The sequence below is a fragment of the Sander lucioperca genome, chromosome 2 (genome assembly GCF_008315115.2).
Source record: "Sander lucioperca isolate FBNREF2018 chromosome 2, SLUC_FBN_1.2, whole genome shotgun sequence".
NCBI classification, from domain to species: Eukaryota; Metazoa; Chordata; class Actinopteri; order Perciformes; family Percidae; genus Sander; species Sander lucioperca.
The window spans coordinates 5,559,847-5,703,626 of record NC_050174.1 but is presented as its reverse complement, the minus strand read 5'-3'; the positions used below and the strand labels follow the sequence as shown (position 1 = coordinate 5,703,626).

General features: G+C 40.0%; 9 protein-coding genes across 25 annotated transcripts in view; 5 read left to right on the top strand and 4 right to left on the bottom strand.

Moving 5' to 3' along the window:
- Positions 1-2,127, bottom strand: part of lipg (lipase, endothelial) — a 6,293-nt gene extending 4,166 nt beyond the window's left edge. The window contains exons 1-2 of the mRNA XM_031305725.2: positions 1,830-2,127; positions 124-311 (exon numbers count right to left, since the gene is read on the bottom strand). Coding sequence (XP_031161585.1) covers positions 124-311; positions 1,830-1,920 — 279 coding nt within the window. The 5' untranslated portion in view covers positions 1,921-2,127. The remainder of the gene's footprint in view (positions 1-123; positions 312-1,829) is intronic.
- Positions 2,128-5,527: 3,400 nt separating this feature from the next.
- Positions 5,528-19,830, top strand: LOC116054261 (E3 ubiquitin-protein ligase KCMF1-like). 2 transcript variants are annotated; one of them, XM_035998939.1, is made up of 7 exons: positions 5,528-5,733; positions 7,869-8,036; positions 9,563-9,702; positions 14,037-14,138; positions 16,400-16,580; positions 17,743-18,055; positions 18,250-19,830. In XM_035998939.1, exons 1-7 carry the CDS (start codon positions 5,718-5,720, stop codon positions 18,575-18,577), a joined length of 1,248 nt encoding a protein of 415 aa, XP_035854832.1. In that variant the 5' UTR covers positions 5,528-5,717; the 3' UTR covers positions 18,578-19,830. The 2 variants fall into 2 exon arrangements, with proteins under 2 accessions (XP_035854832.1, XP_035854833.1); XM_035998940.1 differs by lacking the exon at positions 5,528-5,733 and adding an exon at positions 6,450-6,469.
- A 4,035-nt stretch (positions 19,831-23,865) lies between these two features.
- slc20a2 (solute carrier family 20 member 2) lies at positions 23,866-89,107 on the bottom strand. Of its 11 annotated transcripts, none has more exons than XM_031305707.2 (12): positions 88,892-89,107; positions 80,970-81,232; positions 47,284-47,866; positions 43,763-43,903; positions 41,751-41,836; positions 39,989-40,085; positions 39,640-39,759; positions 37,266-37,499; positions 36,002-36,638; positions 35,556-35,741; positions 32,369-32,453; positions 28,837-29,001 (listed from the first exon to the last, which is right to left on the bottom strand). In XM_031305707.2, exons 3-12 carry the CDS (start codon positions 47,570-47,572, stop codon positions 28,837-28,839), a joined length of 2,040 nt encoding a protein of 679 aa, XP_031161567.1. In that variant the 5' UTR covers positions 47,573-47,866; positions 80,970-81,232; positions 88,892-89,107. The 11 variants fall into 11 exon arrangements, with proteins under 11 accessions (XP_035854825.1, XP_035854827.1, XP_031161567.1 ...); XM_031305708.2 differs by lacking the exon at positions 88,892-89,107 and adding an exon at positions 81,663-81,836; XM_031305713.2 differs by lacking the exon at positions 88,892-89,107 and having other exon boundaries at positions 80,822-80,983.
- mthfd2l (methylenetetrahydrofolate dehydrogenase (NADP+ dependent) 2 like) lies at positions 80,170-105,735 on the top strand. 5 transcript variants are annotated; one of them, XM_035998943.1, is made up of 8 exons: positions 80,170-80,277; positions 93,138-93,322; positions 93,509-93,631; positions 93,960-94,112; positions 95,744-95,851; positions 100,575-100,667; positions 103,992-104,117; positions 105,261-105,735. In XM_035998943.1, exons 2-8 carry the CDS (start codon positions 93,232-93,234, stop codon positions 105,374-105,376), a joined length of 810 nt encoding a protein of 269 aa, XP_035854836.1. In that variant the 5' UTR covers positions 80,170-80,277; positions 93,138-93,231; the 3' UTR covers positions 105,377-105,735. The 5 variants fall into 5 exon arrangements, with proteins under 5 accessions (XP_035854836.1, XP_035854837.1, XP_031161604.1 ...); XM_035998944.1 differs by lacking the exon at positions 80,170-80,277 and adding an exon at positions 82,945-82,963; XM_031305744.2 differs by lacking the exon at positions 80,170-80,277 and adding an exon at positions 88,424-88,618.
- A 1,418-nt stretch (positions 105,736-107,153) lies between these two features.
- On the top strand, positions 107,154-109,635 carry LOC116054288 (epigen). Its single transcript, XM_031305771.2, has 5 exons — positions 107,154-107,424; positions 107,612-107,743; positions 108,242-108,362; positions 108,504-108,656; positions 109,126-109,635. Exons 1-5 carry the CDS (start codon positions 107,391-107,393, stop codon positions 109,178-109,180), a joined length of 495 nt encoding a protein of 164 aa, XP_031161631.1. The 5' UTR covers positions 107,154-107,390; the 3' UTR covers positions 109,181-109,635.
- A 1,506-nt stretch (positions 109,636-111,141) lies between these two features.
- On the top strand, positions 111,142-118,046 carry LOC116054289 (proepiregulin). 2 transcript variants are annotated; one of them, XM_031305772.2, is made up of 5 exons: positions 111,142-111,406; positions 114,708-114,794; positions 115,580-115,706; positions 115,824-115,970; positions 116,757-118,046. In XM_031305772.2, the coding sequence occupies exons 1-5, from the start codon at positions 111,367-111,369 to the stop codon at positions 116,821-116,823; spliced, it is 468 nt and encodes a 155-aa protein (XP_031161632.1). In that variant the 5' UTR covers positions 111,142-111,366; the 3' UTR covers positions 116,824-118,046. The 2 variants fall into 2 exon arrangements, with proteins under 2 accessions (XP_031161632.1, XP_031161633.1); XM_031305773.2 differs by having other exon boundaries at positions 111,145-111,406; positions 114,711-114,794.
- Positions 118,047-120,987: 2,941 nt separating this feature from the next.
- areg (amphiregulin) lies at positions 120,988-128,352 on the top strand. Its single transcript, XM_031305760.2, has 6 exons — positions 120,988-121,163; positions 121,928-122,095; positions 122,739-122,967; positions 123,535-123,705; positions 125,428-125,538; positions 128,011-128,352. The coding sequence occupies exons 1-5, from the start codon at positions 121,127-121,129 to the stop codon at positions 125,519-125,521; spliced, it is 699 nt and encodes a 232-aa protein (XP_031161620.1). The 5' UTR covers positions 120,988-121,126; the 3' UTR covers positions 125,522-125,538; positions 128,011-128,352.
- A 4,635-nt stretch (positions 128,353-132,987) lies between these two features.
- LOC116054275 (granzyme A-like) lies at positions 132,988-136,299 on the bottom strand. Its single transcript, XM_031305754.2, has 5 exons — positions 136,136-136,299; positions 135,799-135,934; positions 135,007-135,142; positions 133,799-134,074; positions 132,988-133,686 (listed from the first exon to the last, which is right to left on the bottom strand). Exons 1-5 carry the CDS (start codon positions 136,197-136,199, stop codon positions 133,528-133,530), a joined length of 771 nt encoding a protein of 256 aa, XP_031161614.1. The 5' UTR covers positions 136,200-136,299; the 3' UTR covers positions 132,988-133,527.
- Positions 136,300-137,893: 1,594 nt separating this feature from the next.
- LOC116054277 (granzyme A-like) lies at positions 137,894-142,007 on the bottom strand. The gene is made up of 5 exons (XM_031305755.2): positions 141,769-142,007; positions 141,433-141,568; positions 140,643-140,778; positions 138,726-139,001; positions 137,894-138,612 (listed from the first exon to the last, which is right to left on the bottom strand). Exons 1-5 carry the CDS (start codon positions 141,830-141,832, stop codon positions 138,454-138,456), a joined length of 771 nt encoding a protein of 256 aa, XP_031161615.1. The 5' UTR covers positions 141,833-142,007; the 3' UTR covers positions 137,894-138,453.
- Between the last annotated feature and the right edge of the window lie 1,773 nt (positions 142,008-143,780).

The window sequence follows — 143,780 nt, the reverse complement described above, 5'->3', positions numbered from 1 at the left end:
GACACTTCCACTCATGAAACACACAAGTAGAGGTGAGGTTTGTCAAGAGTGAACCAGATGAAGAAAGAGAGGGACTGTAACTAGATAGCGAAGATCCAAAATAATTGTTTAACTCATATGTACCGTCCAGCCGTGAATGATGAAGATGGTCTTGGCTGTAGCGTTGAAGCCACACTCCTCTAGACACTCCTTCTTGCCAGTCTGCAGGTAGCAGCCCTCCTGGTCCAGATCTAAACTCTTCCTCATGTTGTACTTGACGCCATTTAAAGCGTTGCTGTCTGTTGACAGTTCATCCAATCCACTGTCTTCACCTGAGGGAAAAATTACATAGGATGTCAAGGTTAAATTGAGAAAATGCTCAGATTACCTTTATTTATCTTCTGCATTTCTGATGCCTTAATCCAGGGGTCTTCAACATTTTTTTAAATCAAGGACCCCTTAACTGAAAAAGAGAGGGATCAGGGACCCCCCTACTAAATATATTTTATAAAATAAAGTTGCATATTAAACTGGGCCTACAATAACTTGTAGGGTCACCTAAAGCCCTTATACATTTTTTGCATAGAATACTAAGCTATTAAAATAGCCTAATAATTGTTGGCATGATTTTATAATCATGTTTTAATGTTAAACACACTTAGGATGAACCGTATGGGCCAGTAAGCCTATCACCAGTGGGGATTTAGATTTGCTTATAATATGTTGGATTCATGTTAAGACTTTAAAATTGGAGAAAAAAAAATTCAAAAATTTAGTACAATTTGGAGACCCCCTGCATTGACTCTGAGGACCCCATAGGGGTCCCGGACCCCCTGTTGAAGATCCCTGTCTTAATCTATTGGGGGGGAAAAACGCACACTAAAATAAAGATGCACTCTGCCAACCATGCCTCACACGTGCAGGAAGCGACTGAGACAGACAAATCAACTTGCTTTTGTAGCCAACATCTGTTAGATTAGGCCTAATGCAGGTTGGGTGCAAATTGAACCGCAGAGCCAAAATCTCACCGCCACCCTTCCTCTTGCTTCATTTCATGCTATTTTTCACACAGCTGCAGCCAGAGCTCGTGTAATTATATCTGACTTTAACACGTGCTGTTTGGCTAAAACGTTGCAATTATGCCTAAAGCATTCAGAAGATGCTAACAGATTTTAAGAAGTCATAATTAGCCTATGGAAATGTTGGTAATAAGAGTTATTTTAAAAACTGCAGAGCCCATTTGGTCCATTTGTGTTAGATTCTTGATTATGGGGTACATTAATTTAAACCAGTCTGTATTAATCCCGCCTCGCAGAGCAGAAACGTCAGATCTGAATTTGAATGAACTCGACACCCTTTGGTAATGGGCCACACAGACTAAAAAGACTTCAGCTGGGTAGTAAAAACGGTGGTGAGAGGTCCGTGGTAAAACGCGGATTCAGCGGAACATCTTTCCAAATAGTTCACTCAGACGTGGCGTACTGGCGTTGTGTGTCCTCCACTTGGAGCTTTTGCGTCAAGACTCCTGCTGCTCCCAAAAAGGACACGTCGCAGTCCTTTAAATCCATTCCCGTTTTTCTGTTTAACTCTGCCCCCCCCCCACACACACACACACACACATGTTCGCTTTCGTAATTTCACCCAATAACCTAAAAATGTGGATGGATAAATCGGGGATGTGTAGGGAATGTGAGGTTTGGGCTACTTCTTTCCATTCATTGAGCGCATATATTCCCTACACGTTATATTAGATTTTGACACTTCCCTTTGAGGCTGGGAAAGAAATAAATGATAGAAATGAATGTAATAGACAAAGACTACAATAGACAATAGACAAAGCCATTTCTTACCTTTAAGAACAGCTTTTTCCCCAACAGCGAGTGAAAGGAGCGCAGCAGCACACTGTAGGAAAATCCACAGTAAACGGGCTTTATGATTCATTTCTCAGTCCCCGGCGAAGAGTGGAGGAAAAGGAAGCTCCTTGGAATATAAAATGTCTTTTGTATTGCCGGCGGTAGCACGGTAAGTTGGTGAGTGAGTTTAGAGCCAGTGGTGACAAAGAGCAACAGAGCCGGTGGTGCGTTTTGGTGCGCGCCTGTTAAAGCACCGCTCAAGAAATGTATAAACTTGCATCAAGTGTCTCATTAGAGTTTTAAATAGTTTCCCCCTTTCAGTCATCTGATCATCGGCTGATCTATCGTGAATCTTATTGGTCAAGCCCCCATTTGTTTACGTTAAAGGCGTGGCAAAGCTGAATGAAGTCGTAGTAGGCTTCTCACGTTGCGCGTGCTTTAACCCGCGTGGGGTGTGTACAACTGACGCAGAAGCTGCTATAAAACGTATCGAGTAGCTCAGTATTGGTTGAAGGTCGAGTAGCTCGCACCTTTGTTGCCTAGCCGGATTTAAACAGACTGTGTAAAAATAATCAACAAAAAGTCATTGAGCCAATGATATTCTAGAAAATCAGACCCGGTGTTCACGCTATGACTTTTCTTTTTTTTTTTAATCTTACGATATAGCCCTAGCCTATATTACACAATAACAATATTTTTGCAAAGTATCATATATGGGAAACCCTCCTCTACAGTGATGGAATTATTTAAAAGGCTCCGACCGGTGTGTGGGGGGATGCCGAGGCTCCCTCCCCCCTGAAAGCATCGTCCCCTCTGCCTGGCGCGTTGCCAAACCATCAGCCGACCAGTTTCAATTGATGAGGGGAAGAATGGGCGCACTCACGCAAGGGTCTCTGCTACAATAACACCACTGTTTTGTGTACATACATCTGCGCCTATATCCAGTAGGAAGTGTCATCTGCCACCCCAGCAGCCCCTGGCTGGCGCAGTCTATGGGCTGGGATATAAACAGCTTTTACGCCTCCCTGAAAACTAAGTGCTGCTGGTTACATTGTGCAGTAGGGTGATTGTAGCCTATGTCTCATCATGCTCCTTATCATGGTCTCAAGAAGAAGTTATTCAGTAGGTCTATTTATTAGAGTTAAATATTGTGGTCCTGTTATTAGCATATATATTATCATCTTTGATCTTATTTTTCATTTTATTATTTTATATGATTTGTCTTTTTATTGTATTTAGTTATTTTCCTTTCTCTTGGTTTTTGCATCTATCACCGTAAAAGCATTCTCCAGATTGCTGTTGATTAAATGTGCCATAATATATTTTTAAATATTTTCTGTTGTTTGGTATAAATAAATCACCTAAATGCTGCTAAAAAATTATCTGGACAGCAATATCAACACGATAATGTCATACTACTTGCGAAAGGTGTCATATTGTGTATACACAGGGTGCAGATGATGATACATGTAGTATGATACTTTATGGCCATACTAATAATGTGAAAATAATGCCCTTGATAGATAGATAGATAGATAGATAGATAGATAGATAGATAGATAGATAGATAGCACTTTATTGTCCGTAGACACAGAAATTTGTGTATTGAAGTGTGTTTTGTACACACACACACAATGCAAATGATGTAAAATGCAAATGAATCCAATCTCTTCCATATCACCAGCTTTACCGTGAATTGGACTGACTTGACTAGAAATTATGCATTTTTTAATTAAAGAATTTCAAAACTGGCATTAATATTAAAATGTACAGTATTTTTCAAAGGGGGAGAGTGAGACAGTGGCGTGATACGGGAGCGTCCAAAATAACTTGTCCCATTTTTACCTGTGTATTTATAGTCGTACTGTATGTTTGTGAGAGCAGAGCAGAAGGTGCATCTCCAGAGGGCACTGGAGTTCAAATAATGACATGATGCAATGCAGCATAAAATCCATCCTGCTCTATTATAGTGATCTCTGGAGGACGGTAGTCATTGCTGCATCGCAGGATGTGGTTTGTTTTTTAGAATTTTTAAATACTGAAAGATCATTGAGGATATGATAATAATGCACTCCTCCAGCACATATGGGACTTATATCCATAAACATATCATTTTAAATAACATTAAATCCTGCCTATGACTGATATTTAATCAGTCATAGCTAAGAACATTTTATGTTTTAGAAAGATCCAATCTGGTTTGTGACAAAACTATTTAATACAGCTTGAATTTACGTCACACCCTTCTTTTATTTCTGTTCTTTATCTGAACAACAGAGTGACAAAAAGTCTGTAGGTCTTCAAAAAATAAAAGAGCAGAACTCAATGACGTTCCAGAATTAGTGTCTTGGGCTGATGAAAGACAATGGCAGTTATATTTACTTCAAAGTTAATGTTGCTTCTCATGCAGGGGTATTGCTATTCTTTCCATCCACACACCTCAGCCAGCTGCCCAGTATGAGTGCCAGTTTGATTCTGCACTATGCTGACCTGTTCTGACTTTGCCCTACAAGGTCTGCCTGGCAAACCCAACAATGAGGCACTGTGAAATACTAAAACAATCAAGTGCGTAGACCGACGCAGGCTCCTCTGTGGGGAGAGCAAAAAGAGCGTAATTCAAACATCTTCATCTAGTGTAAGTTATTGTCAAAAAACCACTGAGTTGTGTTAGCGGAAACTGTTTCTCAAAAGGACTCACACAAAGCTTTTGGATGCCGTGTAATTCTTGGTTTGTGCCTTTTGCTAAATCTTCTCCAATCGAAAAACTTTTGAAATATTTAATTTTTTAAAGCTGCATATGTGTATACCTTTTATCATGTCTCTCCCTTCTCCCTGAGGCTCCATTCCAATTATCTTGTTTGCAGGATATGTAAAGATAACCATATGTTGTGTTTACTTTAAAGAGTAGCTTTCGAGGTCCAAAACTTGGGAAACTGATGTTTTCTTCTTCCAAATGCTACTTTCCTTCAGGTATACTTTAGTCTTGTGAGAGGTCTACAACTAGCCAGAAGGGCCCATCAATATCTCATAAGGAAGCTTCCTGCATGTATGCGGCTGGGCATTTGATAAGTAGTGTTTATAGAAGATTTTAAGGTTTGCACAATTAAACATTTCTGTCATTTTCTTATGTGTTTGGACTAATTTTGATAAATTCACTGTAAATTAAAGCTATCAGAGATCTGTTATAATTATTTGTTAAATGTTATTTTTAATGTCAGTATAACAATCAAGGAGTTTTGCTTAAGGTATTTTTTCTTATGTAGGTCTAACTATTATATATGTAACCTACTCTCAGAGTAGGCTATGACATGGCATTCAAACCTATATAAGCTATGTTTTCTAAAGCATGTCCAAATTAAATAAAATAATTTTTATTTCAATCACTACTGCTTTTTAGTCAGTCCTGTTAAAGTCCCTATTAAACCAATTAAAAGGCCTATTTTAGAGTTTGCCTAACGGTTCTCAATACATCTACAGTAGTGAAGCCCCTTCAGGTGACAGGGAAACACATCTAAGTGTCTTTTCAGAAAGACAGACAAGGAACGTTACATTTATAGCATTAAGCTAACGATTTTTTTAAAAGCTTTGTTTTTCAGGGGCCCTTTTAAAGTCCCTGGAGAGTCAATGATGTCAAAATGTCTCAGCCACCCACCAGCCAAGGCAACTCAGCAACTGAGACAACACTGCCACCGTGTGGACGGAGCAGCAGTGCACCGGACAGTGACACAGCAGGAGGCGGAGGGGTGGCAGTGAGCCAGACCGGATCCTTCATGAGGGAAGAGGCCAGGGACAGCCAACCAACCCCGGCTTCTCTTCTCTTCACTCATATTATTCTGTATTGCAAGCCAGGGAGCCCAAGCAGGGGGCTGCGCTAGTATTCGTAGGATGTCCCGTCATGAAGGTAAAAATACACTTCAACACAGAGATGTGAGCAAATCGGGAGTATTGATAAAAACCTTGACAGAGCACTGAGCTAACGTTAGCTAGCCGAGAATGTCTTGTTTTGCAGCCCATTCTAGCTAACGTTGGCTAGTGTTAGCAGCGAGGGTGCAGTGTAATTTCGTGGGGACGCATTATGGCGGCCACTAAATGTGTGTCTAACCCAACGGACCTTGCAGTTGACGTTTATGTTTCAGAAAATGTACAGCAGTCAGCGTCAGTTGACCAAAACAACGCTGACATATAAGCGGAAGAAGCTAGTTAATGTTAGCTAACTGTGCTAACGTTAGCTAGCCTGGAACCTATCTGGTAATGGGTTATGTAGGTTAACGTTAACGAGCTGGGGAGCAAGGGGGAGTGCCGAGAATAGGAAACATAGGAGAACAGCGAATCCCAGATGACGTTGCGGGGTCGAGGGCTTCTCTTCTCGTTAACGTTAGCTTGTTTTAGCCTCCTTCCTGGTAAAAGTTGGCCTTTAGATTCCAGTTTCGCAAACCAACATTCACCTCGTCCTTGTGGCCAACCTTGTTGGGCTTGAAGTTCGTTGTTGGTGTCGAGTAGACGTTAGCTAACGTTGTCAATCAGATGCTTGAGTTCACCAGCCGGCAAAAAGTTGAGTTAGGTGAAGTCTACCACAGCTGTCTTGCTTGTCAGCTAACAGTCTGGTTTATTCGTTAAATGGTGAGCCAGCAGCGAAGGTTAGTCAGGCCAAAGCGGCATTTAGTTTCCATGTCTGTTGTTGTTGTTGTTGTTGTTGTTGTTGTTGTAGTCAACTTTTCTGTCAGTTGTCATCGTATATTTCTGAGATGTAAGTGGTTATCGTTGTTACTGTCATTAACGTTTCCGCAGCCGCTGCACAGCGGGATCAGGGTGGCACTGAGCTTTAACACCTTGCTAGCAATGAATGGAGATATGAGGGAGTTTAGACAGCCTGGTGTCATACAATACACCGACACAGCAGCACGACTGTCCTAGTCAATCAAGAATTGCCTGGTCTTGAACACAGAAGGCCCCCTTTACCCTATGTGAACACAAGGTTAAAAGCCTTTTATATAGTGTTGGAATGAATATAGTGATGAGGACGGCTTTATGAATGAGATGGGTGTAGTGAGTATAGTTTTATTAAAAGGGGAATGGGACAGACACTAGTCAGTCTTTGTCACTCCTGAGTAAGAGGATTGCTACAGGGGGTTGACACAGTAACATGTAACATATGATGCAGTGCAAGATCCCTGCAATAAATAGCCTACACACTGTGCATCACTTTAAATGTTGAATTTTGGCTGGACTGTGTCAAAGAAGTGTTGATTCTACTCCATGGTTATTTATTAGGTTGCTTTGAATGCAGTTTTTGAGCATATCCTTCTTAATGTGTTACAATCAAACAGCACATACATACATCCAATCCACCTCACCCATGTTCCTTCACTGCCATGACAAAAGAAAATACAACCAAACAAGCAAAATACAAAAAGTACAGAGAAGTCCAACAAAACAGTCATACTTAGAATATAATGCAACCCAGTACACTACCACAGCACGTTAATGTCAGTTCAACTTCTGTTACAGTCTCAATTACAATGTAACATTACCGTATACAGATCTAGGCTAATGTTTTTTTGCAGGACTTTATGATTGTATTGCATTTTGCAGGTGTTCATGTTCTGTCCACCACATGCATAATACCCTTTTTGCAAACATGTAGTTACCATTCGGTTAAAATTATACTGTATAATTCTAATAGATATGTTCTGAAGTGAACTTTTTTTGTATCAAGTAAAAATATGAAGCTTATTTATTGTAATTAATTTATTGATTATAAGAATACACTCTCAGTTAATTTTGATCTAAATTGGTTGAGAAAATCCCAGTTGAAACATGTAATGCTTAATGAGAACAGAAAATACATGATTTGTTTATAGGATCTACATGTGTTAAAATTATCCTTAAAATTATGAAACATTGTATTTTATAAACGACCCATACATAACCTGTTACATATGCTGTGTTCATTGAGCCAAATTAAGTCGAGTTAGTTATAAATATATACAACATTTAGCCTCTCCTCTTGTTTGTGTCTTATCTTTCTTCCCTTAGGCGTGAGCTGCGATGCATGTTTAAAAGGCAACTTCAGAGGTCGACGATACAAATGTTTAATCTGCTACGACTACGATCTGTGTGCTTCGTGCTATGAGGGCGGTGCAACCACAACCAGACACACCACAGAGCATCCCATGCAGTGTATATTAACCCGAGTTGACTTTGGTAAGTAGAATTGATATTCACATCAGACTATTTATGAGCAGTGTGTCTATCCAGGTTGTGAAAATATGGAAAGTGTGAATTTGAGCAACATGAGCTCTCTGTCATTCAACATTATTGTGTGTGTGTGTGTGTGTGTGTGTGTGTGTGTGTGTGTGTGTGTGCACGCGCGCGCACGTGCTCTGGAATTTTTATACTAGGGTTTTTCGAAGTTTGTACAGTGATTCACAAATAATCAAGAACTGACATAAGTATATATGGTATCATCTCAAACGTAGTGCCTTATGGTTTTGATTGATTGGACCATTTCTCTTTCCGTTGGACGATCACTTCTACTAGTATTTTATACCTTGGCGCTGTAAAACATGTTGATATTCAGAATTTGACATGTTGCAAATTCTGTTTTACAATCTGTTGGAAAAAAAAATACAAACTGTTGCTGAAAACACAGCAGAAGGTGCAAGCTCATAAAGACTGTGTGTTTTTGTGTGTATTTTCAGTGTGCCTTTTGGTCCCCTGTCACTGAACCAACTGTTTCATAGTGGATCTCAGTATTTACACAAACAGTTTAATGGTAGAATTGATTTTTTTTGTTAATCTTGTTTTGAGGGAAAGAAATCAAGAAAAGCAGCCATGTGAGCCATATGTTAGACTCTTTGTATATGGACGGTTGTATAATTTGCTACTAATAAGCTCTTGCTGTCTTCTCATAGGTAATTTTATATGCAGCTGACAAGGAAAGGTGTATTACAGACTGCTTTCTTTGAAGCTGCACTAATCAAAGGTTTTCATATTGACTATGTGTAGTGTGAGGCTCACTCAAATTGATGAAACCACAGAGAATTATTACCACACTAGATAACCCCTCAGTACCTAACCTGCCCAACACCAAATGGCACCTAGAGACAGAACGACTAGCTGGTAAACACAATGGAGCATTTACCAACTTAATAACCAGATATTTCCCTTAGAAGTTTGTGGAGATCAAAACAGAGCTAGCAGGAGAGTGACAATTGGACTTACATTCATCAAGTGGACACAAACACTATTTCAAATGAATGCTAATAGTGCTCTGTGTCTGCTGGATGTGTAAATAGGCAACTGTTTGCTAACACGTTCATTATAACCACTTTATAAGGTGAAAATATGTAAGTGTTGTGGTAACAGTTTGTTTAAACTGCCCCCAGGTGGATTTATGTGAATGGGCTAGGGAATGTTTATAATGAACAGTTTCCTGTAATGGGGCAAGGCTAAAAAAAAAAAATGCTGTAGTTAACTACAAGGTGTCTCTCATCCTCTGAATTAAACCTGTTTATTTGTACGCCTTCTGAGGCTTTAACTTTCTGTTATCTGACTCTTGACTTTGATATTTTATACAGGACCTTTTATCATGTATGACTCTGTGGCAACTGTGATTAAAATGTTGATCCCGTGTAGAAGAAACTCTGCAATTCCAGCAGCTGAAACTGACGTTTAGCTAAAACATGCGAAAACATTGACACTAAATGTCCATCTTGATTCCCCTCCAGACCTGTACTACGGTGGAGAAGCTTTCTCAGTGGAGCAGCCCCAGGCCTTCACATGTCCCTACTGTGGCAGAATGGGCTACACAGAGATCTCCCTTCAGGAGCACGTGGCTGCAGAGCACACAGAGACCTCCACAGAAGTGGTAAGTTGGTGCTGAAGCTTCACACACAGCCACCTATGAAACCTTGACTAGATGTTTGCACAGATCTTAAGACCTGGAAACATTCACGTTTGTGTTGATTTTCCTCACATACCTCAGAATGTTTCTCAATCGAGTAAATTGAATCAGTGTCTGAATGTCCCTGACATCAGAGAACCCTGTAGGTTTTTAAAGTATGCTATGTTTACATCTTGGGGGTGGCAGTAGGTCAGTCCGTAGAGACTTGGTTTGGGAAAACCAGGGTCGCTGGTTCAAGTCCCGGTATGGACCAAGTGCGATGTGTGGACTGGTAGCTGGAGAGGTGCCAGTTCACCGAACCCCCAACTGCTCGCTTCTTTTAATGGGCAGCTCCCTTAAGGATGGGTAATTTGAGTCCGACTGCTGGCAGTGCCCGCCCCGCCCATTATACATGTCAAATCGGCCAAAATGAAGGATGGCGGTCCCTCGGACGGACGACGGCACGGAACATACCGAACAGACTCGAGTCACTGACCTCGCCAGACTGTCCAACGGCCGATTATCGGGTCTGTGTGTCCGGGCCTTTACTCTGACATCTCTCCAATTAGTGCATGTATATGGTCCTGTTTGTACATGTGTGTGTGTATTTTGGGCCTGTGTGTAATATGTAACAACAGAGTGTAAAACGTAATTTCCCCTTTGGGGATTAATAAAAAGTATCTCTTATCGATCTTATCTTAATCGTCGACTTGCTTAACAATGTCACAGTTGAAGCCTAGTTCTGATGTCAGCTTCCGATGCTGCAGGAATAACTGAACTGCAAGTGATGTCAGGTAAACTGTGCAGCTCTATTTATAGATGCATACTGTTCTTCAAGAAAGAAGACACGAAAACACTGGCTTTAAAGGCTGAGAAATAATTAAAAGAACCTTCGCCCATGTTCTGTACATTTACATTACTGCTGATGTTTTTCCAATGCATGAACATGAATTGTTTTTGGTGTGAGTCTTCTTCCTTCTTTGTTCTGATTTTTCATTTTAGAATTATACGTAAATCAACCTGCAGATTCTACGAACTTGCTTGAGAGGGGTCCAAACCATTATAATTGAGTGTGTTGGAGTGGCACATACAAATGCTGTACAGTTTTGAGATATAATGTTCCTACTCTGAAATTAGAGTTAATTTTGAAATAGTTTTTGTTTAGTCAAGGCGTATTAACTTACCACAGTGTGAATGTATATTAAATAGTTATACGAAAACTTCAGTTATTTAGTTTGTTAATTTACTTTGAATATCAAGACCTTGTAGCAGGTACTCCTCCAGACGTCCCTCATTTTCGGCCGGATGTCCCTCACATTCCGCTTTCTTTGTGTTGGCATTCTAAACTCTGCTCGATTTATGAGGACTATAGTTAAGTATAATTTTTTTTCTTCTAACATCTAACACCCGTATTGAGCGAGAATGCAGTGACGAGCTGGCGCGAACCGAGCTGCAATGAAATCTAATGGGGCAATTGTGCACCTTCGATTCCATTAAAAGTAATTGTTTTTGCCACTGACGGGCTCAGATTGTATTTAAAATTGTGTGACAACATTATCGATCTCAGGAGGTGACTTCCTGTCCGAAGACAGCGGTGTGGAGTGTGGAACGTGAGTAGGGAAAAGGCCGTTCCGGCAGTCTGTTGTTTTGGAGTAGGCTACATAAATTAGGCTATAGGTTTGTGTTATCTAAAAGATTTTCAGTGCCACGGCTCAATATTTAAATTCTCTGCCGTGGGGACACAGCATTGTATCTGAGGCATATCACTGGACACATCAAGACCACAGATATCTGGCACCAACAGGTCCCACTCTATACATTGCATTGCATTGTATTGTATAGTATACAACATATTATTTGGGTATATAGGGGCACAGCACCCACAGGAGCACCACCAATATCCCAAGCATCGCCGCCCTTCACCTCTCTCTCTCTCTCTCTCTCTCTCTCTCTCTCTCTCTCTCTCTCTCTCTCTCTCTCTCTCTGTCTCTGTCTCTGTCTCTCTCTCTCTCTCTCTCTGTCTCTCTTCATCCGTAGAACTTACTCTGGCTCAAATGAATACAGGCAGTCATCAAACTATAACGACCTCATCCACATTTTTTAAATCATTTAAATATTGAGCCACGGCACTGAAAATCTTTTAGATAACACAAACCTAGAATTTCTGTATCCTACTCCGAAACAACAGACTCCCGGAACGCCTTTTTCCCCAGACTCGCGTTCCACACTCCACACCGCTGTTTTCGGACAAGAAGTCACCTCGTGAGATTGATAATGTTGTCAGACACTTTTAATAACAATCTGAGTCTGTCAGTAGCAAAAAAAGTCGAAAAAGTGGACAAAAATCGAGGGTGCACATTTGCCACATTAGGTTACATTGCAGCTCGGTTCGCGCCAGCTCGTCACTGCGATCTCGCTCAATACTGGAACAATTTCAAAGATTTTTGGTCACATTAGTCTATTATACACAAATGCAAGGGGGAAATGGGGTCCAGGTTGAAAAAAAACCCAGAAATTACCCTTTAACGACTCCTCAGATCTTTGCAGGGTAAATTGAGACCGCTAGCTAGACTATCTGTCCAATCTGAGTTTTCTGTTGCCTGATTAAAACAACTTGAACGAGCAAGTTATACCAAAACAAGTAACTTCCAGATAAGGCCTGGATACCCGACCCGAGCTCGACGGGTCCCGACGGTACCCGACGGGTCGGGCCGGGTTCGGACAGATACTTAGAAATGATGGTCGGGTTCGGGCCGGGCCGGGCTCGGTCACATCAGCGCGATAAGGCATTTGTTGTAAAATGGTGCTGCGGCTCCTTTAAGAGAGCTCAGTGTGTGTGTAAAGTGGGCAGAAGAGAGATAGAGAAAGAGGAAGCAGACGTGTAGATGCGACCGGAGCAGAGTTGGTGGAATAAATTTAAGTTTTGTACACAGTGTGTGCGGTGTCCGAGATAAACTCCAGACTGAAAACCAAGTTCATTCATCTGCTCACCAGAAACGGGATTTTAACCCCAACGTTATATAACGTTGGCCCTGGAGGTAACGAGTCTCCCCTGGTTTTCTGATCACGGTCGGAATCGAAGCAAGCAGGAAAGGTTAACACATTGAACATTTTAAATTAAACAGCTGATTAACGTGAGCTTGTTCCCCAGTGTGCGCTGATGCGCTCATCTGTTGACATTTCCGAATGCCTTCCAGTTGCTTAATAAAAGCGGACTTTCCACACAAACAAACGTACATGTGTCATTAGTATGAGAAAAAAAAACAACGATATTTTAACTGTGTCGGGCTCGGGCCGGGCTCGGACATAAATATCATAATGCCTGACGGGCTCGGGCCGGGTTCGGTCACGGCTCTGTCGGGCTCGGGCCGGGTTCGGACGGAAAAATTCGGCCCGATCCAGGCTCTACTTCCCGAGGCTATTTTGCAGAGGCAACGCTATTGCATCTGGCGTTTAGCGCCGCCCAAGACAATTGTGATTGGTTTAAAGAAATGCCAATAAACCAGAGCACATTTTCTCCTATACCGGAATGCTGTGTGGACTAGCCAGACCCTCCTTTGCAGCGCTGTGGAGGAAGGTCTAGCAATGCAAGACTATTGTGCACTCAAATAACCAAATTGGCCTATCAGTGAAATGTGGCATTCTCTATGGCATTTTCATGTTCAGTCATAACTCAGATTAGCTGACCTAAAGGTGTGTGAGTATTCGTGAGTAAATGACTGTCAGAATAGCCAATTAATGTCTAAGACTGAATAACTTACTTGGCGACTTGTCTCCCACTGCAGCAGACAGGCAGCAAGCGTGAATATTATAATGTAGTTCGTAACCTCAAATATTCTTTTTATTTTGTCACGTCATGAGAGCCTTTGAGTATGACAGTGAATCATTGTTCTTTTGGATTAAATAAGTGATGTTTGGCAAATACTTTACCAACCTGTTTTGAGTCGATAATGGTAGTTAGCTTGACAAATTTATATACAAGAACCAAACAAAATCACATGGTGCTTTTCCCATTGTCCATGGTACAACAGTGCCACTTATGTCTTTCTATTTGACAGCGTCCACCAGAAAATTATACAACCAAATTCAAAGTCAAAAATGTAAAATCAATCCATGCCCTCAACATCACTTCATATCTGTTGGAGTTTTGACACACTCAACACAGAGCATCTCTGCATGTTATAATTTGTCATTTGTACAGTTGAGATTTGCAGATCTCGGGGTTTGTTCCAGAGCACCCATCACCAACTGGTGAATGTTGAATGTGCAGTGAAGTGTGCTAATATTAACATGTAACACTCTCTCTTCCTGTCCTCTAGATCTGCCCCATATGTGCAGCGCTACCAGGTGGCGACCCGAATCATGTGACAGATGACTTTGCTGCTCATCTCACACTTGAACACAGAGCACCCAGAGACTTAATATCCTTTTCAGATAGTAGTGCCTCCTCCACCACATACCATAATTTGGCAGCTGTATTGACTGAAACACAAATTCAACTTTATTTTCTTATTTTTTTTTTACAGTTGTGTGAAGAGAAGCCTGTATTTCAGGGTTTCTGTGTAGAAGTTATTCAGATATTTATGTGAATGCGTTCTGTTGCATCCAGATTGCTAATTTATTCGAACCCAAAGCGAACGACAGCAGGGCAAGAGTCAGGAAATATCGCAAGGTGTGAGCTGCAAGGTCTGTAGTAAATGGAAGATGCAAGCTTCCTATTTACATTCATTTTATACATGCGTTCTAATGGCACTGTAGGAGCCATACGGGTTGTTTTCCTCCAAGCCACAGGGGGCATGAGATTGCCTTGTGTTGTCAAGGCCGTGGCTGGCCTTGGGTAATTTAAGTTCCTGTATTGATGCAAACAGGTGTTGTTATTTGAAGAAGAGGAGCAAACGGATTATGCTCGGATTATGTTGTTTTTTGGGACTTTATATGACTTATTATTTATTGTAAGTGAACGCTGTAAGGACGCAGAAAATAAACGACTCAAAATGCAAACTATTGGAAAGGACTGGATATTGTTTTGTCTGAGTACACGTTAGAAACAATAATCGAAATTAGCAACCAGTAGTGGCTAAGTATAGGACATATTCACTACAGGCACCAATGTATTTTTTTGGGTGTAATAGGCCACGGCCACTATGACCAATCAGTACACCATTGTAGGCGTGGCCCTAGATGGTACCCTCCATGTTCCGTACAAATCGGATGAGCTCTTAATGAGATGTAAACTTTTGGCTGATCTAAGCCAAATTTGGTCCAGAGCCTTATAGTGATGCTAACGCGGTGTAGCTTTGATAGCCTTTACTTTGGACAAGGTATGCTAAAGTCGGTGTTGGTCGCTAGCTACAAAATGTGTTTGTTCGTCATTTGCCCATTTTTTAAAGCTGTAGTGTGCAATAAGTGTGTATGATATAAGGTTTTTTTTTGGGGGGGGGGCTTTTCCCTTTAAGTGGACAGACCGGAAAGGGGGAGAGAGATGGGGGGTGACACGCAGCAAAGGGCAGCAGGTTGGATTCGAAGTAAATGTGAGATGTTCGAGTCACGCACACGTCTCGTCTTCATATCACAAACAAGGAAATGATCAACCCGTTCTCACTCCCGCTTGGCTTCACTCAGATTAACCAGTTGGTTGCACGCTTTGTCATTGGTTCGATGCATGGAGGATGAAAGGCAGAGTGGAGGCCAAGTGTGCTCATCTTCAGGTTTTCCTTCAAACTTGCTAGTGTGGCCTTGTCTTTACGCTCGTCCTTTTCAGAGCGGCTCTCCAGAAAAGAAAGCCATGACGACAGGTAGTGTGAAGTTAAGAAATGTGTTGAGTGCTAAAGATCAGATCAAAAGCAGTTCAATGTTGCTTTCATGTTTGTTTTTGTTTTTTTTTCCAAAGGTACCAAGTGGAAGATTGTAGTTTTGATGGTTTGTAGGGCTGTACAATTTCAAACTGGATTGATATTGATGGTGATACTGGCCTGATTAAGCAGATCAGGTATCAGCTGGGATGTGACCAATCCACATTACAAACTTCATGAAGTTTCTTTGTCATTATAAAATTAATTGTTTCCTCTATTAGTTGGCAGAAAAAGTAGTAATGTGGTCTTGACTGGAAAGGGGGGGGGAGGGGAGACTGAGAAGTTGTTGATGTTCATATTCTTTGGCTAAGTCCTGGATTATAATAATATATTAAATGCGAACAGTTCATATTTAGAATTAGCCTACATGTGTGAGTACAAGTTGTTCAGGAGAGCCACAGAAAGGAGCACTTTTCAGGGATGTGTTATTTGTCAAATTGCGTGAAGGGTTGAAATGGCAGCATCTGCGTTTGCCTGTTAGGAACCAGCTGTAACACTCCATGTCTGGGAAGACTCAGAGTACTGCTGATGCAGTCTATTTATAGAGTACTTTGAATAAGTGCTGTTGAGAAAACAAAAGATGCAAAAATGTAGAAATACAGACAGAACAAGTGCATCCTAAGCTTCACAAAATGGGGCCATGGCTTTTGTTTGCTGCCATACCCAGTGTGGCACCATGCAAATATTTGATCAGACTGCAGCTGGATCAGAAGGCCTGAGTGTAGTGAGCATTTAGAGGAGTGACAGTTTCTGTGCTGCAACTTCAAGTGTATTAATACATTTGTCAATCAGAGTATGTACTTGATGTGTTCCTTAACGGCAAGCTCCACGATGAGTCCAGTGGGGTGCGGCATGTGAGGAGGATGTTTCACCCTGGTCGTGGGCTGGGGGGTCCGAGAGCCCGCAGGTCTAACATGCACTTCACCAGCAGCACCACAGGGGGGCTCTCCACCAGCCAGAGCTCCTCACAGAGTTCCAACTACAGCAGAGAGGCCATGGACCCTATAGCAGGTCAGTCACACAACACACACACACACACACACACGGAGGCGTCATGGCGACATGGTAAACCCATGCTGACATGGTATGATACAGGCTCCCTCTGAGGCACACAGCTGCAGAGAAGAAAGTGTGAAACCTGTTGTGGGTCAGGCAATAATGATGGAAAGTAGCCTGCACAGTTCCAAATCTTAGACAGTGTATTGGGTGCACAGCATCAACATAGGATCAAAGAAAACGTACAAAGATCAGATAAGTAATCTTGTTTAATGTGGGAAAAACAAAACATTTTTTGTTTTTTTAAATTTGACATTAAATAAGAAGATTCCTTATCTGTGAGTGTTTGTTTTCTTAGGTCAGGCAATGAAAGCTGTATTTTTGTTATCAGTACAGTCAGGCAGAAGTTCAGTATCACACAGCTACATCTGCAGGAGGTCTGGGACAAAACACTGGTGCTTAGTACTAAATCAGGCATCTGGCAATAAGAGACACATTTATTAATTGTCTCACTATAAATTGTTTCTCACACATACAGAAAAATGACCTGCAGTAGCAGAGATATAATACAGGCCTAGTCTGAACGGTAGTCTGGATAATACTGTAATGTGGGGGCAGAGTTGTTGCTGTGGCAACTCCTTGTTTATCCTGTTCCCAATTTTAATCTGGTTCAGCGCTTGGCATTCGCCATGTCAGCTCCAGCTGTGCCATAATGAGGGTCCCTGTTCAGTCTGCCTCACAAACAGCCTCCTCGCTAATGACCTACTATACCTGCTGGGCCGTTGACCCGACTGGTCGAATTTTAGCCTAAAAACCTCACTGCTGAGGGTCTTATCCTGTGTCCTGTGAATGATAGTGCTCTACTTTTGTGGATCAGAGGCTGCATAGCGGTCCTACTAGATTGTTGTTCTGTGACAGTATAGCTCATAAATGCTATTTTTTAGGGATGAACAATGTGACCAATTTGAAATATGTACTTCTTACGTAAATTCACAAAACAAATTCTTAAAAAAAGTTGAATTATTTTGAATGAGGAGTTTTCATGGTCTGCTTAAATATCATGTTTTCATGAGAGCCTACTGTCTGGTAGACTGATTGACTGAATTGACCAAGTCTTTGTTCCTTGTTGGAATCATCATTTCTGATGTTGAGCCCTTTTCCATCTTGTTCCTCCCAGAGCTTCTTTCCCAGTTGTCAGGGGTGCGGCGTTCGGCGGGCGGACAGCTCAACTCGGGCCCCTCGGCCTCCCAGCTCCAACAGCTTCAGATGCAACTCCAGCTGGAGCGCCAACAAGCCCAGGCGGCGCGTCAGCAGTTGGAGACGGCCCGAAACGCCACCCGGGGCGGCGGCCGAGCCAATGCAATCCTCAATACCAATTCAGCTGCCGCAAACCCCAACGCCAACCACAATACCAACTCCAGTCCAAACCCGGGTCCGCCGGAGTCCAACACACAGCATACTGCACATAGCTCCCAGTTTCTACTCAGCAGGTGGGTCTGTTGCTCTTATTTTCTGCGTCTACCTGAAACGTCTTTAAAGTCCTTTGGATGTTCACTGTGCAGAGTGTTTTTATGTCTTAAAGGGGATCTTTAAGCAGCTGTTTTTTAATTCTCTACTGTCACCTGATTTGTCATCCATCTGTCGTCCTCTTTTTTTTACCAACTGCTGAGTTTCTCTTGTGCAGGCTGAGCGAACCGCGGCTGTCTGAGGCAGAGCGGCAGGCATGCGAGGCCCAGTGGGCCGACCGGAGCTTGTTTGTGACGGAGCTGCTGCTGTCAACGCTGCTGCCTGACTCGGACGCCTCGGCCTCCTCCTCCGAAGACGAGGACGACTGTCACGGCTCATTGCGGAATTTCGCTGACTTCGAGGCCATGGGCTGTGTTGAGGTCATGACCTTAGACGTGGCACTGGAGAACCTCAACCTCAAGGAGATGACCCCGGCCACCAAGACGCCGAAAACCACGACTAAAACAGCACCAACGAAGAAAGAGCCTCCTGCGCCGCCCCTTTGATGACATGGCCACTCCCTCCCCTCAAACCACCATTGTACTTGGCTGGCTGCTGAGTCAGTCCGACTGCCAATGGATGACAAAAAAGACTGCAGTTCTTTTTGGCTTTGTTTTATTATTATTTTTTTCTCAGTGATTGTCATTTCAGCTCTGTCGCTCCACACTCAACCCCATGTTTATTACGTTGTGTACATTGAATAAAAGTAGTGAGACGAGAGAATGTGAAAGCGAGCAAGCGTGGTGGGTGCGTGAGAGAAAGAAAAATAACTATATAAATATATTCTAGAAAAATTTATATGAAAGTTGATAATCAATTCCACATAACCCGTGTTTCCTCTAGCAGATGAGCAAAGTGTAGTTAGCCGTTTTTAAAGAGACAAACGTGTCACACACTCACCCAGGGAGAGGAGGCAGACCGGAACCTCTCCGGTAAAAACGCTGCTGTGTATTTATAGTTATTGATTAAAGAACTGCTTGGAATGGTTTACCACAACTTAAGCATGAGCTTAAATCACCATGTGCCCATTTCTAACTGCACACTGTCACTAAACGGGGAGGTCTTTATCTTTTGCTCAGACACCAGAGTAACTGTAAATTAACGGTGCTGAGTGCCACACCACTGGCATTTCTGCACACACACACACACACACACACACACACACACAGACACAGACTGATGGCCATGTTTGGTTACATTCATGTCCAGTCTTGACCCCCCTCCCCTTTGTGTGACATCACCTGTTTTGGGTCTAAAGACCTTGCTTTATATCAACTGTGGGCACTTTGGTTTTGAATTGCATATCCAGTGTCCATTTGTGTACACTACAGATGTTCTACATAAAGGTGTAATGCAACTCGGAGGCAAACAGATGAAACTCTCCTCAGTGTGACCATTTTCAGGCCTTTTCTAACATGGAAGAAACACAACCTGGTCTTCACAGTTCACACCCCCCCCCCTCCCCCCCTCTCTTTTAGGGAAGACCAGACACTATTTCCTCAAGCTTCCCATGATCTGAAATTAATTTTCTCTCCATTACTCATGAATGCAAAAATTACTCATCATGTGACTTGAAGGAGAGCATATTGTATTGCTCTTTCCATTAATGTCTCTCAGTCAAAAAGATCTTTGTATGCCTCCACTGCTACCTGAAGAAATGCAATGTATGTTTTTGGCTCAGCGAAAGCCAAATCACAGGGTAAACCTTTCAGTTTGGAGGACAATAAAAAATGTTTTGGATGGAAATGAACTAACCCAATCCTGCTCTCTCGTTTGTGTTTTTACTTTCATTTTTTTCTCTCTCAGTTGCTAACTTCTTGGTGAGCATGTACAGCATATGGTAAAAATAAACACCTATCTTACAGGTCAGGTTCAATCTCAATTAGTCTCGTCATCTCCTGATGCATTTCTTCATTCACAGCAGCAGTGCAACACACTTTCTATATATTTGTTAGTTTGTTGGGACCTAATGGAGACTGGAGACCTGCAGACACTCGGGCCTGAAAAAGTACTTCACTACTTTTGCATGTTTTCCGGGTGTAAAAAAAAATGTAATCTGTATTTTTTTATGTTCTCCTAAACACATGCAAGAAATGAACATCAGTTGAATAAGATAAGGCAGGAGTAAAGATGCAGCAGAGGTTTACATTGCTTTTTTTTTAGTTTTTTAAGTTTAATTTTCTGATTTCTTTATGATCATTTTGGAGGATGTATTTTATGGCGCTGTTGGAACTGTATTGCATTATATCGAGGGGTGTTTGCTAATAAGTCTACCATCCTTGATATAAATGGGGTGGACAAAATAATAGAAACACCGGTCAGTAAAAAGCAATACAATAAACCAGCACCATAACTGCAGCTTACATAATGACCACAGAGTTGAATCAACAGCTCTATAAAACAGTTCAAACAAAAGATCTAACCTTCATGAAGGTAGAATTTATTACAGGACTAATGTGTTAAATGTAGGCTAGCTGCATACACTGTCAACTGAGCATAGGTAGTATATGTATATACAAACGTGTTTGGGTTTTGACCAAATCTATGCCCTTGTCAAAATTGATGCAGCAGAACCGAAGTTGTCTTTTTTTTTTTTTTTTTCCAACACATTCTTCTTCTTTGTCAAAACATGGCGCCTACATTACCATCCATCCATCCATCTTCGTCCGCTTATCCAGGGTTGGGTCGCGGGGGCAGCAGCTCCAGCAGGGGACCCCAAACTTCCCTTTCCCGAGCCACATTAACCAGCTCCGACTGGGGGATCCCGAGGCGTTCCCAGGCCAGGTTGGAGATATAATCTCTCCACCTAGTCCTGGGTCTTCCCCGAGGCCTCCTCCCAGCTGGACGTGCCTGGAACACCTCCCTAGGGAGGTGCTAAGGGGGCATCCTTATCAGATGCCCAGCGCCTACATTACCCACAATGCAACTCGGCCGCCAACGGTTCGCTCCAGAGATTCTGGATTCTGTGGTTAAATGCTAGTGGCTAATGTAGCCTACTGTAGACTGACATAGTTCTGATAAACTCACTTCCCAGTCTTTTTCATCCATTTTTCACATTTGTAGTCTTAAGCGCCAACCGACGCTGCCTCAAGTAACGTCACTTGAGGCAACGTTAAACACTACAGGCATAAGCAAAGATCCTCTATACTAACTAACCCGTCTCTGGAATAAGCTGTCCACATCTGGGGACCAAAGGTAAGGGATATTTGCTTGGAGAAATAGCAATATGAAAACACAATTTTGAGTCTATTAAATCTACTGCTAGCAGTATTAGCATTGTAGCTCCGTTGGCGCCGTTTAGTTCCGTTACAGCGCCACCTGGAGTTCCGGAGGCGGTAAATACTGCGCCAACCAACGGACATCCATGCGCTGAATGCGCACCTCAAGACGCTAGTTTTCCGCTGTAACGTGAAGACGCCTTTTTAGACATGAACCCAGCTGTGATTTCCTTACAAGATGGGCATGCTGACTATTGCAAAAACAAAATCAAAAGAGCTATATTTGGTCTATCTCCCTGGGAACATTTAGTCATTTATGCAAATGAGATCACATGCAATAGAAGAAAAATAGCCATATCTTTACCGTGCAAACAGAGTTCAGGCAGCCATCATTTGCAAGTTAGAAACAGAAAATAATCCATATTATAATTATTATTATTATTTTACCTTTGGGAGCAGCACATATGTGTAACAACTAATCAAAGTTTCACGTTTTGGAGCTTAAAACCTCACAGTCGTCTTGTTTTGATGGTGGTGTTTTCTCCCAATATCGCACACACTGGCATAGGTGACCCTGCAAGGCTGAGGAAGTAAATTGTTTTTAAAATATGCATGTAGTCCACTTTAAACAACATTCAGCCCAGATTTGCACAACACCCAGCTACTCCTTTGTAGTATGCCAAGATAATAGTGACATACATTATTTATACATCAGGAAAAAAGTATTTAAAAATATGTAGGCATATATAATAACGAGTAGCCTACATGGACTTAAAGGAGAGGCCACAGTAAGTTTAAAATGAAACAATGTGATTGGCTGTGTGAGAACAACCTCTACACCCATCGACCTGTGTGGATGGAAAGTATTCTGATGAATTAATTCAAACAAAAAACCTACATTTGTGATTTACAATATGTATACTGTAGCAGAAGTCAAACATGCTATTTAATTTCTGCTAGACTTAATAGCTGGAATCTCAGGGGTTCTGATAGATAGATAGATAGATAGATAGATAGATAGATAGATAGATAGATCTAACAGGTTAGATATGCAGTCTTAACAGAGTATGCCAAAAAGGCATCTGACATGTGGATGGATAGATTTTAACTGCTTAAGAATGTTTTCAGCCACATGCAGATTCTCCCTGCATGAGAAAAGTCTGTCTTAAGTGGCTGTGAATGTCACTCAAAAATAAATGGTTGATAGAATTACATTTTCTACATACCACAAATTACACTGAATGCTTCAAGTTAAAAAGTCACTATAAACCTCAAGCTGGGTTTAAGTGGACTTCCAGCCTGATCCTAAATGAGTGTGCAGGAGCCACAGTTCCTCACAACTGACGGGCTTTCTGTTGTCAATTAAGTTGAACACAAGAACCACAAATAAAGAAATCAAGTTGAACAATGTCTCTGCTTCTGAAACACTGGAAACCCTGCAGGGAGGTTACGGTTGATCCATTTCATGTTGGTTATTGATTTAACCAACATGAAATGGAAACCATTATCCCGTTTGGACGTAAATGGTGTCACTTGCTGTGTGCCAGCATCAAACCAGCATTTTTCAGCGTTACTGTAGAGACTTCTTAGACAGCCACAGTGCTGGGAACTTAAAAGTGCAATCTGTGCCAAGTTACTGAATTATTATCTGTGCTCTAAAACCCCTAAATAAGAGCACATTCATTCAGTCTTTAAGGAGGTTGGTTGCTGTAGGAAACCAAATGCATGCAAAGTGGGGGAAAAAGAGCAAAGACTCAACACAACCACAACACTGAATATTTTAGGGCACAAACATATATTGCAGTTATATAGTTACAAATCCAAAAATAAAGTTAATATAAGATGTTTACAGGTTATAAGGAGAGTAGGAGTAAATATTTCAATAAGACTGCCTCACTATTGTAAAAACATACATATACTGTATATATTTATACAAAACAGCTAGTGTTATCATCATGATTTCAAGTTCTTGTTAAAGTAAGCCATTTAGTTCCACGAGAAAGTATTATGAAGAAAAGGATAGGGAATAAATGTATAGCCATTGAATATGGTCAAAAGAAAGTGGAAACTGATTTTACACATCAGTCAATAAGATCAGTTGTTGAATCATAAGTCAATAATAGAAAGAAAAAAAAACCAATACTAATAGTTCCACGAAAATAGTACTGCATACACAAATCATTGAACGCTCTCATTGCTTTGTCATCCCATCTATCTAATAATGACAATGAGGACATACAATATATATGTTAAAAAGCTAAATTATATAATCTTGTTGCACGTACAGTGTGTATGTTTAAAGGATGTAATAAAGCAATAAAGGCAATGTGAAAAAACGGTTTCCAGCTTGCAGTAAGCATCATGTCTTCACCTCGTACACATCTTTCCAAAAATAAGACACACAACTCAGTGGAATTTCGTTATTCTTTGTAATTTTAATTCCCATAATTTAGTTTAAATGCAGACAGTTCTTCACTAAAATCTTAAATAAAACATTACAGTACAATATATGCAAATCAGAAGAGCTTTAAGATTTTTGTAGAAGCAGGCTACAATTTCTATAGATTTTTTTTTTTTTTATTCATTCATTTTTTAACTTTTGAAGGACTGGACAGTTAAATAGCAGTAAACAGTAAAAAGACAACACAGAGCTGTAAAGCCTGCAGGCCAGCCAAGGAGCACATTCTATTAAAAAACAGACCAGAAAACTAGAGACAGCACGTGAAGGTCTGAACTGATGCCCCTCCACCTCTGTGAGGTGGTGCTAGTTCCAAACAGGAGGGGGCGCTATTACACCAGGCAGGTGGAGCTACATGACCACAGAGTGACAGCAATGTAGTTGCACCTTCACAAACAGCTTGTTTTGCACATTCAGGGAGAGAGAAATGGCACCTTCTGTTTCTCTACAAAGAGGTCACAAAACAGTTATAATGCAATAGAAGAACAGTAACTCCCTCAATGGCAATTCCACCACTCATTGATTGATACTGATCAGCTGGAACAGACTGGTCTAAAATGCTGTTCCTCTCTACAGGGAGGGGAAGTGTCAGGCTACGCCATCTAGTGGCTGCGTTCATACCAAACCAATTTTTGAAAAAAAGTTTATCATGAATTTTACCCGCACAATCTTTGGACTTACTGGCTAAAGATTCAGTGTTATCTATAATTCATACGATAATTAATCTCAATAAGGTCTGACTCATTTAAAAAAGGCCCTGGAAACTTATTTTCTCAATCGGCAAGTTAGAACACGTATTTTTTGTGCTTTGAAGTGGGCGGGGCTCTTTAGGAAACAAGGTGATGTCATATATTTTCATGCACCAATTGAATCAAAGACGTGACGATAGTCGACTGGTTGTTTGCTAATGTCCGATCAAGCCAGATTAGCTGAGTTTCCAGTGTTAAACCCATTGTTTTATATCTATGGTTAAACCTTTGATAAATAACACCTACAGAGGTTTTTTTTTTTTTTAAACTTTATCATTATTTAATGTTATAAAGAAATACGTAATATTTAAAAAAACAAACAAAAAAACCCCAAGTTTTCAGGGGCTTTAATATATTAATAGTAATGCTACTTTGATATTTGCCATGTAGTATAGTTGCTTTAATGAAATTATCAGATATGTTTAACGCAGTCACAAGAAGACAATTTTACTTCCACACCCCCCCCTCCCCCCCCCTAATCTTGAGCAGTGCATCTCTTTTGGCCTATCAGGGCTGAGAATGGCATGGAAAAACAAAAGAAAATTGACAGTGTGAGTTACAGAAAAGGGGCCCACAGAGCACGGTGGTGATGCAGAACAAACCAGATGTCTGAAGCATGCTGGCTGACCTCAGTCCAGTAAACCTCATAATCCACCATGAGGAAAAGTGGATTCAGTCTCATTTCATTGTTTACTTAACTAAACACAAGAGCAACAAACATCCACCAGCTGCAGCCAGACAATAGAACTCGCCATAGAGTGACTTTCATCAGCGAAAATAGTCACGTTAAATGGGGTTCTCCTACTATTCTAGACTAGCATATTATTTCAAACATGAATAAATAAATATTATTTTGTTAGCATTCAACAAAGGTTTTAAGTCTGCACTTGGTAGCTCATGTCGTTGTTACATGCTAACAAAACAATCATTGTTTTATCCCATCTATAAATGACAAGGTGCTCAAATGTTACCAAGTATAATGTGTAACATGTCTTTTAAATATGAACAAAATAAGTAGCTTTTCTGCAGACAGATGAAAAAGACTATGGCAAAATACACTGAGGATTAAAAGCTAGTGGAAGCTGGAAGTTCAGTTAACCTGTTGCTCTCTATAAAACGATAAATGTTTTTATTCTATACAGAAGTTAGCAGTTACATTGGCTCGTTTTAAAGACTATAGGGAAAAATCTGATCTTCTAGGCCGGACCCATTTTCTCCAAATGGACTTCCTCCTCTAGCTCTGTGCAGCCCCTTGTGTAACACACACGTCGTGGAAGAGTGAAAGGGTATGAGCTTCAAGAGTGGTTACCTGCCAAAACAAGGAAACAAATGTCCTCATAGTCCAGTTATCAGTTACCAAGTTTAAGCTTTAAATTAGTTCTAGAGATTTTGGCTTCTAGATTTCACCTTCAGTGAGCAGTTGTCCAGGTTTTAGCAAGATGCTGTCCTGCTCTCACAGCTCATGATCAAAAGCAGTAGGGAAACAAAATTACAAAGTGTTTTCATCTAAAATTCAAAAAATAAAAATGGAAATTTAAAAATCTGATCTATTGGCAACCGACACGTCATTCTACTAGAAGAACACACGGGGCTTAGAGGAAGTGTGGCACATGGCACCAGCGAGGCGAGACACTTGTAATAAGACCATTTCTCAGTATCACAGAGATCTTATAACAACTAGTCCCTGTTTTCCAGTTTCCCATCAAGCCCACAGTGTGTCCTCCAAAGTGTCTGGAAGCTCACCCAGGTTAAAACTCAGATATGGTAGAAAAATATATAGTCTTGATGAAATTTCTCTATTCATTCTCTTCATTACTGAATTGCACACATACATGTAGTGTCAACTCATTGTAATAGCAGTGTAAAGTGACGGGACTCATGATTAGCACTATTACTACTACAACAACAAAAAAAAAAAAAGAGTCATCGCGCGCACACACACACGCTTTCGCTTTCTTTCTCTCTCTAGACACTTCAGGTTATTTTATTTTTTTTTACTTGCACTTAAAAAAAATCATGGTTAATAGTTTGTCTTTCATTGGCATCATTAGGCAACAGTATTTTTTTTTCAGATACTCTACAATATGGTTACGATGTAAACACCACATTACTTATTATTTAACTGTATCTGCACAAAATAAAACACAATGTTACAAGGCAAGTGGCTAGTTAAGCATAGATTTGTTCATGAGAAAAAAATTATTTTTTTTAGGAAACACACAAGAACAAAAAAGAACTTGCAACACCTGGCATCGAGTTTGTTCAAATAAAAAAAAAAAATAAAAAAAAATAGCTTTAGACTTTGTTCGTCTACAGGTCTGGTGACCCTGTTAAAAAGCTGGTGATGATCAGTACTATCCCCCCAGATACCATCTCACATAATGATCCTAGGATAAAAGTCTTGTGATATTTTTGTGACATGAGCGGCCTCAAGACCACCACTGGGCTTCGAAACTTGACCCTATGTTATCTACCTACCCTTTAGCACTTTGATTGAAACGCAGGTGATCAATAGACTAAACGCTTCAACGCTACACTTTAAAAAAAACCAACAGCCCATTTTGAGGAGCTACATGTGTGGCTGGGGTTGAATCCCCTTTCTTTCCTCCTCTGCATAACTGGCTGAGTTATAATACGGGTTTGATATGACGCATAATCGCCATCTGACATGACAAGGCTGACCAGGGGTATGAGACCGAGGTTCAGGGCTACAGAAACAGATAAAACCCTGGACTAAGACATGGAATCTGACCAGCAAAACAGGGCGGGAGGTCTGAAATGACCCAGACATGGACAGTGTAGAGGTCCATCATTGGCAGGGAGCCTTTAATATGAGGAAATGACTCCAGTAGCTGAGCTTTATATATGAAAACAAAGGCATACGGATGAAGATATGTGAACATTTTATGGGATTTTAGTGTTTCGGTTTCTGTTCAGTTTTAGTGTTTTTGGCTTCTACGGCACCTAAACCTCATTCTACTTTAAGTCTATCGAATATCCCCATCTGAAACCCATCTAAACATTTTCTTAAGAAGGAAACCTTTTAACTAAAGATTTGTTTGCCAATGCGGTTGATTTTACTGATACGATTAAATCAGAAGGAAAGAAATATCTCCAGCTTTCTGTTGAGTACAGGTTCATAACTTTACATTTAAATACTGTTTTCCAATCAATATACTTCTGCATGCCTCTGGAGAAGACAGCAGCCTGTCAAGTGTGTGTGTTAATTTAGGGTGTGTGTTTTCTGGGATGAAACACACTGTAATTACTTAATGTAACTATGACATCATGGAGATCCTCCCTCCCCACTACATTAAAAACAAACCACGATCCAACACCCCCCCCCCAAACTCTTTAAGGACAGTATTTACAGTACAAATTACAGTATATTACATCATTAAAAAATATGTGATCCATCTCTAAAAACATACAGAAGCTCTTGACAAAAATCAACTCTTTAGCAAATCAGGTTTCTGTGGCATCATGAGGGGGAAAAAAAAAAAAAGTAGAGCGACAGTCCCACCCCTCCCCCCCCCCTTCTGAGGCGTCCTTTCCATTTGGCCCTAGTTGTACCTGGCTAGCATGTTAAAAGTGAGATGATGGATGGGTTGGTTTACCGCACGCACATCTTTTCTTCTTTCTTTTTTTTTTAACTTTAAAGCAAGCCCGCAAAACAACAAATCACACTCAATCCAATACAACAATATGTACAGGTTGTTTTTTTTTTCCTGGCATTTTGGAACAATAATAATGAGCACTTGACAAACTATGCTACCTGGGATTACAGGCAGAACGATCTAGTTTTACTGTAGTTTAGGTGTGCAGAATTAACTGATTATTATCAGTCGTGTGCTTCCTTTTTTTGAAACTCATGATAAAAATTAAAAAAAAAAAAGGGAGACAGAAAATGACCGCCACTGTTTCTCAAACCATACTTCTTGTTAAGAGGTACTGGAAATCTCCCTATTATTGTCATATGTACAGCAGATTGAATGGTATGGTGAACAAGTTGGTTACACGCTTTCTTATGCACCCAAAAGAAGAGAATAAATAAAATCCGATCAGAAACTCAAATGAGACAAAAAGATTCTGGACTACGGCGCCAGGCAGCATATGAACCAACCCTCCTCACACATCCAGAGTACAACCAAGTCCACCTGTTAACCTCTGCAGCTTCCTCTCTTCTCCTTCTCTTCCCCGTCACCCTTGCTCTCTCATCATTTCCTTCTCCTTTATCTGTACCCCTGACACTCAAGCTATGATTTCTACCCGAGTTTCCCTCTCTCTCTCTTTCACTGACTCTCTCTTCCTCCTCTCTTCTCCCTCCCAGCCGTGCATCCTCAGACGTAGGGCAGGATGCCGTAGACGAACAGGGCCATGACGGCAGCGCTGAACAGGCCGGCCACGGGCACCGTGACGAACCACGCCAGGAAGATGTTCCTGAAGAGGTGCCAGTCCACTGCTTTCTGGGAGCGGATCCAACCCACGGCCACAACTGAGCCCACCTAGAGCAGCCGGGGAGGGGGGGGGGGGAGAGAAAAAAAAATCAGCAGCAGCACAGAACAACATGTTTAAAGTAGGCAAAGTTACTGACACTGAAGACACTGAAGAGCTGCAGGTTGTTCAGGCTTTTCCTTTATGCGGATAATTTCAGATCATGTCAGCTTGCTTTTACAGGCCTACTTCTTATACACACTGTATGTTTAGCCAAGTTTTGTCCATCAAGTTCTAATGGACTTGACAGCTGATGAGTGAATTTGCCATTATGTTTGTGGCCATTGAGTTATCAGCAAATTAACTTAGAATAACAAGTTAAAGTACTCATCATACTCTTTTTCAGTGACATTTTATATTATTATATATAACAAGTACTTATCTTTTTTGGTACTCTGATCAACAGTAGGTAGAATATTTTATAAGATGATCATGAAGTGTGTGTAAAATCTTCATTTGCAAAGAAACTATTAACTACAGCTGTCAGATAAATGTATTAAATGAAGTATAAAGAAGCAGACAATGGAAATATTCAACTAAAGTTCAAGTACCTCAAAATTGTACTCAAGTTAAGTACTTGATTACATGTATTTAGTTGCATTCCATCACTGATAATAGTTGAGCAGACCAAAAAGATCCACAGGTAAGTAAACAAAAAGGTGATAACACAACATTAGTATCCGGACAGAAAAGCCTGCAATCAGCCTTCAACTCTTTAAGACCAGATCGGTCCAAAATGTCTGTGTTAGTCAAAGCAAGCCGATTGTAAAAGTTACTACTACCTAATCCTTCAAATTCAATATTTGGGTGTGGACGTCTGCAATCAGCAATTCTGCTGTATCAAAAATCCTCTTTATTGAGCTTTAAATAATGAAACAATGTAAGAGTTTTATCAGCTAATTTATTTATTGTTTAGTGTTTTTAATGTCAGACGTCCATGAACTCTTCTCATACTTATTCGAGTAATCAAATCAGAATATTACTGAGAAGGAATTACTTTTGGAGAAAACACAAACACATTTCAGACCCCTCAGTGTGTTGGAGTGGCATGTGCAGTGACTGCGTTCTGCTCCGTTTGTGACGCTGCAGGTACACAGCCAGAGAAACATGAGACACCTGTCACACTCACGACCAAATGTGGAAGGCCAACCAGTGGTGTTTGTAGTCAATCTTACTCAAAGTTACACTAGTGACACTAGACTACCCACAAATATATGCTGGGAAGGAAATGTTTTAGGCCAATTTTCAACTTCTCAGAAAGTTATTTTACTTTTTCTTCATTTGGATAATTAGCATCATTCTAAAAGCATTGTTTCAAAAGCCTGTGTGGAACAATATCTGAACTTTGGGGTCAAGATTTTTGTTTACAGCCAACTGCAGTATTTCAGGCATGCATCAGCAAAGCCTGAACTCAGTGTGACCTCAGTGTTTGTGCTGCTGACTGCCTGTAGAGCTTTTCAAACACTGAGTCACTGCACATACATCTCTCCAGGGCTGGGCATCAATTCATTTTCATCTGCACACAAGTAAACTAAAACCACTAAACCAAATGGATGCCCATTACCACTCATTTACACTCACATTCTCTCTGGGAGATGTTTACAGATATTGTTGGCTACTTTCTGAAAACGTCAGTGACACTTTTAACAGAAACTGTATTATAGGTTTACAAATAACTTTAAAATACAGATTTCATCCAACAGTGTCTGTGCATCCCCCCCGACACAATTACTCAATTTAAATCCCCAACAGACTAATATACAGCACCTCTAATCATCAGTAGATTTAGCATTATGGCATAGCAGTTGATTATCTGAGGTTTTAGGGAAGAGACAAGGGTAAGTGGAGGTGAGAAGTGAAAATAAGGTATGGATGATGTTGATGTTTAGACAAATTGATCATCAGTAATTAAATACCAGTTTTGAGTCTTGTGCAGTTTCCCTTCAGCAGACTGTTGCCATTTTTTGAAGAATGTATCTAAATTATAAACACGACTGTTTTTAAAGTTTGTGTTTTCACAAATTCAGCTATAATGTGCTTAAAATGGTGTCCCTTATTAAAAAAAAAAAAAAAAAAAAAAAAACTTGTGTCAATGACATGATTTAACAATAAGATTCATGTGTTACACTTAACGTTATTCCCAAATACAGGCTACCATTTGAAGATAATACACTTTTTGAGGCTACAGGCAGCAGCCAGATAGCTTAGCTTAGCATAAAGGCTGTTAACAAGAGGAAACAGCTAGCCTGGCTCAGTCCAACTTAATATAGCACCCGGTAAAACAGCAAAGATGTTTTAGAAATCACTTTTTGTACGGATTAAACTATAGAAAAATGTGATTCTTGTAATCTTAATAATTAAAGAATGTTAATAAGTGAATTAAAATCTTGCTACAAAAAAACGGGAAAGAAATAGATGAGACACATTCTCATGAATCTGTTTTCAAAAAGTACAGTTCAATAGCTATACACTTGGGATATTCTGCTAATTCTGCTAATCTAATAAGCTTGCATCAAATATCATCATATTTTAGTACAAAGGTCCTCTTAAAAGAAAAACCTGTGAGGGTTTGCTACCAAAGGAAAACTGCAGAAGTCAAAACTGCAACTTTGGGAGTTGTGATTGGCTTTGGTAATTGAGAGCTACAGATAAAGCGATGAAGTGGCTTCACTACCAATTACACCAATACCTTGCAGTGGGTGGAGCTTATTGGAATGCCCACATTTGATGCAACAAGCACTGTTAGCGCACTCATTACTTCAATGCAAAATCCGCTGTAAAGACAGATAAGTGCAGAGACAGAGAAAGATGGAGGGAAAGGTAAATAAGTGGAAAACAAGTGTGGCAGGTGGGATCGGGGAAGTAGGAGGAGCCACACACCAAACCATGCCAGTATTGAGAGGGCAAAATGGAAGAGTGTTGGTGGAAATGAAACAGAGGATGAGACACCATGTTGATGGGGAGGGGGCAGGAGAGGTTGGGACTGGAGGGGTCGCCATGTCTTCCAGCCTGGATCCAATGCTCCTGAAAAGAAACAGGGGAGAGGGGCTGCACACTGCTGCCTGGGGTGGTCGGATTTGAATCGAATTGTTTGATTGTCTTTTAATGCAGTGAAAAGGATCTGAACTTAACTGAAATGCATTTTATCATTTTATCAACAACCAGGAAAAAGAGATGAACAAAGATTGCCTGGCATAAATATAGCCATAAAAATGTGTAAAATCTACAGAAATGATTTGAATGCGAGGGTTGTTGATTTGGACTAAAGTAATGTGTGTATTTCCAACCCGGTGCCCTCGGAGGCAGTGTGAGCTTCCTGTCCCCTGGAAATGCCTGGAGGGGAGTTGAGAGGCCAGCTGGAGGGCCACTCAGTCATACCTTGCAGTGCGTGGTACTGACAGGGATTCCGATATTGGAAGCTAACACGACTGTGAGTGCAGAAGCCAGTTCAATAGTGAATCCACTGCGGAGAAGGGAGGGGAGAGGAGGGGGAAACAAAGAGACATCCTTCATTTTAATGTCTGGAATGTGCTGCTGATGGCAAGGTCCACATTAATAGTAATACCATAATAGAATTGCTCTTTAAACTATGCTCAACACACACACAAAGGAAACAAAATACACAGTAATCAAACTCTTATTTCTCTCTGAAACACACATACACACACAAAATAAAGAAAGCATTTCTATCAGGTCCTAAATGTTGGTAGGCAACTCATAAAGAGTGATACATGTGATCCACAGAGCATCATGGAGTGTGTTTGTGCCTCGCGCTGACTAGGAGACACTTTGTCTTAAGCCATGTCCCGTTTCCAAACACTATTCACACTTTGACACCAGACCAGTAGGCGCACTGGAAAAGAAAACCTTTTTTTTTTTTCTTCTTCTTCTTCTTAATCTACCCCCTCCCCACCATCCCAACACACAAACAAACATTTGGACATTAGCTTGGGATGGAAAACTACAGATTTTTATAATAGCAAGAGAGAGAAAAATGATTGAGAAAGCAATTTGAAACTGAATAATTAGCTGGCGCTTCTTTCATTGAAGTTAAGACGCTGATCAGGCGTTTGCAACTACTCGGTTCAATTCTGGTCAGCGACCTTTGTTGCATGTCATACCCATCTCTCGAATCATTTCCTGTCAGCCCTTCACTCAATGCTAGCAAAGGCAAAAAAGCCCCAAAAAAGTATGTCATCAAGTAAGTAATCCCTCATGTCTAATTTGTGTGTGTCTGTGTGCAACTGTGATCAGCAACTGAGCTCTTAATGTTCCCCAGTTTTTTTTTGACAAGACAAAATGTCTTCTGTGAAAAAGGCCAATTCATCAGGAATGGCAGAGGAGAAAGTCTTTCTGAAGACAGGTCATATTCTGGCCACTGCAGACACTGCTTACTCCACCTCTAATGGCAACTACAAACATTTGTGTAGCAAGCCAAATATACAAGTGTGCCACACAGGATGAGCTCATCACAAAAGAGACTCGGTGAGGCCAGTTAGAACTGCAGCAGTCCGACCCTGTGGTGGTTCAACAGGAGAGCTGTCCAGAATGATGAAAATATATATTTCAACTTTAAAAACTGTTTTGATGGCTGTGATACACTGCACTGTTCAAGTCCACTGTGCCTACTAAATTATATGCTCAGCCACAGACTATAGTTACACAAACTACACCCACACAGACACACTTTCCTGTCCTTACCCCAAACAACCTTCTGTCAGATTGATGCATGGAAACAGACATTGGCGGAAAGAGACCTTCTAGAACTGTGAACCAGAGCAAATTTGTCTTTTCAGTCCTGGAAAAAAAGACTAAGCTGGTGATGGAAAGAGGGCGATTAAGAAAGAAAGAAAGGAGGCACACAGCAAGAGAGAGGGGCCAAGGAGAAGGAGAAATGAAGAGGAAGAAATAATGAGAGTGAGAACAATTGCGGGACTTTGGGGAGAAGAGAGAAAGATTTAGAGGTGAGGCGCCGATAAAAAACAAGACGAAGCTGCAGCGAGGAGACGAAAACGGGAAGGAATGGAAGAAACAGAATTAGTGAGGGCAAGGGGAAGAATAAGAGGGTAAACTGCAAAAATAGAGATTTACAGGAGAGAGTAGGAAGGAAAGGAATGGAAAAAAAGAAGGAGGACAGAGGGGAAAAAGAAAAAGGAAAAAAGAGAAGGAGTCAGGCTGGCGTCGCTCCCTGCGGTTGGAGAAGAGAGTCCAGGATCCCACTGTGGCTCTGCCCCTCCCTCACCCTTCCTGCTCTACTTCTCTTCATCCAGAATGCCAAACAACTTCCTGTTACCCTGTGTGATGTTTCTGCCAGGCAACGGAGTACACACACACAAAAAACTTGCACGAACAATTAGACCTTAATATGCGTGCATGCATGCGTGCACACATACAGTAATTTCACCACACAATGTCCTGCAGGCATAGAGCCTAGCTATCTTCAGCAGACACTATACACACAAACATTCTTGAGGTATGCACGCACACAGGCACACACACACACACACACACACGCTCTCTTCAGCTTATGCGTGGGAAGACGAGGGGACAACAGAAAGAGAGAGAGAGATCGATCTCAAGGACAGAGGAGCAGCAGTAGTTATGGATGCGTGAAGTCCGCTGCTGAGGTTGTTGCACAAAGTTTGCTCTAGGGCTGTGTTGTGGTCCCAAAGACTACTTATTTATTCAGAATTATTATGTAATAGGTCAAAGGGCTGAAGAAAAATAGAGTGTATTATTCCTACTTCATTCGCTATGCAAAGGGCTACTACCGAGAAAATGATTACAGCAGATGTCTACATAACAGTAAATAATTAGTTCTAGCAAAGTTACAGTTTGAGTAGGATGACTGTGTGATTATTGTTAAAAATTGTAATTGAAAAGTTGTTCAGAGATCATGAAATATGTATCATCAATATTTTTTTCATAAATCTCTGGGATAACAAATGATCGATGATGAAAAAACATATCCTTTCACTTTTGTATTGTACAGATGCAACAGACGGAAAATTCAAGTACAAGATTGTACTTGCAGGTTGCCTGTGTAGTTAAAATTCCTTTTGCCTGCAGCGGCAGCTCTGTATGGGAAGTAGAGAGTGGTTAATCAGTGCACGCACGAAGCAAAAGTCCTTGATTAGTCAGACAAGTTTACTGTACCTGTAAACAGGGAGCACTCAAGGCAACAGAGCAGCCGCTCTAAACGTGATTGCGCTGCCTTAGGTCCACGCATTACACTGCCAGCATAGTGTGGGGTTTATGAATGTCAGTTGAATTGCAATTACTCGTTCAATAAAATTTAACAGCCGTATTAAAGACATTGTTTTTTGCATTCTGATACATCTGTGTGCACATAAACACTAACAAATACTTACCAAGGATGCTGTTGCACCGGATGGACTTGTGTGTCAGCATATTGAGGCTTTTTGAAACAAGTAGGAAAGTTCACCCCTGCCACAGTCTTCCTCCCTCTTATCCAATTCTTTCTTTCTCACCCATTTCCATAAATACAGACACAGGCACAGACACACACTCCTCCACCCACTCTCCCATGCGGTGGCTTTCTCACCTTGAGGGGGTGATGGGAGTCAGGTCTTTCCCCATGGTCTGAATGACGCGGCGGCCCCACACCCACAGGCCAGCGCAGATGCCTACACCACCGTATAACAGCAGCCAGATGGGAGTGGCAGCATCCTGCATCACACCGCCCTGTTCATAGATCATCCACAGCGCCACCAGGGGCCCAATGGCATTACTGCGAAGGTGAGAAAATAGATTACAAACTCAGGCAGCTCTTCTAGTATTTATGACTGACTGAACATCACAAGGACAAAAAGATCTAGCAGAGTAAAGCAGATATATCTATTTTTAGTTACAGAAACATTACTTGTATGTAACCTAATAGGGCAAAAAACTTCAGAAATAACAAAATATATGATTGGGTGCTAGGGTAATTGACAATAATTTGACAACTGCATTGTCTATATGGAATGTTGTATGTCCTGTGGGCAGCACCTGACATCGTTGCCTCCATGGGCGAAGGAGCCAAAGCAGGCGGTGAGGATCTGCAGGAAGTGGAAAAGTAGGAACACCTCAGGCTTATCCTTCTCCTCGTGCTCCTCCTCGGCCAAGTCGTCCAGAGGCACTGGAGCAGGAGCCCCTTCTTCGTCCACCCCCTCCAGCTCTGTGGCCAGCTTCATCTCCACCCCACCCTCCTCTGCCTCAATCTCAGCCTCCGCCACGGCGTTACAGTACGATGAGTAGCTATCGTAGCGTACCCTCTTCTTGGAGTAGGACACGCTGTTGCTCCTGCCGCCTCCCTCTCCTACCAGCTTTTCACTGTCATCGCGTGACTCTGTGCGAATGAGCGGCTGGACGGGCATGCCACATATAGCTGCTGTGTAGCAGGTGTAGCTGTTGTTGCGCCGCAGCAGGCGGTAGTTGTTGTCTGCCGGGCCGGCGTTGGAGCCGGAGCGATCGGTGTCATCCATGCGGCCCAGGTGGATTTTGTGAAGCAGGTCTTTATACAGACCTGAGTCCTTGTGCACTGTGTGGTACACCTGGCCATCGCTGCGCATGTGGCCATCGAAGCTGAAGCTGCCATTAGAGATGGGTGACTTCAGGCAGCCGTTGGTCATCGAGTGGGTCCGGCCTGAAGCACAATGTTTAGGAGTTAAGTAGTATTCAATAGCAGCACATTTCTTAAGAGTTTCTTACCCAAAATATACAGAAACTGAAAAGGTATTTTAAGAGAGGAGACTATAGAGAAGCCGTTTTATTTCTTTTTAAATTGGGCACTTTAAGCCCAAGAGGGATCAATGAGGAACTAGACTTGAAGCCATTTCTGTAGAGTTCAGTTAATTCCATTTTTTTATTTAAAAAAAATTGTTTTTAGGCTGAAAAGATATGGAATATATTTGTTTGTACTGATAAATATAGGCTCTCTTTTATTTACACATTGATGGATGAAAAATTATTGGATTTTGTGTGAAAATTTGTATTTTATTGTTATGTTGTTGTGTATGTTTTATATTCATTGTACAAAGTCATGTTCATGCAAAGCATTTCAATCACCATTAATGTTATAGCTTCACTAAGACTTAGTTTTTGTTTCTTCCTAATATCCTGACCTCTCAAAATCACAATAATGTAGCAACAGAACAACTGTTACCCTCCCCGTCCACACAGATTACACAATGAACAGTTTCCATTCATTCTTTTTGTTCTTCCTGAACAGATATAGTAATCTACTGGCACAAAAATAATCTTCTAGTTTTACCGTACGCCCTGCCATTTGGCAGGACATTGCCTCCATTAGCCACGTTGGTGAGCTCTCCACTGGAGTCGCGGGTACTCCGTTCACTGTTGCCCCCGGTGAGCGGCAACACAGCCTCATCTGTGCCCTTAGCTCCTGGTAGCTCCTTAAAGACGGGGCTCTCCTCCTCCTCTTCAGGTATCTTGTCCAGACTCTCATCAGAGATCCTAGATAGCGCCTGCTCCTTCTTTAGACGACCTGGAGGAAATCAAGTGATGGAGGGTTTAGTTAAGAGAGCATCCTAGAAAGACAGAATATCACAATACAAAGAGTTTACACGGCCTTGTATAGTAATTACAACTGTATTTACACACCAGGCCTACATTCTAATATGTCTGAGTGATCATTTACAGTACGATAGTGAAACATAAAAAAATTAGGGCTGTCAAAATAACGCGTTAATTTCGATGAATTAATCTGAGAAAAAATAACGCGTTAAAAAAATATAACGCAGATTAATCCATTTCATATTGACGTTTGACCCGGAGCCGTTCTAGCCACCATTGGACTGTAAAATGAAGGAGGAAGACGAGAATGTGCTGCCTGGATCATTGATTGGAACATTTACTTGTAAAAATCTTCTTCCTGCCATCCCTGGCTACCGAAATCTGGTGCCACTGATATGTCTGCGCTTCTCTCGGATGCTCTGAAATAGACGATACACAAACACTGCTGCACGTGACGCTAGTTAACACTATACTCAACAGCAGCTAACGTTAGCCTACCGCTAGCTAGCTAGTTAACACTATACTCAACAGCAGCTAACGTTAGCCTACCGCTAGCTAGCTAGTTAACACTATACTCAACAGCAGCTAACGTTAGCCTACCGCTAGCTAGCTAGTTAACACTATACTCAACAGCAGCTAACGTTAGCCTACCGCTAGCTAGTAGCTGGATTAAAAATGGTTAAAATGCTGACAGCTAACGCTAAACGGTGTAAAGTTTGACTGTGTTTTACTGTAGAGGATTCAACACCGGCATGTAACAATCTGCAGCTACCGTCGGAAAAACAACACAGACGGTTCAATGAAACTGGTAAACTATAGCGTCGTGGTGCATTTGAAGTTATTGTAAATGTCCTTTTCCCATCTGGCAAGCATCAACGAGCTGATAAAATCAGTTCAAGAGTTTTACAAGTGAATCAATAATTTGGCACACAGATTACATCTTTTCAAGATCATTTTTCTATGCATGTTTTTTGTTGATACTGCATTGTTACTCAGCTCTAATATCAATAATAATCAATTTTAAAAAAAGCCTGGTTCCAGGACATAAAGTGTGTAAAAAGTGAAAGACTGTGTAGCAACATTCCACAAACAAGTATAGCCATCAGCTAATCCAAACTAATCCCAGGGCTGACAAACCTGATGCCCCCCCCAACTCCTCAAAACACCCCTCAGTACAAACCCATAAACTCAGCCGCCGCCTGATTCACTTTGACGGATGCAGCAATATCCAGATTAGGACGGATAATACCTATAATCCTCACAGGCATTTAGAGGCGATGACACGTTGAGCAACAGATCAAGTCGGCGGCACTCGTGTGCAGGGTCAAAGAAAGTTCAAGAAAACAATCAATCATTCTATTTTAAGCCTCAATGTGGACGTTACCGCTTCAATAACAGCACTTTCTTTTGTTTAAGTTCTATAAATCTAGTAAAGTTTCTGTTTTATATTATCCTTAATTTTTATTTTAACATCAGCATCTATCATGTCTATCAATATGGAAATATTACTGGCATCTCAGACTTGGAAGTGTTTATATCTTAGTCTGGATTGTGGCAATAAACAGAAGTTCTTATTTATCCTGCATGATATTAAGTTAAATTTAACAGATACTGCTATGTTTATGTAAACCATTCTCTCAGATATTCCACCTACTGCTCTTTCCACTGTTTTATTCAATATGTCATGTGTTTTAAAGAGTTGTCTGCTTTGCTGCAGGCTGATTTTCCCATTAGGGAAACAATTTCTGAACTTCATCTGAAAGCTTTCTACACTGCAGGCTATGATCTTAACCCCTTGCATCTGGCCAAGTAGCTATATGCCTAAAAAAAAAATAAAAAAAATGAAAAGCTAAGTGTCTAAGGAGAGCAACTAGAGCACTACACAGAGTTCACAGGGTTTCTTTGGTAGCTCTGGCAGAGGCCAATGAGAAAACACATCCGCTGGCATCCCTTGTTCTGGTGTCAGAGCACAGTGTCCAAGCGGAGGCTAAGGCTCTGTTTTTAGGCCCAGGTCATAGTGCTGGGCTTTCAGATGGCGTGAGAAAGACTCAAAACACACACACACACACACACACACACACACACACACACACACACACACAGATACCTACTTGCTATTTTCCTCCTCATCCAGGGACATACAATAAACCAGACCAGGGCTGCACAGATCAGCGACTCAGCTAAAGTGATGAGAAAGATGGCCCACACTGGTAGCATCTCTAACCCAAGCACTGCAATCAATGAACACACACAGGATTCAGAAAATAACATCTTGCAAGTAGTTTCAAAGTATAATAATGTTTTACTCTTGTCACACCTTCAAAAGGAATTTTGAGCAAGCAAACGACATTGGCACCATCACCCGTTAAGGCTGAGATGATAATTTGATCGTACATCGGTGTCAGACTAAATAAACAGAGATAGTTTCTCTATTAGGAAGAATAGCCGTTTAGCACTTACATGGGGCTCCAGTGTACAAGATTGAGAATGTGTTGATCCCAATAGTGGTGGCATAGAAGAGGGGCAGCGCTCGCAGGCCGTTGGGGACAGAGTCATCCTATGTAGCAAACACACAAATAGATTTTTAGTAAAGCCCAACCGATATATCGGCGGGCCGATATTATCGGCCGATATTAGGCATTTTCCAAACTATCGGTATCGGCATTTATAATGGCCGATAAATGGATATTTAAAAAATAAAATCAAAACGGACGGAACCCCCTTCAACCATGTTCTGAGTGTTGGCGTTGCATAGTTTGTCCACCAGATGGCGCTCTACAACGTCCCTGTTGGCAACACTCGTGTTTAACCCTTTAAGTTTCATATCTTAAGTTTGTATTTTTATACATTTTATTTATCAGAACTTTAATATATTTTGATGTTCTGTTGTGACAATAAAACAAAAGTTTATTTTTACACTGCATTATCATATTATTTTAGTGAGGACTCATAAATAACTACAAATAACTAATGTTAGGGAAATCTGTTTATGTTTTGTTATGCGTTTCTGGATTTCTTTTTTTTTTTTTTTTTAAATATATATCGGCCGATATATCTGAATACCGGCTTTTTAAATCCCCAAATATTTGTATCGATATCGGCCTTAAAAATCCTTTATCGGTCGGGCTCAAATTTTTAGTGGAGTTTCTGATATTATGATGGAGCTTAAACATATGCATAAGTGATAAGTCATTGTTCTTGTTCATGTAGTTTCATTTCAAGGTGATATGATGGGATCATCACTGTTTTACATACTGAATGATTCCAAGCAAATTAGTAATTAAAAACCAAAATAATGAGTTAATGTTTTGGTTTAAGATGTATAAAGAGTTTTGTGTAATGCTGATGTAATGCAGAGGACCAACAATGTCATTATTTTACATGTGATTTTTTTTTTTTTGATTTAGTGTTCCTGAGGAGGAAAATGAACATTTCTTCTCACTAACTATACATCACTCTGGGCAAGGAAAGCGACTGGTTTAAAATATAAAAATGCACAAGTCGAAATGTAAGTTAATCTGTCATTACAGTCACTTTTGTGTCAGAGCTAAATTATGTGTGAGTGTAAGTGTAAACAGGGCCGTTCATTAACCAGTTCAGGTGAAAGCAGGTGGTGAGGTAAAACAGTTCACTCTTGCACAATGTGGTTTACTATTATGAGGAGCCTGACGTCCAATAAGACCGATCTACAGAGGTTTTAAAGTCTCACATCTACATACTAAACCATTGTCTTGAAAATTATCAAATCTTAACACAGTATGAATATAATAAAACGATTAAATATTCCTGATGCAAATAGCCTGCAGAGACAGAGATTATTTTGACCCAGCTATACAGTAACAAATCGTCTTATGACTCATTCATACATAATCCTGCAGTTGTGACCTCAGGATGATCTACACCACGTTTTTCTTCCTGGTCTGCCAGAGATTGTCTGTTGCAAAATAGCAGATCTGCAGGTGTTGCCAAATCAAATGGATTTTTATCTGTGCTGAAAATCTTTGGAAAGGGTTGTGTGTACACGTGTATGTCTAAATTCTAGTATTGAAACTCGTGGATCAACGACTCACTCTATTCCACCACTTCATGGACAGTCATACAACATTATTTGTCATGGTAAGTATTCTAGTGCCCTGATGTAAAGGCTTATTGATTATAAATTCAATGAGGAGGGATTTGTGCTTATGTGTGTGTTAGTGTCAGTATAATAATGTGAGCCCACCTTTCTGAGGATGAAGTGTCTGATGAGCAGGAAGAGAAATCCAGACATGAGCCCAGAGAGCAATGGGGAGATGAACCACGATGACACTGGAGAGGGAGGAGAAAACGTCATCAGAAAAAAACAGCAGACTACAATCACTCATTGAAACAGTATCGTCGGGCAGCAATGATCAAGTGTTACAACTGTCTTTTTGTTCCCATTTTATTTCCCCAACATGGCTCATTTCTGTTCATTTACCTCAGTAATTTCCTACATTTCCCAGAATGACTTTCAACTCTAAAGGAACATGTATGGCCTTTTTAAATTAAGCTGTGGTTTATGCATGCAGGTGAAGAAAGCCAGATTTCTTCCTCTAGCTGAGGCTCAAGGGTGAAGAAAATGCTAACTCTGCCTCTTCTAATAAAGACTACTCGCTGTGTAAAATGGTCAAAGGAGTAATCCTTGCTGAAAACAAACTGATGATTACTGTTAAGGTGCTGACACACTAGGCAGACAGCAAAGAACTAGTGGCAAAGAAGTTCAACTGTGGCCTCGCCTCATGTCACCTGTGTCTTGGCCAAAAAGTGGCACTTGAACACATCGCAAAGACTACAGTCGACGGGCAAGTACGTTCTGCGCCAGCGTGAGAGGAAATAACTCTCCATGCCAGCAGGCGGCAGCAATCTATCCGTCGTTCAAAAAGGGAAACCAGATATACAAAACCATTGCTATGACACATACAACAACACTGTTTGCCTGAATCAGCCAGCGGCACAGCACAGCCGTCAGTCCCACTGCTTAACTCCCCGCCGGGACGACAGCAGACGCCAGGAGATGGCTAGCTAGCTTGTCCATCTCCCGGGCTGTCATCTGTTCTGTCGACAACGAAGTCTCCCTTCAGTGGGGAAGCAGAGGAAAAGATCAGCCAGCTGCGCATAGCTGGCTAGTTTGCTAGCTTGCTTGCTAGGGAGATCAGTTCTCTGTCTTGCACCAACCACGGTGCAGAGAGAGAAAGGGAGAGAGGTCTACAGTCTTTAAATTATGTTTTACGGTACAGGACATCTTTTTATTAGTTTTATTTTTAAAAGACGAGTTTATGTTGAAATAAATATACCTTTACAAATAGTTGTGTATGTCGTTGTACACTTGCCCTCTTATGGACATGCATGCAAAAATAGATATTTGAAAAGGTCGAACCTCGAAAAGTCGATTTCTTTTTTTTTTTTAAACATTCAAAACTCATATTTTGGCCAGTTTTGACAGCTCTGTGTATTTGATTGATCAGATGAAGTTAAACAAAATCAGAAAAGCCTTCTGCGTGTACGCACGACTTTAGTCGTTTGCTTGCTTTCCTCACTTCCGTTTTTCTTCTCGCGCACAAATTCGCTTAAGCTGACCAGCAAATCAGAGTGATTGTTCTCACTGACAGCTCTGACACTAAAAAAGCCGATGAGGGTCAACTAGTGGCGACGGTGCGGGACACACCGCAAAAACTAGGGCGGTAGACGCTCACTGACCATCTCTGAGGTGTGTCACCACCTTTAACGTATTGCAGAGCTAAAAAACTTTCTGAGGTATAACGTCACTGTAGTTGTACTGGGAACATCTCAGTGTGGCGATATTTAGTTTATATTCTGTGAATTCTTTAATGTTAATATTACATACAAATTGTACACTGTATACACCAAGAATAATCATATGCAGGCATAAGGATATACAGTAATCATCACACACACACACACACGTGCATTTCACTATCTTTGTGGGGACCCATCATTGACATAATGCATTCCCTAGCCCCTTACCCTAACCTTAACCATCACAACTAAATGCCTAACCTTAACCCTTACCCTCACCCTAACCTAATTCTAACCCTAATCCTAAAACCAAGTCTTAACCCTCAAACAGACCTTTAACCTTGTGGGGTCCAGCATTTTGGCCCCACAAAGCTGTCCGAACCCCACAAGTATACTGTATTCCCGGTTTTTGGACCCCACGAATATAGTTAAACAAGAACACACACACAAAATTACCAATCTTGACAAGCTCCATCCACTGTACGCCCTTGGTGCCGATGGCCACCATGGAGAAGCCAATGGTGGCACCAACAATGCAGTGAGTTCCAGAGATGGGCAGTTTGAGGAAGGAAGCGATTAGCTGCCAGACTGCTGAACCTGTGATCGAAACAGAGACACAAATCTCAGAAATGTTTCATATTCAATTGTTTTCCATCAAAAATGTAGTTCTGGAACAAAGACAAGTACAAGATGTAACCTAGAGAAAACAATGCCACATATATGAATTGCATCATTGTGTCATTTTTGTGCACAAATGTTCGTAACATTGTGCTTCTGTTTGTGGTTTACTTTTTTGGATTGAATACTTTTTAAAACTGCATTATGACAGCATGTGACATGACATGACATCTTAAATGTGTTTTGAAATTCAAAAGTAATACTTTAGGTTTGTATAGTTTGTAAAGGTTGGCACAAGCGAACCCGTATTTTAAGTTTCAGTATAATTTCAAAACTGCAGGTACATACTGTACAAGCACAGTTGAATCAAAAAGTTGAAAAAAAAAAAACTGCACATGTAGGCTATACTAAAATCTAAAATGGCTAAATGAGATACAGTAATCGCAGTGCTTCATTCATTTACATTAGCTTACTACTTTAATCTTTGACAAAGGCACATTTTGAGATACACTGAAAGCCTGCTGCAAAAATGAATCTGTAGCCAGGCGCTCATAATGACAAACAACAAAAAAGATAATGGTTAATTTATCAAAACATTGATTTATCAAGACAAACATTCCATGAGGTCTGTTAACACAATCTTCAATCCCACAGGTCAATTTATTTATAGGCAACAGAGTCCATTATTTGAATAATAAGACCTCAGGGTCTCATTGTCAGACTTGGACGTCTTTTTTTAAAGCCCTAAATTAGACGTTGACCTGTAGGCTACAGTATAGGATATACTGTATTTCTGTGTTTCTGTGAACCTTAGTGAAACAATAAAACCTGCTGGAAAGAATCAAAGCATTTTTCTCAGTATTCTCATACTGTATAAACAATAAGCCGGTGAAAAATGTTTCCTGTTTGAGATTAAGAAAACTGTTCAGTGTTTCCCCAACATTCACTTGTGGCAGCCCGTCACACGTGAATTTTCAGGGACACAGCAATCCCCCTGTGCATAATGTCGCCTTATTTATCACCGTTTTCCAGCAGTCACTCTGTCATTAAAACGGCATTGTCTCAGCAAGAGCCCCATTGTTTTCTGTTCTGCACAATTCATTTATGGAGGTAATCAAATTTTGATGAGTAAAGCTACTGTTGGCTTGTGCTTCACTGTAAATGGGTTTTAATGAAGGAAGACAAGGGCAGGCCTTTCTCTGGAAATGTTTAATCATAAGGTTTATCTGAAAATAGGTTACATTTTTTTCCCGCACTGTTTGTGAGGATGTTGCTTTGAAACTTTGCAAGGACACACTTTTATGAGATCTCTCATAAATCCAATAAAGAAGGAGGTTCAGAAATCAAAGTGCAGATGTTCTTCAAATGAACTTTTACCAACTTGAGTACAAAACAAACACTCCTAGAGTTTGTAATATAGCAGTTTAGTTTTGATTTGTGAGCAAAAAGAAAAACATTTAAAGCCACAAATGGTTAGATGAAGAGTTGCAGAAGCTTTTTTTCATTTTGGGAAAACCTCAAACATGTAATCCTATGGACATTCGGAGGGCAGTATGGGTGCGCATGGACTCTGATCACAGCAGCTCAGAGCTGTTTGTAAGGGCTGTATCTAGATTCTGTATCAATAATCTTACAGGAGAATGTGTGAATATTACATGTATTCGAAAAGTCTGACATTTGATTGTGTTTGCCCTCAGGTCAGGATATGAAAAAAATCTCACTTGACTTGTGATCTGATTAAAGTTGCACATGAGGCATTTACAGGAGTAAACATCAACCAACACGTGTTCAAATTACTAGTAAACGTGCATAGCAGAGGGAATGGCAGAGCCTGCTCTGCAAAAGCTGAAATACATTAAATTATGATATGTTTATTAAGCGGCAACAATTTATAACCTTTATTTATTTAGGGAGGGCCATTGAGAGGAAGCTCTCTTTTCCAATGACGCCCTAATTATAGCGCATATAAAAAAACGAAAAACAATTCCAAAATTACAGTACATATAAATATGATCATAAATAATATGATCCCAAAATAATATGATTATAAAACAATATAAAAATTACCATAGGTAAACAAACAAACAAAACAAAACATTAATGATAAATCAAAAAATGACAGTACATATAAACAATGAAATCGAATGAAAATCACAGATGTAGGCGAATTAGAGGGCTATTAAAAACAAGAGCAGTCCCTATATAACGCATCTTCAACCATCACCCCGAACGTCTCAATGGAAACCAGGCGCTCTAATTTGAGTGAGTCCTGAAGCCTGTTCCATCTGTCAGGAGCATAAAAGTTAAAAGCAATCTGTCCTAAATTACTGTTGATGCGGGGCATGACAAGTCTAATGTGTGTCTGTGAGCATGTCTGATATGTTGTGTTGGTGAAACTTAGCAGCGAAGACAGATACAGGGGAATCTTGCCACATACTATAAAACCTTGTAAATTAACAGTAACGATGTTGCTCTCTCCGGATGGTGAGAGAGGGCCAGCCCACTTTTTGATACAAAATACAATGCATCACCGGTAATAAAACGCAGAGCGCTGTAATATACTGCATCAAGCAGCGTCAATGTGGCAGATGAAGCATGCACGTAAAGAATGTCATCATAATCAAAAACAGACATGAGATGAAACTGATACATGATACTGAAAATTGAAAGACAAGACTTATTACTGTACAGGAAACCAATTTTTCTTCTCAGTTTTTTGGTTAGATGTTCCACATGGGTCGGAAATGAGAGTTTGTCAAGCCAAGTGCCGAGGTATTTATATGAATCTACAATCTGAATTTGCCCGCCAATTTGGATAATTGATTATCTGCATTAGTTATTTATCAAGCAAAAATGCCAAACTTTCACTTCTAGCTTCTCCAATGAGAGGATTTTATGCTTGCCTTTGTTGTATATCATCGTAAATTCAAAATCTTTGGATTTTGGACTGTTGTTGAGACAAAACAAGGCACCTTGGGCTGTATGAACTTGTGAACCGCAGTTTTCACCATTTGTTCATTTCAGTCCTAACATCCATCTTTCCATGTTACTAATTTCCCAAACAACATGAACAGCAAATGTTTACCTAGAGGGATATTTCACTCTGCAAACACATCACAATGTTCACATCTTAACAGTGATAATCACAGAGGTTTCTCTTGATGTATTTCAGGGCGGCGCCTGACAATTATTTTCATTATCAAATTAATCTGTTGATTATTCTTCCAAGTGCCCATGGTGGAAAACCCTCACAATATTAAAGCTGACAATATTTGGCATTTTCGCTTGAAAAGTGACTAAAATAATAATTGACTAATCACTTCAGCTGTACACTCCATGTAAAATTGAGTCCAACTTACCGACCATGGCGCTGACCTCCCCTGCCATGAGTACGGGCACTGTTTCGTTGTACAGGTTGACATCTATGATGCCCTTTCGAATCGTCTCACCCACTTTGGCCCCGAGCAGCATTGAGCCCAGTGTCTCAAAGATAGATGCAAGGATGCAGGCCTGTTTCAATGTGACCACGCCAGACCCCACCGCTGTGCCGAAAGAATTGGCCACATCATTGGCGCCCACTGAAAAGGCCAGTATGAAGGCAATGATGAAGCCAAGGATCACCATCCACAGATACGGCGTCAGATCCATCTTGATATGTTTTCACTGAGCAAAAAAAATCCAAGTGGCGAAAAACAAAAACAAAAATAGCTTAAATATTCTTTAAAAAAAAAAAAAAGAAGTGCTGCTCTGTGCGCTTTTAGCAAAGGACTTAAGTTAAGTCCACTCCTTTCTTCGTCCCCTGGTTATAAAGAGTTTGAGGGGAGAAGCACAGCCGCTAACTAAGCGTTTGGAGCTCAGTCCAAAGATTCGAGACTAGTGATGGTGGGTGCAGGAAGCATTCCATAGCTTAGTGTGAGACCGTCTGTCTGCGCGATCCTTCACCTGCCAGAGAAACAAGAAAAAAGAGACACAGAAACAGATTAGTGTCATAAGCCATGATTACTCTTTATCAACAACACCTCCCTGTGATTTCTTCAGGAAACCTAAAACAAAAAAGGAGGGGAGGGACCAAGTGAGAGGAGAACTTATGAAGACAACATACAACAACAACTGATTGATGACGATGCAGACTGGGCTTTGATGAAACGGGGAGCAGTGCACTGCTGTGGGGAAAGCTGAGACATCTCACATAGCCACAATAGGACATCACAGTATGCACTTCAAAGAAATCGAATCAGATCATTCAGAGGGCCTGCTGTTAGCGCTGAGACTATAAAAAGACCACAGTATCCAGAATGAGATATGAGCAAAGAACCCAACATTAGAGTACACTGTTAACACCGTATCCTCAACACAACAGGGTGGCAGACGTCTCTGCCAGACCTGCTTTCGTTTCACAGGTTTTTCCTTTGACACACACACACACACACACACACACACTTTGACAGGAATATATCATTTAGTGGGTTTCTATATTAGACCACTAAACTATCTCAACCAATATCACATTCATGTCTGACGCAGTGATGCTCTTGACTGATAATAGGCACAATTAGCAAGGATATTAAATGTTTTACATCAAAATTTTGTAGCACTTCCTGAAATGCCTGAAAGCATTGTGATCACTCTGATCTTACTAAAATAGAAATGTGAACCAAGAGACAGTCTACTGACAGCCTGGTGGATGTTTGCATGGCTAATTGCATTACCTGTCTAATCTTTGCTCTTTCAGCTTCAGCATAAACGGTGCTCGCTGTGTGACCGTCAAAGATACACACGAGTTTTGTAACAAGCTTTAGAGTACTAGTTCAAACTAAATCGAAGGCTTTGCTGCAGCACAAAATAAAAAAATAAAAAACTCAGTGAATGGATTTAAGTTAAGACTGCAATGCAGTAAGAACATCAGCAGTGATGTTTTACTGAAGCGAGAGGTGGGAACAGTTCACATACTGTAACTGCACATCCGGGGCTCAGTTAAGTAAACTAATAATATAGTAGAGAAAATGTAACTCTGTATTTTCTTGCATCTTTGTAAAATAAATGCTTGTGTACAAAAACCTTAACTGCTGTGACATTAGCTATTTAGGAGGTCACCTAAAATATAAAAAAGGATGACAAGATAATTATTTCAGATTTAAATAACTCTACATTACAACTATTAAGTCCAGTCTGACAATAAGCATGATTCTCCTGTGAATGGGGCAGTGGTGTAGATAATGATTATTAAAAGAATACTAAAATACAGAGATGAACCGATCTTTGAACTTGATCTACAGAAAATTATTGCTAACTAGCAAATCGAATAATCGTTTAAGCAAATACAGCAAACAATTTCTTGTTTCAGGTTCAACAATGTGAAGATTTTCTGCTTTTTTTGTGGTTTTATAACATTGAATACCTTTTTGATTTGGACTTGGTTGGAGAGGTTGAACAGGCTCAGTAGTGAACGACACGCTAACGTCCTGACGGATCTGGTGTTGTTGTGTTTTTAGCTGAGTTGGACCAGGAAATATTTGGTTAAAACAGATCAGTGATGCTGTTCTGCCCTCATTGTTCTCTGTGAAGTTTGCTGGTGATGTAATAGCGTTTTATGTGGAGGGAGTACTGTGCTGGATTTTCTTTTAAAAAATAGCCTTTTAAATGCTACATTGCTTGAAGGAAATAACGGGAGTAACAGGCAAACCAACTAAAAGTGACGTAAAAGTCAAAGTACTAGAAGTGCTGTTGCGAGGGATCAAATTCATGCCGATGTAAAGAGTGGTTCATGTGGATTTCGAAAATAAACTGATAAATATTTAAAGAAACTTAAATTGAGAACAGAATCACTCTTGTTGTAATAAGAGTGCGTGGGCTCTGCACTTGCTGAGTTCATCTGATAGAAAGTCGATCACATCATATCCTCTAGAACAACCGGCAAACAGGTTCCCACGTCCCTGTAAAGTTCCACAAGGCTTATTTACAACGCAACAATGACAACATGCTTTAGAAACAGATGGGGCCACCAACACTGAAGCCTCTGGTGGTCCCTAAGAAACCTCTACACCACAAAATGACTTAGAAGAAAAAGAGGAGAAAGAACCCAGACTGTCTATGCCACATAATCAAAGTCACGTCATAGGGGTTAATGGCAGCACATTTCCTTCTATGGTTAAGCCAATTGTTAATGGGGAGCATTAAATGTAAACAGCTTTCAGGCCGGACTAGCACATTCCCTCGGCATGAACCGACTGTGTGCTCCTCATCGCGTGGGGGCAGGCAGCTCCTTTCTAAATAGCCTGCGGCAAATTACGGCTCCCTCCTCCTTACCAAGAGCTCCATCTGGAACAGTTAAGGTCACATACTGCTATCCTTTATCCTTTGTTGAACCACAACACTCACATAAAAAGATGATAACAATTTCTGTCTTGATCAGGTCTGCTCAGGACCTCCATAAAATCTTAATCTAGTACCTAAAGTGACACTGAACATTTTTAACAGTTAAAAATCTTATTTAATTTTCCTCACATTAACTCAACAGAACCCAGGACAGTACGTTTTTTTATAGAGGAAAGGAGAGCTCAGGGGTTCTAAAAAAGAAAATGATGTGATACTTTGTTGATCCCTGAAGGGAAATTCTCTTAACCTGCTTCCCTCCAGAGAGAGATCAGAGCGGGGGTCAGTGCCCCTTGTCTTAAAGATTCAGAGTCTTCAGACAGAGGTTGGGCTAAAAGTCTGAAGTCATGAACTCATGTTCATCAAGACTGCTAATGACAACACTTAAATCCTAGGTAGGATGGTATCTCTATCTGAAGCTCTAAAATGCTATTGATTCCTTAAGTGCTTCATGTCACATATCATTTTCCCTTACAACTAGACTGGTTCATCAGAAACATTAAAATGCTATTTCATTAAGTCTGCACCAACATGCAGAGACTTCAAAGTTACCCTAAATATGTTCAACACCTCAATTCACAATATGTTAATTTGAATTGCCTTTTTGTTTGAAAACCTATAACACTTTTATGAAGTGCTGTATAAATAACACATTTTACAGTCATTGTATTGACAGTTGAAGACCTTGAAGGATTAACACAAGACCCTGTGTAAATGTTTAATTTGGGGGGAACACCTCATCCTCAAGAGGACCACACAGTCAAACATGGCCATCCACCAAACACAACCAGAGACTCCACAGAGGAAACGGTCAAACACGACACCAGAGAAAGCCGAGTACACTGTTCCAGCGTGTGTAAGTGTGAGAAGGAGGAAAGATGAGCATGAGTGTGGGCGTGTACACAAGTGCCAGGCCTTTTTAATCAGGTCTACAATTTTCTAAACCGGGAAACTTAACATGACAGCTGCAGCTGACACTTGGTCCATTTCTGAAGACCTCGTCCTGCTGTGCAACACATGAACACCAGCTCATATGCCGCCACTCCCAGTTGCGCAGATAAAAACAATTTTCCCCAGGGCGAAGTAGTCTGGTGGTAACCTGTGGAGTCCTCTCCTTGACTGCTGTGCTATAGAGGAGATTCAAACTGTTCCTCAGTACTATAAACATGTAAAACAGTCAACTAGTCTAAGGGGAATAATAAAAAACAATGTGTTTTTGCTTCAATAGCCTTTGTCAGGGTTACAGGATATACTCAGTATATAAAGTGAAACTGTGTGAGACTGCCTGAGGGCCCAGAGACCAATCAGACAGCTCTATGTAGACATGTCGACCTTCACCCTAATAACCTGTGAAATGTTTATTTTTATTGTTTTCTTTGTAGAGGAAATTAATAGAGAGGCGAAGTCCCTCCCCTTCCGGTGGACCCTATGGGACCTTATTTCTGAAGAAAGATGTACGGTAGAGAATTTTTGATCCATGTTGAATTGGGCCATGGATTATACATGTGTTTGTGAATTTAAAAGATAATTTCGCATGTCAGGAAAGTCACAGTTTGTCATAGTACCACTTAGTTTTGTGTGAAATCGCTCAGTGAACTACTTATCTCGTCTCGCACAATATACATCACCTTGCTAGCTGCTCAGCTTGCTCACTAGCTAGCTAGCTAACTTAGCCTATGTTCCACAACACGTGATGTTATCTTACCTGATTTGTTTTATCCAGCGTCTATCATATTACGTCCCCCTATGAAACACACAGGCATTGTTGCTTCAGCAAGATGTCACCTATGCAACATTGGGGTGAGTAGTCTAAGAGTAGTCTTTCTAATTATGTATTTTCAGAGTCTTATCCTTCATCAGTTTTACGACAAACTCCCAACTTTCTTGACTTGCAAAATTATCTTTTAAATTGACAAACATCATATGTTTAATTTATTGCTCAATTCAAACAGGATCAAATAATTATTTGTTTCTCCCTGTTCACTACTGTACATATCTCTGCCGAAATGAGGTCACGGTGGTGTGACACAGTGTCAGCAAAAAGCTGGTACTCCGTGAGGAATCCTCCAAAATGCCTGTCTGCGGATCTCAACATCTGGTGTGTTAGCAGCGAGATTTACTGTACGTTTACTGCACGGTGTGAACGTGGAAAACACAGCCTGGGAATGTTTGTACATTCTCACAGATGAAGAGGTATATGACTTTATGTCCTTAAATATCAAATCCTGCCATGAGTTACTACATACAGCAACCATTCATGGAGAACGCAGTATGCACCAGGACTCAGTTTCACATTTTTTTTCTGATGCAAGCAAAACAGAGCCCATATGAAATGGATTTCTTACCAATACATCGGCTATATGATCATCAGTATGTTAGAGGGGTTATCACCATCTAAGGCTACACAAGCTGTGTGACTTGTGAGCATCCACACGGCTCCGATGAACATTATTCATTGGGACCTTGAAATTTGAAAGAGTTTAAGCCTTTTGAAAGCAAAACATTAGAAAAAACATTTTGTTTGTAACATAAAATGTTACGCAACCTGTATGAAGGTTATCTTTTCTCATTACCAATAACAGTCTACTTAAAAAAAAAAAAAACTTGACAGTAGCGAAGATATTAAATGTTGTCATATCCACCACTTAGTTTTGAAATATACCTTCAGGGATCGTTACACACAAAAATATAATTTGGTAACATCTGCTCAGTCAGGGTTGCCATTAAGAAAACAAACCGTTCTATAACGCAGATTCACTCACTCATAATGGCTTTTTGTTACCTGAGAATATACAACACGATAATGTTGCCATTTTGCTGGTCATGGGAGATGCTGCAAAATAATCAGAAGATGAAACTGTAAAATGAATTCAATTTGAAAAACTGGCAGCAATGGTTACTTTACCAAAGGGAAGGAATGACTGTTGACTGTGAATGAGATGTTTGAGATAATGTGAAGGAAACTCACTCACAGGGGGACAAACTATGTCTTCAATAGTTGATATGTAGTTGTCATTTAGACATGCACATATTTCATGACAACTGGAACTTTATGGTTAATTAAAAAATGTCTAATACACAAGCCCTGCTCATATTTATTATACCCACTGTTTTTTCCTTTTTACGAGGGGCAGCAGCTGTGGTTAATTTGACTTTATCTGTCTGGAGGATTCTGGATCACAGCAGGACTATTGTGTGTTAAAAAAATCAACCAGATAAATGTTCAGCTGTCATGACAGTTTGAAACGATCAAAACATACAGCTTCCTTTTTCAGCTCAGGTGAATCTTTAAGAACGTTCTGCACAAAGTGTGTCACGACCGCTGTCCAAGGTGCTGAACCTGAGACCACCAGGGATCTGGGAGCTGTTCGATGTGATTGCTGTTCCCATTTTTTATGACCAGGAGATATCCATGGTTTTATTTTATGTAAAAAGCATATCTATCAATATTTAAGTGGGTATACATTGGATTATAGTGCCCAAGTGATTTATAGACATTTATGACTGGACTTATGACTGGATTTTGATTGACAACTTATTATGATATTGTTTGGTGTTGTTGTTGGAAACATCTCCATGGAAGCAAATACTGTAACAGTCTTTTTGAATACTCTATATCCCGTCATTGTCACCATTTTTTTTTTTACTGCAATCGGGATTTTCTAATTTTGCCAATTTCTATGCGTTTGTAAAATACATAAAATGGGAGGGGGGGGTGGGGGGGGTTGCTCAGGAGGTAGAGCAAGTGGCCCACTAATCGTGGCTGGTTCAATTCCCTGCTCCTTCTGTCTACATGTCAAAGTGTACTTGAGCTAGTCAATGCTGACCCTGGGATTGCTCCCAATGCTCCCAGCCTTGCCATTGCAGTGATTTGTGAGGCTAACTGCAGTGCCATGTGTCGGCTATGGTAGGAAAGTCATATATACCATTTAAGTGCAGTCCTTTTACCATTTACCATCTCATACTCAGTTTGAAATAAACTTCTGTTCCTTCTAAAAAAAGCTACCCTAAATAAAAACACTTAAAAAGTGACATCCTCTGTTAGGCAACATGCTCTTGAGGATTATTTCTCGCAGACACATTTTCTTCTTGTGGGTGCCAGGTGGCAAAACAGTACACACATAATGAGGGCACTGACACAAAAAACACAACATGGGGAAACAAGACTAAATTAGGTCTTCAAGCTATCTATGCTGGAATATTTAATGAGGATATCTAGAGGACACCAACTATTTTAAAAGGGAAGATGTACAATACCTGTGGAGAATATTGACATTTTTTTGACAATTAACTGAAGAGAATATCCAGCTATATCACGACCTGAGCAGAGCATTTTACCTGTTACAGCATTGACCTCTAGATACATTTGTTGTGTTTTGTGCCATGACTGTAAAGAGAAACTACTTACTGTGATCACTTCTCTAATCGTTTGCTGTCGCTGCTGTACAGTGCTCATTAATCTGCCTGAGATGCCACTGCACCACAGCCTCAGCTGGTGCAAAACACTGTCACGAGTTACAATCTGCATTGACACGCGGCTGCACTATACACGCACTGATTCAAACCCTCCCTTCCTCCTCTCATCAACTAACCCTTCCTCTCTAGGCACATGCTAAAAGGACCTGAGATAGAAACATACATGCAGCATCAGATGATGACTCACAGCAGCATCATATCCAGTGCTGGCTAATTGTTATACCTGAAGCATACACAACTGCAGTATGTGCCTCCAAGGACACAGGATGCTCCCATCTACCAGATGTCTTATAAAGTTAAAGTAAAAAACAAAAAAACAAGAGATATGGTTAAGACAAAAAACTGAGACAAACAGACAAGTAGGCCTGGAAATCAACTCCACTCACCTTCATGTCTCCTCACATCAGTGAAGGGTGTAAGTAGTGGAGATGAATGAATGTCAAAGACAAAATGAGAGTATTGGGGAGAGAAACACTGAGAAATCATAGGCTGAAAAAGAAAGAAATTGGCCGAGAATAGAACCGGGGGCTAAGCACGTAATATGACGGGAAATAAAATTATGAGGAGAGAGTGGAATAGAACAGCTGATGACAAGAGGAGAGGAGGAGTGAAAGGAAGGAGAGAAGGCTTAGTGACAAATCAGCAGGTTGTGGTGGTGTTGCAGGAGAAAGAAGAACGGAGCGAGCTAACAAGAGAAAGTAACAGGGAGAGAGCAGCGCAGCCAGCTGAGTCTAGACTGCCTCTTAAAAGGACAGTATCCGCATTCACAGCACACCCCAGCCAATGATGAATATCCGAGAGACTGAGGTGTACCGCTGACTGGCTGTCTGTGTGCCGAGAGGATGTTCAGATGGAGAGGAGGCAGCCAATGACAGCCAAGAAGGATAACTAACGAGGGGGAGATGAGAGGGAGAGGAGGTGAAGCTGTGCGTGGATGTGTTGTTCAGCCGGAGAAAAGCATGCAGACGGATCAAGGGCATTCGGAGCACTAGCATTCCCTTGGTTATTCTGGTCAATCTAATATGCACATTTTGTCACCTGAATACTGATACACGTTTAGAAGAAAAGCAACAGCGTGAGCTCTGAGTTACACAATCATCTATGATGCTCGTTACTGCATATGATGAAATGAGCCAGCCACTTTGAGCCATTTTTCTTGGTAACACAGAGGGCTGTCACACAAGAGCACACAGTGTCTCAACACTGTTACTTGGCTACGATCCACCCATCACTTTCTCTGCCTGCCTTTCTTTCTCTGCCACAATTGTCCCTTTTAAGGACATGCTGAACAGTGTGTCTTTATGTGACTTGGTTTGAGCAGGCAGAGACAGTGGCTTGTCGACACAATGAAGAGTGCGGACCAGATTCACTGCAGGCTCAGAGCAGAGCCCATGTCTCTTCAGCAGTTCCTTAACACTCACACTAATAATATTTCAAGAAGTATGGCAAGAAATATCCTACACACAGACTACCTCAGACATATTAACAGGCCTTTCTAGTGAACTAGTCTATGAGAGATAAGGCAGGCAACTGAGTTGAAGCCTTTTGTTCTAAACTCTGATTGCAGCACAATACTCTGGGCTTTTTAAATAGTTATGGCATCCTTATAAATGTTTTTTTAAACTTTGGAAAATTGTACCAGAGTTCCGCTGTTTGGCTCAACCACAAACTACCCGCCTCACACAAAATATTCACTGCTTACAGTTTCTCGCTTGACCTGTTAAAACCATATACTTAAAAACACTCATTACTTACGTACACCATTGAAGCTTAGGCAATGTCTGGTGTCTCTCGGCAGTTCAGGTCCTGTTCCCTTCACTGTCACATACTGTGCAAGGACTAGAATAGGGCCGATAAATTCATTTGTCCAGTACTGTGTCAGAGGTCTGATCTTGTGTTTGTTTGAATTCCTGTGGCTTTCTGCTCTATCGTCTCTCACTCATTCTCTCCCTTTCTGTCCCCCAACTGGCCCTGCCTGCTAAAAAGCCTATCTGCGTCAGCTGCACCTGCTGCCTCTGACTCTTTGCTTCACAGCAGGGAGGCGCTGTCTCTTAGAACCAAAACACACATACACACACACACATTCTGTACAGTGTTGAGATCAGTCAGCCTCCATGAGCAGGAGGGGGGTCAATAAGAATGACAACAGCATGCATGACTGCGAAGAACATGTAGCTCTCAACACCGTCTTCAAAGACTCCTGACACGCAAACATTTCCATAAATCCTCTCGCTCATTCCATTTTCTCACAACCACCGTGGGTCTGCATTGCAGTACTAAGTCCTGTTGTCATAAACAAGTAACTCTGGTAATCCTTCAGATTGCTTCTGATGGCCATTACAACCACACAGGCAATCTGTAAAAAAAAAAAAAACTAGTGTGGGCATGCAGATAAATCATTCATCATCATAGTTGTCTTAGTAAACTTCTTTGCCTAATTTACCCTGATAAAGGTGAGCTATCACCACCCTACTGTCTCCTCGACATCACTTAAGTCCCAAGGCAGCAGTGAAACATATCAGGGCACAATCCCTCATTTGAAAAAAAAAAAAAAAGAATTGCCTACATGCTAACATGCTTTATTAATATTTATTTTCCCTTCATACTTTTAGGTTTAACACAAGAACTGACAGCATGTGGGGACTTTATTAGTTTAAAATGTAATTTTGGGTATAAAATGTGTACCGATACATTTATGTTGGGGAAACAATACTGTAAGTATATGTTTAAAACAAATGCTTTTATTGTATGAACACTGATTCAACAGCATTCACATTATTGTTATTCTTTTCTTTACTATTATTATTATTATTATTCCACTTCTTCCGTACGTTTTTTTGGTCTTCAACTACTTCAGCATACTTTCAGCTTGAAAAACAATTCAAATATCAAAATGTTCAGCTCTTTCAGCACATGATGGGACTTTAAAAACTTATCACAAAATATTCAGCTATTGAAATTGTATTTTACAGTTTGATATCTTTTAAATTTTTTTTGTGAAAAAGCTGTTGAAGTTTACTGTTCATTTCAGGCATTTTTATCGATTATAATGGGTGTGTATTGCGTGACTTACAGTGGGTGATGTCATCACTAGAGCACGGAGCCTTGAGAAAGTAAGTTTAGTCTCTTCTCTATAACTTGCTCTCACGCCCACAATGTTTACTTGTCATAGACAATTACATACATTAAAACGTAGGTATTCTTGTCTTCTTTCAGCTAATGTGCTCACGTAAGCTATAGGATTTATAGTTTTTGACAGTCGGTAAATCTCTCATTGACCATAATGTTATTTATCCTCATTCTCTCTTGAGCCAAAACGCAAACAGAGTATTTTGAAACTGCGATTTCAGACTCATGTTTTATTTTTATCTAGACAAATTGTATACACCAATACATTCGCAAAGGCCTTGTGGTGCTCACGATGAGGTAATTTCACTGATGCCACCTATAGTTTAGGCTGTCTGAGCCTTCCAGCTTTTCTAGCAATGTATTTCAGCTCTTAGCTTATTAAGGTAATGCAGTTCAGCTTCCAACTGACAATTTTACATTTCAACTTCCAAGTTTTTCCACAGTGCAGTGCAATTGAGATTTTTCAATTTTTTTTTTTCATATTTCTGCATTTTCATCAATGTTTCTCACATACTTGCATACATAATTTCAGTTATAAAATAAATTCAGACCTCACAATGTCCTACATTTTTTGGCATTGTTGAACTTTTAAAGCAAACAATTCAGTTTAGCATCAGCTTTTAGAAAAACCTTTAAATGTTTACATCTTTTATACATTAGTGGTCTTATTCAAGTTTTTAGTGAAATTCATGTTGATTAAAACCATTCATACTTTTCCAACTATCCTCACTACAACTTCTTCTTACGGATTTAAGCTATTCATCCAGTTTAGCTTTAGCAATTTAGCTATTCAGCATTTGCACGCATTTTCTGCAGGAAATGCATTTTCTAGTGTAGAATTCAAATTCATGAAGAACATCCGAGTATTGTAAACGCGCTGTTGATGATTAAATAGATTCATCAATGAGTTTTGTGTCATCGGCACTCTCACACCGCTGGTGGTAATGATAAAGAGCCAATAGTCATAAATCTCTTTGAGTTAACCATCTACATTGAGTAAACTATCTACATTATTTTAAACACTGACATTCTACAAGGCTGTATACTGGGAATTCACAGACAACACTCAGTGCTATCTATGATGTGAAACACTTTGCCAGTAGATCTTCATTAATATGGTGGTTGGCGAGCCACCTTCTTCAATCCAGTTTTAAGGGATGACAAAAATCAGAGAAATGTCAAGTCTCACACTCCATAGACTGAACACGTATCTGAGCCTTCAGCAACACTAAAGCAGGCCGTGTTACAACAGCAAACAATCGAGCCCCCCCTCTGGCTTTCAGTGTTGAGTAAGCCTCATGTTTAAATACTCTTTTAAGGTCAGCTCTCTCTGGTTTCAGTGGAGGCTGTACATGGGTTTGACTCCCTCACCCTGAAATGGCAAAGTGGCTGAAGTGACTCCTCCATGCTTGAGTGTCTGTACAACTGTTTTGAGACACACTGTGCTGATCCTTACACTGTGCTTTGTTTATATGAAGTGTATGTAATGTCTGTGTATGAAGCATACACAGACATTACAGACTGAACATTTAAAAGACATGAAAGTTCATATGATTTGAAGAAGTTCTTTTTTCTTCTACGTAATAAATCTGGGATTTGAAAGTATTCTTTAGAAAGGTCCAGCTGAGTGCGCACACACAGATACACACGCGCGCACACACACAATGCATAAAACCACTAAGGCTAAAATAGCAGCAACACAAAGGATGCAGTGCCCAAAATAAAGCTTTTAGGCCAGTAGAAACTATTAGTCACCTCTGAGAATAAACCATGCTCACAACGGGGATCCTAATTGACCAATCAAAATGTGCCTCAAACATGAATGCAGAGCCAACTACTTTATTACGAACAGTAAGGGAGCCTGTTTTGTTGGCTAGCCTTCACATCATAGGACTACTGACACAATTAGGCTTGGTACATACCAACAGTAGAGGCTTTTTGAGGTTGAAGTCCGGCTTTCTTCTCTTTCTTCCATCTGCCTTCATGCTCCTGAGTGTAGGAGTCATCTTACCCTTGACCCTCTCTCTGTTTTCCTCACCCCCCTCCCACACACAGCTTTAGCCAGACAGTTCCAGTTCTCTTCCACGAATCAGCATTAGGTGCCCAATAGCAAAGCCTGCCCCTTTAACCCCTGTGCTTCCTCCTCAGCTTACCCTACCAATTTCTCTTCATCTTAGGTGAGGAAGCGCAGAAATGTTGATCTGGCTCTGTACTCGCAAAGCACTGCCAGGATCTCCAAACTACCTACCTATTTCTCAGAGACTGGTAATCTACTGTTGGCATTCTCTGTGGTATTAAAATGTGTTACTGGGGCAAAGTGGGTGCCGGTATTAGTGAGTGCTGAAAACGTCGCTCAAAAAGGAAAAGAGGCTCAGTGGGAAAGGAGAGGTACAAAGATGACTAATTATGTTTTAGGCTACAGCCACACCAATGGGGATTAAAGCATCTTGTCCTCTCCGTTTTGGCCTTCCAGCCATCCTCCAGACCAATGAAATCTTAATGAAAGTGTCCTCCATAGTGGAGATCTAACAACAATGTCTTGTGTTGTTATGTGCAAAGACTAACATGAGCTTTTTGAAAATGCTGACATGACTGTCTAGTGATTATCCAAGAGTCATGTGATCAATTGAGAATTTGGACATGGTTTAAAAAGAAAAGGTCAGAAAATGGTGTAAACAATGAAAAGCTCCTAGAGGATAGATTTAAGTGTTTTAGTGTGTAACCCTGAACTTTCAGTTCATAAACAGTTTAAAACAGCCGTTTAAACACCTACCTCCTGGAGACACCATCATTGTAAGGTTTCAGTTGGGCTTATTAAAAAGTATTCATCCCCTTTTCATTGAACATAATATTGAATCAAAGTAGATTTAATGTGTTTTGACACCGATTTACAGAAAATGGCCCGGATAGAAAGTGATCTAAATCAATCACAAACATAAAATACACTTCCAGGTCCTCCGCATTGTACTTTTTTTTTTTTTTTATGACTGAGAAAGTTCTACATAGCGCTAGCGTGCTAAAGGCCGAATAGCAGGTGGTAGAAGGTTGAGGAAATAGACACATAAACAGAGTTTAAAGTTTCTGCATTTGTGTGGATATGGGCTTACTAATTTATGTCAAAGTATTAGGTGTCTGTGGACAGATTTCAGGAAAAAAGGGAATAATTCAGCAGGAAGTGAAAAAAGCTGATGCACCAACTGTGGATATATACTAGAGAGAGAGAGAGAGAGAGAGAGAGAGAGAGAGAGAGAGAGAGAGAGAGAGAGAGAGAGAGAGAGAGAGAGAGAGAGAGAGAGAGAGAGAGAGAGAGAGAGAGAGAGAGAGAGAGAGAGACCACTAGATCCTCCTAAGCTGGATCTAGTGGCCTGTGCCCTCCTGCTCTTAATCCTGGCTTCCAGCACATGACCCAGCTAACAGAAAACTATGGAGTGCTTTGATTAGACCTGCTGCTTTGCGCACGTAGTGGGAGACGTGGCGGCGGTGGGGGAACATGGGGTCCATTGCTCTGCCACCACTTTGCAGGAATGCCAGGCCTCTGCACTGACACATACCTATGCACACCAGGGTTTTTCCTTGGACAGAATTGGACTTTGAGGGGGGAGGGGGGACTTTGGACGGCAGTAAGTATGATTGGTCCATGTACAGTATAGGCAATGAGTCTGTTACCTTATTTGACAGAAATCTAAAGCATTTTCCTGTTAGTTCTGACAATTTGATAAACAAAAATGTATATTATGCTTGAGTAAATACAACCCCAATTAACAAAACTGGTTAAAAAAAGTAATACTAATATTTAAATAAATCACAGGGAGAGTCCGGTACAGCCCGACTCTGGAGATAAAACTGAGATCACTTCTCATATTCAAGTTCATGTTCTGCTTGTTCAGTGGTTGTTTGGTAAATTGCTCTTAAAAAACACATTTAGAGAGGATTTGAATTGCTATTTTTATTCTCAATTCTTGTCATTTTGGTGCTGGTGATTTTCCTTTGGGACTGGCTTAAAACCTCTTTTCCTCTATGCAGAAAAAAACCCTGCACACACACACACTGTATTAGCCATGCGTTTAATCTAAGCGTACACAGCCTACACGCAGCAAAAGAAAAGACACGAGGGGGGCTGGATTAGGCATGCAAGTCAGTGAGTCAGCGGATTACCCACAACAGTTATTCTAGGAGTAATGCTGAAAAATGTGCTGCTAGCATTAGCTGTGGCTAATAGGCCACAGAATGAGCTGCAATAATGGCACTTGGAGCGGTCACAACAGGGAGGGGAATTTCACATGACAACTTCAGCAGTAGGCCTTAATCGCATAAAGGGGTCTCGCAAGTTTATGAACTAAAAAGGAAAAAACTATTTCAAGACTTATTTTTACGTTTGCTATTGACAGAAAAACAACCCCTAAAAAACAGCTTGGCATTGAAAGTCATCCTGATTTGTGTCTATATTACAAAGTATCAAAACTGTCAAAAAAAGTTTACATTAAATTTGTGGTCAGATTTCCTGATTTAAATTCTATTTTTGTTTATTTTATACTATATTAACTCAAAGTTGAACTGTATCTTCAAAGTAAAGGTAGTGTTTTAAAGGAACAAATAAACTATAAACTGGGAACTATATTCTCAGAAAGGCGAAGCGTTGCTACTCTCTGCTCGGGGTTTCTCAGGTGCTGCAAGCATATCACTCCGCCCAGTAGCAGTAGCAGAAGTAGCAGTGCTTCACCTTCTGATAATATAGTTCCCAGTTTATATACGGTTAGAAGATGACTGTGTCTCATGTGGCCTTGTTATTTGTACATGCTGTGACTATACAAATCACAACACGTAAATAGGAAAATGTTGGCGTTATTTTGTCACTTATTCGGAGCAGTAGGCTGGTTGGAACCGATTACGTTCAGGATCCGTGCTAGGCTAAGCTACCGGTGGAGCCGTCGGACAGAGTTACGACACGCACGGAGATGAGAAGGGTATGTATGGACTTATCTAACTCTGGGGGTTACGGTGAATAAGCTAAAGTCCCAATAAGTCGGCGTGTTCCTTTAATAATTGTGCTGAAACACAGTGATATTGGGCCCAGTATCAAAAGTTTCAACGATTTGTGGCCCTGTTCAATACACATTTACCACTCAATATTGTAGAATTAACAACAACTTCTGCTGTGCTCTTACAATATCATGAAATAGGGAGGGAAATAAAGCTGGTCAGATTTGAAAACAATACTGTAGAGAGTAAACTGTTGGGGAATGCAGCACAGCATGTCTTCACTGTGGGAGATGAACTGTATGTTGTATTCCGTCTAGGGAAGATACGTCTGGCCCTGACGATGTTACAATCCACGCGCAACAATCCTTAAGCAAAAGTGATGAAGGGAAACCACAGAATATTTCAACACAAATATGATAACTAGTGACAATCTTACACATTTAATGATCTCTGACCAGATATGGGATTTGGCAGAGAACCCAGATTTAACATGAAGATTTTTAAGCCATTGAGGATATTGTGTTGTGCATCTGCCGGATACATTCTCGCCGAGAGATTTCTGAACCACAAAAACTGAACAGTCCACAGGCAGGTTCCTGATAGTTAATGAATATGTGTACCAACAAAATCACAATATTGAATTGTCAACAGAATACAAATATTGTCTGGCAGGAGAGTTAGATCCATGCTGCTACAACTGCTACTTCTGAAGCATAATCTTAAAATGGCTCAGTACACACTGTGTGACCAGTGTTATCTATCACATGTTTGCCTACACACACACACACACACACACACACACACACACACACACACACTTTGCAAATCAGGTTACAACCATTTATGAAACCACTAAGTAAAACTAAATGTTTGTCCTCCAATACTCAAACAATGCAGTTCTTGTAATGCAATCAATGCAGATAAAGAGAAGTGTGAAATTAATTCTCCTTACAGACAAAATGTCTGTATTATTACTCTAGTTATGTCCGTCAACTGAAATGCTTGCCTACAAAAACACCACCAATTCAGATTATTTAACTAAATGCTTTAATACAGCTGTGTGTGTGTGTGTGTATGTATGTGTATATATATATATATATATATATATATATATCTCTCACTAGTAAATAGCTGTTGAATGACAAAAACAACCACCAGATGGGAAAAGGACATTTAACAAAAATTTTGAATGCACCACGAGGCTGTAAATTACCAGTTTCATTGAACACACCATCTGTGTTTTTCCGACAATGGCAGCTGCAGATTGTTACATCCCGGTGTTGAATCCTCTACAGTGAAATACAGTCACACTTTACACCGTTTAGCGTTAGCTGTCAGCATTTTAGCCGTGTTTAATCCAGCTACTAGCTAGCAGTAGGCTAACGTTAGCTGCTGTTGAGTATAGTGTTAACTAGCGTCACGTGCAGTAATGTTTCTGTCTCCTGTAACGTCTGTTTCAGAGCATCAGAGAGAAGTGCAGGCATATCAGTGGCACCAGAATGAGGCACCGAAATCCGCGTTATTATTCCTGCAGCAGCAGGATGTGTTACGAGGAAGTACGGCAAAATAGTAGCCTGTTAGGCACGACGCAAAGCCGAGTGAAGTGAAAATAAATTAATAAATGGCGGCATGCGATTAAAAAAAATTAACGCATTATGCTCGGCCCTTAATCGCATCGTGATTAACACGTTTTTATATATATATATATATATATATATATATATATATATATATATATATATATATATATATATATATATATATATATATAAAAATAAAATAATAAAAATAACTCCACTCAGGGAGAGATATTTTTGGGTACAGCATCGTTTGAGGTTATGTATGGCATGTGGTACTTTCTCTGTGTCTTAGTGCTGTCACAGCATGCTTGAAGCTGAAGAAAACTCATTGTGACAAGTGGTCTGCTGGTGTTCCGGTGATGGAGGGTAAATGGGGCTGAGAGAGGGTTTACCTGGGTCATCTCTAATCAAAATAATTTCCTTGAGAATTTTCCACCCATCGCCTCAAATCAGAACACGGTCTTGCCCCACCAGTAGGGGGCACAACGTTGCTCAAATCCTCTCGTTTTTCTCATGTGCCACCACATTTTAAATACACAGAGTTTGCTATAAATGCTATTCAAAGTATTTAAAGTCTAAACACTCCATGTACAGCATTTATTACAGCAAGAAGTTACTGCTGTCTCTTTTTGTTTGTATTGTGCCTCCTGGAAGCTGTAGGCTGCAGTTGATTTCATTGAAAACTTGCAGAACTAAACAGCAGCCTCTATTAAAGTAATCCACCATCACATCTTCCCTGGACATGACTTTATAAAGATCCAGTCATTGCTGCTGTATAAAAAACTGTTCAATTAGAGCAGAACTGAATGTGAAAAGATCACTTGGTGTATCCAGCTAGATGCATCCTCTCTACTCCAACTTTCAGTTTGCCTCTTTGCTGCCACGCAAAAGATGATGAGGCACAAGATAAAGCAGCAGTAGAGAAACAAACAGTAAGTAAGAGCTTCAGATTGTGGTAAACAAATCACTGAGTTTAGCCTGTTTATTATACATTAATGGTGATTGGAAATTAACTGCAATTGTTAAGACCAATATTGTGATTTAAACTGCTACTGTTTTCAATAAATTAAACTAAAAGCCTGTATATCTAGTCTACATAAACAAGATATGACTGTACCAAACTAACCTTGTTTCTACGTTAATACATTTCAATAAAAGCAGGCAGTGGTTTGGGGCTGAGGACCTCCATGAATTCAGTCAGTTAAAGCAGCCATATTATGCTCATTTTCAGGTTCATAATTGTATTTTAAGGTTGTACCAGAATAGGTTTACATGGTTTAATTTTCAAAAAACACCATATTTGTGTTGTACTGCACCGCTCTCTCTCACTGCTGCAGATCCTCTTTTCAGCTGGTCTCTGTTTTAGCTACAGAGTGAGACCTCTTTTCTTCTTCTGTACTATCTTTGATTGCACTGCACATGCCCAGTAGCTCAGATGTAGATCATGTCAGCTAGCTAGCTCCATAGACAGTAAAAGAAAGGCTGTTTCTACAACTTCGGTCAGTTACAAGGCAGGATTAGCTGGGAGACTTCTAAATGAGGGCGCACATGTAAGTAGTTCTTTTGTAGATTATGGTGAACTTGTGTGTGTTGTAGTAGTGCTTTGCTATTGAGAACGAGGTAGCATGCTAGCGTTAGCCATAGCATTAGCATGCTAACGCTACGAGCTAATGGTTGCGGTTAGCCTGCTCGTTTCGGCTTGTGACGTCACAAGCCGTGCCGATTTTGAACAGCTCACCCAGAGACTGAAGGCAGGACACATTCAGAAACCGTATCTCACTCTAAACAGCATGGATGGATTTTTTTCAAAGTTTGTATGTGTGTGGAAGCACCAGAGACACAACATAACACCCCAAATCCCAGAAAAAGTGATTTTTTCATAATATGGGCACTTTAAGCTGTTTTTCCATTGCATGGTACGGCTCGACTCGACTCTACTCGCTCTTTTTTGGTTTTCCATTGACAAAAGTTCTGGATAGTACCTGGTACCTTTTTTGGTACTAACTTGGTCGAGGCTTCAAGCAAGCTGAGCTGTTACGAGAAGGTGGAGTTAAAACACTGCAGACCACTGATTGGTCAGAGAGAATCATCACTAGCACATGGCAAGCTACCGTCAATAGCAACCAACTTTTTCAATCTAGATTTATTTATTTATTTTTTTATAAATAACAGCCAGCAAAACTATGCCGTACACTAGACGAAGAGCAGACGATACTCTGTTTGGGCACTGATAAAAGGATTCAGCGAGTGTCGGCCGCGTTGCAGATGATTCCTGCTTGTCGCTAGGGTTGTATATAGTTTTTTTCCCCGATACCGGTGCCAGTGATACTTTTAAAACATGTCCTCAAACTAAACGGTGCCTGAACCGATACTTTAAAATAAAAAAAAAAAAAGGAAGAGCACAAAACAACAGTCTGTGACATTAAAGAATAGCTTGTTTATTGCTAAGGCCATATGGTCAAATTTAAATGATTTCTTTAAAATGGCAGGGCAGACTTAAAACAATGTACTAAAATAATATACTTGCAAGTTTAAGGCAGTAGACCTCTCTCCCTCTGTCTCTTTAGAGCGTGCAGGAGGAATGACATGACGCAGATTACACCGCAGCCAGGTAGCCGGTTTGTTATCTGGTCATAAACAACCAAGTCAAAGACACTGTTAATAACGCATGCTCCTACAAATTGCAAATTTCAATATAAAAAATGTATTAAAAAATAGTTTAGCCTTAGCATAATATATTTTGCAAGCCACAGCAGAAGTTTATAAGTTGTAAAAGAAAAGATTGTGTTGACAAGTATGTTGACTGCAGTTCAGACTGAAGCTGGGTAAGCCTTCTCAGCAGTACTGAGGATGGGGGGGGGGGAGGGGGGTCAGTTACTGTAGAGCCATAGGTGCTGGAATGTGTGAAACATTATGAAGATGTCATCACATGCTCAGTGTAGGGAACCCTAGAGATTTTCAACGATATTTAATCCTCGTCTTCCATAGTTAACTGGCCTGACATTACCCTAGAAAAGCATCTTTGCTCCAGGACAAGACCTGTTTATAACCCTTGGGAAAACACTGTGCACACTTCACTGTGTGCAGTGTTTTCCCAATGGTTTCTTGTAGTACACAAGTATTTTTTTGGTGCCAGTGCATTTTCCAGGCTTCATTCAAATATTTTGCTCAGTTTTTAGTTTGGACTACCAGAGATCTAAAGCGGACGAATTATACAATTCACCATTATTAAAAAGGAGTGCAACAAGACCTTTATTAGACCACTAATCATGTCCTCTACTCAGTGTGAATACCCTGATTAACTCCCCTTAAAAAAATAAGTAGCCTTCTAATTCTGTATTAGGCAGTCTCAGCTTGTTAAAGCGTAATGACATGATTCAGTACAGTCATCATGTGTGATCATGTTAGTATTTCCTCAACACTGTACTGTTAAATGTCTCATAGGTGAAACCAAAGACATAATTTACTTAAATGGGCTGTATTCAATATTCAGAAGGAAAAAAAAGTGGTTTGGGATTGTCTCCACACTGCTTTCCAAGACCGTTTGCCAACCTGTCAAATACCAACGCTTTGTCACGGCCCTTGGTGTCAAATAACGACGCACACCGCCCTCACGTGCACTAACATGCATGCGCAGCCAGACCGGCTACTAAAGCAAAGAACAGAGATTTTTTGAATGGTTTGTTAAGTAAGCAACAAAGCCAGAACTCTACTCTTCACTTTGACTTGATCTTTATCAACTAAGATGTGTGCCATACCTTCATTATTCTTCTTATCTTGAACAGAATCATTAACGTTTATACATGCCATTGTTCTACAGAGCTTGTGCCCACTCACTCAAGGTTGCCTCTGGATAGATACCACTGCCCTCACCGTCCACCCTCACTGCTTTCCAAGGTGTCACATATCCACCACTCGCTCTTGTTGCTAAAGGGCAGTAGGGAGGAGGAATGATTTGGCTAGAAATAGCAGTGTCACATGAGCATGTGCAGTGACCATTCAGCCAGCTGCTCATCCTTACATGGAGCCCTGCCCCATCCGTACAATCAAATGCAAATAGTGGTAACATTATCAACACAACAGTGTGGACCGGGGCAGACAGGTCGATCATTCATGTCCGAGACTCCTTCACCACACTAGGAGAGCAGAGTAAAAATGGACATGTAAGTTCACACCTGCTCAAAGATTATGAACTTCTACAAACTCAGAAGAACTTTTACAAGGACAAAAGAACCCCCTGAGCTCCTTGTCCCATGAGAAAACAAAACATATGTCTAAACAATTAATAGAGAAAATATTTACACATAAGTTTATGTTCATACTGAAATCACAAAATTGTCTTCATCAAACTCAGTAGCGAACCATGAATCTTAAAAAGCAAACTACCAACCTAGCTTATGGTGTTCTCTCTAAAATTACTGCAAAAGTTACATATGACAATTTCAGCTCTAAAACAAACATTAAAACGCTAGTTCAGCCTTAGCAATGCAACGAGCAAACAGCACGGAGAGAGTGAGAGCTATCACCAAAACAAAAAACTAATTTCTTAAGCAAAATGCAAATCCTCCTTAAGAATAATTGCATCATTGGACAAGCTGTGTGTGCACTTCAGCGCAATATAGTGACAACGGGCCCCTCCTACCACACAAAACCAACTACATTTCATGTGCCTACACATCATGACAGCATGCACACAGCCAAGTTACCATTAGGATAGACACTACAGAACCATGGACAATGAACAGCGACCACAGAATCAGTTGGCACAGCGGCCTATTAGATTTCATATAACCTAACCAATGATGGTTGTTGGAAGTTCAAAGGTAAGTTCATTAATAGTCGCTGGAGTTGAAATGCCGCTCAAAAGCCTTGGTTTTCTGCACAAAATTAAGCTCAGATGTAGGCCTAGGTCTTTCTTTGCCAGTTAACTTAACTTTTCATTAAAAGTTCATCTTGAAAACTGCATGGATAATAAATTCACAACAATGTCCTCCTCACCATCTGTAACGTTATTCTCAGCTTTCATCGCGAACCAACGGGCTAGCTAGCTAGTTTGTGATTTGTGTCCCCCACAGCGAGCACAACTCGTCATAAAGTTAACGATAACAAAGCCCGTCCATTTCAAGTGAAGATATGATTGGTCAATTTGATTAATTTGAAATGAGTCACTCGTTGAAAACTATTGCTTGGCCCTCTGTAAATTTATAGCTAGACCACCAATCACAGAGCTGAAAGCATCACATTGTCTTCCTAGCAACAGCAAAGGCAAAATTCTAAAAAATAAAAATATATTTTTTTTAAATATCTTAGGCCCTCTCTGAGGGCATAGAGGGTCCTAACAGTTCCCCACTGATCAAACTTTATTAAAGTGCATATTATGTCCAGATCAGCTTCTTGCACAGAATTACCAGTTTTTAAACATTTGAAAGAAAAAGAAGTTATCTTATTTTCACCAAACCTCCAACTCACACAACTAACTACTTGTGTCGTTGACTTGACCCCGCAAATCACCCCAAGTGCCAAGAATAACTTGTCCCATGCTACTCTCAGTATTTCCTAATACTGCTTTGCCATCAAAAGTTTTTCAGAGCAACAAACGGACCCCAGGCCTTGGTGGCAAAATCATGACTCCTTAAAGTCAAGCAAGCCCTGGGTGCTCCTGAACAAATGTACTTGAGTGAGAAGAACAGGAAAATAATGTCCATTCTACCTCTCATAAATAAAAGCACATGCATCACAGTTCAGCAGTAAGCCTGTCATTAGCATACTTAACACCAGGCCAGCACCCAAACAAGAGACACTCTGTGTGACAGCGCTTTGATACCGACCCTGCCGCTTACAGAAGGCCACCAGAAACACTACAAAAACAGCTCTCATGGCCCGAGTGGAGAGGACAAGCACAGCCAAAAACACACAACAGGTCAGACAAAACCATGCGACTAGCATAAGCAGTCACATGCTACCTAGGGTAATTAATGGCTAATTGTTTACATGCAAGTTGATATGAGTTTCCTTTTTATGGGAAGATTATAGAGGTTGTGTCTTTAAGGAGGCAATAACTTAAAGAACAGAGGTTTTCTTGGATGTGTCACCCTCTCCCATTTAAGTGAGGGTCTCTCTGGCTTCACAGCAACCAAGACGGGGAAACTACCGGGAAGCCTATGGCCGCCAGCATGTTTAAATAACTGAGTCAATGCTAACTGTAAATGCTGCATTTCTCAAAAAGACACAAGAAACCTTAAAAAATACCACAATCATTCCGTGAAGACATGTCGGTAAAGTATCTGAGCATTATGAGCTATTAAGGCTCACTCTAGGGTCAAAGAAAAATGCAGGCCTGCGTGACAGTGGTAACAGGAGGACAGAGAAGCATTATGGGATGCCAGCATTTATAATCGGTTGTAAGCTTGCCACTAGACAGGAGTTCCCTAAAAACCAGCTGCATACACATACATGTGTACAAACCACAAATATTTAAGTGTATAAATGCAACCTCAAGTATTTTTTGCATCCAGGCAACTTAGATCTGGTTAGATATTGGGACAAAACTGAAGCTGTGGTTAAACTGTGGTTTTAAAGTAGTCTAATTAAGAGCTGCAATGGTTTAGATTTTTTTCGCAAGCTTTAATGATTCCCTGACCCTGAAGCAATGCTGAAATGAAATCATCAAGAGACTCACGGAACTGTGATATCTGAAAAACTGCTATTCTTAAATTTGCTTTATAGCATCTTTCTCCATCAGTGACAGCTAGCAGCTTGTTTCCTTTAACAACAATAACAACCCTTGCATGCCGACCTATTCTGCTCTCTTCTGTCCAGTGAAAGACATGTCAGCTCCACATGATCAATGACATGCGTAACCAGTTTTTCAGCAACAGTATGGATTCACACACACACACACACACACACACACACACACACACACACACACACACACACACACACACACACACACACACACACACACACACACATTCTGTGCTATCATGTGATGTTGCCATGGAGAAGGTTGGGCTCAAACATAACAGTGCGATTGTGCTCGGCGGGCGGGAGGTGGGCCGCGATCAGAGAGACAGACTGTTCTGTGACTGTGACACTGCCAGCCTGGTGCCAACAGCCCTCTGCCCACAGACACACAGACACACCCACTGGCAGAAACGCCAGCCTGCACAGAGCCCTGCCGTCATGGAAATCAGAAACCAACTCCAATACATTTTCCATACATTGCTTTTTCTCACGTCAATCTGCAAGATCAAGGTCATGTCTTCTTTTTTTAAATAAAAATGTGACTTTACTCATGCTATAAAACAAATCCATCCATCAGTTGTGCTAGCAGCTTTTAGGTTAGGCTGTAGGGCAGCAACTAACAATTATTTTCATTACTGATTAATCTGTTAATTATCTTTTGATTAATCAACTACTCGTTTAGTTTCTATAACACATCTATGCAAGCAGCTCTGCGAGACTGTACTTAGGCACAGAGGTGCTTTGAGCTAAATGCTAACACATCATAGTTTAGCATGTACGCATGCTAACATTGTCCATTTAGCAATAAACACAAACTACACCTGAGGAAGATGGGGATGTCACTTAGGTGTTTGGTAATAAACGTAGGTATTGGACAAATTAAAAAAATTGACCTGATGATGGTGCTACATGGAAAGTTAAGTTCAGTAAGTTATTGCAATCCATCCTAAGGGGAACAAGAATGTTTCATGTCAATCCATCAAACAGTTTGAGATATTTCCCTAAAAAACACAAATGTCAACCTCATGGTGGTGCTAGAGGGGGGAAAAGAAGGGAAAACTAATGAAGATCAACCTTTCGGCACTCTGCCTTCTTCAGTATAAAATACAGCAGTCCCCTGACTAGCATTTATACTAACAGGGACAGGTGCTACAAATCAGGACAATGCACTTAAGAGGCCAATCTAAGGGAGGCCCTTAGACCAAACACAAGTCCGCTAGAGCAAAAATCTGGGGATCATCAAAGTCATTAGGTATAATCCTTTGGCATTATGCAAGTCTGTACAAAATGTCATCTTAATCCATCTGATAATGGTTGAGATATTTCAGTCTGGACCAAAGTGGTGGGACTGACCGATGCTGTCATGCCTAGGGCCATGCCACTCGCATGGATAAAAATGTCCCATCACAGTTTCTGAGAGCACAAAGTGAGGTCCTCAAATTGCTTGTCTCCCAAACAGTCCAAAGCTGAAGCTAGACCAATAAATCAGACGATAAGTAACAAGACATTGCAGTGCAAGAATGCCAAAAATAAGTTTGAGATTATTTAGAAACATTGTCTCCATTCCAAAGTTTGTCCATCTAACTCTTAAATACAGATATCAGCACTGGCTCCAAAAATTGTTTTCCGTCATCTATAATATAAAACCGAGAGGCAGCAAATCCTCACACTTAAAGGTTCAGAAACAGTGAATATTTTGCCATTTTTTTGTGTGATCACATTTCTAACAATTAATCAAAAATGTATATTGTTGCTAATTTTTTGTATTATTAATTAATTAATTAATTAACGAATCAATTGTTTTAGCACTATTTCCCTGATTATGAAAAGATGGCTTTAGAACTGCAATCATGAATCACACTTGTATCCCACAGTTTGTTTCATAGAGAAAACATAGCATGGGAAGTCTTTGAAAAAAAAAGTAAACCCATAGCGAGAGTCTGTGAAGTAATGCGTTGTGACCTGCCCAATTGTCACGGATCGAGACACCTAAGGTACATTTTACATTAGTACCTGGAACTAAAGGTGGAGTCATAGATGGCAGAAAGTTCTTAGAAACTGCCAGCACACCTCCATGAAAACTGGTATGACTCTGCTCTCTCAGCACTGTGTTGAACATGAAAACATTACACAATCTACATATACCTCCCTTCCTCACCTGACAGCCAGCTTCAACACAGAACTTACAAACACAAGCTTAAGCTGCCTGACTTAACTGCTGTTTAACTACGCACTGCTCTGTGTCTGTTATTAAGCATTTGGATTTATGGGTTAGCATAAAAGAGAGATTCCAATGACGGTGTGGTCTAAGCTGTGGCTGCACCCTGTCGCCACCGAACTGCCAATTTAGTGTGAATCACTCTGCCTCGATTGTTTGTTTTTTTCAGAAGGATTACACTCTTAAAAAAGGCAGGTCAAAGTACAGTCAAAATATAAATTGAATCTGTTCCTAAAGTTTCTGTGAACCCAGCTTATTCCACAAGGTAGCGACAGAAAAATGTAATTAAGGCTCAGTCAAAAGGAGGGCAACAATGGTAATATTAGTTTTTCCTCTCTGCCAAAGCTGTCTGATGAGACAGCACCACTGCAGCGAGACTTGCTGGTGTTCAACACACAAGTTTAAAGGGCAACCATTATATAGCATTTTCAGGATTATACTTGATTTTGTGTTTGTACTAGAACATGCTTTTATGTTAAAAAAAATATATATTATTTTATTAAAATGATTTATTATTTAAAAACAAAATCTCATACTGCCCATGGCTGCTGCACCTGTATTCACCCTCTTTATGAGACGCTCTGTAGGAGCGCCTGTCTCTTTAATCCCTCCTCCCGAAAAAGCCCAGTCTGCTCTGATTGGCCAGCGCGCTTCCTGGAATCTCCAGAACCTCCCGCTCCGTGTTTCCAGTGTTGCCAACTTAGCAACTTTGTCGCTAGATTTAGTGACTTTTCAGACCCCTATAGCGACTTTTTAAATCACAAAAGCGACTAGCGACAAATCTGGCGACTTTCTGTAGAAAAGACGCTAGGGCTGCACGATTATGGCCAAAATGATAATCACGATTATTTTGATCAATATATTGATCACGATTAATTATCACGATTATTTGTTGATTTTAACCAAAACAAATGTTATTGTCACATAGGCTAATTATAACTGCTTTCTCATCCATGCTGTGCTACATTCCTGCCAATACATACATATTGTGCTACATTCCTCCTTTGTTGAAGGATACTATGAAGGAGTATGCCATTTCAGCTGTTGTGCGGCCGCTTTCCAAACATGCGCGTTTGCCGTGAAAAGATACAGGCAATGCAATTTTCTGTTCACGTTAACGACGCATGTTAAAATCCGGTGCCAATAGGGCACCGGTGCCCGGTATCTACCGGACGAAATAGCAACGCGGATTACGGTGCCACTTAAATGGCGCTCTGATGCTCCAAAACAGACGTTAGAGGCAACAGAAACATCGCTGCATGCTACGCTAGTAAACACTAATAACACGTTACACAGCAGGTAACGTTAGCCTACCATTAGCTACAGTAGTAATTGGATTAAACACGGCTAAAATGCTGACAGCTAAATGGTGTAGTGTGACTGTATTTCACTGCAGAGGATTCAACAGCAGGATGTACAACAGTCTGCCGCTAAAGATATGAGCTAAAATACTCAAACTAGCACTGGTCACTGCTGTTGTCTGAAAAACAACACAGACGGGACAAAATGTTGCATTTACTGGTAAACTGGTAAACCTCGTGACGACTTATGACGACTGCTATCTGTTGTGGAATTTTCCTCACGTTACTCTGTCCTCTGTGACTGTTTACATCTAAACTAAGCTGCGCGGTGCAGGGAACAACTCTGATTGGCTCATGGAGGCACGTGATCAGAGATTGGTGGTTTAAAAAAAAAAAAACCTTTGATACAGAGTGTTCTATGAACGGAATGAAGCATTTTAAATATCGCTTGATCACGTGAATTTGATTGTGGGAAGCCAAAATCATGATCGTGATTAAAATTTGATTAATTGTGCAGCCCTAAAAGACGCCAGTATTGTCCGGCGAGCATGTGAGGTATTTCTCTCTTGTGGCCACCAAAACAGTCACCTCTCTTCTGTTCTGTGACTGAGGAGCAGCCCCTCCCCCCTCTGCTCTCCCCTCATGTGCAGCAGCACTGCACAGGCAGGTAGAAGGGGAGGGGGGACAGGGTGCGGGGGCCGGTGTAGGTACGAGAGACAGTGGGACACGATGGGAGAAAGACGCCGCTAAGCTGGTTTGGCCCTTCTTTGAGAATTCTTTATCGATCTTTCTTCCTCCCTATGTAGAATTTTTTTTTTACTTCAAATATAGGCTCCCTAAGTAATAATTATAATTGAATATAAATTCCCATAGTGAGTTTGTGATTATTTGGCTAAAGATTTATTTTTCTTTCTATCTACCTTGCTGACACAACCACTAAACTTTATGCAAATCATTGCGTAATGATGTCACAAATGCGCAAATAAGCGTATGACATCATCTAGCTACTTTTAGCGACTTTTGGAGCTCGTGCTAGCTACTTTCATTGGAAAGAGTTGGCAACACTGCGTGTTTCACTAGTTGAAGCTGGAGCTAGAGTATATAGCAGGACTTTGTACCGTGAAAAATCACCAATAAAAGGCTTCTAAACCAAATATTACACAACCAGACATGTCCCAGCAGTAAAGTGACCGGAATTTGGGGAGAAATGACCAGCACTGGCCGAGATTACAGTTATGTTGCGTTAGCATGTAGCTACTTAATAGTTAGCAGTATGCTAACGTTAGATTGTAGTGGAATAAAGCGGCGCTTTTTACCGTAAAAAAATCGCAGATAAATGCTTCTGAACCAAACACTACCCAGTCGGACATGTTTCAGCAGAAATGCGACCCAGAATTGGGGTTGAATTTAACACCACTGGTAGCCAAGGTGACGCTGTTTACTGTCGTTAGCATGTAGTTACATGGGGCAATGTTAACACCGCAGTGGCTTAAAAAAAGTAAAACTCCATTCCTGGCTACTTGGAGCAGATGACTAATCATAGAAGGCCGGCTTAGAGTTGTGTAACACTTAGCCGAGAGTAGAAAAAAAAACAATCATTATAACATTGTAGATATGATAGAAAACATGGAAAAGAATAATATGTGACCTTTAACTGAAATGTTTCTTGGAAAGCAAATCAGACGGCTTCAAATGCAAAACAGCAGATTAAATTATGTGGGTGCAACAACATTTTTTATAAATCCCCTTTTAAGAGTTCTACAAGTGTGTGTAATGGCGTTTTTCCATTACATGGTACCTGCTCGACTCGCCTCGACTCTACTCGCCTCGACACACTGTGCGTCCGTTTTCCATTGCAGATTTTAGTACCGCCTCAGCGTGGCTGGTCGTCTTGCCGGCTCGACGCACATACCAGCGCACAAGTATAAACATCAGACCACTTGAGCTTGTTTTATAGTTCTGTGGAGGCTCCACGCAGAGCTTTCACCGTAGCCTATGTAATATGTGGCCTGTTGTATACATTTGTCAGCTGGTGTGTGCGTCGAGCCAGCATGTGTGTGTGTACTTAGGATGCGGCGAAAGCTCTGCCTGGACTGGAGCCTCCGCAGAACTGTAAACAAGCGGCGCCGTAGTAAACTGCCGTGACCTAACGCGACACACACACAGAACGTCGAAGGTGTGTGTTGTTGCCAGAAGACACATTTTATTTCAGAAGAAGCTGGAGGCAGCAAAAAAACAAACAGGTGGCTAAACTGTTTAAAAATAGCGGGTTTGTTCAGGACACCCCCGTCTGTCGCTTTCACGTCACCTTTTCGGCTCGCCTCAGCTCGCTTGGAACCTCGACTGAGGAGGTACTAAAAAAAGTACCTGTTAGCAGGTACCAGGTACTTTTTTTCGTAATGGAAAACCAAAAAAGGCGAGTAGAGTCGAGGCGAGTCGAGCAGGTACCATGTAATGGAAAAGCGCCATAAGGTATAAACATAAGTGGAGGTTGTGAGGAGCTGCAAATTAATTCTAGTGCCACTTCATTTCTACTTCTTCATAGATAGGTGGGCAAGTTTCTAAAAAATGTAGGGATAGGAGAGGGAGAGGCTGGCGTCCTGGTCCTTATAATCCAGACTGTGCATTCGTAAGTTCACATAAAGCATACAGGTGTGTAAAAAGAGGGAAGTCATTAATCAGCCTATCATAATACGATATATTTTTTTTATAACCTTTTATGGCTAGACAGTGTATGTGGTTCTTCCAGTTTACAAGGCCCTGCTGTGTAAAAGCACTGATGTTACAGTACACTTCTCAAAGTTTTTATGAGAAAAAGCAACTAAAAGAAAAACATGCGAGGTAGTGGCAGACTCCAGCATTCTTCTTTTTGACCCTCTTATCGGAATACACTGTTTAATCATTAACTCACAAACTCCATTCTGGCTGCTTCAATGCTATGTACTTCCACTACCTATTACAGGCATGATAAGATGTGTTTGGCTATGTAAAATATAAAGAAAATGACATGAAGATTAAAATTTGACAAATAGACCTTTTTTGTGTTTGTAAACAACGTGTTTTGTGGGCGGAGCCTAACTGGTGGCAGAAAGTTAAAGTCGTGGTGACGTCCAGTGGTGGAAGTATAAGTATATAAGTAAAAGTACTAATACCACACTGTAAAAATACTCTGTTACAAGTAAAATTCCTGCATTAATAAATGTTACTTAAGTAAAAGTACGTAAGTATCATCAGGAAAATGTACTTAAAGTATTAAAAGTTAAAGTACTCAATGCAGAAAAATCCTCACATTTTAGAAACTGGCAACGATCAAAACAGTTCTGTCAATCAACTAAATGTTTAATCGGCTAATTTAAGAATTTATTCAGAATTTCAGATGTAAGCCTATAAATTGTTAGGTAGTTTAATGTATAATAAAACATCATATTTAATAAACTGTGTGTTTTGTTTGCAAAAATCCTAATTTGTAAAGTAACCAGTAATTTAAGATTTCAGATTAATGTATTGAAGTAAAAAGTACAATATTTCTCTCTGAAATGTGGAGTAGAAGTAGAAAGTGGCATGAAAAGAAAAGACAAGTATAAATACCTTAAAGTTGTATTTAAGTACAGTACTTGAATGTGAATGTACTCAGATACATTCCACCACTGGTGGCGTCTATCATATTCAAACCCACTTTAAATGAAAACACGGCCACTGAAGCCTGGACAGCTACGTTTGTTCCAAGAATTTACAATTTATCAAACCAAAATTTACACAAGCAGCAGCAGGGTTGAGCGATTTGTTGGCCGATTTTTGCCATTTTATTTAGCTGATTTAATGGTCTGCTTTTGAAGAACAAGCCGCTGTTCCGTGGGCAGTGAGACTGACAGTGGGGAAACAAGTGTGTTTTGGGATGAGTTAAGGTGATTAATCTAATGTTAGTCTTCATTAGGTGAACGAGAGAAACTTGAATTCAAAAAGGAGTACGGTTGGTTTTTTCTGCTTAACAAGGAAGATAAGTATATTTCCTTTCTTGTCAGTTTGTGAGGTTGTTTTGTTAATTTATTAGACTGAAAAAAACTAAGAGCTTGTGGAACAAAGCGAACTCGCTGATCGAACATATCTCCCAGCAGATGGAGGAGAAAGAGAGGTAGGGGTAGCCGCCGCAGCCGCCAGTTGCAAAATTTAAACATATCGCCCAACCCCATACATAGCCGGTCCCTAGTGCTCCCCGTCGCCGGCAGACTACTTCACTGGGCGGAGAGCGGAGGCAGCTCCTCTGGAGATGGATAGGGTAACGTTAGGGCCAGCTAGAGAGCTAGCTAGCTAGCTTATCAGTCTCTGGAGCCAGCTGTTCAGCTTATTTTCTGTAAACAGTGTATCATTAAAACATGGTAGAATAAGCAAGCTAACTAACAGTGTATCATTAAAACATGGTAGAATAAGCAAGCTAACTAGCTAACTAGTCAGCCGCCCCCATTGATGTATTATAAAAAGGCCGTCCCTAAAAAAATCATGGATGTATTGTAAAAAAACAGTATATTCATCATTGTTTCCTGCTGTTTTTCTGCCACCACAATGCATGCGCAACTGCAGTGACGTAACCGTGACATCCACTCCAAATTGGTCTATTCTATTTGAAATAACGGAGTGGACAAAATAACATTATAATGCAATCCATAACAATGGCCATACAATAAATACTGTTTTAGTTGAGTTAAAACACTCTTTACTGAATGGCAAATTTTGTAGCGTCTGCATTATAGTAGTAAAAGGTAAGTACATTTATTTCAGTACCGTAATAAAGTAGTAGCATTTTTATTTTATGATACTTTGTACTTCTACTTCATTACATTTTATAGGGAAACATTGTACTTTCTCCTGCCACTAAATGTATCTGACAGCAATAGTTAATAGTTACTTACAATAGTTGCTACAAAACATAATGAGATAGATTAAATTTCCCAACAGTAAATAGTAGTAGTCAGTTAAAATTAACTCCACCTCCACCAGCTACAACAGAAAAAGTAAATGTAATACAATATATAATAGCATGGCACTTACAATGGGCATTTTTCTGCATTAAGTAGCCTACTTTTACTTTTGATACTTTAAGTGCATTTCACCAAAACACACACTTAAGTAACATTTTCAATACAGAACTTTTAACAGTGCTGCATTTCTACTTTTACTTTAGTAAATTATCTGAATACTTTAATTGCAGGGTGTTCCTGTTATTCTTTCCACCCCTCTATGTAGACTGTGGGTAGCCTATGTCCCAGTGTTTGTGATTTTGTTGTTGTTGGAAAAAAGGTTATCTATCATTGTGACAAAGGAAGAGGCTCACCCTGAAAACCTGGTGGGGCCTCAGTAGCAGAAACAAACTTGTCGGACACAATAGTTATCTGCCTTCCCATTGCAGATACATAGGCTATCTGTAGGTGAACAGGTTTGTTCCCTTGTGCTGTCTGACTGTCCTAAAGAAAAAATGAGACCATCCACAGTCCAATAGCAAGGTAGACACGCCAGCAATGTGCACGTGTCTCAAGCTCAGTGAAGTGACCCGAGGTACTTCAGAGATGTTTTAGGTAGGCTAGTCCCAACTTCTTATTGTTTTGGGGCAAGAGGGCGGTAGTGGCAGTGCGCATGTCCAGTTGTCGACCCGCCTTGTCGTCAAACAGTGTCTACTCGCCGCACGAAAAGCTCAACAGATTAAAACGAACTCGCGTTATTAACAGCGAAGTGATTCGATTATCGTTGAAATACGTGCTTTGGGCCAAGTGCTACCTTTTTCAGTTTCCCACACTGGTTCAGACCGGTTGATAGACCACCAGACAGTGTATCTGGATCGGTGCTGTTCTATCGGATGTGGAGTCACACACACACGTGTAGCAGCTCCAATTAGCCTACTCGTTTAGTTTCATGCGAACAGTGTTGCAACAATATCACTAGCACGCTAAAAACAAAATGTAGCCACTTGTGGTGAATTGCAACATTTACAGCGATGCCTGCCAAACCTACATGCATAGGCTACATGTGTGAAGACGGCGTGGTAATGAGCTGCGGCAACCGATTTAAGTACACATTGGTATTTTACGCTGTGTTCACTTACCAGGCCCGTTCTTCCTCGTTAAATGCAGCCCGAACAGACGCTCACCACAAAGAAATGCGCAAGTTAAGTGGCTAAACAAGATAAAAACCCCGTCGAAAAGGAAAAGAAACAGGGGCAGCGGGTTTTTTGCCAGACAAAATGTACTTACCAACGAAATAGGACACCACAAGGGGGAAATGTGCTGTGTCTCTCCGCCTCCACGCCTCTATCTCTGTCTGTATTTTCCCGAAACCGTCCTCCGTGGGTTGCGTCGAAAATGTCACAGATTCCAGCAGTGGCTGTCGTCCCCCCTGGAATGCTTGTCCTCGGTTCATGCGACCATGTTGCCCTTAATGTCGCCTGCTGCTCTCATCCGGGCGTTTAGCGATTGAGCCGTCGTTTTAACACTGCTCAGGATCTACAGGATGACAGCTATGGGATGAAGGAGGGGGGAATAGCGTGAGACAGGGAAGGAGAGGAAGAGAGAGGAGTAGTGGTCAATCTGTTGAGGACATGGTGATACTATGTAGAGGGAAAATACACTTAACACCATTAACGTGTTTAGGGATATTGCTTAATTACCAATATGGTTAAATCCATAAGCATGTCTTCTTATAGCATTTATTTATGAATCTGATTTTATTATTCAGAATGTTAAAGTGTTAACATTTTCTGTAACAGCAGGGGTATTTATCTCCAATGTCTGAATTTTGCTTTAAATTACATTCTCCTACATAACTGTTTTTTTTTGCTTGTTTTTTTATCTCAGAAAGCCTTTAGAAATAAGAGGGACCAAAATGTATTTTGTCCCGAGCAAAGATGACACGACCAAAACACACAGTCCGACAGTAACTGAGTGTACCTTCACATCTAGTTAAGAGCAGACACAGTGTAATGTTCTCTCCCCATAGTCTGCTTTCATTGTGGATTATTTTTTTATGGTCGTGCCGAGCAGACGAATCCGTCTTGGCGAGTTAACTCATTTTGGTGGAAAAAATCGGTTATTTGACCAGAATATCTCCCTTAATTGACCCCGCCACTATTCTACGCCTCAGAGGTTAAATGTGGTTTGCGTGTGAACGTTTTGATCACTGGGTCGATGGTAATGTTTAATCCGTCAAAATTATTCCCAGCTATTACGGCTGTGGCCACGTGCTTAAGGCATTCATGTGTTATGCAACAGGACCAGCCAGTCAACAATAGTGGGTGGGAGAGAGAAAGGAGGGGTTGTTTGTTGGGTAATTAAACCAGACGTGTGTAACATAAATGTTAAAAAGCAAAGATATATATATATATATACACACACACACACACACACACACACACACACAATTAAACAACCCACAGTAACCTCGAGTGGCTTTATAGTTTCAAAGAAGAAATCCCTTATGAAACGTAATGATTATGTAGGAGCACTGGTGTGTGTGTGATCTGAGAAATACATTCTCTTTTGAGTTAATGCTTGTTGAGATATGACTGCTCCCTTCAGCCAGTGTTTGGGTGGAACAACTCTTACTGTCTTACTGACTCTTACTATAACTCTAAACAGAATTTCACCCACGCCTATCTGGGCCTACCTTATTATTCCACATTGGACCTGACCGCCATGTAGGCCTACACTTTCTCAACCTACACAAGGCCACAGCTGTAACATATTAAAAGACAACACCAAAATGTATATAACCTGTTAGCCAACTCTCTACATACACTCCCAACAACAAATCCATCTTTTCCTGTAATCATACCAAGGACATACACACATACTCACTCACACACAAACCAAAAATACAATAATTAATAAATAAGATAAACAATAAGATTTAATAAAATAAGATAGCAAAGATAAAAAATGGCAGAACAACTACTGAGAAACATATTTAGATAATACATAGACTGTATATAAGAATGGACCAAAAGATCCCGTTGCTCTGGACGGAGACCAGTGAAGGCCTTTAGAAGCACTTTTCCGGTGAGCGCTGAGCGTTACTGCGCAGCCTCCAACTGAGAGAGACGACGTAAATGTGAGACGAAACTGCCTGCGCGCTTCTCCTGTACTATACGGTAATTCCTCTACTATGCGACAGTAAGTCGCGTGGTTATGACGCAATCGTTAGCCTATTTTTACAAAAACGTCTGCTACGGAGCCATAACGTGAGGTACAAGGTAATGGAGCCTTTTATACATTGTTGTGTTTCTTTAGAAATAAACAATGGACAAATAAAGTCTTTAAACTTTTCAGATGTAAAGTTATTCGCTGTCAAAGTGGCGCCAAAATGAATGGCAGTCAATGGAATGCTAACGTCAGGTGATCGCTTTGTAGCATCAAAATGGCGCCATAGGAGGTTCGCGGTCCGAGGAGAAGCTTACCCCCTTGAGATAATACAGTGTAGAAGTACTCAGTTACAAATAAAAATCCTGAATTGAAACTCACTATACAGAATGATCTTTTTTTCCCTTTTAGAACCATATATTACTGGATTATAATTATTGATGCATTAATGTGTACATCCCTTTAATGTTGCAGCTGGTAAAGGTGGCCATCATTTTAATCACTTTATATACTGCTGTGTATCTTATCTATAACAATATATCAGAATGTATTAGTTAATTTATATTTTGTATTGATAATTTAAATCTGCAAAGTAACTAAAGCTTTAAAATACATATAGTGGAAAGTAGCATAAAATGGAGATAATCAGAACAAGTACCTCAAAATTGTACTTTAGTACCGAACTTGAGTAAATGTAATTACATTCCACCCATCAACTAAGTATAGAAGGAGGACTAGATTACCAATCGTATAGAATGAGACCTCTTGCTAAAAGCGAGGAGGAAGCTACAGTATCAAAACTCCCCAACTTGCTTTCTGGGTCTATCTTTATGCACAGAAAGGTTTCAAAAACCTTAAACCAAAATTGTTTAAAACTAGGACAAGACCAAAGACCAAAATAAGGATAGCTTGGGCTTGGTTACACCGATGACAGGTTGGATCAAATTCTGAGTAAAGATGGCAAATGTGTCTGACACATATTGAGGTTGTATGGATCATCTCAATTGATGATTTTTTTTGGTCTTGTCTTTGGTCTTCTCACCAAAGTCATCCTCCTACTTCTTAAGATTCAATGATCCAATTTACACAAATAGTAATTTATTTTCTTAATTCAGGTGTAGCAACCCAGTTCAGAAGCTTGTGAATGTGACAGCAGCACTTGTCAACCAAACACTGAATGGTCAACATCTTGTGCCTCAGATGTACTTTCTGCTCTGCAGCAGTCACACAACAAATATCACACCTTCATCCCAGTTACAGGAAAGCAATCCCCTTTGTTCTTGCTTTTCCTGGAGTTTCCTATTTAGTCTGTGTTATTACAATAAAACAATTGGAACAGAAAAAAAAATGTATGGTTTTGCAGCAGATCACATGCATGTTACTATGGTCTCAGTGACAAATAAATGTATTCTAAAGTACAGCAACGTTTTTGGAGTTACATAATTAACCTATGGATTGGCAAACAGTATGTAAAAGCCATAAGTTAAGTAAACTGCAGCTTAACTTTTGTCACACAGGATAATGAGTACATTCTGTATTAGTCTCGTGTCCGGGCAAGCCTGGTTGGGTGCGGTGTTTACCACATTTTCTGAATACACTCCCACTACTCACAAACCTTTATTCTAAATGTCCTAGGTACTATAATCTTTATGGCTTCATTAAATCTACAACTTTATCACGTCATAATTCAGAATGATGTGATAAGTGCATGTTTTTGAGGTTTTTTGTTCCAAGCTTCATACATGAATACTTGAATCTGTAGTTTAGATTTTATCAGTTGTTTACAATGCATTTCAGTTCTTTTTTTAATGCCTTTTTACAAATGCTCCTAACTCTCTTTTCTTGAACTTTTTAACACCAATATGTGATTAATTCATATATTGTGTTAGCAATAGTATATGTGGTTTTCAGACATTTATGTAAAATGTTAGTTCACATGTGAAATGTCCCAAAACCATGTACACCTGTAGAGAAAATGTATCGTGAAGGTTTACATTGAAACATGACTTTCTTTTGTGATTTTTGTTTTTTGCATCTATGCTGCAAAACCTCATGTTTCTACATGTTATTCTACCAATGACAACAAGGTGACATTGAACACAGACAAACATATCCAATTTTCTGTTTATGTTTAAGTTTAGACAACTAATACTTGTTTCAGGACAAGGAAAAGAGTGGTCTTGAGTAGATATTGAAAAAGTAAACACTGATTTAAAACATAAGACTGGATATAAATTCCAGTCCAAAGTGCCAAAGTCATGTGCTTTGTGCACCCACCCAGGCATCCAACAAATACCTTTCTCCTAGTTGCATTATAAGAATGTAATTGTGACAGGTTTGTGTAATGTGCCTGCATTGTTTACCCCTATTTTCTTCATCAGTCGGTCATTTTTCCTTCGATCCTACAATCAAGATCCAGTCAGATATTAAATGTGATTTGTACATTATATTCTGAGTGAAAACCTCTTTCTTCTTCAAGCATTTAAACTGGACCCTCCACAATTCAGTTAACTCTGCACCAGATATTTGCTGCCATCTTGTGGCAAAACAGGGCGTAGCTGTGACACTGACTGCTTTTCAGTTTTGGTTATTATCACTTCATAGTGTAATTTTAATATGGTTAATCTTGGCTTTATGCTTAAATCTGTGGCTATGAAATAGAAACCCAAATAAGAATTCATAGTATAAATGTCACCTAAAAAATACTGCAATTGATAAAATGTATACACTAGAGTATGCATTCAAATCCTTCAATACAAGCCCTAGAATGTTATCCAATATGATGATCATAGCAAAATGTATCTTTTAAGTTTGTTGTATAAGTGTACATATACAGTGTAAAAGTGATTCATTAACACGCTATATCTTGATTGTTTAATCTGCTAAAAACTGGGGTTATGTGCCGGACTATTTCTTGGCTGGGCTCAGTGACTCCCTGAGCTTAATTAGTGAGCTTTAGAGATACTGTTAGGTGGAATTTGTTAACTTTAGACAGAGCCAAGTTAGCTCTCCCTTTCCCTTTCACTGTGTTTAGGATTAGATAACTGGCAACCATACAGACAGAAGAGTGTTATGGATCTCTTCTAACTCTAAGCAAGAAAGTGATTCCCCAAAAATGTCAAACTTCTCCTTTAACTTTCAGTTTTTTTTGTATAGGCTAATAACACTATGACAAACTCTAACCTGTGTGCTTTCAGTGGCATTATTCCACAATTGGATGCTCCATCCAGAAAACCCTTTTCCAAAGTGTCATCTTTCTTTTTCTTTCTTTCCTACAGTGTCATCTTTTTTCTTTCCCACACAAAATGGTATATTTTATTTTATAGGACTAAGGCAGATCACCAACTACAAGCCTAAAACCCCCCCACTCCTTCAATGACCGACACCTAGCCAACGACCTGAACGAGTTCTACTGTCGATTTGAAAGACAAAAGGACAGTCCTGACACCATCCCCCACGACACCTCCCTACAGCTACAGCCACTGTGCATCACCCCCACCTCAACAGGGTCCTGGGCCCCCCACCAATGCCCTCCTTAAAGGTCCCCTCCACCTCCACCCCCCCTCCCACCTCAGTGACGACTCTCTCCATCCACGAGAGGGATGTCAACAAACTCTTTAGGAGACAGAATCCCAGGAAAGCTGCTGGACCGGATGCTGTCTCCCCATCCAGCTTGAAGCACTGCGCTGACCAGCTGTCTCCAGTGTTCACAGACATTTTCAACACCTCACTGGAGACATGTCACGTGCCAGCCTGCTTCAAGACCTCAACCATAATCCCTGTCCCCAAGAAGCCAAGGACCACAGGACTTAATGACTTCAGACCCGTCGCCCTGACCTCTGTGGTTATGAAGTCCTTTGAGCGCCTTGTGCTTTCTCACCTCAAATACATCACTGATCCCCTACTGGACCCCCTGCAGTTTGCCTACAGAGCCAATAGGTCTGTAGATGATGCAGTCAACCTGGCTCTCCACTACATCCTCCGGCACCTGGACTCCGCAGGAACCGACGCCAGGATTCTGGTTGTGGACTTCAGCTCTGCCTTCAACACCATCATCCCGGCTCTGCTTCAGGAGAAGCTCTCCCAGCTTGGTGTGCCTGACTCCACCTACAGGTGGATCACTGACTTCCTGTCTAACAGGAAGCAGCATGTGAAGCTGGGGAAACACGTCTCCGACTCACAGACCATCAGCACTGGACCCCCCCAGGGCTGTGTTCTTTCTCCTCTGCTCTTCTCCCTGTACACCAACAGCTGCACCTCCAGTCACCAGTCCGTCAAGCTTCTGAAGTTTGCGGACGACACCTCCCTCATCGGACTCATCTCTGATGGAGACGAGTCCGCCTACAGGTGGGAGGCTGACCACCTGGTGACCTGGTGCAACCAAAACAATCTAGAGCTCAACGCTCTAAAGACAGTGGAGATGGTTGTGGACTTCAGAAAGAACCCAGCCCCACCTGCCCCCATCACCTTCTGTGGCTCCACAATTGACACTGTGGAGTCTTTCCGCTTCCTGGGAACTATCATCTCCCAGGACCTCAAGTGGGAGCTGAACATCAGCTCCCTCGTGAAGAAAGCACAACAGAGGATGTACTTCCTGCGGCAGCTGAAGAAATTCAACCTGCCAAAGACAATGATGGTGCACTTCTACACAGCCATCACTGAGTCCATCCTCACATCCTACATCACCATCTGGTACGCTGCTGCCACTGCCAAGGACAAGGGCAGGCTGCAGCATGTCATTCGGTCAGCTGAGAAGGTGATTGGCTGCAATCTGCTGCTGCTCCAGGACCTATACGCCACCAGGACTCTGAAGCGTGCTGGAAAGATTGTGACTGACCCCTCCCACCTCAGGCACAAACTCTTTGAGCCACTCCCCTCTGGCAGGAGGCTGAGGTCCTTCAGGACCAAAACCTCACGCCACATAAACAGTTTTTTCCCCTCCGCCACTAGCCTTCTAAACAAGGCCCGGAAACCACCCTGACTCTCTCCAAACTACACCTCTGGCTCCTCATGCCACTGTACCTACTCTGCTGTAGTGTTCCTTTTTACTACTGTTTAACTTATTTTACTATTTACATTTATTTTATCATTATTAATACATACTGTGTGTATATGTTTATACTTATATTATTTATATTCTTTTTATCCTTCTTATATTTGAATGTGTGACATGCGCCAACAACACCATGACAAATTCCTTGTATGTGCAACGTACTTGGCAATAAAGCCCTTTCTGATTCTGATTTATCACCTGAACAATATGGACAACCAAGCAGTTCTAATTTACATGTTCAATTATTAAATTAGTTTTCACTTTAATTGAGAGAAAATGTACTTTTCCAACACAATGTGGTCTATGTTTGCTGAAACCACTGTGTACTCACTGCAGCTCTTTCTTCAGGAATCATTACATTTTCTTCTGTTTCATTCAATTTGCTAAATAAATTATCAGCTACAAACACGTTCCCTCTTCCTCATAAGCATTAGTATGTTTAGTACAGCCTATCATTCATAATGGCAACGTCAACCACCCAGACTCTGCTCCTGAAGCTACACACTGCCCTGTCCCGTCTCCCTCTCGCGTACGCACGACGTACACACGCTCTACGACAGACACACACAAACATGGCGGCCTCTATTGCACCGCTACGCTCCTCCTTCAGGATTTGTAGCCCGTTAAGGTTACACCATCACTGCTGCCGGGCCAAACTGCGGATGCACAGAAAATGCGAGAATCAAAGGAGACATCTTCACCAGTCGGCGACGAGGTAAACGGCACTCCGTTTAAAACAGCGTTGTTTTTTTTCTTTTATTGTACGGTATTGCTTTGCGGCAGGAATGAGCAGCTTCAGCACCGGTGATGAAGGCGTGTGTGTGTGCCGTCACGTGTCAGAGGATGGTGATTGACAGCAGGTTTCACCGTTCACGGTAGAGAGGGCAGGTTTAACGAATATAACGTTACCTTTAGCTGAGGGAGAAATTACAGGTCTGATTCAATCGACTAATGCTCTCAACAAACGTGTCACTATTACATAACTCACCGTAGTTTCTCAGGTTGTCGTTGGCTTTACGTGTAAGAACCCACTGCATTCATACAATGAATGTTGGCTGCTACTGCGGCTAGAGGACGGAAGGCTCCAAGCCGAAAATGTGAATCACAGGTGCTGATAATGACCGTATACCGATACCGCAGTCTTTTAGGCACACAGGTATCTCATTAATCACAATTCACCACAATTTAATAATATTATTAACGCAAACGGTAGACAAGAAAATAGCAACGTTAGCTTATCACTGTGGTTGCCTTGCCTGTAACGTTGTTGTTAGTCGTTTCCGTTAACACGTTAACATTAGCTAGCTACAGCTCCAAAACCCAACAGTTACGGTTCTTCAAAAATTGGCTAGACCGTGTTTGACAAGAGGAACCATGAGGGGAACCACATAGCAATGGCGCCAGTTTTAGTTAATATAACGTTAATCATAGACTGTAAATATGAACAGTTTATGGATATAATCAAAGATCCTCTATACTAAAATGCATTTCAAGCGGCGCCATGGTATGAAACGGTACACACTTCCTGTCTCCTAAAGGGGCGTGGCCTCGTTTGAACGTTCAAAACCATAGACTCTGTCGGTACACGATCCGTTCTGCACATGCGCAAGATAATACTGTTTTACGTATCCATACGACCTGCACGATCTGTTCCACGCTAGCCTATGGCTAGCCTCCACCGGGAAGCTAACGTTAGTTTAGCTAACAGCTAATTCGGCTAACCGCTAGCTGACAGCTAGATTCAGTCTAAAATAACGTTAACTCAAACGTAATGGGAAAAGCAGGCTACAGCTAAATTAAGACTTCACAGTAATAACAATAAAGACAAGTATTGAGTGATTGTATTTTAAATGAGCACAAGTAAAGTAGAACTGATGTAACAGCTGTTATATATGTTAGGTGTTTGTTATATATGTCAACGTTTATTTTCAAGTTTTATTTTGAGGGTCTTTTAAAGTTATTACATGCTGTCTCAGCTAGCAGTTAGCCGAATTAGCTGTTAGCTAAACTAACGTTAGCTTGGCTGTCGACCGGAAGCGTGGAACAGATCGTGCAGTGTCGTAAATCCTCGTACAACCGCGCATGCGTGAACATTTTGCGCATGTGCAGAACGGATCGTGCAGGCAGAACGGATCGTGTCGGTACACGATCCGTTCTGCCTGCACGATCCGTTCTGCACATGCGCAAGATAATACTGTTTTACGTATCCATACGACCTGCACGATCTGTTCCACGCTAGCCTATGGCTAGCCTCCACCGGGAAGCTAACGTTAGTTTAGCTAACAGCTAATTCGGCTAACCGCTAGCTGACAGCTAGATTCAGTCTAAAATAACGTTAACTCAAACGTAATGGGAAAAGCAGGCTACAGCTAAATTAAGACTTCACAGTAATAACAATAAAGACAAGTATTGAGTGATTGTATTTTAAATGAGCACAAGTAAAGTAGAACTGACGTAACAGCTGTTATATATGTTAGGTGTTTGTTATATATGTCAACGTTTATTTTCAAGTTATATTTTGAGGGTGTTTTAAAGTTATTACATGCTGTCTCAGCTAGCAGTTAGCCGAATTAGCTGTTAGCTAAACTAACGTTAGCTTGGCTGTCGACCGGAAGCGTGGAACAGATCGTGCAGTGTCGTAAATCCTCGTACAACCGCGCATGCGCGAACATTTTGCGCATGTGCAGAACGGATCGTGCAGGCAGAACGGATCGTGTACCGACACTCTCTATGGTTCAAACGAGGCCGTTGTAGTGAACGTCGTGTGGATGGATTAAAAGTTATATTTCAATACTTTTAATATGTTCTTTTACTAACGTTAGATATTTACACAGCTGAAAGACATATTTAGCATCAAGGAGATTAGTTTTGTTTGGGCGTTCACGAACGTTAGCTGACATTAGCGTCTCTGTTGCTAGATCTCGCGAGAGTTTGGTCCAGAGACAGAAACAGGTCTCAAACTTAAGATAATTTTCCCCTGATGTGTCCGTCTGAAAAAATGCCATTTTTGTGTCAAAATGTTCTGTAGATATGTGGCTTGTGAAAAATGGGTCCAATTTTTACTTTGGTGAATAGAGGACGAAAGAATCGCTTATAATCTGTGTTCACGTTCACTTCTCCCAGCATGCACTTTTACTAAAAAAAAAAGAAGAAATAAAGGCTGCTTTGTTTCTATCAGCAGGCCTCTGAAGTGCTGCTGCTAGCTTAGCGTAGTGAAGAATTAAACATAAATGTAACACAAAGTGTACAAAGTACAGCTGGGGCTGAGGGGATATTAATTAATTCGTTTTTCAAGTATCTGACAGTTATAAATCAAATATTATACACATTTAAAATTTAGTCCTGATGGTGGCGCTAGAAGAAACATTTAGCTAAATGTTTCTTCTAGCGCCACCAGCTGCTGCTGGGGGTTACAAAAGTGATTACAATTCCTTCTGAGGACACACATGTCAAAGAAATTGAATGTATGTATATATATATATATATATACAGTGAGGAAAATAAGTATTTGAACACCCTGCTATTTTGCAAGTTCTCCCACTTAGAAATCATGGAGGGGTCTGAAATTGTCATCGTAGGTGCATGTCCACTGTGAGAGACATAATCTAAAAAAAAAAATCCAGAAATCACAATACATGATTTTTTAACTATTTATTTGTATGATACAGCTGCAAATAAGTATTTGAACACCTGTCTATCAGCTAGAATTCTGACCCTCAAAGACCTATTAGTCTGCCTTTAAAATGTCCACATCCACTCCATTTATTATCCTAAATTAGATGCCCCTGTTTGAGGTTGTTAGCTGCATAAAGACACCTGTCCACCCCATACAATCAGTAAGAATCCAACTACTAACACGGCCAAGACCAAAGAGCTGTCCAAAGACACTAGAGACAAAATTGTACACCTCCACAAGGTTGGAAAGGGCTACGGGGAAATTGCCAAGCAGCTTGGTGAAAAAAGGTCCACTGTTGGAGCAATCATTAGAAAATGGAAGAAGCTAAACATGACTGTCAATCTCCCTCGGACTGGGGCTCCATGCAAGATCTCACCTCGTGGGGTCTCAATGATCCTAAGAAAGGTGAGAAATCAGCCCAGAACTACACGGGAGGAGCTGGTCAATGACCTGAAAAGAGCTGGGACCACCGTTTCCAAGGTTACTGTTGGTAATACACTTAGACGTCATGGTTTGAAATCGTGCATGGCACGGAAGGTTCCCCTGCTTAAACCAGCACATGTCAAGGCCCGTCTTAAGTTTGCCAATGACCATGTGGATGATCCAGAGGAGTCATGGGAGAAAGTCATGTGGTCAGATGAGACCAAAATAGAACTTTTTGGTCATAATTCCACTAACCGTGTTTGGAGGAAGAAGAATGATGAGTACCATCGTAAGAACACCATCCCTACTGTGAAGCATGGGGGTGGTAGCATCATGCTTTGGGGGTGTTTTTCTGCACATGGGACAGGGCGACTGCACTGTATTAAGGAGAGGATGACTGGGGCCATGTATTGCGAGATTTTGGGGAACAACATCCTTCCCTCAGTTAGAGCATTGAAGATGGGTCGAGGCTGGGTCTTCCAACATGACAATGACCCGAAGCACACAGCCAGGATAACCAAGGAGTGGCTCTGTAAGAAGCATATCAAGGTTCTGGCGTGGCCTAGCCAGTCTCCAGACCTAAACCCAATAGAGAATCTTTGGAGGGAGCTCAAACTCCGTGTTTCTCAGCGACAGCCCAGAAACCTGACTGATCTAGAGAAGATCTGTGTGGAGGAGTGGGCCAAAATCCCTCCTGCAGTGTGTGCAAACCTGGTGAAAAACTACAGGAAACGTTTGACCTCTGTAATTGCAAACAAAGGCTACTGTACCAAATATTAACATTGATTTTCTCAGGTGTTCAAATACTTATTTGCAGCTGTATCATACAAATAAATAGTTAAGAAATCATACATTGTGATTTCTGGATTTTTTTTTTTTATATTATGTCTCTCACAGTGGACATGCACCTACGATGACAATTTCAGACCTCTCCATGATTTCTAAGTGGGAGAACTTGCAAAATAGCAGGGTGTTCAAATACTTATTTTCCTCACTGTATATATATTTCACTTAAAACCACACATTTCAACTTCATGGTGGCGCTATATAAACTGTTAGCACTATCACCAATGTCAGAAGGATTCATTTCCTAAGGACCAGCATTCATTCATGTTTCTATGGATTACCTCTCCAGGCACACCGCTGTGGTGATTTCGGGAACAGAGTTGGCTCGTCAGCTCCACAGAGAAATCCAGCGTGATGTGGAAGAGCTGGTAGCTCAGGGCAACATGAGACCCCACCTAGGAGTTGTCTTGGTGGGGGACGACCCAGCCAGTCGTACTTATGTTAGGAACAAGACCCGGGCAGCTAGCATCCTGGGTATGAGCATTACATGCATTGCTGAACACATCTTCCATTTTCAGGCATGCATGTACATATAGATACACATGGATAAACACATTTTTCATAAGCAAAATAAATGTAGTGTGTGAAGTCACCCAACTGCAAACTAACCTGTGCATGGTTACATGAACATGGAGTGTGTGTGATGTGTATGTGCTCCAGGTATTTCCAGCGACACAGTGGTGCGGCGTAGCTCGGTCTCCCAGGAGGAGTTGCTGGAGCTGATTGACAAGATGAACCGTGACTGGAGGGTCAGTGGATTGTTGGTGCAGCTGCCACTTCCCGGTAAACACAGGCGCCACAGCTGCACATGAGTTTTTCTCACTGACATAAAAGTTAAACAAAAGAGCTGGTCTGTACAGTTCAATTTGCAGTGATTGCATCTATATGATTCTTCCCTAGCTTCCACAAAAATCATTGTGGAAGCTATATGAAAATTGGACTAAGGTAGGCTTCAGTTAAATAAGTAAACTTCCATTATAGTAACGTTTGGTTTATTAAACTTGATTTTTTATTTGAATGTATGAGTGAAGTTTCTTGCCTTTGAATGGCATGACCTTACCCTATTATATGTAATATCATTAAGTATCTGTCCTACTCCCTCACTTCTTAGAGCACATCAATGAGCGAGCAGTATGTAATGCCATCGCTCCAGAGAAGGATGTGGACGGCTTCCATATTGTGAATATCGGTAAGCTGTGTCTAGACCAGAGATCCATGGTGCCTGCCACACCTGCAGCTGTCTGGGAGATCATCAAAAGAGCAGGTAAACCACAAAAAACTCTTCAGCTCCATTATTCATTTTTTAACTCAATTTTTAATGCTGTTGTGTTATGTGCTTTTCATGGTGTGTTTGTGTTGTTGTTTTATTATGCCTCTGAGCCGCGACAGCCGTGGCCAGAGACATAACCGACTCAAGAATTCATTTGCCAATTATAACAAAATTTCACACAAGGATAGGCTAAAATGATGAAGTGATGATATTTTACACACAAAAGGTCAAAGGTCAACTTCTGTGTGACATCATAATGTTATGCAAAAACACTTTTCTGGCCATTATTCAATGCCATAACTCAGAAACAGAATGGGATATTGTGACCATGTTCATGATCATCCTGTCTTTTCATGTGTGGCTCACTAGATGGCGCCTAACAATCATTTTCCGACCTGCACTTCAAATGTGTCTACTGTGTAAATGCACTGGACCACTCAGTCAGCTTTTTGACCAAGTAAGAATGTAAATATTCTGCCAAATCAAGAATGTGCTGTGCCAAAATGTAGTGTAGTTGCTCTTTTTCACAAAATAGTCTCAGTGCACTATCTTTCAGATTTACTTGTATAATGAGTTACAAAAATATTGTTCAAAGTTTCCAATCGGAATGAAATGACAATTACTTAAAATAAGGCATATCACTCTTCAAAGAGCAGGGCTAATTTAATTAATTAAAAAGACATACTTTTCTCATGTTAAGACAAGGAACTTAGTCATGCTACATGTTGATTTCCATCTGAAGAATTAAGAAATGTTACATGAAAAACATATTTTTTCCCAGCCAGAAAGCAGAGATAAAGAGTCCATGAAAGCGTGTGGGAGAGTCCTTGACAATGTTGGAGGCTTTTTTGGATGAAGTGTTTATGATGATGATCATGATGCTATTAATGATAAGTGCCCTCTACTCTATGAAGAAGTGAGAGACCCTGTTTTCACTATCAGCTACTATCTATTAGCGAATTTTTGCAATTCCCATACCAGACTGTGTTGAAGCTGCTTAGGATGCTTTCCGCTGTCCCTTTTTAAGAATGTGTTGAGGATGAGAAGGGGTAGGTTTATTTCTCCTTCTGTCTCCGCACTACATGGACACACTACTGGGCTTTTGGGGCAGGGAGGACTAGAGGTAGTGTTGACTGTCAGGTTGAGATAGTTTGTGGAAACAAAAAATAATAGTCACAAAACTTGCATTGTAATTGTATCATCTATAGGGCTTTTATCCACTAATTTACTTCTTTAGTCAGTTCTTTGTTTATGAATTATTTATTTCACAACCGTATTACATCTAAGCTTCCCCAATCAATATATAAGAAATTACATTTCTAATATAAACTTTATCAGCAAACTGAAATATCAGTCTAATTTATACATACTTCTCCTCCCACTCTCAATTACTTTACTGACTATTGGTGTCTGCTGACAGTAATTGTCACAGGCGCGACATTGTGGTGCCAGGCTGTGGTGCAGCCAGAAGAAAAACCTCCCTCCACATGCCTGTTTGATCAGTCAAAGGTGAAATACTGCCCCGGGCTCTCTGTGATGTTTTTGTTAAAGTTCAGTATTTTGTGTTTTTCAAACAATTTTGCTCCTTGAACACTGAAGTTGTCCCCTTAAAAATATGTTTGCAGGTATTGAGACGGTGGGGAAGAATGTGCTGGTCGCTGGTCGCTCCAAAAATGTTGGAATGCCCATCGCAATGTTGCTGCACACTGATCGCAAGCATGAACGCCCCGGGGGTAAGTGTGTTTGTATTTATGTGTGTGCGCATGAATGCATGCTTATCTTTGTCTGTGCAGGTAGGTCAGCATTGTAATATGACATGAGTGCCGCTCTTTGTATGCAAAATTATATTGCACCATCTTGGCTTTCCCTGAAAGGTATTTGATGTTTTTTGTCATCAGGATGTGACCAATAACTGAAGGGCTTTAATGACTCCTCACCTTTTTAATTAAACAATAAATACCTGTGCATGTCCTGCCAGAGGAGTTCCAAGAGAAAAAAAACAGAAACTGTGAAGGAAGAGTACAAACAGGGCGAGACTTTGGGCAGACGGATTAACTGTCCTTTTATGGGTGTAGGAAGAAGGGAGGGGACTTGGAAGGTATTGCATGGGATTTGCTGTTTAGATGAAGCAACGAGATATGTTTGACCTGTCAAAGTATAGCAGAAAGGAGTCGGTAAGCTAAAAAAAGTGATCTTGCACATCGGACATTTATCTAGAGATGGCCCAATACCATTTTTTGCTTCCCGATACCGATTCTGATACCCTGAACTTGCGTATCGGTCGATACCGAGTACCGATCCGATACCAGTGTGTCATATATTTGATTATGTTTTAACAAGTGTATACTACTATCCCTGTATGGATGTGATATTATTTCTATCTTTGTTAGTCTGGCTCAGGTTAAACTCTTTGTGAAACATGAACAAACACAAACAATGACTGCCACAGAACTTTCTTTTATTATGCAGTTTGACAGTCAGTTATAATGGAAAAAGAACATAAATAAACTACTTTAATGTAGATTTTCTTTAGGGCTGTATTATGTGGTATCGGATCGGTGCATAAACTCCAGTACTTCCTGATACCGATACCAGCGTTTTAGGCAGTATCGGAGCTGATACCAATACTGGTATCGGTATTGGCTCCAAACATCTCTAACTTTATCAGACATAAAGGTCATTAGACTGAAACACAGCTGCAGTCCCCACTGTCCTCACTTATACCCCTTTCACACCAATGGCTCAATCAGGGTTATACCTAGGTCCACTGTGTGTTTGAATAGTAATCCTCCCCGATCTACTCAGCTTCGCGACCCAGGTCGCCAGGTGGGTTTGATCAGGGTAGACTAGGGTCGATTTCAATATGAATTGCGCACAACCTGGGTCGCTAACAGCCGGGGCGGGACAAATTATGTGATTGGTTGGAAATGACTGTGGGGCAGTCGTCACAGGTCGCCGCCTATGTTCGCTGCACACACAAAAACACACAAAAAACAACAACATAAATTTTGTCTCACTGTGCTTTACGCTGAGTTTTCACCATAGAATGTATAAAACTAGGATTATTACAGGCAGCTTCAACAACAGCAGAGTGGAGCGGTTCAATTCATTTCATTCATTTCAGGAGTGGCCGGATGTTCACTAGTCTGCCTTTTGCAGAGAGGTAGCAGAGTTTTACAGGCTAAACTGCCTGTAAAAACCCAGCGTTAGAACCCAAACGTATGAAAATAAGTTGTGTTTAATTCTCTCTGTACTGCCGCTCTTACTCCCTCTCTCTGGCACGAGACACCCGTCTGCAGCCTGCAGTTCAGTGCGGCTGCTGGGGAACGCGAATCTCTCTCTTTTTGTCTGTCTTTTTAAAAAATTAGTCAGGAAGCCAACGGCAAAGCCCAACTTTTCTTTTTTTGAAATCCAACACAGAGAAATGTTCTTCCCTCGTCTTAAAATAGTCAAAAATGTATCCTAGAGTAACCTACTTCCTTGTCCAGCTGCTGCAATAAATATGCAGAGCTGAGAAATCACTCTTCACAAAATCATCTGAGAAGTTTTTGATGGTTATTTGTATTTTAGAATGTAATCTCTGCGAAACAATCATGAAGTAAGCTGCATTTATCTCTCCCTACTGTACAATGACAGATTCAAGTAGCTACAAAACATATAAGTTCTTGTGGTACACAGATGGACTGGAGTATGTGATGTTAGCTGTTCACTGAGTATGACGTGAAAGCCCCACCCATTTCTAGCACTTTAGGTAATTGTTATGCATTGCTCCCGGGTTGACCCAAGTGATCTCTGAATTGTCATGACCAGGGATATACCCATGTAGACTGGCTTGGTTTGAATTTCCAAAAAGAGGGTTGAACCCTGATCAGACAACCCTAGCCCAACCCTGGTAGGTGGTGTGAAAGAGGTATTAGAGGGCTGCGTCATAGTTTTGGGTTGCTTTGCTGGTGAAAGTGTAGGAACTAGACTAAGTCCACGGCGGTCTCAAACGACTTGGCTACGTAAAGCTTCTGATACATGCCGTTCAAACTAGAACACCTCTTTTAAGTTACCGAGCATGTCCGGCAGAGAATAAAGAGGAAGAGATAAACACTATAGTGCAACAGATCATACACATCATTTACATTTCTGGAACATTGCTGTGATAATTCTAGTCTTTTGTTTATGTGTTTTTCTTTTCTTAATGTGGCATTTCCCCATTGTTTAATTTTCAACAGTAGAGGCAGACAAAAAAAGGAGAGAACAGGTTGAAATATCAATATGAATATTACTCCTTGGCTGGAATTGAACTGGGGATTTTGTGGTCTTTAGGTCTTATATGTAATTTATCATAGACTGGTGGGCTAGTCTATTAAAGGATTTAAAGGAACTTATCTGACCTAAAAAAACAAAAAAACAACCTTCCATTAAAATCCTTCGACTTGCACTGTTTAATCTTATAAGCTTGTACACACTGAGTATCCAGGGTCCCTTTGAAGCTATTACATACCTTTTTTAGATTTTAATATTAATGCAAAGCCAGTTGTCAACACACCAAGTTTACTTAGATAATATCTGAGATTGAGAATATCTGGTTTTTACTCAGACCTTCCATTATGCATTTTATTGAACAAGAATCCAACAAGTGAAAGCGTGTCAAAATATAACCTAGATACGTCTTAAAAAATGTTGAACTTGCATTTTTATGTATGGTTTCAATCCTTATTTGCATTTTATATCAGATTGTGTCACTGAAGTTGAATTTTGTGCATGTTGGAAACTTGGGCTGTTACTCTACTATTCCTTGAAATAAAAGGCTAAAGTGAACCAACACACAATGACATAGTTTTAAAGCTGATGAAGCTAAAAACCAGCACCCGGTATAACTGTGGCAAATACACTCTGCTAAACTTATAAGGAGTTTAGTTTAGGAGTTTAATTTCATTCTGTGGTCAGTTCTCTCTTTCTCTCTCTCTTTCTCTCACTCTCTCTCTCACTCTCTCTCTCTCTCACACACACACACACACACACACACACACCTCATAAGGAATGCATCCTGGATGTTTGATGTGCTGTGACTTGCCTCTTTCCCTCTCATTCTTATTTTCCTTGAAGCCCTGTGATCCTCTTTCTCGCCCCATACCTGTCTTCCTGGTCACAGTTCAGATGTGACTATGCAGGATGTCGTTGACTATTTTAGATAAAGATTAGGATTAGTATCGTCATGTTGCTTTCCTTCATTGTGTAATGTACCACCTGTCGTGTAGTGCACTGAAGAATGAATCACTGCTTTGATGAGTTTAAAGACAATTTCATCATCAAGATTAATATAATAAACAAGGTAATAATAAGCAGGCTAGCGTAATTTTTATATTTAACAAGTGCGTACACACTCTTTCTCTAGTCTTACACTTCTTTAGTCTTACCCCTAGTGCTACTGAGCCAATGCAATAGTTTACATTTTATGTGCTATGTTTTTTTGAGATATCCTCCTCTGAAACTCAATACAAAGGAGGTAAATGTTGTACCGCTCGCAGCACTAAGAAATTACATACCCTGACCAAAAGCTGTTTGCTTCTACTTTTCCAAGCTTGTAAAAACTCAGACTATTTTCTTTTTTTATACTGTAGCATGCTTCACTGACTTTTTATTGTGGAGTCAATGTGTGCTGTGTCATCGATCAATCACTGTTACCTCCTGAGCTAAGTCAGACAGATACATATAATAAAACAAATAAAAACTATTAAACTTTTATATTAACTTTTTTGCCCACAATTGTGTAAACTGACAAATCAAATAATGCAGTTGTCTTAAGCACCAGGATGCTTAAATAGATGTGCAGGTTTCATGTAGTCCATGTGCAATATTCATCAACATTAAAAGTTAAAAAAATGGCAGCTCTTTTATAAACTGGAGCTTGTGTTTAGAAAATAAAAACTTCAGGTACATAGGTGACGGGCCTGACTCATTAAATAAGACTTTCTTTGTTTGTGATATAGTACCTCTGCTCTTTTCCCCTGAAGGTTAATGTTATATTTCATAAATGTGTAATATGTTTTTCCTGACGTTAGCAAGGGTGGTCTTTATTGTAGGCACGCCTCAGGAAACCCTAAAAAACATGTCAGTTAGTTAGGATATCTGTCACTGTCCGCAGTGTTGCTTTAATAAGTAGTTCCACTACTGTATAGGTACCTGTCTAATGTATATGAGAGCATGTTTTGTGTTGCATGAGAGTATGTGTTGAGAGATGCTTATTTTCTGTATTTTGTGTTGTCTTTGTAAAGCTGCGGAATGGACAGAGTCCAAAAGAAATTTCCCTTCGGGGACAATAAAGTATATCTTATATCTTATCTTATCTTATCCAAAAGAGACTTGTTCCAAGATCTGTTGAGTTTTTTGATATATAATCTTTCTCTGTTTTATATAATTGCCAGATGTGAAATGTAATCCTGGCAGAAATCTGTTTCCTCTCAGGTGATGCCACAGTGACCATTGCCCATAGATGTACACCCAAGGAACAGCTGAAGGAGCTAACCAGCCTGGCTGACATAATCATTGCAGCTGCAGGTAATTATACCCTAGACCCCATTAAGACACATGCCTATCTATTCATTGTCAGTTAAAAAAACTATTAACAAAGTGACATATCTGATACAGAGCAAAGTCTTTCAAGTTGATTAATAATACAAAATCATGCAGAGGTTTTCACAACATATCAGTCAGCTTTAGGGCTGCAACTAACTTTTTTTTTTTTTTTATGTTAATATGCGACTAATTTCTCAATGAATCAATTTCCTTTACGTCAAAGGTCCGTAATAGGTTATTTGTGTTCAAATGTGGCAATTTCAAGCCAAATTTGAATGGAGTTAATGAAGTGAATATAAATTATTTTTTAAATCTGCCTTTTGATTTTTACAAAAACAAATGTCTCATTTTCACATTAGGTTGCAGTCTGTGGCATACAGGAAGCATGGCAATGTCCGTTATATTTGCCTGTTGTACTGTAAGCCAGGGATCTTCAACAGGGGGTCCCTATATATTTTTTTTATCTTTTTTCCAACAGAATTTTTTTCCCAATTTCAAATTATGTCCCCAAAAGGAAACTTTGTCAACATCTGTTTTATTTAAAAAGATAAATGTCTCTGTTTGTTCATCTCACTTTAATTTTATTGCTGCAAAATGGGATTGTCAAGCAGACAAACTGACCAACACATATATAATAATAGATTGATACTTGGCAGCCAAAGAAAATGTCGCGAAATGATGCTGTATCGATTTCTTTTCCCCCACCCCTAGAATCCAACATATTATTAGCGAATAAAAATCCCCACTGCTTACTGGCCTATAGGAAAGGTAGTCACTAAGGCCATCCACAGATTAGTTCATCCTAAAGGCTGTTTTATGCTTCTGCGTCAACTCCACGCTGTAGCTACGGCGTTGTGACCCTTTCGGAGTTCTGCGTCGGGGTTGCTTTGCATCGCGGTGCATTTCACCGCCATAATGCTAGGGGGTGATAAGTCTGAGGTTATTTGCGAGGTGTCTGCCAGCCAGTTTATGTTATGTTAACAAGCAAACTTTAGCACAACTGCCCACAAAGTACTGCTTGCTGGGGTGGTGCTAATTTCAAAAAGTTACTGACACATAGACACTTTACAAACGGATAACCCCGTCATTGTAACCAAAATACGTCTGAGTTTATTTGCAAAGCTTATGTCAGTGAACTAGCATGTTGCTACTCCTCACAGTAGGCTGCTTGAAACACTGACTATCAACACACAGGACGAGTTGACCAATCACAGTCCTTGCGGTCTGCGTCGCCTTGACGCGAAGTTACACATTTTTGGAGGTGCACGTCGAGCTACGGCGGAGGGCTCGGAGGGGGGTTTGCGGCAACGCAGAGGGGTCGGAGGGGGTACGCCGTCGATTCGATGCAGAAGTATAAATCAGCCTTGGATTCACTGTGCCACACGTATGTTTAACATTAAAACTTGATTTTTAAAATCATGCCAACAATTAGTATGCTATTTGAATAGCTTAGTATTCTATGCAAAAAAGGTCTGTATAAAGGCTTTAGGCCGCCCTACATGTTAATGTCGGCCCAGTTTACTATGCAGTACTACTATGTAGTAGGGGGTCCCTGCTCCATCTCTCTTTCAGTTAAGGGGTCCTTGGCTTAAAAAAAGTTGAAGACCCCTGCTGTAAGCACAACTACAATAAAGATATTAGGTCAAAGATGAACCACGTAATACAAAATCAAATGGACATTTGTCTGAGTAATAACTTAATTGTTCATCTTTGTTTTCACTTTCAAATAACTGGATTAGCTAATAATGTGTAATCTTGTATTCCCTTAAAGGACCATTTTTTTCTATTAATTACAATTTTGCATTACAAATCAAACAAATTTTTACTGTATTCTGTTTTTTGTGGAATTATTATTGAAGCACTTCTAGCTTCATATGTACACTCCTTAAACCAGTCTCAGATGCTGTTTAATTATGTTGGAGAAGGAATTATGTGGCCTGGTAACGCAACGAGAAGGACACATTGTGAAAGTGCTTACCAGCCCTTACTTGAAGTGATCACGTCAAAATCGAAAAATTCAACACTGAAGTTTCATTATATTTACCTACTACTCTGCTCCAACTGTGGTCACGGACAGTTTTTCTGAGAACAATAGTGATGTGTGGCAGATGGAATGTGAGACAATCAGTCAATGCAGGGCAGGAGTATCTGTCGAAATACTCTTAAGTAACTGTGTATGTCTTAGGGGGTGCCATGTTGTACTTCCTTTCTAATACATAGGAGGATGTTTCCTGATGACTAAAAGCAGCTATCTGGGAAGGGCACCTTATTTTCTTTTCATCTAGCCTAACTGTGAGTTTTGACTTGGGAAAATAAGAAACTGCATTCACGCTGCACTGTATGATTAAGTGAATTCTAGCCATCCCCTGTACAACTGTCAACAATGGTTTTCTTCTCTCTTCACGCATCTGGGTTTAATGGTTAGAATTGCTGTTAGTAGGAAATTATCCAGGTGTAGTTTATGGTTAGCGTGTTGATGAGCTCCTCTGATGTCTGTGTGCTTTTCTTCAGTATTTTCTTAAGTTGGTACTTAATTGTTATTTGACTCTGTTGAGTAGCTGTAATTGCAGTATGAGGAATTCAAATTGACAGCTTTCTGGCAGCCATCATCAAAGTAGAGGGGTTATCAAAATAAATACACAATGCTTAATTATTTCCTTCCTCCTAGACAGTCAGCTAAGGTATCGTCTTATTCTGCAATGCTGACTTTTAAGTCCAAGATAAAGTAATAATTCGTCCTCAAGAACCTGTGATTAAAAGGAGATGGCAAGCAGAAAGGACTTGCTGTTTAGTCTACTGGAACCTGCAAAATGTGTATCTTTGTCCCACTATGGGATCTTAAAATTGGTGTGGAGGTTGGAATAGGAAATCTAATATAATTTCAAATTATATTTTGCTTACAAGGTGCATACTAAATTAATTTGTTTAATCAGAACGCAGCAGCTCATTTCATCTGTATATTCTTACTGGTCTGTATATAAAAGAGTTGTTTATATTATTCATATTACTATTATTACTCTTATTCTGTGTGTGTGTGTGTGTGTGTGTGTGTGTGTATTGCTATTTAATGTGTATTTTTCTTATTTGTTGTGTGGCATTTGAGCTGCTGTAACAAGGGAATCCACCAGTGTGGGATCAACAAAGCCTATTTTATCTTATTTTTGGCATGATGTGTCCATGGGCTGCAGTGCTGTAGCTGACATTCTCACTCCCATGTGATGGTGTAATTGAAATAGTTTTCTTAGAACAAATAAGGAAGCCACGTCATCTTCTAACTATAAACGCCTTCTCGGTTCCTGTGTATAGGTGTTCCTGGGCTGATCACAGCAGATATGGTGAAAGAGGGGGCAGCCGTCATCGACGTGGGCATAAACCGCATCCAGGACCCAAACACAGGGAAACTCCGGCTCATCGGGGACGTGGACTTTGAGGGTAAATAATCAAAATAAGTCCATTAGATTTTAATCAGAAATGGAGAGTTCTGTGAAATTGTGTTGTCGTGGTGAATAAAGCTGCACATTTTAAATAATTTCTAGCACAGCAGTAATAACAAAAACAAATTGAAAAAAAATCCTGAGAAACAGGAACTTAAAGCTTTAGTGCGTAACTTTTTGATATTAATGAACGTCCGTTACATTCAAGCCATTGACAAATGAGTTGCTACAAAGCTAATTAAGACTATCAGCTCCACACAACTCTCTCTGTATTTCTCAGTATGGCTATGTTTAGAAGATTGTGTCGTCCGGTGACTTTCCCGCGCAGAGGCTCGAGTGAAGATAATTACCTCTTCTGAAGAGTCCATCATGTTTTAACAATCCTCCGTGTCCTCCTTGGCTACTAGCAACTGCGTGGAGGAGGGGTGGGGGTGTGTGCGCGATCACGTAATGCTTGTATCATGTGGACGCGCCGACAGTTTCGTTGTCATTTAGTCACTAATGGCGTTTTTCCATTACATGGTATCTGCTCGACTCTACTTGGCTCGACTCGGCCGCGGTGCCCCGTCCCCCATTTTCCAGTGCAGATTTAGTACCACCTCATGCCTGAGGCGAGCATGGCTGGTCGTCATAGCGACGCCGCAGGAAACTGCAGTGACCTAACGTGACACACACACAGAACGTCGAAGGTGTGTTGTTTTTGATTCTCGGCATGTGGCTGTTGCCACAGCCAGAAGACAGATTTTGTTTCAAAAGAAGCTGGAGGCAGCAAAAAAAACCACCGCTGGCTAAACAATTTAAAAATGGCGGTTTTGTTCAGGACACCCCCGTCTGTCTGTAGCAATGACGACGCAGTGATCAGTGACGATTCTCTCTGACCAATCAGTAGTCTGCAGGTTTTCACGTCACCTTTTGGTATCAGCTCAGCTCGCTTGGAACCTGGACGGAGGTGGTACTAAAAAAAGTACCTGTTAGCAGGTACCAGGTACTTTTTTTCGTAATGGAAAACCAAAAAAGGCGAGTAGAGGCGAGTCGAGCAGGTACCATGTAATGGAAAAACGCCATTAGAATTCCTCATGGGGGCGACAGAAACTACGCACTATAGCTTAAACTCTTTGTCAATTTGTTTGACTTTTTGTAGGAGTGAAGGAGAAGGCAGGATTCATCACACCTGTTCCCGGAGGCGTGGGTCCGATGACAGTCGCAATGCTGATGAAGAACACTGTGACCGCTGCCAGAAACGCACTGATGCATTAAACACACACCTTGAATGATATACAGTACAGTACAGTGTATGCATACATACACACATATATATATATATATATATACATCAGTTCATTTAGGTTTACACACACTTTACCAAACATCGAAGATACTTTCATTTAAAAATCCATGAGCTCAAGACTCCATACCTGCTGGGAAACCTACTTGATATGATACTTTGTCTATATTTTTAATTTGTTCATTTATTTATTTAAGTTATTTATTTCAGAGTTCACTTTTTAAAAAAATTAGATTAATATTTTTTCTACTGAAGTTGTTTTGGTTCTTTTTTGAACATTCCAGATTCACTGGAAAAGGATTATTAAATACAAAGCAATGCTGTGCCAGTACTTCAGTTTCTCAGTCTTTTTTTCTGATTTACAGATGCCTTTTTTTGTGGCATTTTTCCGTCGACACTGTGGAGAGAGAGAAGTATATCATGCAACAAAGGCCCTCAGCTGGAATTGAACCATGTGACATTTTGGACATGAGGTATTACATTAATTGCATCACATAGTTCTAAGCCTCATCGACATTGGATGTTTAGCTTTTGGGTTGCCAGGTTGTGGATAGTCCTCCAGCATGACACTTGCATTGTTCTTTTAGCTAGCTTTATAATTCCTAAGAAAGACCCCTCTAATGCACTTAGTAAGCCTTTATTATTGGCAAGATTGTCTGCCCTAATAAGTTAGCCTGTGGTTAGTTTTTAGTTTAGTAGATTAATTGTTCTGAACTATTGTACATTACTTGGAGAACAGTACAATAAAGGTAGCTAAAGAAAAGTGTCAAAGCAAACCAAAAGTTATATTAATGCTGTATGACTGATCTATAAAACATTAGATGATTTATTAACCGTTAATAAAGGTAGTAATTACAGCTCATAAAACCTTTGTAAAGGGCACCTTAGAAACTGGTAGTGAGATTGCAAAAAATTAAAGCTGCAAGCAGCAATGATCGCACAGCATGTGGGTACTGGTGGGACGCCCATTGACATGGCCGTGCATTTGCACGATAATCGGACAGCACGCAGAGTGCGGGGGGCTGTATTGCAACAACTTCCTGTTTCAAAGCGTTACATTGTAATTTGACGCCTTGCCACGCCCACTCCATATGACGCAAAATGGAAAGCTTCACAATTTATGCTTTTTATTTATTTTTATTTATTGCAAATGGTCAAAAACGTCCAAAAATGCAATGTAAATTCAAAATGGCTGACTTCCTGTTGCATTTAGGATATGGCTCAAATAGGTTTTTTTGTAACTGTGGACATGATACATATGCCTACCAAATTTCACTGCTATTTATTTATTTGTTTATATTGTAGGGGGCGATATCGAGCAAATTTTCCACGCCCAAGCCCGAGACCCCCGTCAGATGTACATTTTCGCCACGTCTGTGCAAAGTTTCATAACTTTCAGAGCATGTTTAGGCCCTCAAAATTGCGATTCATTTAGACTATGAAAAAGAATAAACAGAGAAATTTCAATAGGGCCTTTGCCTACCGACAATGTCGGTGCTCGGGCCCTAATAAGAGCTTGCCAAATAACAACTGGATGCTAATACATAGAGGCAGCCACAAAAATATCTTGTAAAAAACTTCCTTCTGTAATCATCCCTCTGAAGAAATTGAGGCTTTCACAACACCTGTAATCATCAATGAAGCAATCTCTCAAAACTGCAAAGGAGGCATTTGAGTGAAACTATCAGTCTGCCAAGGCATTGCGTGGGTTCAGAAAGTTCCAAAGAAGAAAACACATTTTAAAAGCTTCTGGGCAAACACGTGCACACACCACCACCATCAGACTTTGCCTCTGCATGCAGAGAGTGCACATACAAGAAAAGCTTTTTTTTTTTTTTTTTTTTTTTCTTAAATGATCTTCGGTTCATTGATGATTGGCATTTTTAGTGGTTGGGAGCTAAGTATATAAACCTGTAAAAGCCTGTTGATGATCACACACAAGAAGTTGAGCTGAGAGCATCAGACATCACACCAACAGAAGACAAGATGGTTACACAAAGACAGAAATGCCTGGAGAACGGTAAGTTTCTGGTTTGTTCTGTGGGGTCAAATTTAAAATGAATCATATTTGGGAAGATTGTAGTTTGTTTAAATGAGTTGAAAGGTACTTTGATAATCCTTCATTATATCAATACTATTGAAATGTGGTGTTTTGGTGAATCTGGATTCATATTTTACTGTAATGTCCCCTCCATCATGTATTCCAGCCCTCCTCTCAGCAGTGGCAGTGCTGCTGCTTCTGACCACAGCAGGACAGTCGGCAATACTGCCCAACGAGCTCCAGACCACAGCAACACCTGCTCTGTTAAACTCATCTCTGCTCACACAGCTCAACAACAGTAGGTGTCTTCAATGGAGGCTGATGTTTGTGTTAATTGTGTGTTTTATCACTGATTTAGCTGATGTTATTATACATTTTTATTGTCAACACACATTTTGGGAACACTAGTCTCAATGGGGACCCAGTTGTGCCACTCAATAATCAATTGATTAATTAATCCATAAAATGATGAATAATTAACAGCAGTATACTTCCCACTTGCTGCCACAAGGAAAATTGCAAATGAATAATGCAATAATCACTTACTACTAAAATATGTTTTATTTTTACTGAACAAATCAATTAGTCAATAGTCAAGATTTTATTTTTTGTTGATTCCATTTGATTTTAAAAATGTTTTATTGATTGACCCTTGTTAATTGATTCATTAATTGATTCCCTTATCAATTAGTCAGTTGATTAAAACATACATTTGTGTTAAGTTGATAATTGATTATTACGCTTCTCTCTCTCTCTCTCTCTCTCTCTCTCTCTCTCTCTCTCTCTCTCTCTGCAGGCAGTATGGGGAAACCTCGGGTTCTGGGCTTACACAGATCATGTAGAAGTGAACATTTAGCATACTGTGAAAACGGTGGAGAGTGCATGTACCCCCAAGACAGCGACAAACCTTCATGCATGTAAGAAGTGTTACAGCCTAGCCCTGTTCATCCTGATGATGTTTGAGTTATGAGTAAAAACACTGCTTTTTATCCACATGCACATGTTGGTTCGTGTTCAGCTTTGAAATGCACTCACATATTTGTCTGTTTGCTCTGCAGCTGCACGTCTTCTTACAGCGGGCCTCGCTGCCTGTTCTTCAATGATCGCACTCGCACTCTGCCTGAGTTAGAGCAACTGATTGCCATTATCTTTGGGGTAGCCATGCTCATCATTGTCCTGGCCATCATAATTTTCTGCTTTGCCTATAAGAGGTGAGTATCTGCAGGCTTTCTCATAACAATGTTTTACTTGTATGAAGGAATGGGAGCATGTAGGAGCGAGGGAAATATAGCTATAAAGCCTCAAAACATTTTAGATAAAAAACATTTTAAATCCTCTCACCGTGGACATATTTTATTGGTCTCTCCCTGCTAAGTGGGACTCTTTGTAGTAAATCAGTCAAACATGTTCAGGAGATCACTCATCAAGTCCTGACATACATGTCTTCATACCAAACAACGAATTATCAGTGTTTTTTTCAGTCTTGTGGTTGTTTACACTTTGATAAAATTATTTAAAAAAAAATACTTTTGAAATTGGTAGCATTGGTTTATTTACATTTTGTTCAGATTTGGGGCATTTCACTGTGTGTGGAAAAACAATGGTTTTGTTTAAATATGAAATTAATTGTTACCAAGAATAAGAGAATAAGTTCTTATTCAGATGTTTTCTTTTCTTCAGGTGTATAAAATGGGCACCACTAATCAAACCTGCACCGTCTGAGTTGTCAGTGTGACCCCTACAACTCATCTGTTCGTCATCATCTTCTTCAGCGGCACCACCGTTATTAATATTTATCAAACACAAGCCACAACATTTCATCACACTGTATAAACAGCAGCGTTGGAAAATGATTTAAAAAGCAATTAAGAGACTGTATCGACTTTTTTTTCTTTATTGGACATTTGATGTGCATAAAGATGACCACTATTCAGTTTCAGTTTGTCATTCAAACAAGCGAGAAAAGACTAAACTGTGTTTATTTATGTTAAACAGAGTATGATATTAATCACTTCATTGTCTGTTAAAGAATGAGGGAGAATGAATGACTATTTATTGTAATATAGCAATTAACTTATTGAAAGTGTTCAATTTATTTAAAATGTCATAAATGTATTAAAATGTATATGTGTTGCTGACATTACTGTTGTAAAAGATGAATAATCATACAAGCACATCATTATTAACTTATTACTTAAGAAGATAGTAATTTTGTTAGTTATTAATTTATTATTTAATTGAGAGGCTCAACAAGCATTTTTTTTTGGCAGGAGTTACTGTAGTTACCATTTTGGAATATAAAACGTAAGAATAAATATACAAATTGAATAGTAACGTGCCTGTGACACATTAGGGCCATAGAGGTAACCAACTAATATTTAACGATTGATGTATGCCTGTTTGATTTTCATGTTAAAGAGTTAAAGATCCACAGACAAACTCAAACGGAGCCTTAATTGACCCATAAAGCCTCCCATAAATCCAAATAACATTTTATCAAGTTAAAGGTGCCGTAGGTAGGATTGTGAAGATCCGGGACTTAGCCAAAAAAATTTAACATCGACAACTTCTCAGTCTCCCCCTCCCCTCCCTCCCCCTTCCGCTAAAGCCCAAAACGGTCTCCTAAGCCCCTCCCCCCACAAGGGAGAATGAATGCGTGTGCATGAGCAGTGATTGACACACAGACCTGCTTCACGTAGTTCTACTCGAACATAGGGTCAGTTTCAGCAGATATGACAGAAAGTTAGTTTTATAAGTCTTACCTACTGCATCTTTAAGATGTGAAAAATATCAAACAGTACCTGCATTTTTTTTTATTTATTTATTTTTTTATCTTGTGCAATTTATTTTTCCTTGTGTAATTCCCTTGTAATTATTTTCACCATTGGCCATTTCCTTTCAAATTCTTTTAGCATATGCATTCTTTTAATTGCTATACTTTTTATTACCCGTAATTTATTTTATAATAGGGCACATGCAGTCTCTCTCTTTTTCCTGTCCTAAAGTACATTGTTGTCATGTTATGTAGGCTACTGTCACATATTGCATTGTACTGTCTACTGTTACAAACTGATAGATTGATATTTAATAAATGTGTTTGGATGCAGCTGTTGTCAGCACTTTTTGCCCAAGACAAATTTCCTTCAGGACCATAAAGTTTATCTTATCTCATAAAATGACATAAAATGGGTGTTCAGAGGAGGGGGATAAAACAATCATGTATTTAGATCTGCTAACTTGTTTAAGTTAATGATGAAGATGCATCTTAAAATAGAATAAAATATTGGACCACCTTGACCAGCTACAACAGTAAATGTTCCTTACATGGTTGTTGCATCAGTAATATTAACCCTTTAATATAATGTATAATACATCTCAGACAGGAGACATTCTGCTCTATAATAATAGCTCCATAATAAGTATATTTTTGCTGATAATTTTACCTTTTAGGCTACTTAATTTGGATTTTTTGGGACTTTTACCTACTTGTAGCCTAATGGAGTATGTTTTACATTGTAGTAGGTCTACTACAACTACTTTTTCTTTAGGAATCTGAATGCATAGTAGGCTATCTGTTAAAGTACAAAATATGAGTAAACTTCCATCTGAATTTAAAGAAGTCCATCAGTGATAGAAGGATGACAGAAGCAGCTCCTCCTTGTTTTTGGTTAAGACGGTGCCTTCAGGATCTGTCTTTTTATTTGGACGTTTGATGTGTTAAATTACAGGAGTCTGTCACCACACCCAGACCGCAGGATTAAGCCCATTGGTTTTCAGTTTGTCTGCGCCAGGAGTGGCATCGCCTGCCCTCTTCATCAAATAGTTATTTTGACAAATCGGAAGCGTCTCTAATCCAGATTCCAGACTGGGTCCTACCTGCGCGTCCACCGAACCTCCTGTCAGCGACCTGTCTGCTCTGAAATGGGGAACAGCAAACCTTCAGCGCTCCTCTCACTTATCGGTAAATCTTTTTTTTACGTTTGATAGGAAGAAGTCAAGTTCATACATTTATTTGATGTGTGGAGTAGGGCGGGTGGGCCTCAGTTGTGTACTGAGTTTAACTGATAGCAGGTCAAAAACATGAGGTGTAGCCTAGACCACACAAAGCTAAATGTAGCAAAGGGAACAATAAGGAAAATGCATTAACAGCTGTTGAATAACGTTACATTTAGGAAGGTAGCTGTTATACCGTGCAGTTTTGAGGCCCTTGAGTAGCCTATTTACATTGTATGCTACTTTATAGTGGCCTACCTTTGCTTGGTCTTCAGATCTAAGTATTGTATTTTGAGATTAAGATTTTGTTACAAAACAAAAATCATTTTATAAACTACGAAACGTTGTAGATTAAACTACCCAACAGTAATTCAGTTAAAAGTAGCTCCACCGATAACAGTAAATTCCTACTTGCACATTAAAGGGATAGTTAGGATTTTTTTTGGGTTGTATGAGGCAACAGTAGATGGCGGTCATGCCTTCAGTTTAGAGAAGCAGGCAGTCCCAATATGGAAGCTAAGTTATCACTTTATACAAGGCCTGTTACTTCAGTTATATATATATATATATATATATATATATATATATACACACACACACACACACACACACACACACACACACACACACACACACACACACACACACACACACACACACACACTCTACCGGTCAAAAGTTTGGGGTCACTTAGAAATTTCCATTCCACTCCATTACAGACAGAATACCAACTGATCTGAGTGGGTGGCTGATCTTTAATGCAATAATCTACATTGCTCATTATCAGCAACCATTCATCCAATGTTCCAAAGGCATATTCTGTTTACTAATCTGATATCATTTTAAAAGGCTAATTGAGAAAATATTGGAGAACCCTTTTGCAATTATGTAAGCACATAATGTAATCTGAAAACTGCTGCCCTGGTTAAAAAAACAATGCAACTGATCTCAGCTGGTATTTTGACCGGTAGTATGTATGTATGTATGTATATATATATATATATATATATATATATATATATATATATATATATATATATAACTTTTATAGGTAGGCTAATTTCAGAAAGCTGTTGGAGTCCAGTGAAGGACACATACCTGTGCTGACGCACATGCTGAGCTCAGAGCCTGAGGGATGCTGAATGATGCTGGCAATTAAACCGTGAATGGAAGATTTATTATTTGAAAGCACATGCGGTCTGATTAAATCTGTCATTTGCTTGTTGTTTAGGGTAATTCTTATCTACAAAAAGACATGTAACATTCGAGCGTGTGTAAACTGATGAGTAGTGTAGGAAGTACTCAGGTCCTTTGCGTAAATAAATGTACTAATATAGTGTAAAAAAGACTCTAAACCAAATTTCACATTATTGTTAATACGGATGCATTAAAGCATAAACAGCTGTACTGTTGTAGCTGGTGGAGGTGGAGCTAGTTTGAAATACTTCATACACAGTTTGGTCCTTTAGCCCAGTGGTTCCCGACCTAAGGTTCTCTCTGCTTTTTGTGAAATATTGAATAATTCGACATCACTGGGCATCGAGCAGATATATAAAAGGAACCACTGAGAAGTTAAGAGGGGAAATCAACTGCTGACAATTCACAGACATCTGAAATGTGACACGGGGCCCCAATTAGACACTACTTCATAAGGGCTCACAAGAAAATGTTGTGAACTGCAAACTCACCAGTAATTGTAACGTATTGTAACGAGTAAAAGTACAATGTTTCCCTCTAAACAAGTGTAGTGGAGTAGAATCAAAATACTCAAGAAAAGTAAAAGTACCTCAAAATTGTGCTTATGTGCAGTACTTGAATAAATACTCATTCTCCAACGCTGTGAGTACTGATAGGAATATTGTGATAACTTGTTTTGCCTCCTAAAATAAACCACATCAGAGTTTGGCAGTAACTCCATGCAACTGGAATTTGTATTCCTCTCTTTGTTAATTTTCACACGAGTTTTTGTTATCAACCAGTTATCCATCATGATAGGAGTTTATAACATTCTCTCCTTTAGCTGCTCTCGATTATGTGGGTGATATAAAGCAATGTAGTTGTGGCCCTGCTCACCTTTGCCCTAGATTTATACGCATTTGTGTTAACCAGTTCAGTGTTGCATATTCAACTTCTCACAAAAGAATAATTTCCTTGTTATTGTGCAAACTGCTTGATGAACTGTTCTGTATCATCTAAATCAATGCGAGGAGGTGGGTATCAGAATCCCACTCCTGTCAGAAAAGTTGCTTCGTCAGTACTTCCAGCTCAAGTGCACTATGTACTTTACACCAATCAGCCACGTCAGAAACACCCAACAACCAGGCTGAGTCTTCTCACAGAAAACACAGAGAAAAATATCTCTGCAGCCATAACAACAGACAGGAACAGAAACCCAGAGAGGGCGCGATGGCGAGGCTTTTACAGCGAGTATAACCAGATTCATAACCAGTCAAAACCAGACACATCTTGCATCTAGGTTCATGTTTTTTTTTCCCTCTCCTGCCTCCAAGAATGTGGGCGTCTGCAAATGCAGCACATTATAAAGTTGTGCAGGCTGGAACAGGCATGGCTATAGGCAACACGAGCCACACTACATAATGTCCTAGTTGGCAAAGTTTACACACAAAAAACTTGGCAGAAAATCTGACTTTTCTCACCAAAATGTTTTATTTTAAGATATGATTTCAGATTTTTGTCTAAGTACAAGGGAGGTGCCTTATCTAAAGCCAGTCAACACATAAAACATTTTCATGTTCAGTACAATCAGGTTTATTGCCAAAGTAAGTTACACTTATAATAATAGGAATTTGGGGCGTTGTGGACTAAATGATCAATAACAATCCCCTTTCTCACTTACAGTATGTCATGTTACAAATGCAAATTCAAAGCACATGTATTTTTAAAAATTTTTTTTATTGTAAATCTTTGAAAAAAAAGCTTGACATGTGAAAATGACATTTTCACCTGTAACGTTCTCTGTTTGCATGTCAAATAAAGGTTTTACAAACAACAAATAAAGTCAAGTAAAATTAGATCAAAGTGTTCAGGAAACACTTTAAAGTTATGAATGAATGAATGAATGAATGACACGTAAAAAATCTAATATGAAAAATTAACCAACATGTCTAAATAGCGTTTAAGTGATCGGTCTGGACCCTAAAAGAGTGTTCAAGTCTAGTAATAAATAGGGTTTAACTCAACTTCCACATAGAGCTGACCTATTGACCTTATTTCTAGTGAAATTAATGAGACAAATTTTCTCTGTTCAGCAGGTGTCATGCTGCTCTGGCCGTATGTTCTCACCAAGAGCGTCTCATCCAGACTGCAGACAGCAGACAGCACCTCTCTATCTGCAGGTATTCACCCAGACAACTGCAACAAATCACTGTATTTTTCAAGTATAAGAAATGTGCAGGGAGAATTTGTCTTTTAAACAATAGTGCAAACACGTAATTCAAAGTGTTATTATTCTTGTCTTGATAATTGTAGATAACTGTGTTTTAGCCCGTTGGTCAAAAGAAACAAGAGGCATACTTACAGCACCTTTGCTTTACAGTGCTTTACAAATGTTTTGGTCTATAAAACATCAAAAAAACTGTGGAAAATGGCCATCATAATATCCTTGGGCACACAGCGACGTCATCACATGTCTTGCTTTGTCTGACCAGCAGTCCAAAACCCCAAAACATTTAATTAACTATAATGTGAAGTAAAACTTAAAAAAGCAGCACATTTATACATTTGAGAACCTGGAACCATCAAATGTTTTATCATCAATCGATTAATTGATTATCAAAGTAGCTGCAGATTCATTTTTCTTTCGGTCGTCAAATCGTTGCAGCTATTAACACAAATGAAACCTATAAATAAATGGACTAACATTATTTGAGGTTTTTATTTTATTTTAAAAGATGTAGCTGATTCTGCAAGCCTCAGATCCAACAATTACACTATTCTGCAAAAAATTATAATGTAACATTTCAAACAGAGTTGAAGTAATTAATAACTATCACAGCGGTGGCTTTATACTCTAAACACAGGTCTGTATGTTGTGTCTGAATCTTTAGTGCCACTCAGTGAAAATGATGCAGACTTTACCATGAAAAGGTTTCCATCAGCTGTCTTGTTGTTGGTGTTTCAGGGCACGGGGAAGAGCACCCTCATGTGGTGAAGCGGTCAATACAGAACTGCGACAGCACTTTTGACAGCTATTGCCTGAACAACGGCCAGTGCATGCTGCTGGTGGACATCAACGAACACCACTGCAAGTAAGATCCTGTCTGTCTGTGTGTGTGTGTGTGTGTGTGTGTGTGTGTGTGTGTGTGTGCTGCTTTTAATCATCAGGTGTGCTCATGTAGGCCATGACTCGCCTCTTTGTGTTGCAGGTGTGGTAGGGGCTTCTACGGCCCCAGGTGTAGCAACCCGGAGTTCCTTGTTAAGCCAATGGGAGAAGAGCAGATAATTGTCACCATTTTCTGTGTGACTCTGCTGATTATAGGTCTGGCTGGAGCTCTGTACTTCTTCTGCAAATGGTAAGGCTTTAGCCTGTGAATGGTATGTGTGTTTGCAATAGCATTTACTTTTGATATGAATTTACTATTTCTGAGAGTTTAATATATGAAGGGTAATAACCACTGTTATTGCTAACGTTGATAATGGTGTGACTTGTTGCTATCAATACCTGTATTTTTGGGATAGCTGGCCAGAGTCACTGGCTTTGTTGCCACCTTTGACTCCCTCTGCTGTTTCTCCACAATTTCCTTGGATGTCAGAAATGATCAGAAACCTGGAAAAAGCGATTACATGCAGCAGCACCCCAGTTTCTATTGGAGTACTCCAGTTAGCAAATTCAGATTTCTCAAAACAGGATATGTTGTGTACATAAGCAACACATAACTGGGATACACCAAAAACCCAATCATAATCAGTGGTGAAAAGTAACATTTATTCAAGTATTGTAGGCCTACGTAATGTGATGCACTTGAGAGAATCATCACCTGAGTCTGCAGCTCACCTTGACTTTTCTTGAGCTTTTTGGTGAGTTTCAGCTCATTGTTTAGCTCATTGTCCGGCTGCAATGTTGTGTTTCACTCTTACAGCTAGGGCTGGGTATCGTTAAAAAATGTTCGATACCGGTACCAATACCAATACCGTGACTTCGATACCGGTTCCTAAACCATTTTTTGATACCAATTTTATTAAACAAAAAGAAATTACAACATTACGGCACAAATCTTTTTATTTATTTTTAAGCTCTTACTACGTGAGCCCCGTTTCTGTGCGTAACGTAGAGTTTTTTTTTTGTTTGTTTTTTACAGGTATAAGAAAAACAGATTCCCACATCAGCAGAAGCGTCAGGGTTACAAAGGAGTCCAGACAGCTTAGATGCACACCGACTGCATCCGCCGCTGGAAAAGACAAACCAGGATTCCGAAAAGATAATTTCAACATACCATGACGTTACCTGATGAGCTTACACTCAGTGGCTGGTTAACTGGATGTCACACGGCTTTGGATCACTTTATCAAGCAGGCAAATTGGCACAAAGAGATTAAAAAAACAAAACAAAAAAAAAACAGCTTTGTGTGCGGTGCGATTGTTGTTTCTAGCTGCACTGGTTCTAATGTTACAGCACCTGCTGCCCTCGTATTTGAAAAGATGAATGGTGAGATGCACGAAGACAGTTTCAATGGGTGACGATGATGGTGAGTCATGGAAAATTCATGGAGAAATGTGAAAGTCTAAACAAATATTAGGGGTAAGCGACTATCAAACATTTCTGACCCCTTGTTGTGATCCATGGGCTGTAAAATAAAGTCAACCAAATCACATGCTTTTTAAAAAGGCAATAAGCCACAGCCTAGCTGACAGTAACATACATTATAGTGATCATTACCAAAGCAATTATGCTGTGTGTTACACCGTCTTTGTTGCCAGTAAATGTGAGATTCATTTAAAGATTTTGGAGAGCAAATCTTTCAGGTTTGGCGAGGTTGCAGATTTCGTCACATCTTTTAAATCAGCCTCAGAGATCAAAGCATAAACTTATTGATCATCAAGTGTTAACCATCTAGCTTCCTTCTGACTTCCTACAGTACAGTTCTGCACTTTTTCTTAATAGTTTTTAATTTATCTCTAACACTTTTGCCTGGTTTAGCTTGTATTTATTGTTGGGGTTTTTTGCCTTTTGTAGCTATTATGACTAGTAAAAATAGCCATTATTGTCATTAAACCGGCCACTGAGTGTAATAGTTCTGTGTTTTATTTGAAACTTTGTTAAGTCAGAAAGTATTTTCATTTTGATAATTTATTATAAAGTATTAATGTATACACTGGAACCTTGTCTTGTTTTGGAAGTCATGTTACTGCTACAAAAATCAACTTTGAATGAACTTTGAACATTTGAATGACTTCTGACTGAATTTTTAACTCCTGTATAATTTTCTTTTTTCTGTTTCATTGACTGCAGCTGCTTTATTTAGAGCTCTACTTAGAAACTCGAGGTGTAGCTTCATGTATCCTAGAAAGCTCTGAAAACCTTTTTTTCACATGTGCACATTATGACAGGTGTAACTAATTAAATGAGCAACAGCTGCGTTTGATTGACAGTTCCAAAGCCCTGGTACTTAATGGATGTCAACCATCATCAATGTTACCAGTTCCACCTGTGTGCTTTTCCTGCTAAAATATAAAGGGAAAAACATGTAGGACTACCACTTGTGAAAAACACTGAAAGGAAACCTTTTATCAGCATTACATTTGATTCAATAACTAACCTGTTACCTTTCAAATAAGACTGGGTGGTGGTTGTGCAGTGGATAAGACGCATGCCTTTGGTGTGGGAGATCCAGGTTCAATTCCCACTGCAATACATCAACCAAAAGTTGTTCCAGAGGTGTGCGATCTCTGATACATAGCAGTTATAAGTCGCTTTGGATACACGCGTCAGCTAAATGACATGTAATGACTGACACGTGATGGTAGCAGTGGGAAAATGTAGCACCTATTATTCCTCAGTGTAAGTAAATCTTATACTTTGAAATATCATAGCAGAGATCAAGGGTTTATTTGGAAATCACTATAAAATCAGGGGAACATTGAAAACACATTTTGCCTTCAAAGTTGGTCCATATGTTTTGCAAACATACACATTCCTGTACACACTCAAAAATGTCAAGACTCACACTTGATAAGACGTAAGAATGGATGGAAGAATTAGAAAATGATGACTTCAGTGTGCTACAGTGGGTACTTAGCAGAGTCACCTTTACTGACCCTTACATACAATTACATTAAAAGTAGTATTTTATGGTTGTTTATGGTCTTTTATTTGTGTTGTTGCACTTTCACATTTCACAGTGGTATACAGAAACTTTCTGCAAAAGAAAAACCATGGCAGGTCCTTGAAACTTAACTTGTTCAGTGTTAAACCAGTTTTGTTTTTTATCTGATTAGTGAACAGCATTTACTGCAAAGGATTTCTACGGAATTCTTTTACTTTAATGAAAACATGAACCAAGATTGCAGTGCTGTGCAGTATCCGGTGTCGGGTTAAGTCCATTTCACTCTCTGCACCCTCATTAGTGCTTCAACCAGAGTTTAATGACCCATTTTTATACCTGACTGCAGCGTCTTTATATGTTCTTTATGCTAACGAACAGCAATGATCACACATAAACATTAACTTACTTAACTTAAGACATACTTAAAAACACATAAGCATACACTTACACACACAAAGACCCACAAACACACCCACTCTGTGTGATCCATTTTGTTCTAAATATAGAACCTGTGGATAAACATATCCGAATAGTAGGTTGCTCATGCAGTGAGTAATGTGGTTGGTCGAAGCCCCGTTAAGCTGCATCCTTGCGTGTCGTTTAATAAGAAAACAAACACTTGCACGTGTACCCCGTACTGTACACATTTGTTTTGCAGCTCAAGGCTCATTCACTTTATATTTTACTGTTATTTTGTTAGCCACGCTCACAGCATGTTTCCAGGGGTGGCCATGTTGGTCTGTCGATCCACCAGACTTGAATATCTCGACAGCTATTGGATTGCCATGAAATGCAGAGAGTCATGATCCCCAGAGGATGAATACTAATGACTTTGGTGATCCCTTTGCCTCTAGTACTATCAAAAGGTCAAAGTTTCCACTTATCCAGTGAAATATCGCAACATCTACTTCATGTAGTAGATGTTGCGATATTTCACTGGAATTGGCACAGGAGAAATCCTAATGATCCCCTGACACCAGCACCATCATGTCAACATTTTACTTTGTGGTGGTTTGACAGTCCCATCAGCCCAAATTTTACTTTGTGTTTAATTGCTCATTAGCAAATGTCAGCATGCTTACACACTAAGGATGGTGAACATGCTAAACATCAGCATGTTAGCATGTTGATATTAGCATTTAGCAATACCCAAAAAAAAAAGAATGGGAACACAACAGAAACTGCCTTCTTAGGATAAAATACAGCAGTGTGTTTACAGTGGGCGGCTGTTATGAGGTGCTTCTCTCCAGGCTTGTGTCAGACTTTCCAAATGTTCATATCACATATCCCCAATGCCATTACACATAATCCAAACAATTCAATTCCACAGCCGTTATAAACAAAACGAGTCAGAAGATTGTTGAGGTCAAGGAATGAAGTTCCCAACATTCCTAGAAGATTTCTATTAGATTCCACGAATGAGCACGGATGATGGGACTGCCTCTTCGTGCAGACACAACAACATTAAAACAACACACCCATCCGTGCAGCATCCCCACCCAAGCCTTAATGTCTCCTGTTGGTAACAGTGTACTGAAATAGTAACATCATTTAATCAAACCACACACACATTAATTCAGCCACAGAAAGACACCCTGTTGAACAATACAGAGCATACATGGAATATTTGACAATAAGATAACAGATTTGGTGTGTTTTTAACCAGTGACTGAATAAAATTTGAAATAAAATAATGTAATTTCAAGAGTGTAAGTTATTTACTGTTAAAAACATGATTAAAAGATAATTTATCTTTAAAAAAAGACATCTTTCAGCGACAAAGCAAGAGGTACATTTTCTATCACTTTAAACTCATTAAATCCTCCCATGACACTTGGAGAAATCCCAAAATAAAGTTAAAAAAATGATGTGTGTGTGTGTGTGTGTGTGTGTGTGTGTGTGTGTGTGTGTGTGTGTGTGTGTAAAAAATGTAATGACACTGTAATTATGGCCTAATTTGTGACCATAGAGGGAAACACAAGGAAGCAATAACAGTTTAAGAAGCAGGAAAGCACGTTTCTATGTTTCTCGGTGTGTTTTAATTATCACAAGAAACCAGTCAGAATACATCAAACTGTTTTGTCTCGAACTAGTTAGGCTTATTTATTCCCCAACTTATTTATGCCTTGTCTTATGTGAGAACATGAGCTGCAATATGTGTTGCCTGAGTCTGATTAATCATTAGACACACACACACACACACACACACACACACACATACACACACACCCTTCTTTTTCCTTGGAGTGTAGAGGCAGGCGTTGGTCTAGGTCTATAAAAGCTGCACCCAGTGGAGGTAAAGAGAGCAATCTCTATTAGCAGGGGAGAAACACACACTCCAACACACAAACTTGCACACACAGATTAGCGCAGGACTGTCATACACACAACACTCTTCCTAGGATATGAACCCTCTCATCCTCACCTGTCTCCTGTGCTTCGGTAAGTCTGAAGTTGTACTTGTATTCTGTGTGTGTGTGTGTGTGTGTGTGTGTGTGTGTGTGTGTGTTTGTGTGTTTGTGTGTGTATGTGTCTGTGCAGAGAATGTGAATCAATGAAAAGGAGAGAAGAGAAATGTAGAATGGAGTGAGGACAGGAGGAGGGGGCGAATGATGGAAGAAATGTTTCTGCAAGTAAAGACTTGTCGGGCAGGAGAGAGATATTTAGGTGTTTTAGAGAAAATAACTTGGAGGTTGAGTGTTATTCATCATTGCTCTTGTCTGGTGTGACCGATGTGTTCAGGTACAGTGCGGTGCTGGATGTAGACTGTTTGTACTGGTTTCAGTGAGGATACGGTGTCTAATTTGCAAGCTCTCAATATTTTTAAGATGAATAGATGAGTCAGATTTAAATGTGCCAAGACTATACAGTACAAGGCTGATAGGAAGTAACTACGCATCCTTAAGTTCTTGGTCACCATAGAAGAAGAATAAATGCCTTTATTTATGTCTAGGAGAAAAGGAAACCTCCTGGATAATTATAACTAATTTAACCTCGTCATGGCAACATATTCTAGTTTAGTTTAGCTTCTAGCTTTGAAAGAACATTTTTCATGTTCCCAAATACTGAGTGTAGACATAAAAAACAACATTAAAATGATGTAAACTTTGACCCCAATTGCTGCTTATCATTTTTATATCTCTATGTAGATTTGATGTGATCTCACGCTTTATTCTCGTCATCTTTGTGTCCTGTTGGTTTTACAGTAGTCTCTGGTGCTCAGGGATCTGAGGCCACGTTCCCCAGTGAACTAGCTGGAGTGACCGGGGGTTTGGCCTCCGGGGAGGGCCTCCAGAGTTTGCTGAGCGACGATGACGAGCTGGAAGCAGATGAGGAAGTTTCAGGAGCAAACAACGAAAATTTCAGCCTTGTTGGTACGACCACCAAAACAAACTCTTTTCTTGTTGGCCTTTATTTTATTATTTTTTTTTATTTCACTTCAAATGCTGGTTAATTAGAGTTGAAGCTGATGACACTGTTAATAGATTAACTACATTTGTGATTGGGAAATCTGTGTTTTCTGAATGCAGGAATGTTGACAGTTTAAAGATGATAATATCAGTTAGCTCCGTTTTCCAAAAAAATATCCAACTATGGTACCCTTATGTAGAGGTTTAATCCTTGATGCAGGGTTCGACTCTGACCTGCGGCCCTTTGCTGCATGTCATTCCCCATCTCTCTCCCCTTTCATGTCTTCAGCTGCCCTGTCAAATAAAGGCCTACAAATGATCTTAAAAAAAAGTAGTACGAACAAATAGTCAATGACAGCTATGTTATCAGGAAGGCTTTGTTGACCATATAATCACTTTCTTAACTTATTAATCTTCTGTTTAAAAATGTTTGTCTTTGGAACAAAAGTAAAAACTGATTACATGAAAGTACACCGAAGACTCTGAGTCTGTATGCCTGAAATCTCATCTTTTATCAGGACCTTCAGTCTCAAAACTCCTCTAAGTTGAAACTAAATTATGCCAGAAACCTTAGCTAGAGTTTCACCTGCAGTTTCTCCTGCTACAGAGTTGCATCCCAGCCAAGATGATAATAAGAAAAGGAAAGGCAAAGGCAAGAAGAGGAACAAGCACAAGAGCAAAAGCACGACTCCTCTCAACCCCGAGCACACGTTCTTCACTAACGTATACGCATCGACTCTCAGCACCACGGAGGATCCCTGCACCTCCACCCACCTGGACTACTGCATTCACGGTTACTGCAAGTACATAGAGGGGCTACAGGAGCCAGTGTGTATGTGAGTACAGCATCAGTTTACTTTATATGTTTGTGTGTGTGTGTGTGTGTGTGTGTGTGTGTGTGTGTGTGATATGAGCTCCATGGTTAGCGCAAGGCAAGTCAAGGAAAGGAAAACCCTTCTAAAAAATAATCACCAAAATAAATGATTCATATTCATTTTGCAGAACTTTCCGAAAAGCAAGAATAAAAATTACATGACTAGTGCGCCCGGATAGCTCAGTTGGTAAAGCGGGCGCCCATATATAGAGGTTTATTCCTCGATGCAGCGGGCCTGGGTTCAACTCTGACCTGTGGCCCTTTGCTGCATGTCATTCCTCCTCTCTCTCCCCTTTCATGTCTTCAGCTGTCAAAATAAAGGCTGAAAATGCCCAAAAATAAATCTTAAATAAAAATTACATGACTACATGCTTAAATTAACATTTTAATTTACCATTTAATATGAGAGATACAGCTGCCTTTCGTAATTTTGACTAGAATCAGTACATTTTGTACGTGTGCACCAGTATCTGATGTCACATCTCCTCACTAGCTCATGAATTTGTTCTGTTAACTCTTTCCTGTGCAGATGTATGAAGGGTTATGACGGAGAGCGCTGTGGGATCCAATCTCTGGAGACAATTAAAACCCAGTCCGATCAGATCAACAATACTGAGCTGGTGCAGACGGTCTTAGTGATTATCGCTGTGGTCCTGTCAGTCATCAGCTGCACCGCCATACTGCTCATGACCTGTGCTCAGTGAGTATGCAAGTGGCACACAGCCATGTACACACACACTGACACATTTTTTTATTTTAAAACTGAACAAAAGGCTAAGGTAACGCATGGCTTTCCGGAGGAAAATTAGTGTTTGTGGGTGGGAAACCATTGAGGGATCTTGTGCTAAAACTGATACAAGCCCCTTAATGACAGATGCAAAGATGCTGGTAATGACTTCCTGTGTACCTTAATGGCAGTCTAAACCCTGCTTAAGCTAACAAAGGTGGCAGTGATACGCATGTTTGTACACATGTAGTTTTGCCAATTTCAAAGAATTGAGAGATAAAGAGATAACGATAAGGGGGAGGAGGCCCTGAACTCTGAAGAATTGTAGTAAAAAGTTGTCAGATAAGTCATAAATATAACCAAATCCATCAATAAATAATAATGTTAATTAAAAAATTAAAGTTGAGCGTAAAAAGAAACATAAAGCTTTGTACTTTTCCTTTGACCACAAATCAGTCGATAAAATAAATGAAAATGTGTTACATCTTTTACGATAATATCATATATAAAATACAAAATACAAATTTTACTCTTCTATTTATCTTTTACTAGATCATTTTATTTCCTATTTTTGGCGGTCTCTGCAGCCATTTAATGATGTATCTATTTCTCAGTTTCCCCAAGCAACATTTCCCATTTCCCTCGGCTCATTTCTAATTTTTGTTTTGTACATGTTTGTAATATTTTACGTGGTGGCAACAGGAAAGCCTAGATTTACCCTGTTTCCCAAAATTATATTATTTTATGGAAAATGTAAATAAATTTAGTGAAAAATGCAAAGTGTGTCTTAACCAAAAGTGAAATAAATGTGTCCAGAAAAAGCTGGATTCACCAATATTATGTTTGGGCTGTCTCATTCCTTTTTTTTTAATTTATATATAAAGCATCATGAACCCAGGGAACCCAGTATGCTGTGTACTAAGACCATTTCTTCCTCTTTATTCTTTAAAAGTGGACAGGTTATTGAAGCTTTAAACACAAATACTTGAGGGCAAACACCCCAGTAAATCTCAACATTACACACATTACAATCCACACATCCTGCCCAGAAACACTTCTTGGCATTCGAACACATTGACACATCAAAAAGCACATTAACACACCCAAACGCGCCCACACTATACAGATATTGCTCACCTCCTTCACAAGATGGACTCATACTTCTACAGCTTTCGTGACTTATTCTTATATTGTAGACGTATGTGTCATCAATTGTCACGTCGATGAATGTATGTGTTACTCATTCTTTATTTTAAACTGCCATCTATTTCTCACTGTAATTGTGCAACAAGTCATTTGCTGATGACCTATAATCACAGTTCCTTATCAATATGTAACTGAATCACAGCTATTGTCGTAATGTGGGACAACAAGTCAATAGTCCACTGCCTTACAGCCCATAGCCGAAAGTAGTTAAGTGGGGAGGTGAAGAGAAAGTAAAATGTATTACTGTAAGAGTGAAACTACCTCCAGTTTCATATATGATCAAAAGAGCTGGAAACTCAATAGTTATGTAATTTTTTTTAAATAACACTTACATCAAAATCCAAACAACAACACGCCTTGAATTTAATTCGTCCAGATCAAAGCCATGTAATTGACAACTGCCCTACCTCAAAATAACTTCACCAGGATCATCTGATAATCATGAGAACTATAATCAGCTTTTATACTCATGCTGAATGTTCTTTGTAGTTACAGGTCACATAAAACCTTCTTGGCATCCTACCTGGGAACTGGGACGGAGCAGGAGAAGCTACAGAAAACCATGGGCGAGGTTGTGGTGTGAGAGCGTCAAGTTACGAGGTAGGTTTCACTGAGGTTTTGACCTGTCACTCTCACTGAACTTCTTTACAGCTGAATAATTCGTACTGCATCATTTAAACTCTGACTCCATGCCAATCATAAATATGTTAATACCCCCAAACTTCAAAACTTCAATTCGCTAAACTTCTCCCCTGAACAGTGGTTGTCCAATCGTAGCTTAGCAACCGTAAAGCTGTCAAGCTTTGGATCTTTTAAAATAGTGTGCATTGGGCGATACTCTGTGTAAAGAATTTAGATGGAGAGTTCCTTTTTTTATCATCTCTAAAACCAGAAATACAAAAAACAAAGGTGTAGTGTTTAAACAGTGTAGTTGTCTGCTCTAACATAAGCTGCAACTGTTAGCATGTCCGCCTAACAAGCTTATTACCTACAGTAGTAGGCTAGCGTCACTTCAAAGACCAGGAACATTTCATACTACATTTTTGTCTACCTCTGTCTAAAATCAAGGAGCCATTGTTTTGAAAATTACGTACAAATTTCTACGTTAAAATTGCCCTCGTTGTAATTGCCAATGCACAGTTCCGGAATGGAACGCTCGACCGCCCTACAGTAACTAAGGGGCAGTCAATGGAGCAGTCAATTGCTGGGACTCTAAATGGAAACTCAAACCAATTCACCAAGCTGATGCTGTGTTAATGCCATTTGTGCAAGCAATATTGTAACGTTGTAAGAAGGACATGCAATCAGACGGTCCTGAATTTCTGGTGGTGTATAATTTAGTGATGTATTTCGTCCAAACGCCTTGCTTAAGTCCTCAGAGGGCGGTGTCGGGCCTCTGCTCACGTGAGCCTTAAGCCAAACAGGAAAGAGTGGGCTCAGAGAGTGACATAGGAGCCTGTACGCCTGTTGTTGTTATTGAACACAGCGAGTTGCATCACACAAAGAGGAATCCCCACTAGAGGAATTAGTCTGGATTAGACTGGGGGGTGTCTCAGCCTGTCCCATCTCTGCACTGCATACCAGCGTAAAGTAAAACCACACACTCGATCATACACATTCACCTGTGTGTCCAAACATTAACAGTACTGACACACTCACTCTACATGTGATGATCCAGATGTAACAGTTTAATTACTCCACTTACATGTGGTCATATCTCACTGAGCAACACTCGCACGCACACACAGACTTCATCTGTTTACACAGAAGTTTTAGCCTCAAGACAAACAATGTGGCTGTGCAGCATTCTCCTCATAGCCTGCGTGTCACTCAGTGTCCACCCTGAGATATGCAAGTTGGGCTCACACATACAGTAAAAATTGAAGAAGTGGCAGTTGAAGCCTGTATATTATTTTAACTTCACAACTGTAAGAACCAAGCTGTTAAATAAACTCACTAAGAGGGTCTGAAAAGTCGCAAAATCTAGCAAGAAAGTCACCAAGTAGGCATCACTGTATGCAGGGTTCAAAATTAGCACCATTTACCAACCAAATGCTGGTAAAATATGCAATTGGCTGGTAGATTTGCTTTACTCACCAGCCAAAAAACAATGGTAATCCTTTGAGTGACTGGTAAAATTTGAACATTCACTAGCCATTTGGCTGGAGGACGAAAAAGTTAATTTTGAACCCTGTATGCATGGTGGATTTCAGGCTATAAATAGTTTTAGTAATGGGAAAAAAATATGACTTGGGTCCTATTTAGCCATCCTGTCTATCAGTTATGATAAGATTGAACTCACCAAAGCAATTGCTGAGATACGGAGATGTGGCTAAAAGGGATACAGCTACGGCCTGAAGTTACGCACAATCTTGCAAAATCTAATATAGTATAATAAAATAATATTAATACTTTAACCCATGAAAAGCATGTTAGTTCCTCAGGAGTGTTTATATCCAAACCACAATCTTTTTCCTAAACTTAACTAGTCGTTTTGGTGCCTAAACTTAATTGTCGTCGCTAAACGCCGTAGCTGTATCCCTTCCAGACACAACCGAGATACGGGAACTCAGCGACATTGCTACAACAAATGACAAGAAAGGAGCAGTCAGACAATTAGACAGGTTGTAAACGAGCCAACAGTTTAACGAGATTATTTAACTTTAATTATTTGGTAAAACCTAAAGTGCACACACCCAAAATGTTAATAATCAAACCATGGGTGGGTACAGTAGGTCAACATTGAACCAGGAAGTTAGTTGATAAAATGTGTATATTTCTACAAACACAACATTATTCCATTAGAATCATTTGTAAGATAAAAACGGTATCTGAGTAAATGATTTGACTTTGTTCTGATCATTTTTGAGAAAGCAACCAGAAAGGAACAGAATCTACAGATAAAAATGATTGGCAAAATAACTATATACTTTATACCTTGTCTGTGTACTTCTTTTAAGCAGTTTTGACAGTTTTGATTTGTTAAAAAACAATTTTGCTTTCACACAAAATGCTCGTTGTTTCTATGTTCACATGCTTATTGACTTTTGATTTCTCTCCATCTGTCCTCAGCCAGCTGCATGACTGAAAGACGAAGCGGAGCAGAGGCATCTGAGGACGGAAAACAGTAGAGTTAATAGACTGCTTCATTAGATGCTGTGCAAAAAACACTGTCCAGAACTTGTTAGAATGTAATTTATTTAGTGTGATTATTTATTGCTAAAGTCTGTATGAGTGTTTGTACCGGTATGTTGAACTATTGTTATGATGTCTATTATGTTCAAATATGTGCGGTTTGGTTTTATTTATTGCACTGCTGTTGTTATAGGTCAGTGAAATGCTCTTCATCTCACCCTGGAAAAGGGATGGAATTTGATCACCAATAAAGTGTTTCAGCGTTATGTGAAAGAGTTATTTATGTATGCCTCTCTGCCTGAGTTTTTGTGTTTACATTCCCATCTGTGGATGCATCCCATACCTCTACAGCCTGCTCACACAATCACCTCGGCCTTTTAGCCAAACACAGATTCAGCAGACGAGAATAACCCTGAGAGAAGCTCTCTCTGAGAGAAGCTCTCTCTGACATCAGCGAGGAATTCTGAGAATCATGAGAGCATCACAAAAGCATGAGAGGCTGGAAAGTCTTTGTGTGTGTGCGTGACAAGCTGAATTTATATTGTTTCAGGGTTTGATTCTTGGAAGATTAATTATCTTATTCTTCTAAGAAAAATATTTACACTCTACACTGTCATTACAACACATTCACGAACTCACCAACCACTGTGTTACTAAAGCACTGCAGTGTTTTCAGCAGTGGAGAGAGCTGCCAGTTACACAGGTGTACTTGGAAAAGAAGTGGGGGCATGTCTGGTCTGAGCTATTTTGGGAATACTTGGAAGTTATCTCCTAACAAATACAAACAAAGACTTGAACATAATTAGATGGTTCAGGACAAAGGAGCCTAGAACAGATTGGTGCACAAAGAGTGCAACACATTCATATAAACACAGGGAGACAGGTTTGTTAAAGTGCTCATATTGAGGTCTTTTCAGGTTCATAATTGTATTTAGAGGTTGTATCAGAATAGGTTTACATGGTTTAATTTCAAAAAACACCATATTTTTGTCGTACTGCACATTGCTGCAGCTCCTCTTTTCACCCTGTGTGTTGAGCTCTCCGTTTTAGCTACAGAGTGAGGCATCTCACTTCTGTTCAGTCTTTGTTGAGAGTCGCAAATGTGCAGGACCTAGGTAAGGACTACGAGCCAGTCAGAAGCAGAGTATGAGGGCGTGCCACGCTAGCAGGTAGGCGAGCATTATAACATGTGTTACAAAGTTACGCACGTTAGTCACGGAAGTAAAGGCTGGACTACAATAGAGCTGTTTGGAGCAGTTTGTGAACAGTGTTTTCTCTGGAAGATGGTAAGTCCCTTTGGGGTGGACTTTGGGCTTTTTCACTTTGTAAACCTATAACATGCACAAAAAAGATATATAGGCTAACACAAAAAAGGAAAGGGAAAAAGCCAAAAAGCATAATATGAGCACTAAGCAGCACAAAGTGAAAATAGGAGCAAGAAAAAAGGCCACAACTACAAGAGGTAGATAACTAGATTTCAAGCTTAATGTTGACCTTAAAAGAAGACTTTTATTAACATTACTAATGGCACTGCAGTTTGAAAGTACATCACTCGACTCCTGGAACTGCATGGGAGTGATTACCAGAGAAAAATTCATCTCTAAAGATAGCTGGCGGATGTCAAAAAATAAACTATAGTTGGAAAGATGGATGGATGGGCTTACTTTTCTCACTTCCGTTTTTCTTCAAATGCACTAATTTGCTTAAGCTGAACAGCCAGTCAGAGTGAATACTCACCGACAGCTCTGACTTGATGATTAAACATGACTGACTAGTGGCGACATCGTCTGACCAACTTTGACCGAGCTTTAGAGATGCCAACAAGCAAAGTGTATTTTTCAAAATGTCAAACTATTTCTTTAAAAATCTGAACCTTTCCTCTAAGTCTTTATCCAAAAACAAATGTTAAAAAATAAAGTTATTTCTTATATATAGGCCTGATACTATATATATACAGTATATAAATATATCTTATATTTAGGTCACTATGGTACAAGTATTTTTACAGTATATGGGTACAAGGCAGATATTATGTTACTCAACAGGTTTCACTCTGTGTTTGTGTGTGTGGTGTTGCGTCACTATTGAGCGAGAGAAAAGGTGATGCAAGCCAGGTAAACATTTAGGCCTACACTGTGTGTGTGTGTGTGTGTGTGCGTGTGTGTGCGTGCGTGCGTGTGTGTGTGTGTGTGTGTGCGTGCGTGCGTGCGTGCGTGCGTGTGTGTGTGTGTGTGTGTGTGTGTGTGTGCCCGCACGTGTGTGTGTGTTGGTGTATGAGAGAGAAACGGTGATCACCATAGCTGAAATGGCTATTTAAACACATCAAAACATTCATAAACTCTTGTGCATTCATCCATTTGACAAAATAAGTTTATATGGGTGTGGTGAGTTTGATAGTTTCGGTGGCACTTAGGTGGGCCCGTGAGCTTTTGTGGGTGGCCATGGTAACAGAGTAAACAAACCGTGAGATGGTTGGTCAGTGATACTTCACTTACAGCTCAAATAAAGGACATGCTGGAATTTCCTGGTTGTGGTACCATTTTTTCCCTTCACCTTTACAAAAGAGCAGGTAAGTTCAAAAGTACCTTATCTTTTCTTTTTAATTTTAACTTCCTACAAACTTTGTATTTCAGCAAAATAACAGGTTGTCAAGCCGATAGTAAGTCATGCTAGCAGCGTGGCTCTATGGATGGTAAAGTCGGTTAGCCCACCACTTTTTATTTTTTTATTTAACCTTTATTTATCCAGATAAGTCGATTGACAACAAATTCTCATTTGCAATGACGACCTGTCACATTCACACAGTTACACATTCATATCTGGAAGCTGCCCAGTACAACCACAATATGATCTGCTGGCCACTGAGCAGTTGGGGTTAAGGGCCTTGCTCAAGGGCACCTCAGTGGTGGTAATGAGCTTTCATCCCATCTGGATTGAACCGGCAACCTTAGGGTCACAAGCTCGCTTCTTTAAACTCTAGGCCACCGCTCCCTAACCACTTTGATCCAGACTGTAATATCTCAACAACTCTTGGATGGATTGCTGTGACATTTTTATAGACATTAATGGTCCCCAGAGGATGAATCCTACTAACTTTGGTGACCCCCTGACTTTTCCTCTAGTGCCACCATGAGGCTAACATTTGTGGTTTTGGGTGAAAAATCTCAACAACTATTGCTGGATTGCTGTAAAATTTGGAATAAACTATCATGTTCTGTGGTGGTGGGAACTGTACTAACTTTTCCTCTGGGGGCAGCATTAGTTAAAATGTTTATTTTTTTCCAATTGGTTAATAACCAAATAGCAGCCAAACTAATGCTACTCTGATCAGCCTCAGCTGTACATTGTGCTTAGTGCCAATTAGTACATGTTAGCATGCTAACACACTACATTAGGAAGTGTTAGCATCTCACAGCACCACTGTGCAAAGTTGTAGACTCTTTGGTCTGTTTTTCTATTATAATATTGTATAATTGGGAATAATAAGCATCACACCCAATTCTGTTGAGAAGTTTGTACAAGTGCATATGTATTTTTCTTCATTTATGAGACATAAAGTCAGACATTAGGCAGAAAGTAACTTAAAACATTTGACAAGTAATAGAGTAACACAATAGGACTGGTTTTGATCTTAAAAGATGTGATGGAAAGAGTTGCAGTATAATCAGGTGACAGACCTTATTTTTTAGTTTTAACTGATTGAAATTATCTTGACCACCAGCTGAGTGAAATGTAAATGACTGCACCACTAACTACAGCGAGAGCACCACCTAGTGATGTAGCATGGAAACTGAGCATCAGGGCCCCATTTACAGTAAGTCCCAGGTCTAAAGACTGGCTGGGTGTATACAGATGTAATTAGTAGGCCGAGCATACTTTTGTGATAAACCCACAAGAATTTAAAGTGTGGAGCAAATATTGCAGGGAGACTAATGGGCTCTTTAAGCTCACAGGAATGAAAGACAACAACAGTATTTAAGATAAGACAGACAAAGGAGCTGATGATAAATCCTTCCAAAAATGTTACTGTGCCAACTTTGATTACAATGGCAAACATTTCCTTATCCTGGATGTGGACATGTTTGATGTGTGTTTCATTGTCTTCTTTAGTATTGAATAAAGGCACTTATGCAACACTCATGCAACCTTTTGCACATTTCCTGTAGGGGGTCTTAAGATACAACATGTGAATTTGTCTCTTGTGGTCTGGTCTGAGTAAGGTTAGCGATCAGCAAGCTCTTTTTTTTTTCTTTAGGGTTCAGAAATGTTCTGAGTTGACATTACAGTCTCTGTCTCATGCAGGAAGTGTTTATGCAATCTACAGATGACCTAAAGAGCATGAAGAAAGAAAAACACAACCAAATGTGCTGTCATGTTTACTGAGACATCAAAGGTTTTTAATTTGAACACTGATCTCACACAACCTGAAACCAGAGAACTGAAACACAAATCTGTGATGCCATGACGGTGTGAAAATAGGATACCTTGTGAGATACCCAATAGTACAAATAAAAATAAATCAATAGCTATGTCTCATTTCATTTCATTTATTTTTATTTCGAACAAAACTAAAAATACATATACACATACAGCATGTACCTATATATACATATACATACATATGCATATACATACAAATACACATACATACACATATATACATATATATCTATAAAATAAAAAGTGTGTAGCAACACACCAAAGGAAAAAGAACAATATCCATACAGTGTTTACAAGTAATATTAAAAATACTATTACCATTTCTAATTTTAAAAATTTGTCCGAAAAGGAGCAGGATGAAGCCGAAGCTTGTAAAGTTTCCTACCCTCATTCACTTTAACTCATTTCTTTATATATCATATATTTTTACAACAGGATAACCAATAACAACAATACATCTCTAATTTTTCACGTACCAAACCCTTTTGTTTATTTATTTACATTTTAAGTAAGTCAACAACCCATTTCCGTAATCCATCATCCTAACAATCCGTACACTAACCCCCCTTCACAATCATCTCTCTTCCTCTTCATATCCTTTTAATAAAGTGTTTTTATATAACTTTTTAAACTTTGCTCTTAAGACAGTAGAAAATGTAATTTCCAAGCAGTACTATTATGGATTAATATGAGCAAATACTGAAGTCTGCCCAAGAATAAACCTTCATCACAAAATCTTTCCACAAGATTTTAGCTGAAGCCTCGATGTCAATTTAAGCTTCTGATGCAGGAAGTGGTAAATCTGTCTGGTTGACAGGTTGAACAATGTCACTTTGGTGTTTTTCTTTCATCTTAAAAGAGATAGCTCTTTGGTGTACAGCTTTATAATGTAAATGCCTTTCATATACTGATATCAAATGAGGATAAAGTAAATGGAGCATAAAGTACAAAGAGAGATGTGGTATAAATGGTTAACATGGTCAAGAAGCCAGAATAATTAACAGGGAAGTCTCATTATATTTCAGACTTTTTCATCGTTGTTTTCATCCATTTTAGTTGTTTTTCTGAGAGAAAAGAGTACACTCCAGGCTTTTTTATCAGGCCACACTTCCTTCCAAATGAAGTGACACCAACGAGCGCTCCATTGCACAGCAGTGGTCCTCCTGAGTCACCCTAAAGAATAAATACACGACGTGTCATTTTTAGGCACATACATAGCAGTGAAGATTGTGACAGGCTGTTTACTTCCTGCACAAAAAAAGAAAAGAAAATGTACAGTACGTACCTGACAAGTATCAGCACTCTTTTTACCATCTGATCCAGCACATACCATGCTGCTAGTGATGACAGGTTTAAGGCCGTAATATTCAGGAGAGTTGCACTTCACTCTGTCGATCACAGTCACATTGACAGACATCAGGACATCTGATATTTTCTGGTGAACGTTGTTTGTTTTTCCCCATCCAGCCACAAGACAGCTGGTGCCAGCTGCTGGATCTTTGACGGTGTTACCCAACTTGAGAACTTTCACTGTGTTGGTTTGCTTCACCGGTTTGTCCAGCTGAAATGTAAAAATGGATTTATTGATGCTGACTGTCTGTATGTTGCCTTCAGCACTAGTCACAGAACAAGGAAAGTAGGTTTCCATGAATGCGTGTCACAATGTCTGCCTCAGGTGTTTTCACGTTACTCAGTCAGTCTCCAGCCACTTCTCACTTCCCCAAGGCCCATGCATTTCCAAAGATCTCTCTGGACTTGCCATCCTCCATCCATCCACCAAATGCCCTCAGACCTTTCCACCAGTCACTCTCTCATTCACCTGCTCAGCTGTTTCCACTTTCCCTCATCAGCCCTGCAGTATATAACCAGCCCTTTTATACTGATATGCCTGATCGGCTCCTGTTTTCCCTGTTACCTGTTCCTTGATTATGACCTGTTGCCTTTGCCTGTCCCTGACCAGTTTACCTGTCAAGCCCATCCTGGATTTGATTGACTGTCTCAAAATAGGACAGACTGAAAGCTTGTATCCTTTTTCTTATGTACTTTCTTTTGTATTTGTGCTCTTTCTTTGTTTAAATCTTTTGTACTTTTTTCCATGTACTTGTCATTCATATACTGTACTTACAGCAGCCTATTACTGTGTAAAAATCTTTCCACTTTCATTAAATGTACTGTATCGAATGTAATGCTTCTATTGGACACTCATGTTAAAACATTTTTATTGTTATGAGTAAAAACATTTGGAGGAAACTGAATGCTGTTAAGATAAGCAGCTGTCTGACTTTGCATTGGCAATAATTTGATTTAGAGCAAATTTGGTTTACGGTTTGGCATCTTTCTTTCCTGCCTAAACATATTTAAAAAGAAAATATTGAGTTTAAACAAAATGCTCCAAATATGTTTCTCAATCATCTTGAACCACTTTCCTAGATTGCAGATTGTTGCATCTTTGCTTCTTGTAATTCACTACTGGTTACTTTAATGTCACCGTACCTTGAGCAGCATGAGGTCATTGACGTTATCTGTTGCATCATAGCAGGGATGAGGAACACGGCGCTTAACCTTGACCTGCGTGGAATCTTTTTTCATTTCTTTGATGGAGTGCACCCCCAGAAACACCTTGGTAAAGCTGCAAGAGCAGGAAACACAATGTGTTATTAGTTCACATGGACTAGAGTTTAACAGGCAAGAGTGCATAAATGAATGATAAAATGATCACTTTATCACAATTGCGTCATGTGCATTATCACATATAATGTCAGGATAGTGCTTTTTATTCCCACCGTCAGTGTTGGGACTTCAGTGGTAGTTAATACGTGGTGAATGGAGGATTTGTCCTCAAACAGAGTGGATAGTTGCTAGTTGTTGAAAGTGTTAAATTGACTTTCATGGGTGTTGATTGATGTAAAACGGTTTATCTTCACACTTTATTTTCGGTGTATGCTTCCTTTAGTCTGTTCTTTTTAGGGAGTGCAACAAACAAGAGTCGGTATCATACTGTATATCGTATATCTTTTTCTTGTTTTACCATGAATAATATTGTGGAAACTAGTAACAAAATGTGCTGTGTTGAAATTCACTGAAACTACAAATATACAACTACACAATGAACTGCTTTTCTCTTTTGATGCTTGATGCATGTTTTTTTTCTTAAGATTCTTTGAGAAAATTAAAAACTTGTCATGAAATAAAAAAAAAAAAAAGTTACAAGGCTGGTTTCTTCAAGTGAGTGATTTGTGCATATTCTGAAATTTGACAATTTTAGAAATGTTTGTATGTTCTTACTTAGCACAGTGGGCAGCAGTCAGGATCCATGTTGGATCGATCAGGATCCCTCCACAATATGGACTCTCCATCAGAACCATGAAAGGCAGCGAGTGGGGCTGCACTTCTTTCCCACCAATAATCTCAGAACCATGACCTAAAACAGAATACACTCAGTTAAAACTCAACTCAATTTAACAAAAAAAGTACATACATTTGTCAATAATTGAAAACACATCACTCTGCACCGGCTGCACTGTAAGTATGTAACATTACTTTTAGCATTACACTGCATGTTTACATGAATCAGCAAGATATCACAAAGTAAATTACTGCGATATAAAAACATGTTACTCACTCGACTGGACAATGAGGAGGACCACACAAGCGATAAAAACGGTGAACTCCCTCAGAAAGACCATTTCTTCTTATCTCTCTGTTTGATGTGATGCTCTGAAACCCACCTCGATGCACATGCGTCTTTATGTGTTCAGCTTGAAGGATGTGGTCTTACTATGGAAATGCAAGTCACCACAATGAATGCAAGCATGACATGAGCAATTATGTGTCCTATCTTCATTTAGAAGCCTTGTGGTAACAGGTTTTGTCATTTCTCAGTCTTCATACCATTCTTTTTTTATGCAGACGGTTCAGTTCTTAAGCCTTTCAGCTACACTTGTGAGTGTGTGGTAATAATGTCATGTAATGATTCAGAGGAAATCATGAGAAAGTGGAACATATGGGTTGATTTGGCAGCAGGCTGGTGGAGGTGACTGATCAAGAAATGAGAAAAATAAATCAGAGGAAGGGTTTACTGCTGGAACAATTGGATGCTGTATGTTATGTTACCTTAAAGCTATAGTTGGACATTTTGGGTAATACGCTTATTCTCTTTCTTGTCAAGACTTAGATGAGAAAACTGATACCACTCTCATGTCTGTCCATTAAATACTGTATTAGGCTACAGTACAGTTAGCTTAGCTTAGCACAAAGACTACATACACTGGCTCTGTCTAAACAATCTGACTACCAGCACCTCGAAAGCTTGCTAATTAACATGTTATATATAGTTTTTTTAATCTTTACAAACACTGAAATGTAAAACCAACTATTTCCAAGCATTACAGACTTTTTCTTGGCTAGGCAAAGTAACTTTCGAGCCTGTTGAAATCCACCTTTCGTTGTTTGTTTTTTGCCTATTTGCCATACCTAAATGGAAAAGCTTATAACAGAAGAACTGCAAGGACAAATGCATGTATGAGGCTGCATTTGAAAATGAAACTCTTCTAGTTTCTGAAAACGATCTTGTTTAGCATGTAATAAAAAAATACACTACATCATGTTCAAACTTGGTTCCAACCTGTTTTTTGGTCCTTGTTCATACAATAAATCCTGTTTTAATAAAAAGAACTATTACATGCTTTATGCAACGCTATGTAAAACACCACACAGACCTTCTACATCTTAACAACACCACCTGCAAGTTTCAGACCTCTAGGCCTAACCTTATGGGAGCTAGGGAGTTTTTAGTATGTGGTGTCACTGCAGCACTGGTGTCCCAAAAACCTCTCTGAAACCTCTTCAAGTGACCAAATTGTGCTGTTAATCACTTCTGTGACATTGGAAAAAAAAACATACTACCACGTTCAGATTACTATAAATCCTTTTTACATTCATTCAAACGTTGCTGATCATATTATTTTCTCACAAAACACAAAACAGACTCTGGGAGGAGGGACGCCGTTGGAAAGGGAATTTGATTGGCTACTGTGCCAACTTTGATTACAATGGCAAACATTTCCTTATCCTGGATGTGGACATGTTTGATGTGTGTTTCATTGTCTTCTTTAGTATTGAATAAAGGCACTTATGCAACACTCATGCAACCTTTTGCACATTTCCTGTAGGGGGTCTTAAGATACAACATGTGAATTTGTCTCTTGTGGTCTGGTCTGAGTAAGGTTAGCGATCAGCAAGCTCTTTTTTTTTTCTTTTATGGTTCAGAACTTCATGTTCTGAGTTGACATTACAGTCTCTGTCTCATGAAGGAAGTGTTTATGCAATCTACAGATGACCTAAAGAGCATGAAGAAAGAAAAACACAACCAAACGTGCTGTCATGTTTACTGAGACATCAAAGGTTTTTAATTTGAACACTGATCTCACACAACCTGAAACCAGAGAACTGAAACACAAATCTGTGATGCCATGAAGGTGTGAAAATAGGAGCTACTGTAATGAGGATACCTTGTGAGATACCCAATAGTACAAATAAAACTAAATCAATAGCTATGTCTCTGCCCTTAAGACAGTAGAAAATGTAATTTCCAAGCAGTACTATTATGGATTAATATGAGCAAATACTGAAGTCTGCCCGAGAATAAACCTTCATCACAAAATCTTTCCACAAGACTTTAGCTGAAGCCTCGATGTCAATTTAAGCTTCTGATGCAGGAAGTGGTAAATCTGTCTGGTTGACAGGTTGAACAATGTCACTTCATGTTTTTCTTTCATTTTAAAAGAGATAGCTCTTTGGTGTACAGCTTTATAATGTAAATGCCTTTCATATACTGATATCAAATGAGGATAAAGTAAATGGAGCATAAAGTACAAAGAAAGATGTGGTATAAATGGTTAACATGGTCAAGAAGCCAGAATAATTAACAGGGAAGTCTCATTATATTTCAGACTTTTTCATTGTTGTTTTTATCCATTTTAGTTGTTTTTCTGAGAGAAAAGCGTACACTCCAGGCTTTTTTTTGTCGCCACACTTCTTTCCAAATGAAGTGACACCAACGAGCGCTCCATTGCACAGCAGTGGTCCTCCTGAGTCACCCTAAAGAATAAATACACGGCATGTCATTTTTAGGCACATACATAGCAGTGAAGATTGTGACAGGCTGTTTACTTCCTGCACAAAAAAAAGAAAAGAAAACATACAGTACGTACCTGACAAGTATCAGCACTCTTTTTACCATCTGATCCAGCACATACCATGCTGCTAGTGATGACAGGTCTAAGGCCGTAATATTCAGGAGAGTTGCACTTCACTCTGTCGATCACAGTCACATTGACAGACATCAGGACATCTGATATTTGCTGGGCATTGTTGTCTGTTTTTCCCCATCCAGCCACAAGACAGCTGGTGCCAGCTGCTGGATCTTTGACGGTGTTACCCAACTTGAGAACTTTCACTGTGTTGGTTTGCTTCACCGGTTTGTCCAGCTGAAATGTAAAAATGGATTTATTGATGCTGACTGTCTGTATGTTGCCTTCAGCACTAGTCACAGCACAAGGAAAGTAGGTTTCCATGAATGCGTGTCACAATGTCTGCCTCAGGTGTTTTCACGTTACTCAGTCAGTCTCCAGCCACTTCTCACTTCCCCAAGGCCCATGCATTTCCAAAGATCTCTCTGGACTTGCCATCCTCCATCCATCCACCAAATGCCCTCAGACCTTTCCACCAGTCACTCTCTCATTCACCTGCTCAGCTGTTTCCACTTTCCCTCATCAGCCCTGCAGTATATAACCAGCCCTTTTATACTGATATGCCTGATCGGCTCCTGTTTTCCCTGTTACCTGTTCCTTGATTATGACCTGTTGCCTTTGCCTGTCCCTGACCAGTTTACCTGTCAAGCCCATCCTGGATTTGTTTGACTGTCTCAAAATAGGACAGACTGAAAGCTTGTATCCTTTTTCTTATGTACTTTCTTTTGTATTTGTGCTCTTTCTTTGTTTAAATCTTTTGTACTTTTTTCCATGTACTTGTCATTCATATACTGTACTTACAGCAGCCTATTACTGTGTACAAATCTTTCCACTTTCATTAAATGTACTGTATCGAATGTAATGCTTCTATTGGACACTCATGTTAAAACATTTTTATTGTTATGGGTAAAAACATTTGGAGGGAACTGAATGCTGTTAAGATAAGCAGCTGTCTGACTTTGCATTGGCAATAATTTGATTATAGGCAAACTTTGTTTGCGGTTTGGCATCTTTCTTTCCTGCCTAAACATATTTAAAAAGCAAATATTGAGTTCAAACAAAATGCTAAATGCAAAATGCAAAATATGTTTCTCAATCATCTTGAACCACTTTCCTAGATTGCAGATTGTTGCATCTTTGCTTCTTGTAATTCACTACTGGTTACTTTAAAGCTCCATTGTGTAAGAATTTCTCCCACCTAGCAGTGAAATTGTATATGACAACCAACTGAATATTACTTCCTAGCCCTTCCCATTTCGAGCGCATTTTAACTCCTACGGTGGCTGAACCTGAAATTAGCTCACTGGATGTGTCGTGTGAGCGTGTCAGCTGCGTGGCGTGTCCGTTTTCATTTCGGCTCCCATGTTAACAGGTTAGAGCTTGCAAACTGCCTGCGTGACACGCACGTCTCAGGCGCAGCTCGAGCCGCGCCGAAAGCAGGCACGCGTTTTCAGCGCTGTGCTGTGGCCGGCCTTAGTATCTCCGTTGTTTACACACAGCTGTTCTAGCCACTCCAAGATTAACTTTGGTCTTGTTGCTTTGCCTGTCGCGTTGTCGTTTTAATTCTCTTTTTCGCTTCCCTGGCGAGTAATCTCCCCCTTACGTTCATCAACGTGCCACTGAGTTTAAAAGAGGTATGTCCCTCTTTGGCTAATGTATTTTAAAGATGGAGGTGCAACATGGCAGAATACATTTGAGCGACTCGCTCGTATGTATTCTGAATGATTCTGAATGGCAGGTTCTACGCTTACGAGAATACTTTGATTAGTTGTGGAAGTAATTACACGTGAATGAGCACATATTTGTGAAAGAACAAAGGGGGTTTTGGTAAGAATCAACTAAAAAAATTACACAATGTAGGTTTTAATGTCACCGTACCTTGAGCAGCATGAGGTCATTGACCTTATCTTTTGGATCATAGCAGGGATGAGGAACACGGTGCTTAACCTTGACCTGCGTGGAATCTTTTTTCATTTCTTTGATGGAGTGCACCCCCAGAAACACCTTGGTAAAGCTGCAAGAGCAGGAAACACAATGTGTTATTAGTTCACATGGACTAGAGTTTAACAGGCAAGAGTGCATAAATGAATGATAAAATGATCACTTTATCACAATTGCGTCATGTGCATTATCACATATAATGTCAGGATAGTGCTTTTTATTCCCACCGTCAGTGTTGGGACTTCAGTGGTAGTTAATACGTGGTGAATGGAGGATTTGTCCTCAAACAGAGCGGATAGTTGCTAGTTGTTGAAAGTGTTAAATTGACTTTCATGGGTGTTGATTGATGTAAAACGGTTTATCTTCACACTTTATTTTCGGTGTATGCTTCCTTTAGTCTGTTCTTTTTAGGGAGTGCAACAAACAAGAGTCGGCTAATTCAAAACGAGTAGTATCATACTGTATATCGTATATCTTTTTCTTGTTTTACCATGAATAATATTGTGGAAACTAGTAACAAAATGAGCTGTGTTGAAATTCACTGAAACTACAAATATACAACTACACAATGAACTGCTTTTCTCTTTTGATGTTTGATGCATGTTTTTTTTCTTAGATTCTTTGAGAAAATTAAAAACTTGTCATGAAATAAAAAAATAAAAAGTTACAAGGCTGGTTTCTTCAAGTGAGAAATTTGACAATTTTAGAAATGTTTGTATGTTCTTACTTAGCACAGTGGGCAGCAGTCAGGATCCATGTTGGATCGATCAGGATCCCTCCACAATATGGACTCGCCATCAGAACCATGAAAGGCAGCGAGTGGGGCTGCACTTCTTTCCCACCAATAATCTCAGAACCATGACCTAAAACAGAATACACTCAGTTAAAACTCAACTCAGTTTAACAAAAAAAGTACATACATTTGTCAATAATTGAAAACATATCACTCTGCACCGGCTGCACTGTAAGTATGTAACATTACTTTTAGCATTACACTGCATGTTTACATGAATCAGCAAGATATCACAAAGTAAATTACTGCGATATAAAAAATGTTACTCACTCGACTGGACAATGAGGAGGACCACACAAGCGATAAAAACGGTGAACTCCCTCGGAAAGACCATTTCTTCTTATCTCTCTGTTTGATGTGATGCTCTGAAACCCACCTCGATGCACATGCGTCTTTATGTGTTCAGCTTGAAGGATGTGGTCTTACTATGGAAATGCAAGTCAGCACAATGAATGCAAGCATGACATGAGCAATTATGTGTCCTATCTTCATTTAGAAGCCTTGTGGTAACAGGTTTTGTCATTTCTCAGTCTTCATACCATTCTTTTTTTATGCAGACGGTTCAGTTCTTAAGCCTTTCAGCTACACTTGTGAGTGTGTGGTAATAATGTCATGTAATGATTCAGAGGAAATCATGAGAAAGTGGAACATATGGGTTGATTTGGCAGCAGGCTGGTGGAGGTGACTGATCAAGAAATGAGAAAAATAAATCAGAGGAAGGGTTTACTGCTGGAACAATTGGATGCTGTATGTTATGTTACCTTAAAGCTATAGTTGGACATTTTGGGTAATACGCTTATTCTCTTTCTTGTCAAGACTTAGATGAGAAGACTGATACCACTCTCATGTCTGTCCATTAAATACTGTATTAGGCTACAGTACAGTTAGCTTAGCTTAGCACAAAGACTACATACACTGGCTCTGTCTAAACAATCTGACTACCAGCACCTTGAAAGGTTACTAATTAACATGTTATATATAGTTTTTTTAATCTTTACAAACACTGAAATGTAAAACCAACTATTTCCAAGCATTACAGACTTTTTCTTGGCTAGGCAAAGTAACTTTCGAGCCTGTTGAAATCCACCTTTCGTTGTTTGTTTTTGCCTATTTGCCATACCTAAATGGAAAAGCTTATAACAGAAGAACTGCAAGGACAAATGCATGTATGAGGCTGCATTTGAAAATGAAACTCTTCTAGTTTCTGAAAACGATCTTGTTTAGCATGTAATAAAAAAATACACTACATCATGTTCAAACTTGGTTCCAACCTGTTTTTTGGTCCTTGTTCATACAATAAATCCTGTTTTAATAAAAAGAACTATTACATGCTTTATGCAACGCTATGTAAAACACCACACAGACCTTCTACATCTTAACAACACCACCTGCAAGTTTCAGACCTCTAGGCCTAACCTTATGGGAGCTAGGGAGTTTTTAGTATGTGGTGTCACTGCACTGGTGTCCCAAAAACCTCTCTGAAACCTCTTCAAGTGACCAAATTGTGCTGTTAATCACTTCTGTGACATTGGAAAAAAACATACTACCGCGTTCAGATTACTATAAATCCTTTTTACATTCATTCAAACGTTGCTGATCATATTATTTTCTCACAAAACACAAAACAGACTCTGGGAGGAGGGACGCCGTTGGAAAGGGAATTTGATTTGACAATGACAGCTCGTTCTAACATGGCTGCGCAGAGCCATGATGCAACTGGACGCAGCCCATTGGCCTTCTACACTTGAAGCGCTTGCTGTAAGTCGGGGGCTGTCCCAGGGTGAAAACTAAACAGAAAAGGTGGGGATACTTTATTGTGTAGCCAGCAACCTATACCAGCATACCGATAGTTATATATTGTAACTCCAGATTCTATGAGTATAGGTGTAGCCCTCTAAGAGCTGTCGCTATTGGGTTAATCCCTTTGCGCATGAGCAGTCGTGAAGATTTCTTTCGCGCCCTTGTGCCCTGCATGGGCCTCTATTACGTCCGCAGTTACTGTATATCACAGTTGCGCGACCATAGAACTGCTTCCAACAGCCAGAGGCTCGAAAGGAGGTTTCCCCAGAGCTCGGAGCACCAGGGCTAAGTCCCATTGGGGTGTGAGAGAGCGCACAACGGGTTTCTGTCTAACCCCCTTAAAAAAACGCTTAACCATGGGGTGCGAAAAAACGACCTCTCTCCATAGCCCTCGTGGCAGGATGAAATGGCCGCCATGTAGGCTTTGACTGTAGACAGAGCCAAATCATTATCCACCAATGTTTGGAGATAAGTTAACACGA

Bases quoted from the DNA above. Each gene is read 5' to 3' on its own strand.
- LOC116054261 (XM_035998939.1), top strand. The intron at 9,703-14,036 runs GTAAGTTGGTGC...CCTGTCCTCTAG, and splicing joins CAGAGACCTCCACAGAAGTG to ATCTGCCCCATATGTGCAGC. The intron at 18,056-18,249 runs GTGGGTCTGTTG...TCTCTTGTGCAG, and splicing joins TCCCAGTTTCTACTCAGCAG to GCTGAGCGAACCGCGGCTGT.
- slc20a2 (XM_031305707.2), bottom strand. From the start codon at position 47,572: ATGGATCTGACGCCGTATCTGTGGATGGTGATCCTTGGCTTCATCATT. The intron at 39,760-39,988 runs GTAAGTGCTAAA...CATTGATTGCAG, and splicing joins CTTGTACACTGGAGCCCCAT to TGCTTGGGTTAGAGATGCTA. The intron at 36,639-37,265 runs GTAAAACTAGAA...ATTGTGCTTCAG, and splicing joins GCCAAATGGCAGGGCGTACG to GCCGGACCCACTCGATGACC.
- mthfd2l (XM_031305744.2), top strand. From the start codon at position 88,476: ATGGCGGCCTCTATTGCACCGCTACGCTCCTCCTTCAGGATTTGTAGC. The intron at 93,632-93,959 runs GTAAACACAGGC...CTCACTTCTTAG, and splicing joins GGTGCAGCTGCCACTTCCCG to AGCACATCAATGAGCGAGCA. The intron at 95,852-100,574 runs GTAAGTGTGTTT...GTTTCCTCTCAG, and splicing joins CAAGCATGAACGCCCCGGGG to GTGATGCCACAGTGACCATT.
- LOC116054288 (XM_031305771.2), top strand. From the start codon at position 107,391: ATGGTTACACAAAGACAGAAATGCCTGGAGAACG. The intron at 107,744-108,241 runs GTAGGTGTCTTC...CTCTCTCTGCAG, and splicing joins GCTCACACAGCTCAACAACA to GCAGTATGGGGAAACCTCGG. The intron at 108,363-108,503 runs GTAAGAAGTGTT...TTTGCTCTGCAG, and splicing joins AGCGACAAACCTTCATGCAT to CTGCACGTCTTCTTACAGCG.
- LOC116054289 (XM_031305772.2), top strand. From the start codon at position 111,367: ATGGGGAACAGCAAACCTTCAGCGCTCCTCTCACTTATCG. The intron at 111,407-114,707 runs GTAAATCTTTTT...TTCTCTGTTCAG, and splicing joins AGCGCTCCTCTCACTTATCG to CAGGTGTCATGCTGCTCTGG. The intron at 114,795-115,579 runs GTATTCACCCAG...TTGGTGTTTCAG, and splicing joins CAGCACCTCTCTATCTGCAG to GGCACGGGGAAGAGCACCCT.
- areg (XM_031305760.2), top strand. From the start codon at position 121,127: ATGAACCCTCTCATCCTCACCTGTCTCCTGTGCTTCG. The intron at 121,164-121,927 runs GTAAGTCTGAAG...TTGGTTTTACAG, and splicing joins CACCTGTCTCCTGTGCTTCG to TAGTCTCTGGTGCTCAGGGA. The intron at 122,968-123,534 runs GTGAGTACAGCA...TTTCCTGTGCAG, and splicing joins CTACAGGAGCCAGTGTGTAT to ATGTATGAAGGGTTATGACG.
- LOC116054275 (XM_031305754.2), bottom strand. From the start codon at position 136,199: ATGGTCTTTCTGAGGGAGTTCACCGTTTTTATCGCTTGTGTGGTCCTC. The intron at 134,075-135,006 runs GTACGGTGACAT...TTTACATTTCAG, and splicing joins ATGACCTCATGCTGCTCAAG to CTGGACAAACCGGTGAAGCA. The intron at 133,687-133,798 runs GTACGTACTGTA...TTTATTCTTTAG, and splicing joins AGAGTGCTGATACTTGTCAG to GGTGACTCAGGAGGACCACT.
- LOC116054277 (XM_031305755.2), bottom strand. From the start codon at position 141,832: ATGGTCTTTCCGAGGGAGTTCACCGTTTTTATCGCTTGTGTGGTCCTC. The intron at 139,002-140,642 runs GTACGGTGACAT...TTTACATTTCAG, and splicing joins ATGACCTCATGCTGCTCAAG to CTGGACAAACCGGTGAAGCA. The intron at 138,613-138,725 runs GTACGTACTGTA...TTTATTCTTTAG, and splicing joins AGAGTGCTGATACTTGTCAG to GGTGACTCAGGAGGACCACT.